A 144,179-nucleotide genomic window follows, 5' to 3' on the forward strand; every position below is an offset into this window, starting at 1 on the left:
GCGGGAGGTGAAGTCTTTTGTCCCTGAGACTTCAGCAGGAGGCAAGCACAGTTCAAGCCCTTAGAGAATATTCTGTAGATGGAAGTCCTTACAAAGTTCCTCTCCTTTCCCTTTCGCAATGAAGCAACCACTGCAGGCCAACCCAGCAAACAGCACACTGGCAGAGGGGTAGTCCAAAATCCTGCAGCTTCCTTGGTTCTTCTCCTTGGCAGAAAGGTTTCTTGTCCAGAAGTGATCTAATTTCTTGGGATCAGGGTCCCAATAGTTATACCCCAAAATCCTTTGTTCTCTGAAGGCAGAGAGGCCTCTGCCTAGTTCAAAACAGTTCTTGAGCACTTTGTTTACATGACTCTCCTCTTCCTTTCACTGTGCAGGGCAGAGACATCAGCCGCCCCACAGGAGGTGGAGCCACCACAGGGGAGGGAAGATACAGCTCTGGAGCACTCTGTTGACATGATTCCTCCTCTCCTTTCACAGTGCAGGGTAGAGACATCAGACAAGCCACAAGGGGTGGAGCCAGCATTGTAGAGGGAAGGCCTAGCCCTATTCAGGTCCCAGGTGCAACTACTCCCTCCCATCTAGATGCAGATCTCTCTATTCACCACGGGGCTGCCCCAGCCTGTCTCTTGGAATCCCCTAGCCCTGTCACAGCCAAATCCAGACAAGGAATACACAACTCAGCAGAGGCAGGCTCAAATGGTTAGGCAAGCAAATACCTACTTTCTAAAAGTGGTATTTGCAAACACAGAATATTAAAATAAACTTTACTAAAAGATGTATTTTATTATTTCTGAGTTCAGGCATACTAAATTCGAATTTTTACCAGTCAGTTAGGATTATAAGAATGTATTAATCTTAACTGCCCATTCTGGCCTATAGAGAACAGCTGGCATTCAATAGTGAAAAACAAAAATGGCTGTAATTCACTATTAGAACATACTACACCCATCAGAGTATGTCCTACCTTATACTTATAATGCACCCGGCCCTTGGGCCTACCATAGGGGTGTCTAATATGAAGCAAAGGGAAGGTTTAGAGACTGGGAAGTGGGTGCACTTGGCCAAGTCAACATGGCAGTGCTAATCTGCACACAGGCCTTGCAATGGCAGGTGTGAGACACACTTTACAAGCTGCTTCTGTGGGTGGCACAACCAGTGCTGCAAGCCCACCAGCCGCAATTGATTTACAAGCCCCGGGCCCACATGGTGCACTGTACTAGTACTAGGGACTGACAGTAAATCAAATTCCCCAATCATGGAATAACCAATTAGTACATCAATGTAACATAGGGAGCACTTGCACTGTGGCACTGATTAGCAGTGGCACAGTGCCCAAAGCATAAATCCAGCAAAAAAAAATCAAAACAGAGGTGGCAATCTGTAAAAAATGGATGGGAGACTCACGCCAATGATGCCAGGTCTAACAATTTACCCCTGAAGCCCTGATGTGGAAGAAATGATGCTCATTTCCATCATCATTCAATAAAATCTGAGGAGACAAAGAAGTTTAAACATTTTAGTTATTAACAGGTTTCTGAAATCTTGACGGCTCGGTAAAAATTGAATCTTGAACAGTAAAAAATTCCAGGGCTTAGAAGCTAGAATACAGACCTACTGACTCTCTGCTTTACAGTTCTGGTCCCTTGGCCTAGAACAGAAATCTGGATTCAAAAGAGAAGGAGCAGGAATGATATTTATTCCTGACACAAATAATATTTTGGGTTTGTGTTTATGAGCAAAACGGAACCCTCATTTTACATAAACCCTGCTGGTGTGCGCTGCCCTCTGAGCAAACAAAGCTGCAGCTCTGTGATAGCCAGGCCGAGTGTTGGACTTGGCCCTTCTGGCAGGTTCACCCCTGAACTTTTTGCCTTTTAAGGTTACCTCATTATAGTGATTTCTGGTCTTAGCGCACTTTAGCACCGTGGCGCAGTCTAAAGTGTGTGCGCTCTCTGAGTGCGTGTTTGAGAGTGGCCTGCCCTCCCATAGGAATGCATGGGGAATATGTGTGTCCCTGGTAGTTCCTGATGCCTGGGGAGTGCAGGTGCGAGTTTGGTATGTGCGGACTCGTGTGATTAAATGCTGCACGATGATGTGTGCGGCATAAATTTGTCTAGTGTGGTAGTGCCACTACTAGAAGCTGGCATGTATGTGTAATTTATGTGAATTGGCTGTCGGGCTTGTGATTGGCTGGAGCTGGCTGGTGTGCCTGGCTCCAGGAGTCAGGATGGGTCTGCCCCAGTGGTGAATGGGAGATCTGCATGTTGATGGCTGGGGAGGAGTGCACATGGGACCTGAATAGGGCTGGGCTTTCCCTACACAATGCTGGCTTCACCCCCTGTGGTGCGACTGATGACCCTAGCCTGGCCAGTGAATGGGAAGAGGGGCTGAGCAACAGAGTGCTCCAAAACCAGCTGCGTCTGGTTTTCGCCCCACACTGCACCCTAGAGACAAAGGGATTTTGTGTATAAAAGGAGGCTGTGACCTCCTATAAAAGGTTTTGTGCTCAACTTGAATCCACCAGGGGCGTGCTGCTGCTGGGGCCCAGGGGAAGGCTTGCCTTCCTGGGCCCTGCCCAGCCCCTGGATGCCTGGATTCCTGGAGTTCCTGCTTGGGTCCTAATTAAGCATGAGCGCAAAATCCGCTACGCTCGCGGATTTTGCGAATTTTCGGCAAATCCGCGATCCGCGAACTCTCGCGAATTTACCGAAAATTCGCAATCCGCGAGCGGCGGATTCCGGGGGCAAAAGTTCAAGCCTTGCTGGCCTGTTGTAACTAATTTACGATGGCGCCGGCAAGCTGCCAGCGCCATCCTAAGATAGTTACTAAATTAGCTTCAACAGGAAGCTCTAATAGATAAGCTAAAGCAGGTCATCGAGCGCCTGCTTTATTTTATCTATTAGAGCTTCCTGTTGAAGCTAATTTAGTAACTATTTTAGGATGGCGCTGGCAGCTTGCCGGCGCCATCGTAAATTAGTTACAACAGGCACAAAACGGTGGCGTCTTCTTGAATAAATATGAAGGGCAGGGTTCATTCTGGCACGACGGTCCTGGCACAAAAATTAAACCTCAACCGCAGGCACTTTCAGATACCGATTAAGCATGTGCCCTAGTTGAAGCTTAAATTCAGTGACTCATTCATCTGCCCAAAAACAATCGTGAGCGTTGTCAAGGCTGGGCAGATGTGCCTTCTTCCTAAATATACCATCGAAAATTAGGTGTGATGCTGGGCAGAGGCCTTTGCATTCTTGACTTTCACGAGCGCAATCCTCGTGCTGTTCCTGTGGCCAGGAGCTTCTGTGTCTTTATCTGCTGCTCTGATCGGTCTCTGACGTTTTATACACACAAGAGGGATGTGCACTCGCATGGAAGCGCCGTTCGTTTGGCCCCGCCCACACACTCGCGGTGTGCACCATCTTCCCGCCATTTACCCACTATGATGGGCAGCTCACTCAAGGGACCCCTGCGCCCTTCGGCGCAATTGCATAGTAACACACACCTGGTCGCTGTAGACAACTCTCTGGCACTTTAGGCAGCTGTAGTGTAGTAAAAGCACTATACATCTACCCAGAGGCCTTTGCATCTTTCATCTGCTGCTCTGATCGGTCTCTGACCTTTTATACACACAAGAGGCATGTGCACTCGCATGGAAGCCCCGCCCCAAATCCGCGGGTACGCAAATCCGCAAAATCCGCGGATTTTGCGGATCCACGATCCGTGAATACGCAAATCCGCGAATCGTGGATCCGCAAAATCCGCCCATGCTTAGTCCTAATAGGAGGGGGTTGCTGCTGGTGGGGCCCAGGAGGGACCGCCTTGGGGGCTGTCTCCTGCCCTGTGTGCTGGCCTCTGGGCCCTGCATTCCCCTCCTGATGCCCAGGACCGCTGGGACCCCTTTTTGCTTTAGGGGGGTCCCCCCTTCTGGGGCCTTTGGTGGTTTCTAGGCCCCCAGCGCCTCGTGAGTGCTTTATTTCTATTTTTGGGGAGAGTGCTGGCATTTTCCCCAAGGGAAGCTCTCCTGCCCTTTTGCACCCCTCGCAGGTGCCCACCCTGCGTTATGCCTGGTCAGTTGGTTAATTCTAGAGCGGGTGCCCACCCCGCTTATTTGGGTAGCTTAACGGGTGCCCACCCCTTTTCTACGTATATTTTGTGCACCCAGGGAGCCTACCCCTCATTATTGCCCCCGACACAAGATGCCGCCGCCACCTGCGGCCCGCCTGACTGTGGGCAAGGCGCCGGACGCGGCAACCAGGAAGTGCGGCCGGAAGAGGAGGTCGGGAGCCCACCCCGCCTCCTTGAGCTCCAGAGGGAAGGAGAGAAGTCCCCCCGCGGCCCGGGGCTCACATGAGCTGTGGAGAGCTCCGGGGCCGCCAGCAGGAGAAGAGAAGCCGCCGAGCCTCTCAGGCTCATCTCTGAGTCCCGGTCCCAAGATGGGGGATGGGTGAACAAGGGCGCTGTTGGGCGGGGCTCCCAGGGATTGGGAGAGCCCCGCTACTGCCGCTGATTGAGTACATCTGCCTCCACCCGCCCCAGCCGGTGAGTCAGCCAGGGAGTCCGGGTGGGGAGAGGCAGAGAGGGAGTGGTCCCGCCAGGAGAGCGGGTCGCCCCAGAGTGGCGCAAAGTACTTCCTGATTGTTTGAGCGGGCCCGCGGTTGCGGGCCGCTCCACTGCTGCCTCTCTTTTGTTTCGAGGGCCCTGTGGTCCCGGGGGCCCATGCCCACCCAGAGCCATTGCGCTCCAACAGTGAGACATGTTTTCTTTTAGAGCCTAGAGGGCTCAACGATGGGCAAGTGTTTGTTCCAGAGCACCGTTTAGGTTTTTCTCTCGAGGGACTTGTTCTTTGGACTCAGGAGTGACTCGCACTCCTTCGCCCTACTTTGGGAACTCCACTCTATGACCATAATTTCTACACTTATGAACTCTGTGCCATTCTATTTCACTTCAATGTACAACACTGGACGGTACGCTATTTCACTGTGTGACACTCCACTCTATGCCACTTTCCTCTTGACCACTCCACTGTACGCTATTCTACTGTTTGCCACTCCACAGTACGCTATTACTCTGTACGGCACTATAGTCTACCCCACTCCACTGTACAGCACTCCACTACACTGTGCACTACTCTATGCTATTCCACTTTCGCCGACTCCACCCTATGCCACTCCCCTTTATTCCACCCCGGTGTTTACTATTCCACTGTACGCCATTTCCACACTATGCCGACTCAACACTATAAGCCACTTCAGTGTACGTCACTCCACACTATGCCACACCACTCTAAGGCACTTCAGTGTACATCACTCCACTCTAAGCCACTTCAGTGTATGCCTCTCCACTCTAAGCCACTTCATTGTACGTCACTCCACACTATGCCACTCCACTCTAAGGCATTTCAGTGTATGCCACTCCACTCTACATTACTCCACTGTTCCCTATTTTAGTGTGTGATTCTATACTGTAGGCTTTTTCACTGGAAGTCATTCCCCTCCACACAACTCTACTCAATACTATTCCAATGTACCTCATTTCCTTCTACCCCACCCTACACCACTCTACTCTATACCACTCCCCTTTACTCTATGCTATTCCACTGTAGGTAACTCCACTCTGACCTCTCCTTGGCCCCACTCTGACCGCTGACTGCCGATTGCGGTGTGCTTCAGGCTTCAAGGAGACATGAGGAAGGACTCAGAGACGCCGATACTCCGAAATTGTTGCCTTGCGCTTCCGTGGTTTCCAGGTCCCAGTTTCCCAACCCTGCTGAGGCACTGGGGCAGGCTGAGCGAGGCAGATAATGCAAAGAGGAGCAGGGTTGTGAGGTGCGCGGTGGGGCCGAGTTGGTGTTGGTGTTGCACCAGCATGAGTCGGCCCGAGCCCTCTGTGCCTTGAAACCACAGCAATAACCACAGACTACCGCAGCCTGCCATGGACAGCATTGTGCACTGAGCGGATCTGAGAGCTGAGAGGCTCTGTGAGGTATGGTGCAGCGCAGCGGGGCACCGGTGAGGAGCTGGCAGCAGCGAACAGGGTGTAGAGCTCACAGAGGGCCATGAGGGAGTGAGGAGGAGAGCGTGACTACCTCTAGTGGAGGTCACAGAGTGAAGAGCCCAGGCATGCCCACATAGGTCAGGTGAGGCTTGTGGTGCTTCCAGTGAGCCCTGCTCTCCCCCTCTCTCATTATCTCCCTATCTCCAGGCCCGACTTGACGGGACTCCGACTGCCAGTCAGCAGACAGTCGCACAGCCGGCGGTGAGGAGGAAGACGCCATTGCGGCTCCCGGTTCTCACCTGAACCGCGGCTCGCTGCATCACTGCATTGCATTGCGGCCCCTGGTTATCGCCAATTTGCGGCTCTTGTCTTCGTGGAGGAAGGCGCCAATGCAGCTGAACCGCGGCCCCCTGGCCCCTGGCTGAACACCGGCTCCCGGTTTCTTTGGCTGATCTGCACCGTTTCTCTGCCCTCCAATTAGTGGGGGTTTTTGTACAACTTCTGGAGCCGCGAGTAGCCGGGTGCTAATCGTGAGTGTGGCTGTGGCTGCGGCTGCCGGTGGTGTATTGCTGACCTCATCCAGAGCACCAGAAACAGCAATGATGGGGGAGCACAGGTGAGCTTTGAAAAGGCAGACGGCTAGTGGCATATTGCAAGCAGCAGAAGTAGAGACTGTGGCAGTAGTGCCTCTGCGTATCCTGTGTGCCCCGTGAGCTGGTTTCTTTTTCTTTCTTGTTGCTTATCCTTTTAAGGAAAGAGTATGTCCTCATGTCCATCTCCCCCTGTGCTCCGCAGTAAGAGACCTCTTCTTGCTGCCTCAAAAGGCAAAACGCAGGGGAGAGCTACTAAAAAGAGGAAGCGTGGAGGGAAGAAGGGGTCCATCCAGCATGTTCAAAGTGTGTCGTCAAGCGAGGTCCCACGCTCACCCCTAGCAACCTCTATAAGGAACTTTGTATTTACGCATTACCATAATGGAGCTCAGCGGTTCTCAAAGGGGGTGGCAAAGACCGCCCACAGGCACCTCTGTCCTCCGGCTTCAGTTATAGATGCCTCACTCTTAGCTCTGGATGAAGTGCTGCCAGTTTATCCTTCAGTGGATCCATCTAAGAATGAAACGGCATATGTGAGAGGGGGTCCAAGATTGTCCTCTTCTCCCTGCTTGAACTTTTCGTTACCATCGTTTAGTCCCGATGACTCCAGCTCATCCCAGTCACCTTCACGAGAAGACCATCAAGGAAGCTCAACGTTATTATATAATACCTCCATGGTTGGGGAGCCAAACTCTACACTTGTATTGCTGGGGAGGTCTTTATCATTCCAGCCCTCCTCCTCGTCATCTTTGTTGGACATTATGTTACTTATGCAGATCACCTTGCCTGGGATTCTAGAAGCTCTGGTATCAATAAGGACAAGCCAAGTCGACCAATTAAATTATTTGAATAACATTCGACATGAACTGAAACCCTTAAAATCTTTTAAAGACAATCTGGGTGGCTCTGTGAAAACTCAATTACCTCCTGTAGTAATGGCTACAGCATTTGGGTTGCATAGTGTAACATCAGAGAAAGGTGAATGCCAGTTAGGTATGAAGAGTTCGTTTTATGTTTCTAAATACCCTATGCTTGTCAGGAAAAGGCAGCACGGTTTTATGCCCTGAAAATTTACCGAAAGGTCATACCGTACAATGGGGGTTGGGTCCTGCACTGGATTGCCTGGGTGATGTGCCCCACGTGTATGCAAAAAGAAATGCAAGCATAAAAAAGGGGAATATAGTAGTAGTATTTGTTCCCAAGCCCAAGGCCAACATCCCAGACCTCAAGGTGGTAGTACTGTAAAAGTGCCTCAATTCAAAAAGATACATAAAAAGGCACATAACTGCGTACAACTTAGTGTGAAACCCCGTCCTAAAACCAGTCCTGATTCTTCTTCTATTTCCCCAATAGTCCGCTCTACCATCCCTAATAAGGAACATATGGTAGCCCGTAATAAGATGGTTGAGCCTCGGCCCTTAAATAAATTGCCCCTAGAACACCCCTCAGCTAAGGAATCCTTTATCAGGTCGCAATTAGGAAGTACAGAACTTCTGCTCGATATTATTCGTTGAGGAAAAAAAGCAAAGAAACTTCGACCCTGAATCGCTCCAAAATCCTTCAGTTATTCCAACAAATCCCCCCTCTTTCAGGGATAACCTCGTTAGACTTAGAGTCTGTGGGTTTTCAATTGGGCGATCAAGGTAGAGAAGTTTCCAGAGTTTTTTCATATCTCCTTGTAGTGCTGACCTAGTACTTAGGGCGGACGAAGACCTGGCCAAAGTAGCTCTACAGGCCTTAATATCCGTAGAAAAGAGCCCTCAATTAATAATACCTGAGCCAGGTTCATTTCCTTCCGCTATTTTAAACATGCACAGTGGGTTATCCGCAACTCAATGGGAATGATCCTTATACATCCCGTCCCAAAGGCCCGAAGCTACACAACAAAGTAGCCATCTACCCACCGACCTGAGAGTGGTTACAGTAAATGATAGGCCAATCTCACAATCTAGACAATTAGTATGTGCTCAAAGTAATAGGTTTGCCCCTCTGCGACACTTGCCGGCGGAAGTTAACTGGAATATTAGGCCCACCTTACTCTAGAATGAGGAGTCCTCTCAAAATCTAAGAATCCTAAGTTGGAATATCCATGGATTTGAATGCTTGAAGAACAGCGGTGAACTGGAAGAAAGTTTGAAACCCTTTCATCCGGTATTCCATCAGGAGTCTTGGCTAAGAGAGAACCAGTCAGTTGAAGGCTTTATGGCCTTGAATAGCAAAGGTCATTCCCGGGGTACGGGGAGAGCATCTGCAGGTCTACTAACATTAATATCGACTAAGGTGATTAAGAGACCGTTAGAGGTCATAAACGTTTCAAGATCATCGCCAAATGTATCAATGGCTGGAATTATTTGAATCACCTTTCCAGCATTTAGTGGCAAAATGCCCAGAAGCAGTGATAATGGCGGGGGACTTAAATGCTCGTTTATTCCCTGTACAGCTAGACCAACACTTGGAGGGTGTGAAACCGATTATAAACAAAGGGAGCGGTATAGACCCGATGCATTACAGGCTTATAAGCCTCTTGGATATTTCACTAAAGATATTCTCCAAGATTATTTTAGCCAAACTTGAAGAATGGGCCACTGAAACCAAGAGAATCCCTTTAGAACAAGGGGGCTTTTGGGAGGGTCATTCCACCACAGACCACTGCTTTGCCTTGTGGGCTATTACTCGATAGGCTCTGGAGGAAAATTATAGATTGTGCAGTTGCTTTGTAGATTTCCGGACAGCCTTCGATTCTGTTGACAGGGAAATTATGGGGAAAACCTGCTGCTTGGAACTTACAACAATACCTTCTTGGGGCTCTTCAATCCCTGCACTCTGGCAATTGGGCCCTGGTGGAGCTAGATAAGGCAGGACGGTTGTCCCAAAGAATATCTATCGACAATGGCCTGTGTCAGGGGTGCGTTTTAGCACCCCTACTTTTTAGTCTATTTTTGGATAACCCTCCCAACAGTTATTTCCCAAATAAAGTCTTTCTCACATAAAATTAGGGACTGGCATATTGCTTGTCTGCTTTATGCAGATGATTTGGTTTTATTGGACTACACTAATGTCTGAACTGGGGTGGTGTGGTTAGCAAAATAACGATGGATTAAACCCAACTGTGACTGGGGGTGAATGTTTTGCCATTGTGCAACTTTCCGTCCATCAATTGTTGTTTTTATATTGTACTACACGCCAATTGGTTTGCAGAGGAAACTTAACACATCGGCCTCTTACAGTAAGCAGAACAAGCTTCGCATTAATCTGGAAAAGATGAAAATTATGATTTTGGGGAAAAAAGTGCAGAGTTTTTCCTGGTATCTTGATTCTCAGTTGGTGGAACAAGGTGCTCTGTATAAATACCTGGGTTTAACTTTTAGGAAAAATCTGAATTGGGACGCGCATTGGGATGCCACTAGGCAGAAGGCCCTCTTGCCGGCAAGCTGTTTATCTTAACACTGCATTCCAGACAGGTCAATACCCCAGTCCTTGGAAGAAGGCTGTAATCAAACCCCTTTTGAAAAAACCTTCCCTGGACCCTACTGCTGTGGCCAGTTACAGACCCATTGCGTGTCTGTCCTTTCCTGCCAAAATATGCGAATCTCTGATGAACAAACAACTCTCAGAGTTCGTCGAGGCTTACCAACTCCTCGACGAAACGCAGTTTGGGTTCAGGAAAGGGCATGGAACGGAGACCGCCTTGATAAAGGCCTCAGATGAGATCAGGGCTATCATGGACCAGGGAGGGGCGGCTGTCCTGATCCTTCTGGGTTTGTCTGCAGCCTTTGACACGGTCGACCATGGTATCCTGGTCGACCGTGTCACAGCGTTGGGGATAAATGGTATGGCCAGGGACCTTATTTCATCTTTCCTGGAAAACCGTACCCAGACAGTGAGGCTGGGAGATTTCTACTCCCCTATCTCCGCACTCCCTTGTGGAGTCCCACAGGGCTCCTCGCCAAGTCCTATGCTATTTAACATCTACGTAGCGGACTTAGCGAGGGTAATAAAGGCCCATGGGGTACGGCTTACATCCTACGCAGACGATACCCAGCTGGTTCTGGCAATCCATAGAGATGGCCTTATTGTGGCAGCCAACTTCCAGAGAGCCATGCTCGAGGTCAGCACTTGGATGGCCTTGAACTGTCTGAGGCTTAACTCGGATAAGACCGAGATCATGACCTTCGGCAGGCTCTCTCCTGAATGGTTTTCTATCTGGTGGCCTGAAAAGCTGCGCCCTCCACCTGTCCCAGTAGAAAAGGCCAGAAACCTGGGAGTGATTTTTGACAGTAAACTGTCTTTCGACCTCCACACAAACAAGGTTGTCTCTTCAGCATTCTTCATTTTGAAAAAAATTAAGAAACTATTGCCTTACCTCCCTACCTCAGCTGGGAAGACCTTGGTCTCTACCTTAGTTTTCTCAAAAATAGACTATGGGAACGCTCTCTTTTTAAACACACAGAAGCGTGTCCTAATGAAGTTGCAGTCTATTCAGAATGCGGCTGCAAGAATTCTTCTTAACATTCCTCGTCGCAAGCCCACCACTCCTGCCATTCGTCATCTCCACTGGCTGAGAGTCGAAAGCCGTATCAAATTTAAGGCCCTCTGCATTGCCTATAAGGCAGTACATGGCGTTGGACCCAGGTTCCTCACAGAAGCCTTTCAGCTATACACCCCCAAGAGGCAACTAAGATCGGCTAACATCTGTCTCCTCCCTGTACCGCGTACAAGAACTGCCACCTGGGGAGACAGACGTTTTCTGGTGGCCACTCCAAAACTTTGGAATCTCTTGCCATTGGCTATTAAAACTGCCCCGAACCTGATGAGCTTTCGCAGGCTCTTAAAGACATGGTTGTTCAACCAGTAAGTTAATGGCTGATTTCTAGTAGCTCACAAGCGCCGAGACACCTTAGGGTATTTGTTGCGCTATAAAAATTTCGAAAATAAATAAATTCAATGGCAGATTTGGGGGCCTATCCCATATCCCATTATTAAAGCCTATGAAGGGAAGCTCCCACCAATCGGCCTGTATGGAGGAGAGATATTTTCTCTTGATCCAACCTATGAATGGGACAGACTGGAAGAGGTAGTGCTTAAAAGACTTCTTTCACTCCCACAAGACACCATGATCCAGGCTATAAGGAGAGAGTTCAGTCTGGTATCTTGGAACAAGGCAGCCGCCACCCAGGCCAAGATACTTCAACACCCTGCTGGAGAATGATGAGGTGGTTAAATTATCCAGACTGTGTTGGGAAGAGAGCCAAAGAGGAGAAAGGATGTGGGCAAAGGCTGTTAGAACCAGAATGACTGCAATGAAGAATCTCCATTTAAATAGTGGTACAGTCACATCCTGGCTCACATTCCCAGGCAAACGAGTATTGAGAGATTCTGCTGCTATGGTGTCACAACAATGTGATGTATTAAATTTAAAGAAGAACTCTTCTAATAGCTTCTCGTTGGCTTCACTTGGCCAGAATTTTGTGTTCCCTATTTATCACAGTTACCAGATCCAGGTTTGAGAAAAGAAATCCTAACGGGCTTGGGAGGGGGGATGTAATCCAATCTATTCATCCCACCCATATAGGACAGGGGTGCAAAATAATAGTGGTCTTTGTCTCTGCCCTTTGAAAGCCAAATGCACTATTACGCATATTCTTATAGACTGCGTTTTTTATCTTGCAAATCTTTTCAAGCTTTTAAGACCTTTGTTTTTTAAATATGATACTCTTCATAGGAAAAAAGCGGTGGAGTTACTTTCTGAGATGCAATATTTAGATGTGGCAGTTGGGATTGCTCGGCTCTTACGATTTGTTAAAAAGAATTTAAAAAAATGAAATGTAATGGAGATGGGGTGGTGAGGAGGGGGGTTTATTTTAAGGGTTTTAATTAATGTGTATTTTTTTATAATGTTTTATGGACAATTAGAACCTAGAACCACTCTACCCCACTCCTCTCTAAAGCACTCCAGTGTATGCCACTCTACTATACGCAATTGCAGTGTATACCACACCATACTCCACTGTACAACAATGTAAAGCCTCTCAATGCCACTACACAGCACTCTATTTCATGCTATATCACTTTACGCCAAAAGACCATCTCCAAGAGTATTTATCAGTTCATGTTCGGTTATTTAGTTCAAAAGCAACTACAAGGTGTACCAATGTGTTCACTAGTCGGGTAACAGAAATATAAGAAGGAAAAAAAGACCCAAAATGTGCCACAACAAACAGGGGGGCATATTACCAATGTTAAGCGATATTTATCGCTAACGATGCTTAGCAACAAATTTTTTAACGCTAAGCATCGTCAAAAATTATCGCAGATAAACCTTGCTAATATCAAGGTTTATCGCAAATGCGATAAAAAACGGCCGCAATGCATGAATATCGCTGAAAAGTCAGCGCTATTCATGCATTACCGAGCTAATGCTCTTAGCCATGTTATCCACCTCCCATTGGATAACATGGCTAAGAACTGCTCAGGGCAGGTGTTAGTTTTTGGAGATATTAGCGCTTAGCGCGAATATCTCCAAAAGTTGGTAATAGGAGATAGCGATGTTAGCGACTGTTTCCAGTCGCTAACATCTTGGCACGCCCACTTTGCATGTCATTAGTGATAAATATCACTGACATGCAAAGTGGGGCCCAAGATGGTCGCTATCTCCTACTAGCTGTCGCTAACTGGTGTTAGCGACAGCTAGGTAATAGGGAGATAATTTTTTTTTTTATCTCCGCTTTCTTGGCTTTTAAAGCCAAAAAAGCGGAGATAAACCCCCTTGATAATATGCCCCAGGTTCTTTATTATCAAGAACTCTGTTGCATCAAGAACAAACCAGCATTGGCATAGCCAATAGGTCTTGCCTTTGGAACCTTATAAGTGTTTAGCCATGCAACAGTTGATGTTGTTGCACCAAGGAAATTGTGCTGCATAACAAAATACTTATTAGGTCCAAAAAGCTAGACCTATTGGCCATGCTAATTGCTGTACTACAATACCTAAGGAACCCGACGTGGATGAAAGGCATATGTCCCATTCCAACTGAAAACAAATAGGCCATAAAACGTTACTAGAGAATTGGAATGAACCCAATGGTGAAATGATCCATAGGAAGAAAAAACTCACCAGCAAAGGACACAGAGTCCCCAAATTCTTAAGCAAAAATCAGAAACCGGTAAGGGGACACAGGGATGCGCGGTAACCTGATCAAAAGACAGAAAACAATACAGTTGGAATATGCTACCCTGTAAAAATGCAGACCAGAGTAGTGAATACGAGAGCCTAGGAGTACTTCTATAATTTAACAACAAATGCGTGACTGCTACCTGTGAAAGCTATTATGAATGGAGATTGGCTCAACCCGAATCTAATCCCACATGGCAACAAATGTGAAAACAAGACCAAGTAATAGTAGTGAAAAAGTATCAGAAAAAATACATATAAGCGTTCCTTACCGGTGCATCTGTGACCGCCATCCATATATAACCCGAAACCAACAAAGTAGTCAATGCACGCAAGAAAACAGTGTGTTTATGTAGAAACCGGATGTAAAAACATGACGCGAACGTCATAATCTTGGTCGACCTTAAAAGTGCAGTGCTCATTTCTACTAGTGCGCTGGCTCAAAGCCTGAATAACGTTGTATGAGCTTGTGAATGGTGAGTGAGTCTCAATCTGCAAACATCAAAGAATAATTTAAGCATATGAAAAATGCATCCGCAAAGAATAAACCTCAAAGTGCAAAGGAAGGGAAAGTGAAACAAGAAGCGCGAGCAAGATGGAGAGGCGGAGCGAGGCGCGTGCTTCGGAGAGTAGTCTGCTCTTTTTCGAAGGACACACTCCTGCTAGTGGCGTGCCCCTGCGCGCTCCCGCAAGGTGTATGCCGCCACAAGCACGAGTGCAGTGCTTAAAAAAGAGCTGAACGACGGCTAAAGGTCTCCTATGCAGGGCATGTGCGCTGCGTAGGCGAGACCTAAAAACACACCCCAAAAAGTGTACAACACATGGAGCCCCTGGGCATGAAGAACGCCACAAGATGTCCAGTGTACCTGTGGAAAAGTCCCCACCTATGAAACATCCATGTGGTTGAATCCTGGTCAGTTCTATCCAAAATCAATCCTCACAATCTGTATTTCATAAAGAAATGTTCAATCCTTTAAAACAAATGTTTTACACCATGAAATATACAATCACACTTAAAACTCCAATCCTGGATTAATGTAAGCATTCTCATAATCAAACTGTATATACATAATACATAAATACCATCTGGGACACTCTCCCAAAACAAATATTATGTAACTCTGTGTTTAAATGTTAGATTGTGCACGAGTCAGGCTCCCACTCAAACCCACTTTAAAACAGGCCAGCCAATGCAATTAGGAAAATACATTAACACAACCGAGATTCCCTAAAATGAATAATTCCTAAAATTAAAACAAACTGCATATCCATCGCACTGACAGCCTAGTAATGCTGCATCTGTGTGGCGTGCTGGATTGTAAATGCTGTGTTTGTATTGTGTGTCTTAAGACCATCCATGTCTGTGACTAGTGTTGCCATCTCAGATGGTTTTAGGTGTCAACCCTGTCTGTAACATCTAAAAATCTAAAACCCCAAGTCTTTACAGGTATAAATGCTTGCTTATGTGAAATATTCAATGCTGGAGCCTGGAGGCGGCTGTTCCATCAGCGGCCACCAGAGGGCGCTCCTCACCTGCTGATGAATCCACTGAACTGCACATTGTATGAAAGGAAAAGGGTTTCCTCTTCCGGGTCAGCGGCGGCAGAGACAGCACTGGCAGCGGCGGTGATATCACTTCCTATCTCTCCTGGTGTGTGCAGCCTGCTGCCGAGGAGGAAGGAGCCCTGTCTGTGGGGGCCGTGACCTTCATCTGCAGACCCTCACAGACCCCAGATCTTCCCCCCTCAGACCCCAGATCTTCCCCCCTCAGACCCCAGATCTGCCCCCCTCCCCCAAGTCCCAGGAGGAGGAGAGAGCCTGGACACGTCTGCACAGGTCTCTGCTCAGGTAGGAGATTGTCAGCACCTTCTGCTGTGTTTGTAGAAATAGACTGAATAATCCTGGAGGGAATCTCTGCAGGAGCCGGGCTGAGCTGGGCTCTTCTAACCGGGGCCCCTGGGGCTGAGCTGGGCTCTTCTATCCGGGGGCCCTGAGGCTGAGCTGGGCTCTTCTATCCGGGGCCCCTGGGGGCTTTCCTTCCGGCCCTGGGGGTGTTTATGGGCATCATGTGTGTTAAAGAGGGGATCTGTGCACTGCTGCACCGCATCTTACTGCACTGTGAGGAATCTGTGTGCACTACTTCTTAATGCACTCTGAGGAATCTCAGCATACTGGACTGTATATTACTGTACTATGGCAAATATGTTCCACTGCATCTTCCTGCCCTGTGAGGAATCCGTGCATGCTGCTCTACAAACTACTGCACTGTGAGGAATCAGTGCCCGCTGCACTGATCTGCACTGCACTATCCATGCATTCTACACCGCATCCCACTGCACTGTGAGACACCTGTGCATGCTGCACTGCTTTTTACTGCATTGAGGAATCTGTCCACCCTGCTTTTTACTACACTTTACGAAATCTGAGCACGCTGCTGTGCATTATACTGCAATATGAGGGATCTGTGCACACTGTGCTGCATCTTACTAGACTTTAAGAAATCTGTGCACGCTACACTGCATCATACTATAATATGAGGGATCTGTGCACACAACACTGCATCTTACTACACTTTAAGAAATCTGTGCACGCTGCACTGCATCATACTGCAATATGAGGGATCTGTGCACACTGTACTGCATTTACTACACTGAGTAATCTGTTCACACCACACTGTTTTTTCTGTGTGACGGCAATATATGGGCTGCACTGCTTTTTGTTGTACTGACGAATCTGTGCACACTGCACTGCTTTTTACTATGCTCTGTGTACACACTTCATTACTTGTAATTGACTATGATAAAGCATTGCATGCTGCTGTTTACTGCACAATGAGATATATGTGCACACTGCACTACTGTTTGCTACACCTTGAAAAATAATAGGACGCTGCACAGCCTTTTACTACTCGAGGAGAAATCAGTGTACACTTCAGTGATGTTTACTGTACTCTGGAATCTGTACACACAACGCTGCTGTATGAGAAATATGTGCACAATGGATTGTGCATTCTGAACTGCTGTTTAATACACTTTGAAAAATCTTTTAACACTACTGAGATTTGTTCTGATCAATTAGTAATGTGTGCGTACCCCACTGCTTTTCTGCTACACTGTTGGAGCACTATTAGCACTATGAGAAATCTGTTATGCCCTTTGGTTTAAAAAATGCCCTTGTCACCTTCCAGAGGTTGGCGAATCAAGTCCTGACTGGGTTGGAGTCCTTTAGTGCAGCTTATCTTGATGATATTGCTGTCTTTAGTTCCACCTGGCAGGATCACCTGATCCACCTTGGGAAGGTTTTAAAAGCCCTGCAAACGGCAGGCCTAACCATCAAGGCATCCGAATGCCAGCTAGGGCAGGGCACTGTGGTGTAGCTGGGCCACCTTGTTGGTGGAGGCCAGGTACAACCTTTACAGCCCAAGAGCCAGGTTATCCTGTACTGGGCATCTCCAACAACCCAGGCCCAAGTCAGGGCATTCCTTGGCTTGACTGGGTACTACAGGAGGGTTGTGAGGGTATATGGGTCCGTTGTGACTCCCCTCACAGAACGCACCTCCAAGAAAATGCCCATAAAGGTAAACTGGACAGTTAGTTGTCAAAAGACTTTTGGCACCCTGAAAGAAGCAATGTGCTCAGCACCAATTCTGAAGCCCCCAGATTATGCCAAGCAGTTCATAGTGCAGACTGACGCCTCTGAGCCAGCGATAGGAGCGGTCCTATCCCAGACCAATGATGAAGGCCAAGACCAACCTGTTGCTTTTATAAGTAGAAGGCGTCTCCCCAGGGAGCAGCGTTGGAGTGCCTTTGAGAGGGAGTCCTTTGCTGTGGTTTGTTCCCTTAGACCATTCTTGTTTAGTACTCACTTCCTAGTTCAAACTGATCACAGACCTCTCAGATGGCTAATGCAAATAAAAGGAGAAAATCCTAAAGTGTTGAGGTGGCCCATCTCCCTACAGGCAGCGAAAATTACTGAAAAAGCATATTCATTTCAATGTTCTGTATTTGCTAACTGTTGCATCCTTCTGCATACCCTGTAAATCAAACAAAGTACAATTTCTATTGCATTTTCAAACTGTTCTATATCCAGTAACTTATTACTGAAAAGTATTTAATGCATACCTGTGCCATGTTTATTTGTCATTTGCTGACTGAGTGTGTACATCAAATGCTTAACACTGTCCTCTGATACTGCCTTACTGCTCGACCAAGCTACCACAATCAGAGAGTAAGGTTCTATCTAACTTTAACCTCTGCCTACCTCTGGGTTCACTTGGTCTCTATACACACTATACCTCATTTTTGTGTAGTATATATATAGCCAGTTTCTTACAATATGGCATTGAGTTTTTTTGCTACAAGTAATGGATGGGACGGAAGTCTATGTAAGGTTTGCTTCCAGAAGCATGAAAGATTTGGAAACACAATATTCTGTGATAGAAAGTGATATGTTGGAAAGCGTTTTGGGTGTCGGCAAGTGTAAGCCATATCTCTTGAAAAGAAAATTTAGCTTGAGGACCGATCACAGACCACTCGTTGCTATTTTGTCTAGAATCCAAATTAAGATCCTCAGCCAGATTATCTATCAAATGATTGGAGTTTTACTGTGATTAAAATTGCAGGATGAAAGAACATTAGAGTGGACTTTCTGTCTAGGTTACCATTAGATTTGTGTTCAGTAGATTTACAGGAAGAAATTGAGGCATGTATCATTGCATAAGTTGAAGATTTGGTCATTTGTTCCAATTTAATGGAATTGTGTGATCGGTTGAGGGAGGATACTGTATTGACCAAGGTCATGAATTTTGGGAAATTTGGGGGGCTGAGGGAAAAAACTTTGGAGAATTCTTTGCAATCTTATTGCAAGGTGGCGGATGAGTTATCTTTGAAAGGTGGATTGTTGGTAAGAGGTGATAAGTTAATTCCCCCAGGATGTTACCACCAAAAGATTATGGAGACAGCTCATGTAGGCCATCTGGCTATGAGCGCCACTAAGAGCAGGATAAGAAATGATTTCTGGCGCCCTGGAGTGGATGTGAGGTAGAAGGATTAGTGAGAAATTGTGCACCATGCTGTTTGAGTGATAAACATTTGGTGACCTCTGTGCCTACTGCTGTGCCTGTTTCATGTCCTGGTAAGGTGTGGCAGAGAGTTGTGGTTGGTTTTTTTCCCCGACCCTTTTCTTGTATTACCTTCCAATATGAGATACTTTATTGTCATGATGGATCATCTTTCCAGGTGGGTGGAAGTACGTGGTATAGTTGAACCCAACACAAACTCTGTGATTCCTTTTGGTTGTGAAGTGTTTGCTAGAGAAGGGACTCTCGAGGAGCTGCTCACTGACAATGGAGTTCAATTGACTTCTTCCACCATGACAGAGATTTTAGGCAAGTGTTGAGTGAAACATTTATGCACGCCATTGTACCACCCTCGGGCCAACTAAAAGTGGAGAGATTCAACAGGTTTCTAGCGGAGTGTATCCAGAGCGCGGTGACATCCAGTGTTGACTGTGAAGTAACTACCAGATATTTAGGGTGGGATTATAGCTGTACACCTCACTCGATTTCTGGTAAAGCACCTTTTACACTCATGAGGGGGAGAAAAGAGGTGTCCCCTGTGTTTCCCTCATTTGATCTCCGGTAAAGCAACTTTTAAACTCATGACTTGGAGAAAAGTGGTGTCCTCGTTGTTTCCCTATTTCGATCTCTGGTAAAGCACTGTTTACACTCATGATGGGGAGGAAAGAGGTGTCCTCGTTGTGTCCTTTCTAAAGTTGATGGGTCAAGGATGTGATGAATATCTACCTCAAGTGATGATGCCGGGAAATTGAGTGGCAAACAGTGTTGCTCGGTGTGAAAGGGACGTGAGGTGTAAGGAAAAATATGTCCAGGAGGTCAAAATCGCAATGATTGATTTGGCACGTGTCAGGAAGACACCATTTTGCTAAGAAATACATCTTCAAAATCTAGAGATCCGGTTAGAGTCATCAAGGTTAGAGGCAATGCTGTTCGTGGTTCGAATGGACAATGGTGAAATATGACAAGAGTGGCTAGACATGGAAAATGTGAGAATGAAAGTCAAAAACATGTAAGTGACAAACAAGTGTCTGTTGCAGGGAATGCTGCAGAGTTCTTGGTTAAGAAGGAGTTCTCGTGTTATCAAAATGCCTAAAAGATGCGCTCTTCTTACATGTTGAGTGGCATCTGGTTAGTTTTTCATATTTACCTTGGGTATTGCTTTTTTCTGGTTCTCTTGGTTGATTTATTGTCCTGTTTTGTGTGTGGTAGTGTCTCTGTGGTTCTGTGTGTGTGTGTGTGTATGTCTGAGTGTGGTGTTAAAAAGGGGCAAAGATGTGTAGCCTCTGAAGATAGGATGCCTTTACTGTTTATTGTTATATGATGTAATACGGCCGTGTACAGACATTGGTCTTGTTGGTGTTCTGTTATAGAATTTTGTTATGTGATGCTTTGAATAGTGTTACAGATGCAAGGATCCGCTGGGCCTTCTACAGCTGTGTAACAACTGGCTCTTCTGGAACTTCTCAGATCTCTACCCCCACCCAACCCCTCCACCTTGTGGATTGGCGTTATTTCCACATGGTTTCTACCCCTCTATTTGGGGGGTTCTTCCCTTTCCTCCCCATGGCCTCCGCATGTTTGCCGCCACTGACCCATACAGTAAATAGTGGTGGGAAGGTAGAGTATATTTGTTTACGAGTTCCACAAAGTTCCTTAGTTTTCCACCTGTTACCCACTCCATAGCACTATCATACCCTTTCTCTCCAACAACCTAGACCAATATCCCTCATGCGAGAGTTGTAGTAATGCCGACAGTGTAAGGTACTTCGCACACGGAACCCTCATTTGTGTTCGCTGCAAGACCCAGGCCCATTGAAATAGCAGGATGTCCAGCAAAAGACCAGATATTTAACGCTTGTTTGAGCATTAGGGCTAATCAATCTAGCCCACAGCATGGTACTGGCGTAGAGAAAGTGTACGCCAGTCTCTATCACGCCCCTCTCCCCCATCGATAATGTCTTCAGTACACTGCCCGTTTTAGGTGCGCCGCCAGGCAATAAAGCTCCAAGTCAGGGACCGCTATCCCACCTCCATCAGTGGGGAGCCGTAGTTTGATTAATGCCAGTCTACGATGTCCTGTGCCTTATATGTGGTATATTAATAGGCTGTTAATCTCCCAAAAGATGGATTTTGTGAGCCAATTTGGGCGAGCTGCAAAGTAATGAAAGAGACTGGGAAGGAAATCCACCTTCACAGTATCACCCTGCCTGTGACTGATAGAGGAAGTATTAGCCAGAAATGTATGGATGTCTGCAAAAATCAGTGCCAGTTGAAGATTGCTCAAGATCGGCCAAGTTGTAGTAAATATGAATGCCCAGGAAGCATAATGTGACTGGTTCCGAGCAGAGATCCTCCCCCATTTCTGGCAGAATAGCGGCTGTTTTCAGAGCGTGTATCAGGAATGCATTTGACTTATCCCAATTCACCTGGACTCTCGACGTCTGGCTAAAATCATCCGAAGCTCTAAATGCGTGATCCACATTTGTGTGTTCTTCACGCTAGTACACTTATAGATCATCCCCGTATAGGGATGTATAGATAGGGTGTTAAGGTGTCAATCACTATTCCTCGATAATGATGGATGGTGCAGAGTGTTAGGGCCAGGGGCTCAACAGCCAAGGCAAACGGCACTGGCGACAGCGGGCAACCCTGTGTGGCAATGGCCTCTGCCCTACATGGTGCTGATATCACACCCCATTTCGGACCGGAGACATCAGGGGCAAATATAGCAGACGTGTCCTTGTGAGGAAGCCATTCCCCAGTCCCATGCTGGCCAGAGTAGTATCAAGAAAGTCTCAGCGCCGATAGTCACATGCTGTCTCTGTGTCAGTGCTGATCACTAGTGCTTTAGGATAGTCCACCAATGAGGTATGGAGCATTTGGCGAATGTTAGGGATCATACAGCGTTTAGGTATAAAAACCCATTTGATCCGTGTGAATAAGATCACCTAGATGGGGGCCCAGTCACCAACAATTTACTAAGTAGTTTATAATCTACATTTAATATGGAGAGCAGTCTATAGGATGGTATCTTATCACTCTACCCTTTTTGTGGAGTGGAACAAACAGGGACTCTCCCTTCATTCGTGGTAGTTCCACCACTGTTTTTGCTGCATTATACAGTGTAGTCAAGATTGGGGGAAGCGAGTTTGCACAAGATGCATAAAATTCCAGGGTCAAGCCATCTGAGCCTGGTACCTTGCCCAGGGCTTTACTCGCCCCCTCACCTCCTGGATTGTGATGTCACCTTCTAGGGATGCAGCCACTACCTGTGTCATTTGCTTCATACTTGCCGATAGAACATAATCCTGCACTGGCTGGGTTGGGTCCACATCAGAGCACCCATGGATGTCAGAATAATAGACAGCAAAGGCCGTGTTAATCTCGGCTTACCTATAACGCTGGTCACCCTCCCCTTGTTGTGTATCTGCAATATTTGGAAACCCTGTCTATCAAGATTGAGCACCCACACTAGTAATCTGCTGGATTTATAACATTCTATGTGTGCACTAGTTTTATATATGCTCACTATTCGTATGCCGTGAGTCTCTCCACTAGTTTTAGGAGTTTTTCGCTTTCTGCTCTCAGTCTGTCATGCAGGACCTGTTCTCACTCCGTCGGTAGATCCGGTTTTATTAAGAGGTGCTCCAAGTGTTTGATCTCAGTGTGACGCTGGGACCGAGTCCCTACTACTGCTGAGATTCTGTGACCACGTACCGCTATTTTGAATGCCTCCCACTCCGTTAGTGGGGAGGAAGTCGTACACGTATTTTCATTAAAGTAATAACTGAACACGTTCTCTAGGGTAGATCTGAAGACTAGGTCATCAGCTTCGCTGTATTGAGCTTCCATGTCGCAGTGCGGGGTCTGGACAGCGCCCAGGCCAGAATCAGTAATAAAGGATGGTCGCAGTATTTTTCACCAGATATTCAACCCTTCTAGCTCTTGCATGTACGCTAGCCGAGCATAAGAAAGCATTTAAGTGTACTGATAGCTTGTGTGTACCCAAGTAATAAGAATCGAAGCCGCCCTCCGAAGTTAAGGTTCTCCAGGTATCAACAAATCCTCAATCGTTAATCCAACATCGAAATGCGTGGGCAGTTTTATGTAGTGGGGATGTGAGCAGTGGGGCTGTGATCTATCTAAAGTTACACCAGCCATGCAGTTAAAATCTCCTCCAAGTAACGTAGGGTGATGAGAAAATTAGGGAGAATAGGAATGATAGTTTGGCCCACATTGGGGGCATAAATATTCACACAGGCTATATCTATGCCATCCAGTTTACCTGTTAATATTACGTAGTGACCTTCTGGGTCTATGATCTCGATCTGTGAGAGGAACAGGGAAGGAAGGATACAAACCAGCACCCCCTAGCAACGGCGGAGTACATGGTGGCAAAGATTTACCCCCCTTCATCGCTTCTGCAGCTCTCGGCCCACAAAGCAGTTCTGTTTGAGGTATCTGTGAGGGATGATGCAGATATACCACCTGCGGTCCCTGTGACCACCCACAATTGTTGTTTCAGGAGTACCCAATTGAGGCGTTTCAGATCTGTGGCAGAATGATATACTTGATGTGAGACCTGATGCGCCATATGATATATTTCCATCTTTGGGAGTCTCAGTCCGCCTGAAGTAGAGCATTGGAGGTTCGGCATGTCCAGTCCGCGTGTCTCACCTTGCCAGAAGTATGTTTTAAGGGCTGCGTCTATTAGGCATAGATCTGATGCCAGGACCAGTATAGTCAGCATGCTGCAAATGTAGTTAAACCTTGAACTACCACCAGGTTCCCAGTTTAGACTCGTCCCCACAGCGACAATTGCCATTTGATCCATTTAGTGAACTCCATGTGCATTTGATCAGTCAGTGGACTCATATTGCCTTTGATCATCATTGGAAAATTGGTAGTAATCAATACTTATAATATTTCATCTTTGTGTCGATTTACCGAAATGGATGTGCACGGAGGGCTTCCCTTGTGGTATAGACCATCAAGGGTAAGACTTCACTTTTGGTCCAGTTCATTTTGTACCTGAAAAATACTGTAAAGTCTGATATGGTGAACGTCGGGGCTGACAGCGAACGTTTTGGAGAGGGTAAAGTGAGGAGTATGATGTCCGCATACAGCTTCATTTTCAGGTCGCCGGCTATGATTTCAGTTTCCCAAATGTCTTCTGTGCAGCATGTGGTGAGTGTGAGGGGCTCTAAGGCTATCAGGAAGAGTGCCACGACCAATGTGCTTCTTTCTCTTTCTTTCCCTTTTGCTCTTCTCCACTTCTTTTCTTGTCTGCCATCTGTTTGTTTTAATCCAAGTGCGCACTTCACATTATGTGTTGTATGCATGCTCAGAATTGAGATTTTCCTAAATGTAAAGATTCAGAAAATCTCAACTATTATGCATTTCATCCCTTGCTTTATCAGCATCCACATTAAACACAGTTATAAAAAGACTACAATTCCCAGGCACCATTGGAATTCATGACTACAGAAAACTGCAACTGGTGCAGCATCATGGCACACTAGATCTCTTAGTTAATCCTACCATGCATGCAGCAAGTCCTCTTCTCTGATCATAGGCATTGAAAACAAGATGCATAGGCTTTTCTATTTTCAGTTTCTATAGGTTCTAAATTGTGTTTTTTTTTCAGTACTTTGCTAACTTTAACTTTTTTTTTGCTCTATAAAAAATCACAGGGCAAGTGACTTTATTTCCTTCTCTTGCTTGTCCCTATTGTAATTTCTAATATCCATCTATCTCCTCCTTACAATTATTTTTTAATTTGTTCTTTCAGGTAATGTTTCAGTGGTTTGCTCACCTCCAAACCTTTCTCATTTCCCATCGATCTCTTTCCAGCAGTCTTGTCCCAGGATGTGCAGGATGGAGGTATGTTTGCATCTCATTATCTCATAAATATTTGATTGCATGTTTTATTCTTGTCAACATCAACAAGAGAAAACTCGTTGAGCAATACTGGTTGCAGGGAGCATCAATTACATAATATATGTGGCATATGTAAAGCACATCATGGTTGGGAAGCATTTCCAGTTACATCAGTGTCAGAGCTAGATCTACTAACCCCTTCCAAGCCTTGGACATAACGGTTACGTCCAAGGTTGTGGCACTCCGGTGCCAAGGATTGAACCATTACGTTCAAGGCCCACTATTTTGAAATCTAGCTGCCCGATGCACTTTTTTCCAGTATACTGACAATTGGCGTGCATGGCGCGCTGACTTCCTTATAGTGAAAGTGAAATTAGCTGATCGGTTCATTTCACTTTCACTGCCTACATGCTCTTGGCACCGCAAGAGGGCGATCCCCTAGCAGGGATCCACCACTAGACACCAGAGAGGGGGGATTGGCTCCTTCGGCAAGAGCCTTTGCTCCCCCATAATAATTTGGCCATATTCAGTCTTTCTGCCCCCCCCGGGGAGGTGGGGCGGAAGGCACACTATACACCAAGGAATCTTTTTTTTTTTTACTTAGGGGTGCGGGCTGCCCAAAATGGGCATTATAATGCCCCAACTGTCACAGAAAGCCAACTAGGCACCAGGGATTATTGTCTTTTTTAATAATAGAGAGGTGGAGGCTGCCCACAATGGGCTTGTCTATGCCCATACCCCAAACACAACAGCGACAGTCTGCTTGCCCCTCTGGGAGGTAGATGGGGATTGTTAGACCTGGCATCCTTGGCGTGGGACTCCCTTTCCATTTTCATTATGCCTCCTACGTGTATGACCTATTTTTGTGCTGGACAAGATGCTCTGAGCACTGTGCCACTGCTGAGCAGTGCCACAGTGCAAGTGCTCCTTCTGATAAATATGACGTCTTATATTCGTATCTGACCCAGTGAAAATGGTAGAGATCCCAGACGAGTGTCCCTGAACTCAGGAGTTCGTAATGCATTCTTTTAGGGGAATGATTTTTAGACTCGGAGCTTGGAAATAGCACTTTTAGAAAGTGACTATTTTCTTACCCAAACCTTGCTGTGTGCTGCCGAAGATGTGTGGTCAGATGTCTGGGAAAAGTGACAGGGTCGAGGCCGTCTCCAGAGCCTGGTGTTAGCTGGCTGCATTTAAATGGGAGGGGTGGCGTAGTTTCCGTTGAGCATCCTGCCTTCCACAGTGCCGGCCCCACTTCCCGCTGAGCGTCTGGGGACCCTGCCTCCCTCCTTCAAAGGAAAGAGGTGTCATCTGGCAGGAAACACCCACAACAAGGACCTGGGTACCGATGAACCCCCTGCCGGATCAAACAACTTCAAAAGACCCCTTTTGCCCTACATCTAGGGGCCTTTTTGGCTGTAGTTTAGATTGCTTTGGACTAAGAAGAGCCCTGCTGAATTTGTCGCGGCTCACACCCTACGAACCGTACCTCCTGTACGCATCACATCTTATCTGTTGAGCCCTGCTGACATTGTCGTGGCTCACACCCTACGAACCGTACCACCTGTATGCATTGCATCGCATCTGACAAGCCCTGCTGACTTCATCGCGGCTCACACCCTACGAACCGTACACCCGTACGCATTGCATCGCATCTGACGAGCCCTGCTGACTGCGTTGCGGCTCACACTCTACAAACCGTACCTCCTGTATGCATTGCAACGCAACTGACGAGCCCTGCTGACTTCGTCGCGGCTCACACCCTACAAACCGTAACTCCTGTATGCATTGCATCGCATCTGACGAGCCCTGCTGACTTTGTCGGGGCTCACACCCTACGAACCGTACCTCCTGTACGCATCGCATTGCACATCTACAGCCCAGCAGTATTTTAGCGCGGCTCGTACGCCTCGTACCGACATCTACAGCCCAGCAGTATTTCAGCGCGGCTCGTACGCCTCGAGCCAAACATCAAGTGCGCCTCGTACCAACGTCTCAGTCCAGCAACTTCTCATCGCGTTTCCCCAGAACCGACTCATACTATCGAACACATCATACCAGATGATTCCACATCACACCCCTGTCGACTGTGAGTATCCGAGTCGCCCCAGCCACTCGAAACCGAACTGAACTGAGTCTTGTTGCAACGCACTTACAATCATCTTTTTCTTCTAACTTATTGTGGATTCTTTTTTACCGTTATTGGCCTGATGATAAAGATTATATAAAGAACACTATATTTTCATATACAACTGGTGTGGTGTCCATTTGTAGAGTGTGAAGATATTACTGTACATGGTCATAAATGCGTCATGCCTTTCCTCGAAGATAAGTCTAACCACTCGGTAACACTACTAAGGGGGTAACCTTCTACCCTAACTAGAGGAGGTGGGTCCCTGCTTGGTCAGAAGTAACTTCCTCTGCCAACCAGAGACAGCCAAATCTAACAGGGATTATTACCCCCGATCAGCCCCCCCCAGGTGGGCAGAAAGCCCACTAGACGGCAAGGTTTTTCTCCCCTCTCTGAAAGAGGTGTGGGGGCTTCCCAGAATGGGCATGCTAATGTCTCTACACCCCAAAACTAAAGGGACAGTCTTTCTGTCCCTCCTTGGGGCAGATGGGGGTTATTACCCCTGATCTCCCCCCGGGGGGGGCCCACTAGACACCAGGGATTTCATTTTTATTAGAAAAGAGGGATGGGGGGCTACCCACAATGGGCAAAGCCATGCCCCCATTCACAATTATAAAAATAGAAGTCTTTCTGCCCCTCCTCAGGTTTACTTGAGGGTACTAGCCCCAGCTATGCCCCCATGGGGCAGAAAGCCCACTAGGCCCCAAGGATTTCTTGTTTTTAATATGTATGCCAATGCCCCCACCTCCAAACAAAAAATGGGATAGTCTTTCTGCCCGCCTTTAGGGGGCAGAAGGGGGTAATTGCCCTTGATTTGCCCCCGGGGGCAGGAAGCCTATTAGACACCAGGATTTGTTTTAATAAAAGATGGGTGCGATGCTAATGCACCCTCCCCCAAAGGGGCAATAGCCCCTGATCTGCTCCCTGGGGTGCAGAAAGCCCACCAGGAACCAGAGAAATGTTTATAGGCTTAGGCTGGGCCGGTCCCCTTTTCTTGTGAACAAATCTGTGCTGCTTCTGTCCCCCTCCACACTCCTGGGGGCAGATCAGCAATATTTTTAGGCTAATCTGCTGAAAACCTCTAGACACTAGCTTCTGTGTGTGAACTGGAGTGCGGCTGATGGTCGGTGTTTACTGGCGTTTGGCTGACTGTGTGTGAACCTGCATTTTGCTGGTGGTGTGTGTGGGCTTGCGCTTAGCTGGCAGTGTGTGTGAACTAGTGCTTGGTTGGCAGTGTGCGTGGATTGTTGCTTGGCTATCGGTCTGCATGGATGGACCATGTCTTGAGGTGTGTGCGTGGACTTCAGCTTTGCTTGTGGTATGTGTGGGCTGTCACTTGGCTGGCGATGTGCGTGGACGTTGTGTTGCTGACGGTGTACATGGATGGTGCTTGGCTGCTGCTGTACATGGATGGTGCATGGTTGGTGGAGTGCATGGATGGTCCTTGGCTGGGGGTGTGCATGGATGGTGCTTGGCTGGTGGTGTGCATGGATGGCACTTGGTTGGTGGTGTGTATGGATGGTCCTTGGTTGGTGGTGTGCATGGGTGGTGCTTGGCTGGTGGTGTGCATGGATGGTGCTTGGCTGGGGGTGTGCATGGATGGTGCTTGGCTGGTGGTGTGCATGGATGGCATTTGGTTGGTGGTGTGTATGGATGGTCCTTGGTTGGTGGTGTGCATGGATGGTGCTTGGCTGGTGGGTTGCATGGATGGTGCTTGGCTGGTGGTGTGCATGGATGGTGCTTGGCTGGTGGTGTGCATGGATGGCGCTTGGCTGGTGGTGTGCATGGATGGTCCTTGGCTGGTGGTGTGCATGGATGGTGCTTGGCTGGTGGTGTGCATGGATGGCGCTTGGCTGGTGGTGTGCATGGATGGTCCTTCGCTGGTGGTGTGCATGAATGGTGCTTGGCTGGTGGTGTGCATGGATGGTGCTTGGCTGGTGGTGTGCATGGATGGCGCTTGGCTGGTGGTGTGCATGGATGGTGCTTGGCTGGTGGTGTGCATGGATGGTCCTTGGCTGGTGGTGTGCATGGATGGTGCCTGGGTGGTGGTGTGCATGGATTGTGCTTGGCTGGTGGTGTGCATGGATGGTGCTTGGCTGGTGGTGTGCATGGATGGTGCTTGGCTGGTGGTGTGCATGGATGGTCCTTGGCTGGTGGTGTGCATGGATGGTCCTTGGCTGGTGGTGTGCATGGATGGTGCTTGGCTGGTGGTATGCATGGATGGCGCTTGGCTGGTGGTGTGGGTTGCGTGAAACCTCCAGCGTTTTGCTACCCAGAAGCTCCTGCAAAACGTCAATTTAGATAAAAAGTCACACTTTCCTCACATTTCTGTGTGGAAAAGTTGTGGGATCACCGTGACGGCACAGATTTCCCACCACCCAGCGTACTCCTCGGTTTCCTGATAAAAATGATACTTCAATTGTGTGGGCGCCCAAAACAGAGAACTTAAAAACTTATAAAATGAAACACTGAGGGGGACCAAAGAGGGTCCAAAAGGGCAGTTTTTTATATAAGTTATTAGGCTGACTCTGCTTTGGGCACCCACACAAGTGAGGTATCATTTTTATCAGGAGACTGAGGAGAACGCTGGGTGGTGGGAAATGTGTGCCGGGCAGTGATCTCACAAACTTGGCACACAGAAATGTGAGGAAAATGTGACCTTTTAGCTAAATTTGAGCTTTGCAGGGGATTCTGGATAAGAAAACTTTGGGGGATCCATGCAAGCCTCACATCCTTAGACTCCTCCAGGTGTCTAGTTTTCAGAAATGTCTATGTTTAGTAGGTTTCCATTGATGGCTGCAAGCCAGGGCCCGAAAACGCTGGTGCTCCCAATCTATCACAAAACAAACTATTTTTGTGAAGGGAATTTTGTTACCAAGCCCTCACACATTTCCTACCACCCAAAGTTCTCCCAGCTCTCCTGATAAAAATGCTACCTCACTTGTGTGGGAAGGCTAAGGGCCTGCAACAGGGAGGGTCCCAAAACACATTGTGAATACATCAAAATTATTTATCACAAAATTACCTTGTTTTCCAAGGTGGGCAAGTGCATTTTTGGTCCCTGGCTCTGTGGCTATCTAGGGAAACCTACCAAACTCAGACATTTCTGAAAACTAGACACCCGGGGAGTCCAAGGATGTGTGGTTTGCATGGGTTGCCCAAAGTTGTCTTACCCAGAATTCCCTGCAAATCTCAAATGTAGCTAAACAATTAAATTTTTCTCACAGTTCTGTGTGGGTACACCATGCTGGCACAAATTTCCTACCACCCGGCATTCCTCGCAGTCTCCCAATAAAAATGATGCTTCACTTGTTTGGGTGGCCAAGGGTCTGCGACTGGGAAAGGCCAAAAACGTAGAGACTGAGAAAATAGCACAGCAAGCTCTAAGCACCCTATTTTTTTTTTTTTAGGTGATTCTGCATTGGACACCTAAATAAGTGAGGTATCATTTTTATTTTTTAAGGGGCACTCTGGGTGGTAGGAAATCTGTACCGGCATGGTGATCTCAAACAGAAATTTGAAGATAATATAATTTTGATTAGCAAAATTTGAGGTTTGTAGGGGATTCTTGGTAAGAAAATATTGGGAAATCCACACAAGCCACACCTCCCTGGACTCTCCCAGGTGTTTTTTTTTTACAAATGTCTGGGTCTGGTAGGTTTCCCTAGATGGCTGCCAACCCTGTGACCAAAAGCGCAGGTGACTCCCTCGCAAAACCATATCTTTTTGTGATCAATAATTTTGAAGTCTCCACAGTACGTTTTGGGCAATTTCCTGTTGCTATGTTTCCCTTCGTGCCGGCTGAACTAGGGTCCAAAATCCACAGGTAGGCACGTTGCGAAAGAAGGGTCAGTTTTCCTTGCAAAAAATTATGTAACCACATTTCTTTTATTATGGACCGTTTCCTGTTGCGGGCTCTAAACCTACCCACATAAGTGGGGTACCAATTTTATCGAGACACTTGGTGGAATGCTGGGAGGTTGGAAGTTTGTGGCTCCCCACAGATTCCAGAACTTTCCATCACAGAAATGTGAGGGAAATGTTTTTTGTTTTACAAAGTTTGAGGTTTGCAAGGGATTCTGGGTAACAGAACCTGGTGATAGCCTCACAAGTGCCCCCATCCTGGATTCCCATGGTTGTCTAGTTTTCAAAAAATATCCATGTTGCATTTTGACCCATTTCCTGTCACGGGCACTAGGCCTACTCACACAAGTGAGGTACCGTTTTTATCGGTAGACTTAGGGGAACCCAGAATAGTAGAACAAGTGTTATTAGCAGCTATTTTTTTAGGAATTTCTGCCTTCGAATATATAACACAGTGGGTAAAAAAGACATTTTGAAAAATGCCCCTTAATTCACATGCTGGCATTGCTACCCACAAATTCAGAGATGTGCAAATAACCACTGCTTCAAAACTCCTTATCTTGTTCCCAATATGAGAAATATCTACGTTTCTTTGATACCTATTTTTCTCTCTTTATATTTTACCAAATGAATTGCTGTCTCCCCGGTACCCAATGAATGACCATTGCAAGGTGCAGCTCATTTATTGGCTCTGGGTATCTCGGGTTCTTAGTGGACCTTCAAGCCTGATATATCCCCGCTTCCAGAAGGGTCCTGCGAATATAACGGTATATTGCTTTAAAAAATCTAGCATAGTTAGAAGAAGTTACAGATGACAATGTAGGCACAAATGACTGTTGTTTTGAACTCATTTTCAATATATTTTATTTCAACTGTTACTTTCTATAGGAAAACCTTGAAGGATCTACACAATTGACCTCTTGCTAAATTCAGAATTATGTCTTTTTTTCATGAATCTATTGCTTTCCGGGATCCATTATTGGTTTTACACCCATTTCTACCACTAACTGGAAGGCGGTTGAAAGCACAAAAAATAGGAAAATAGCTTATTTCCTAATAAAATGCCAAAACCTTGTAGAACATTTTGGTTTTCTGACAAATATTTGCCTGTTCGTGAAAGCTGGGAAGATCATGATTTTAACCAAAAAAGGGAGTGGCACAGGGGGACAAAAGGCCTGGCAGCGAGGGGGCTAAGGTAAAGGGTGACCACAGGGCAAGGAGGATGGTGAGGACTATGAAACAGGCCGATCCTAATAGCAGACAGTGCGTCAATAAAACAATACATTATAAGGAAGTAGGATGTAAGGGGGAGGCTGCCGGGAACACTTAAGTGTAGATCAACATAATGTCTAATCCATGCAATCTGTCAGCGCGGCTCCAAGCCCCACTGTCCACAGGGGAACAGAGATCACATGAACAGGAGGATATACACCATACTTGGGTACAATTGTACATGCATCAACTCACACAGGCTGCAATGGCAGGCCTGTAGTCAGAGTTAGGAGGGACCCTTATGGGTGGCATAACACATGGTGCAGCCTATGGGGGTCCCCTGGAATACCTAGGCCCTAGGTACCTAGTACCATATACTAGGGACGTACAAGGGTACACCAGCAGCCAATTAGGAATGTACCAAGGTACTCACCATAGCCAATTTAGGAAGGAAGCACAGTGACTGGGGCCCTGATTAGCAGGATCTCAGTCAGACTCGTCAGAAAAACAGTATGACACCAGCACAAAGTGGGGGTAGCCATGAAAGCAGATCCTACTTTCCCACCCCATCTCCCCACTCCTCTAGAGAGTAGCATGTGTAGTGTATTGTCCTCTGCTCGTGCACAGTGCAGGGGAGTATGCAGCCACCTCTTAGTGTCCGGCACAGGCCGCTTTCCAAGACATTGCTATTTGTCACTTGAAAAGTACGTATGCAAGGTCTATGAACCCGTGTACGTGTTTGCCCCCTCTTTGCTTTAGGGTGAAGGCCTAGCAGGCAGGATTCAGGGGTAGTTGACAGTGTATGATCTGCAAGTTCTGCTATGGTGGCTGTAACCTTGAGCCATGACACCTGTAGTGGTGGGCACTCCCACACCATATGTTAGAAACCAGCATCAGCCAGTTTACAGCACGGACACTCTGGTGTCGAATCAGGAAACGCGCTCTTGATGCGGTGGGGGGAGAGTTAACTGTAATGTGTGTAGTTAAATTGAGTGAATTGGAATCGAGGGTTCCAGGACACTTGGCTAACATGTTGTAGCACCTGTATGCATGACTTGAGCGGTTGCGGGAGCACAGCGTTCATCTAGCCAATGCCGTCCCCTGTGTGCAGCTGGTGAAAGGTTGATTGTCGGCATTTAAAACACCTTCTCGTTGCTCTGTTCTCCAAACAATCGTTAAAGATTGGCTGAGGTGGAGTGCTCAGTGCTGTGTTATTGGAAGCCAACATCCTACTTTCCGCTTCTATAGCTCAGAATATTACTGAGCTATAAATGTTTTATTTCTGAGAGATCTTGGCCTGCACACGCTCTACATGTCATAGAGGAAAAGCTTCTGAGGAATTATCACACACGCTGCTAGTTTCAGGCTCTTCGATCAAAATGCTGTAACAATCTACTATCTCGCCGCCTCACCTATCACTCGTTGACTCTGTCCCTGCCTTGGACCGGTAGGGAGCGCAGCTTCTTTTAGATTAGGTTTGTGCTGTACAAATACCACATGCATAGCACCTTTTTCAAAGGAAGAACACTTTGGTGACAACAAACGTTGCTGCAGTAGAACGCAGTTGAGATAGTAAAGAACCTTGGTGGCATGCTGCACACGTTGGATCATTTGGCGGTGCATTTCACACTGTGCCTATGGCATTTTGTGTGTATTTGAAAAGCAGTGCTAAGCTTGTGGCCCTTTGTGAAAGCTGTGTAGGGACTGTGTCATTGTCAGGCATGTGTGAGAGTCGCAGAAGGCACTTTATCTTTATCTTATGTGCAGCGTGCGCTGTTCTGGCGCATTCTCCATCTTGTGTAAACAATGAGCGCACCTCAGTATTGTTCCATTAAATGTGGCCGCAGTGCTTTGTACAGGTGATATTGAATTGCATGAGTAGGAGGAGAGACCCATGAAAAGTCATGGGAATTACATGGTTAGAAAATGTTGTTTGCAGGTTTTGTGCTGGAAAAGGAATGTTGAAAGCAGGTCTATGCATGTGAGGTGCAGGTGAATACATTTGAGAACAGGCCCTTCCTTGTATGGAGGGCAGCAGAGATGTAGGAGATATGGACAGAGCAGTTTGACTTAAGAGATGTTTTTAAGATTATTTCGGGTGCTGAGCAAGATCCAGAGGTGAAAGGGTGCTAACAGGCTTTGGCTTTGGAGCTCCATCTGTGCTCTTGCTATGCTTATACACCACAGCTCTCAACTAGTGTGCCACCAGGCTGGTGTGCTATCTCAAGCTCTAAAGTTAGAGGTGGGACAACTAAACCACAGAGCAGCCCAGCTCAATCTCCTCGTCCAGCTGGGAATTCCCACCCCAGTGGATAATACTGACAAACTTAAAAATATTTGAGAGAAGTAAAACCACAAAGTAAGTTACAATCATTAAACTGCTGCTCTGCTGCATATTGTGGGTGTAGTGGATGAAGCCAGGCATCTCTGTGAGCAGTAATATTTGATTTATGGCGCAACATCCTGATGTCCACCCTTCTGTCTCGAGTCTTCCTGATCCATCTCCCATCTCTTACTCAAAGAGCTGTTCTTGTTTTACAAAACCTTGACCATACGCATCTACCTAAAGCTGTAACTAGTGTATGAGTGCTATGTGAGCGCCCCTTTTTTTTACTTACTTACTCATGAACACCTTTGCTGAAATAAGTAAGATGTTACTTATTCCTTATTCAAAGCAACTTTTATGTAAATTCCTGTGTATGGTTAAATATGCCTTCATAAGTTTCAGAAATGGTAATCAAGAGATATTTATACAATCAATTAAAAATTGTATATGCACATTCCGTTATGTTTCCCTTTAAGTAATTTTAAATCTTTTTACATCCGACAGAAAACAATCTTTGATTGTACGAAATGTTTCAAAATAATGAAGATAACACTGTAAATCTACAAAGACGAAGTCCGAAATATTGAGTTCCAGTATTCAGAAAAACATAAGTGCCGTCAGAGCCAGCCGGACCGAACATAAACTGAGACATCCTGAAAGAAGGGACAAGAGAAATTCAGTGATTCCAGGAGTCTCAGCTGTGCACCTCCGTGCCTCAAAATGAAGAAATAACCTCTAGAAAATTAAGACAACACTGATAAACCTCCTCTTGTGTAAACATGTCCAATAACAGCTTTGATCATGAGGTCGGTATGAGGTGGTTACAGCAGAGCTGTGCTTCCTTAAATAATACCAGGAGAACATTCAGTGCTAGAGGTGTATTGCAAACTGTTTCAGACCAATCCACAGCAACCATTGAAAAGCGCAACGGAGTGGAGTCAGACAACTGAAGGTTAAAAGAAATAGGGGTTCTGCTGTCTAAAATACAGAGCACTGTCCCAGTGTGCACCGACCAGAAGGACGTTGGATCTTTACCCGCATGCGTGCCGAACCATTATTCAGTCTAAAGACACAATCGCCCACGAAGAAGCCTTACACACGTTTTGAGATTGGAAAGTAGTTGGTGACCATTGCACTTTATTCTTTAATTGGAAAACAAACGTGCAAAATACGACTCACACAGGGAATGCAAGAATAACACAAGTGCTTTATCAGTCATGTTGGCCCTTCAGGAAGTACAGTCAAGGGATGTAAACAATTATATACCAGACCCAGAGACACTAACCAAGAGAGAAGTCTCTGACACATGCAGTGAGGGCTTTAGTTTGTCATCAATATTGAAACCCCATCAGCAAACACACACAGGAAAAACACTATTCAAATGCACTGAATGTGTAAAGAGCTTTATTCAGTTATCAGGCCTACAAAGACATCAACGAACACACACAGGGGAAAAACCATATAATTGCACTGAATGTGTGAAGAGGTTTAATCAATTATCACACCTAAAACAGCATCAGCGAATACACACAGGGGAAAAACCATTCCAGTGCAGTGAATGTGGAAGATGTTTTAGTGATTCATCAGCATTAAGGAAACATCTGCGAACACACACAGGGGAAAAACCATTCCAGTGCAGTGAATGTGGAAGAAGTTTTAGTGATTCATCAGCATTAAGAAAACATCTGCGAACACACACAGGGGGAAAACCACTCCAGTGCAGTGAATGTGGAAGAAGTTTTAGTGATTCATCAGCATTAAGGAAACATCTGCGAAGACACACAGGCGGAAAACCATTCCAGTGCAGTGAATGTGAGAAGAGGTTTATTCAATTATCAGACCTAAAACAGCATCAGAGAACACACACTGGGGAAAAACCATTCCAGTGCAGTGAGTGTGGAAGACGTTTTAGTAAATCTTCAACATTAAGGATTCATCAGCGAACACACACAGGGGAAAAACCATTCAAGTGCAGTGAATGTTTGAAGAGCTTTAGTCGATTATCAGACCTAAAATACCATCTGAGAACACACACAGGAGAAAAACCATATAATTGCACTGAATGTGTGAAGAGGTTTAATCAATTATCAAACCTAAAACAGCATCAGCGAACACACACTGGGGAAAAACCATTCCAGTGCAGTGAATGTGGAAGAAGTTTTAGTAATTCATCAGCATTAAGGAAACATCTGCGAAGACACACAGGGGGAAAACCATTCCAGTGCAGTGAATGTGAGAAGAGGTTTATTCAATTATCAGACCTAAAACAGCATCAGAGAACACACACTGGGGAAAAACCATTCCAGTGCAGTGAGTGTGGAAGACGTTTTAGTAAATCTTCAACATTAAGGATTCATCAGCGAACACACACAGGGGAAAAACCATATACTTGCACTGAATGTGGGAAGACCTTTATACATTTATCAGGACTAAAACGGCATCAGAGAACACACACAGGGGGAAAACCATTCCAGTGCAGTGAATGTGAAAGTAGTTTTAGTGAATCTTCAACATTAAGGATTCATCAGCGAACAGACACAGCGGAAAAATCATTCAAGTGCAGAGAATGTCTGAAGAGGTTTAGTCGTTTATCACAACTAAAACAGCATCAGAGAAAACACACTAGGGAAAAACCATATCATTGCCATGAATGTAGAAGTAGTTTTAGTGAATCATCAACATTAAGAAAATATCAGCGGGGCGTGGCTAGCAACCAGGTAATATGGCCGCAGAGTAACTGAGCTCTGTGATAGACGGGGCCTTCCCGCATCAATCCGACCATTTATCCTGAATGAAATTCAGTGCTGCAGCAAGATAATTGCATAAGGAATTTCTAACACCGACTGTACCGCTCCAGACCTCCGGAGCTCAAGGGACTGCGAAGATTTGCGGCAGAGGTGATCGCGGCCTCGGTCCACGTTGCAGCCGGGACCTCAATTAGGCACCCACCCCGGAAATGAGGTAGGCGACGCTGACGGGGGTGACATCGGGCGCGGAAGTTTTGGAGGCACGCAGCTCCTGCCGCGCAGTGCCGAAATACCTTTCAGCAATATACCCGCGGCTAGGAACACAAATAATGAAGGGCTAACCATGCGGGAAAGGTCCGGCAGTGCTCGCTGAGGGCCCTTGCGGCAGGACTTGCTGATACACCTAGAACGGCCCCAGCGCCAACGAACAGAACCGGGGGCAGCAGGGATTGTGGTGAATACGGCGCTGCACGGCCTGAACCCCCAGAGTTAAAGATTATCAAAGGGCACCGCCAAGGGGGCCGCGGCCTAGACCGCATTGAAGCTGGGGTCTTGAGTAAGGGCCGATCCCGAACTTGGCAGGACTAGTGCAGGACGGTGGAGGACGGCGCTTGCTGGGGCGTCGCTGAACATAGGACTTGTGAGGTGCAATCCCGCCACGCAACAACAGGACGTGGTCTGCCGCTGACCCCGCAGCCGGAGGAAGTAGACAACGTGGTGCACATCAGAAAGGGAAACAACAAGAGATTAACCGGACCCTGTGCAGCGGGGACTTATTCTACCAGTGGGACTAACCCGGCACCCATCCGGTAAGAAGAGCAAGACGCGGGGAAGACTGCCAGTGCAGAAGAGGGAGCACAACTTTTAAAGCGCAGCAATAGGAGTACCGACATTGCTCAAGGGTTCTCAACTCCAGTCCGGAAGCAGGAGCCTGGGAAAACAGACAGTGGGGTCCACTGGGCCCACCATCACAGCACAGTGCCGGGGAAGGCGAGATAGCGCGTGACCGCAGACAGCAGACCCATAACCCTCGGCTGGAATATACCTAGAGGCACTGGGCGGTAGACCTACAAAAGACGCAAATTGGCTGCAAATATGAGTGGAAGAGGGCCGAAAGTACAGCAGACCCACTAGGCTAGATAAATACGCCTACACGAAGGACTCCTCCGGAACGCAGGCCAGTGCCTGACCTCCAGACACGGCAGAGGTCACAGAGGAGGTGACCCTCCAGGATGTGACGCGGCTCTACGAACAATGCAGTCCTCGATGGGCACGATCTCCACAGATGTTGCCCTAATACGGGCGGACTTTGCTAAAATGTCGGACAGACTGGTGGAGGTGGAGAAGACAACTGCGGGGCTCTCGACGGACACTGTAACACTGCAACAACAAGTGCAGAGACTAGAAGAGGACAACAAAATGATGAAAGCAAAACTGGATGACCAAGAAGGCCGCTCGCGGCAAAATAATGTGCGCCTTGTAGGCGTGCCGGAAACTGCCGGGGCGCCAGCCTTAGATCTTTTTGTAGAAGACCTGATTCAGAACCAACTACAGCCGCGGGGGCTCTCCAAATTCTTTTCAGTAGAAAGAGCGCACCGTGTACCAGGAGGTAAACCGCGTCCAGGAGCACCATCACGGCCGATATTGGCACGAATCTTCAACTTTAGAGATAGCGACGCAATCCTGCAGGCCGCACGCATCGCACCGCCGATAAATGTAGATAACTCGGAAGTCACCTTCTATCCTGACTATACAACGGCCGTCACACAACAAAGACGTAGTTACATGGAGGTTAAGAAAGAATTACGCGCCAGGGAACTAAAGTACTCTATGCTTTTCCCGGCGAAGCTCCGGGTTGAGTCTGAGGGAAAAACATTGTTCTTTGAAATGCCGGGAGAGGCACGAGACTGGCTAGAGGGATGGAGACCGGCCCATGGGACCAAGACCAGGGAGAACCTGCACGCGGGCCGCTAAGAAACTTACAGAAAGACCACAAAGAAGAGGTATACCACCGAGAGGTTGGGACCATGGAACCCTACAAGACGAACACGACGCAGACAGCACCAGCTAAAGCACTACGGTGGGACACCTATTTCTCGGAAGAGAACCCTTTGTTGAACACTGCTACACGAGATGAGACATCGCTAATGAATGAACTGGGGCATGGACATTCGATTCACGGACCCTGAACAAGGGGTAGGGCCCCACAGGTAGGATCTAACAGATGGGGGGCAACACTGAGTAGACAGTTCGTAAAGGGAGGACTTTGTTCTGAGCACCGAAGACTCACCCCCACGAATGTTGTGGTTTGTTTGGGACTCAAAGCGCTCTGCTCAGTTTGGGGGGCGGGCTGTTTTAGAACCGCCGGGCAGGGAGGCAGGGTGGGGGGTTCGGGTTAAGGGAGTTAGGGGACTTGATTGGGTCTGTTATGTTTTTCTGGTTAACAGAGCTCTCTGGAAGAAACTGTTGATAACTGTACGATGTGCTCACATACATGACATGCACCCGTGCTTTGACACTACTAAGAGAAACACTAGCTCTGTAACCCCATATCACACATACTATGCCGCGGCGTGAAGATCTTGATGCTGGCTCACAGCCGCCACAATCACTAGGCCCTCCCCTGTCTGTTATATCGTGGAATGTGAATGGACTAGGGCACAAGATTAAAAGGGGGTTGGTTCTTCAATATCTAAAGCGGAAGTTCCCTACGGTAGCATTACTCCAAGAGACACATTTAGTGGGTACGGCCTGTAAAGCGCTCAACCGTTGGGGATTCAAAATGGTAGCCCATGCAGAGTTCACGTCTGGGTCCCGGGGAGTGGGTATCCTAGTACATAGGAGCTCGCCCTTAGTGGTAAAGAAGACCCTGTTATCCTCCAAGTCCTCGGGATCAGCCGGATGATGTAATAAGGCCACCTCCTGATCTATCCGAACCCCGAAAGCTGTTATAGCCAGGGCCCAAGAAGGATCAGGTGAGGGCAGAGAAAAAATAATAAACAGGAAGGAAAGGATGGGGACAGCAGGGAGGGAGAACTGTAATGACAAAACAATAGAAAGGTGATCGTCTCAATTCTTAGGGTATACAACTCAACAATGCTCTATAACCAATGCAACCAGTACCTGTAAATAAACTAAGAATAGACCCTGGAGATACTTCTCTTCCCCTCTATATGATCCGACAAGCAGGTTTGTAACATAGAACACACCACCTGTAATACACAATCACATGGGGGAGTTTGTGAAAGGGGGTAAAACTATCCTGACAATCACATAGGAGAGCTTGCTCAGTACATACCATGCTACTCTGAGGGCGTCACTCAAATCAGATCCCACTTGCACGGACCAAACACCACAGTACCAGGTAAAGAAACAAATGGTGGAAATAACAGGTTACGTCACCCAAAAGTAATGTATGGTCTACAGTACCTGATAAGAAGTCTCAGATCTGTGTACGGTTAACTCTGTGCACCCTGCATGAGCCGGTGCAAGAAGGCTCTGCCAACAGGGGCACCATAGGAAAAGGAAACGGAGCGCACCCTGCACGAGCCGGTGCAAAAAGGCTTAGCCAACAGGGGTGCGCAACACGGAAGAAAAGCAACTAGGCGTTCCCCGCATGAGCCGATGCAAGAAGGCTCTGCCAACGGGGGACGCCGCCGGGAACAACACGGACTAAAGAAAAGTCCACAAGGCGTTCCCCGCATGAGCCGATGCAAGAAGGCTCTGCCAACGGGGGACGCCGCCGGGAACAACACGGACTGCAGTAAAGTAGCGCACCCTGCACGAGCCAACGACCAAAGGCTCAGCCAACAGGGGCACTGATATGTGGTTTCCCAAAACGAAACAAAGGAAGCACCTTGTTTCTAACACAAGGTAAAAACGAACAGCGTCTCACCGCAATCAGTCGTCCGTAGCAGACTCCGCCTCCGACCTCCTCTAGACAGTGAAGAGATCTCAGCCAAGGAACACACGGTGCAAACAGGAACTCCAAAACACGAACGCCCAACTCCCGGTCCGGAACCAAAATATCCGACGCCCCCGCGTTGTCAACTTCCTCCCTTTATACTCTGCCCACAACTCCGGGGATTCTGGGATATGTAGTCATAGTGGACTGAATCGTATTTACCGGCGCTCTTCAGGGTGTACTTCCGCACATGACAGTATATCCCCCCTCACCGAGAGCGCACAATAGGGCCAGGCCGCAGAGGGAAACGTCCATGATACTCCGCCACCAGACGAGGAGCATGCACCCCCGACGCCGGCTCCCAAGAGTTCTCCTCCGGGCCATACCCCTTCCAGGACACCAAATAACAGAGGCCCTTACCCCTCCGCTTGGAATCCAGGATGCCATCCACCTCGTATTCAGGACCATCAGGAGACGCCACCGGAGGAGGCGGCTGCCGCCGTCGAGAGGAAGAGGGCTTCAACAGCGACACGTGAAACACCGGATGCATCCGCAAATGTCTAGGCAATCCGAGTTTCAAGGCCACAGGATTGACACGCTGTACAACAGGAAAGGGGCCGATGTATTTAGGGTTGAAAACACTGTACTTACGGAATCTGATGTTCCGGGTAGACAACCAAACCAGATCCCCTACTTGGTACATCGGGCCCGTTCTCCTGCGTTTATCCGCTGCTCCCTTATAAACCGCTTTAGCAGCTTGGAGACTAGCTTGGGCTTTCATCAATGTCTCCTTGATGTGAGACACCCTTGTTGCTGCCTCAGGCACCGTCTGTTCCCCATGAGGATGGAGAAAAGGAAGAAAGCGCGGATGGCGTCCGTATGTGCAATAAAAGGGAGAAACCCGGGTGGCACTATGAGTAGAATTGTTATACGCCACTTCCGCGAGCCACAAATATTGCACCCACTTGTCTTTGCCTTGGTCCACGTAGCATCTCAGGAACTGTTTCAGCGTCTGATTGAGACGCTCAGTCTGCCCGTCGGTCTGAGGATGGAAGCTGGTGGACAAAGCAGTCTCGATATGTAAACATGAACACCAAGCCTTCCAAAAACGGGCAGTAAATTGAGAACCCCTGTCAGAGACGATAACAGACGGTAGCCCATGCAGTCGAACAATGTTTTCCATCAATAAACCTGCCAAGTGACCAGCGGAAGGAACTTGTGGACACGCGATGAAGTGGCCCATCTTGGTCAAATAGTCTATGACCACCAACACCGCTGTGCACCCTTGATCCTTTGGCAGACCCACCACGAAGTCCAAAGAAATGCGTTCCCATGGCACAGAAGGAGTGGGCAATGGTTGAAGCAGCCCAGCCGGGCGCCTATGGTCCGTCTTTGCTGTTGCACAGACCTCGCATTGGGAAACCCATCCTTTAACGTCAGTTCTTAAAGAGGGCCACCAACACCTTCGTAAGAGCAGATCGATGGTCTTGTCCACCCCCATGTGCCCTGCACTGGGCGACTCATGACACCATTTGTATACTTGTTTACGAAGAGGTATCGTGGGTACCAATAACCGTCCCTCTTTCACTGGATATCCATCCTTTACTAGCCATTCAGGATGCTTGCGTAACCAATCCCTCCAGAACGGGGTCTTGATACCTAAACGGAGTCCCTGCAAGAATGCGTCTGGTTGGATAACACATATCCTATTGGCTGGGTCAATGATGGCCCTTTCACCCAACCTTTCTGGTGTTTGTAGCGAGGATTGTCTTGTCAAAGCGTCTGCCTTCCTATTCTCCACCCCAGGACGGAAGGTGATAGTAAAATGAAACCCAGAAAAGAACAACATCCACCTGAGTTGTCGCGGTGTGAGAAGCCTAGCTGATGTCATATACTGCAAGTTCCTGTGATCAGTATAGACAGTCACCATGTGTTTGGCTCCCATCAGGAAGTGCCTCCATTCGGTGAATGCCGTCTTTATCGCCAATAGTTCCTTTTCGGCAATGCAGTAATTGGATTCGGCCCCATTCAGTTTCTTAGACAAATACGCAACCGGATGCATCTGCCCTGTTGCCTCATGTCTTTGCGAAAGAACGGCCCCTAGGGCAACATCGGAGGCGTCTGCCTCCACGATGTATGGTTTCTCTGGGTCTGGATGCGCCAACACCGGAGCGGACACAAAAGCTGCCTTCAAAGTCTGGAAAGCCTTCTCCGCTTCATGTGTCCAGCTAAAGGTCTGATTCTTCCTTAACAGATGTGTAATGGGAGCCACTACTCTTGAAAACTGGTTGATGAAGCGTCTGTAAAAGTTGGCGAAACCAAGAAAACACTGAATGTCCCTAATGTTTCGTGGCACAGGCCACTCCTTGACAGCTCTGATCTTTCTCTCTGCCATTTCTTGTCCATGTGGACTGAGCATCACCCCCAGAAATTCAACTGTGGTGACATGAAAGTCGCACTTGCTGAGTTTACAAAAGAGACTGTTCAGTTGCAATCTTCTTAGGACCTCCTTGACATGCTTAATGTGCAACTCCACCGACTCTGAGTATATCAGTATATCGTCTATGTAGACGACTACATAGCGATCCAGTATCTCCCGTAGAACGTCGTTCAAGAAATACTGGAACGCCGCCGGGGCGTTGCATAGGCCGAATGGCATGACCAAATATTCGTAAAGGCCGTATCTGGTCTTGAATGCGGTCTTCCACTCATCCCCCTTCCTCATTCTCACCAAATGATAGGCTCCCTTTAAATCCAGCTTGGTATAAATGACAGCCGTCTTAACTTGCTCCAACAATACATGAATGAGAGGAAGGGGGTAACGGTTCTTAACTGTGACTGCATTCAAGGCCCTAAAGTCCACACACGCCCTCAATTCTCCGTTAGCCTTGGGAATGAAAAAAAGAGGGGACGCAGCAGGTGATTTGGAAGGCCGAATGAACCCTAACCTAAGCAGTTTCTCCAAATACTCTCTTAAATGAGCGTTCTCAGGCTCGGTCAGGGCATACAAACGTCCGCTAGGTACTACCGCTCCAGGGACCAAATCTATCTGACAATCATATTGTCGATGAGGAGGGAGTACCTCTGCTTGCACTTCATCAAACACCCCAGTAAAGGCATGATACACCTCTGGTAAACTCACTTCTTTTTCGGCTGCTGTAGCTATGTGCACACCGCTGGCCAAAGAGAAAGAAGGTCTGGGACTGTCCTCATAACAATGTTCCTTGCAAAAGGTGGAATTCATGGTTACGACCCCCTCTTCCCAATTAATAGCAGGGTTGTGTAACCTCAACCATGGTATTCCTATAATCAGGCCATAATGTGGGGCTTGTATGACGCTAAACGTAACCTTTTCTTGATGACTTCCAAACAACATATCTGTTTCTTCGGTTTGATAACTAACGGGGCCAACATCCAATTCCCGTCCATCAACAGCATAGACTCTTTCAGGGACTGACCTAGATACCAGAGGGATATCAAGTCTGCTAGCCTCTGTTGTGTCTATAAAGAGCCCTGTGGCCCCTGAATCAACCATAGCCTGTGTCTCAACCCATTTGGAGTTTACAAACCACTTGATTTGTATGAACAAATGATTCTTACCCACTACATCATTCAAAAGTGAAGGGATGACTGACCGACTCCAAGGAACCCCTCTATTAACCTCGGAGTCCTCTAGTTTTCCGTCTGTTTGTCCGCTACGGCCGAAGCCCCCTTATTAAAGCGGAACCTAGACACCTTAGGCTTAACAGGGCATTCTCGCACAAAGTGCCCCTTCTTACCACAATACAGGCATAGCCCGTTCTTTCTTCTCTGTTCTTTTTCGGTCGCGGTTAACGCTGCTCTTACTGCTCCTATGTCCATGGGTTCAGCTCCTGACACAGGAGAGCTCTCAGCGGGCTTGGGAGAAGCATATGAAGGGGTGGTACGGCTCTTCTGATCCCCCTTTCGAGCCCTCATTCTATGATCTAAGCGCATTGCCAAATTTATCAAATCCTCACACGTATTAGGTTGAGGGTCTATTTGGGCAATGACATCCTTCATGTCTTCACTTAAGCCTTGATGAAACAAAGAAGCCTGCTTGGCTTCTGGCCATTTGGTTTCTGTAATAAGCCTCCGGAACGAGTTTAAGTAAGTTAATAGATCTTGATTACCCTGCTTCAGAAGTAACAACTCTCTATCTGCGGTGTAAGTGTCTGCTCTTCTGTCAAACACTTTCACGAACTCATCCCTAAAGGCCTCCCAATCATGAATGATGGGGTCGTTTCTTTGGATTAGAGGAACCGCCCACTGAGCCGCATCACCGGCCAAGTAAGAAACTAAAAAGGCCACCTTGGCTTGATTGGTAGGAAAGGATCTGGGTTTGCAGGAAAAATGTAAGGTAACTTGGGTTAAAAATACCTGTATGGAACCTGCATCACCCTTGAAGCGCTCGGGGTTAGCTAATGGTATGATAGTCGGCATTTCCACCACCACTGCATTAGTCGGAGGCGTTCCCGCCGTCCCTGCGCTAAAAGGGTTTCTCTGCATGGTATCAAGCCTATTTCGTAGCTCGGCTGCCTCTTGCTTCGATGACTGGAGTTCCTCCTGTACTAACACCAATGCAGCCAAAACGTCATCTAAAGATGCCATTATCACAGCAACCCACTGATCGGGAGGACGGTAAAACTTGGGTCGGATATTCTGTTATCCTCCAAGTCCTCGGGATCAGCCGGATGATGTAATAAGGCCACCTCCTGATCTATCCGAACCCCGAAAGCTGTTATAGCCAGGGCCCAAGAAGGATCAGGTGAGGGCAGAGAAAAAATAATAAACAGGAAGGAAAGGATGGGGACAGCAGGGAGGGAGAACTGTAATGACAAAACAATAGAAAGGTGATCGTCTCAATTCTTAGGGTATACAACTCAACAATGCTCTATAACCAATGCAACCAGTACCTGTAAATAAACTAAGAATAGACCCTGGAGATACTTCTCTTCCCCTCTATATGATCCGACAAGCAGGTTTGTAACATAGAACACACCACCTGTAATACACAATCACATGGGGGAGTTTGTGAAAGGGGGTAAAACTATCCTGACAATCACATAGGAGAGCTTGCTCAGTACATACCATGCTACTCTGAGGGCGTCACTCAAATCAGATCCCACTTGCACGGACCAAACACCACAGTACCAGGTAAAGAAACAAATGGTGGAAATAACAGGTTACGTCACCCAAAAGTAATGTATGGTCTACAGTACCTGATAAGAAGTCTCAGATCTGTGTACGGTTAACTCTGTGCACCCTGCATGAGCCGGTGCAAGAAGGCTCTGCCAACAGGGGCACCATAGGAAAAGGAAACGGAGCGCACCCTGCACGAGCCGGTGCAAAAAGGCTTAGCCAACAGGGGTGCGCAACACGGAAGAAAAGCAACTAGGCGTTCCCCGCATGAGCCGATGCAAGAAGGCTCTGCCAACGGGGGACGCCGCCGGGAACAACACGGACTAAAGAAAAGTCCACAAGGCGTTCCCCGCATGAGCCGATGCAAGAAGGCTCTGCCAACGGGGGACGCCGCCGGGAACAACACGGACTGCAGTAAAGTAGCGCACCCTGCACGAGCCAACGACCAAAGGCTCAGCCAACAGGGGCACTGATATGTGGTTTCCCAAAACGAAACAAAGGAAGCACCTTGTTTCTAACACAAGGTAAAAACGAACAGCGTCTCACCGCAATCAGTCGTCCGTAGCAGACTCCGCCTCCGACCTCCTCTAGACAGTGAAGAGATCTCAGCCAAGGAACACACGGTGCAAACAGGAACTCCAAAACACGAACGCCCAACTCCCGGTCCGGAACCAAAATATCCGACGCCCCCGCGTTGTCAACTTCCTCCCTTTATACTCTGCCCACAACTCCGGGGATTCTGGGATATGTAGTCATAGTGGACTGAATCGTATTTACCGGCGCTCTTCAGGGTGTACTTCCGCACATGACAGTATATCCCCCCTCACCGAGAGCGCACAATAGGGCCAGGCCGCAGAGGGAAACGTCCATGATACTCCGCCACCAGACGAGGAGCATGCACCCCCGACGCCGGCTCCCAAGAGTTCTCCTCCGGGCCATACCCCTTCCAGGACACCAAATAACAGAGGCCCTTACCCCTCCGCTTGGAATCCAGGATGCCATCCACCTCGTATTCAGGACCATCAGGAGACGCCACCGGAGGAGGCGGCTGCCGCCGTCGAGAGGAAGAGGGCTTCAACAGCGACACGTGAAACACCGGATGCATCCGCAAATGTCTAGGCAATCCGAGTTTCAAGGCCACAGGATTGACACGCTGTACAACAGGAAAGGGGCCGATGTATTTAGGGTTGAAAACACTGTACTTACGGAATCTGATGTTCCGGGTAGACAACCAAACCAGATCCCCTACTTGGTACATCGGGCCCGTTCTCCTGCGTTTATCCGCTGCTCCCTTATAAACCGCTTTAGCAGCTTGGAGACTAGCTTGGGCTTTCATCAATGTCTCCTTGATGTGAGACACCCTTGTTGCTGCCTCAGGCACCGTCTGTTCCCCATGAGGATGGAGAAAAGGAAGAAAGCGCGGATGGCGTCCGTATGTGCAATAAAAGGGAGAAACCCGGGTGGCACTATGAGTAGAATTGTTATACGCCACTTCCGCGAGCCACAAATATTGCACCCACTTGTCTTTGCCTTGGTCCACGTAGCATCTCAGGAACTGTTTCAGCGTCTGATTGAGACGCTCAGTCTGCCCGTCGGTCTGAGGATGGAAGCTGGTGGACAAAGCAGTCTCGATATGTAAACATGAACACCAAGCCTTCCAAAAACGGGCAGTAAATTGAGAACCCCTGTCAGAGACGATAACAGACGGTAGCCCATGCAGTCGAACAATGTTTTCCATCAATAAACCTGCCAAGTGACCAGCGGAAGGAACTTGTGGACACGCGATGAAGTGGCCCATCTTGGTCAAATAGTCTATGACCACCAACACCGCTGTGCACCCTTGATCCTTTGGCAGACCCACCACGAAGTCCAAAGAAATGCGTTCCCATGGCACAGAAGGAGTGGGCAATGGTTGAAGCAGCCCAGCCGGGCGCCTATGGTCCGTCTTTGCTGTTGCACAGACCTCGCATTGGGAAACCCATCCTTTAACGTCAGTTCTTAAAGAGGGCCACCAACACCTTCGTAAGAGCAGATCGATGGTCTTGTCCACCCCCATGTGCCCTGCACTGGGCGACTCATGACACCATTTGTATACTTGTTTACGAAGAGGTATCGTGGGTACCAATAACCGTCCCTCTTTCACTGGATATCCATCCTTTACTAGCCATTCAGGATGCTTGCGTAACCAATCCCTCCAGAACGGGGTCTTGATACCTAAACGGAGTCCCTGCAAGAATGCGTCTGGTTGGATAACACATATCCTATTGGCTGGGTCAATGATGGCCCTTTCACCCAACCTTTCTGGTGTTTGTAGCGAGGATTGTCTTGTCAAAGCGTCTGCCTTCCTATTCTCCACCCCAGGACGGAAGGTGATAGTAAAATGAAACCCAGAAAAGAACAACATCCACCTGAGTTGTCGCGGTGTGAGAAGCCTAGCTGATGTCATATACTGCAAGTTCCTGTGATCAGTATAGACAGTCACCATGTGTTTGGCTCCCATCAGGAAGTGCCTCCATTCGGTGAATGCCGTCTTTATCGCCAATAGTTCCTTTTCGGCAATGCAGTAATTGGATTCGGCCCCATTCAGTTTCTTAGACAAATACGCAACCGGATGCATCTGCCCTGTTGCCTCATGTCTTTGCGAAAGAACGGCCCCTAGGGCAACATCGGAGGCGTCTGCCTCCACGATGTATGGTTTCTCTGGGTCTGGATGCGCCAACACCGGAGCGGACACAAAAGCTGCCTTCAAAGTCTGGAAAGCCTTCTCCGCTTCATGTGTCCAGCTAAAGGTCTGATTCTTCCTTAACAGATGTGTAATGGGAGCCACTACTCTTGAAAACTGGTTGATGAAGCGTCTGTAAAAGTTGGCGAAACCAAGAAAACACTGAATGTCCCTAATGTTTCGTGGCACAGGCCACTCCTTGACAGCTCTGATCTTTCTCTCTGCCATTTCTTGTCCATGTGGACTGAGCATCACCCCCAGAAATTCAACTGTGGTGACATGAAAGTCGCACTTGCTGAGTTTACAAAAGAGACTGTTCAGTTGCAATCTTCTTAGGACCTCCTTGACATGCTTAATGTGCAACTCCACCGACTCTGAGTATATCAGTATATCGTCTATGTAGACGACTACATAGCGATCCAGTATCTCCCGTAGAACGTCGTTCAAGAAATACTGGAACGCCGCCGGGGCGTTGCATAGGCCGAATGGCATGACCAAATATTCGTAAAGGCCGTATCTGGTCTTGAATGCGGTCTTCCACTCATCCCCCTTCCTCATTCTCACCAAATGATAGGCTCCCTTTAAATCCAGCTTGGTATAAATGACAGCCGTCTTAACTTGCTCCAACAATACATGAATGAGAGGAAGGGGGTAACGGTTCTTAACTGTGACTGCATTCAAGGCCCTAAAGTCCACACACGCCCTCAATTCTCCGTTAGCCTTGGGAATGAAAAAAAGAGGGGACGCAGCAGGTGATTTGGAAGGCCGAATGAACCCTAACCTAAGCAGTTTCTCCAAATACTCTCTTAAATGAGCGTTCTCAGGCTCGGTCAGGGCATACAAACGTCCGCTAGGTACTACCGCTCCAGGGACCAAATCTATCTGACAATCATATTGTCGATGAGGAGGGAGTACCTCTGCTTGCACTTCATCAAACACCCCAGTAAAGGCATGATACACCTCTGGTAAACTCACTTCTTTTTCGGCTGCTGTAGCTATGTGCACACCGCTGGCCAAAGAGAAAGAAGGTCTGGGACTGTCCTCATAACAATGTTCCTTGCAAAAGGTGGAATTCATGGTTACGACCCCCTCTTCCCAATTAATAGCAGGGTTGTGTAACCTCAACCATGGTATTCCTATAATCAGGCCATAATGTGGGGCTTGTATGACGCTAAACGTAACCTTTTCTTGATGACTTCCAAACAACATATCTGTTTCTTCGGTTTGATAACTAACGGGGCCAACATCCAATTCCCGTCCATCAACAGCATAGACTCTTTCAGGGACTGACCTAGATACCAGAGGGATATCAAGTCTGCTAGCCTCTGTTGTGTCTATAAAGAGCCCTGTGGCCCCTGAATCAACCATAGCCTGTGTCTCAACCCATTTGGAGTTTACAAACCACTTGATTTGTATGAACAAATGATTCTTACCCACTACATCATTCAAAAGTGAAGGGATGACTGACCGACTCCAAGGAACCCCTCTATTAACCTCGGAGTCCTCTAGTTTTCCGTCTGTTTGTCCGCTACGGCCGAAGCCCCCTTATTAAAGCGGAACCTAGACACCTTAGGCTTAACAGGGCATTCTCGCACAAAGTGCCCCTTCTTACCACAATACAGGCATAGCCCGTTCTTTCTTCTCTGTTCTTTTTCGGTCGCGGTTAACGCTGCTCTTACTGCTCCTATGTCCATGGGTTCAGCTCCTGACACAGGAGAGCTCTCAGCGGGCTTGGGAGAAGCATATGAAGGGGTGGTACGGCTCTTCTGATCCCCCTTTCGAGCCCTCATTCTATGATCTAAGCGCATTGCCAAATTTATCAAATCCTCACACGTATTAGGTTGAGGGTCTATTTGGGCAATGACATCCTTCATGTCTTCACTTAAGCCTTGATGAAACAAAGAAGCCTGCTTGGCTTCTGGCCATTTGGTTTCTGTAATAAGCCTCCGGAACGAGTTTAAGTAAGTTAATAGATCTTGATTACCCTGCTTCAGAAGTAACAACTCTCTATCTGCGGTGTAAGTGTCTGCTCTTCTGTCAAACACTTTCACGAACTCATCCCTAAAGGCCTCCCAATCATGAATGATGGGGTCGTTTCTTTGGATTAGAGGAACCGCCCACTGAGCCGCATCACCGGCCAAGTAAGAAACTAAAAAGGCCACCTTGGCTTGATTGGTAGGAAAGGATCTGGGTTTGCAGGAAAAATGTAAGGTAACTTGGGTTAAAAATACCTGTATGGAACCTGCATCACCCTTGAAGCGCTCGGGGTTAGCTAATGGTATGATAGTCGGCATTTCCACCACCACTGCATTAGTCGGAGGCGTTCCCGCCGTCCCTGCGCTAAAAGGGTTTCTCTGCATGGTATCAAGCCTATTTCGTAGCTCGGCTGCCTCTTGCTTCGATGACTGGAGTTCCTCCTGTACTAACACCAATGCAGCCAAAACGTCATCTAAAGATGCCATTATCACAGCAACCCACTGATCGGGAGGACGGTAAAACTTGGGTCGGATATTCTGTTATCCTCCAAGTCCTCGGGATCAGCCGGATGATGTAATAAGGCCACCTCCTGATCTATCCGAACCCCGAAAGCTGTTATAGCCAGGGCCCAAGAAGGATCAGGTGAGGGCAGAGAAAAAATAATAAACAGGAAGGAAAGGATGGGGACAGCAGGGAGGGAGAACTGTAATGACAAAACAATAGAAAGGTGATCGTCTCAATTCTTAGGGTATACAACTCAACAATGCTCTATAACCAATGCAACCAGTACCTGTAAATAAACTAAGAATAGACCCTGGAGATACTTCTCTTCCCCTCTATATGATCCGACAAGCAGGTTTGTAACATAGAACACACCACCTGTAATACACAATCACATGGGGGAGTTTGTGAAAGGGGGTAAAACTATCCTGACAATCACATAGGAGAGCTTGCTCAGTACATACCATGCTACTCTGAGGGCGTCACTCAAATCAGATCCCACTTGCACGGACCAAACACCACAGTACCAGGTAAAGAAACAAATGGTGGAAATAACAGGTTACGTCACCCAAAAGTAATGTATGGTCTACAGTACCTGATAAGAAGTCTCAGATCTGTGTACGGTTAACTCTGTGCACCCTGCATGAGCCGGTGCAAGAAGGCTCTGCCAACAGGGGCACCATAGGAAAAGGAAACGGAGCGCACCCTGCACGAGCCGGTGAAAAAAGGCTCAGCCAACAGGGGTGCGCAACACGGAAGAAAAGCAACTAGGCGTTCCCCGCATGAGCCGATGCAAGAAGGCTCTGCCAACGGGGGACGCCGCCGGGAACAACACGGACTAAAGAAAAGTCCACAAGGCGTTCCCCGCATGAGCCGATGCAAGAAGGCTCTGCCAACGGGGGACGCCGCCGGGAACAACACGGACTGCAGTAAAGTAGCGCACCCTGCACGAGCCAACGACCAAAGGCTCAGCCAACAGGGGCACTGATATGTGGTTTCCCAAAATGAAACAAAGGAAGCACCTTGTTTCTAACACAAGGTAAAAACGAACAGCGTCTCACCGCAATCAGTCGTCCGTAGCAGACTCCGCCTCCGACCTCCTCTAGACAGTGAAGAGATCTCAGCCAAGGAACACACGGTGCAAACAGGAACTCCAAAACACGAACGCCCAACTCCCGGTCCGGAACCAAAATATCCGACGCCCCCGCGTTGTCAACTTCCTCCCTTTATACTCCGCCCACAACTCCGGGGATTCTGGGATATGTAGTCATAGTGGACTGAATCGTATTTACCGGCGCTCTTCAGGGTGTACTTCCGCACATGACAGACCCGGACTGATGACCAGGGTCAATTCGCTGCATTGTCCTGTCAATGGGAAGGCCGCATGTACAACATGGTGTCGGTATATGTCCCCCCCGGCACTTCATCAGACAGCATTCCAGGATCTTGGAATGTTCCTACTGGACCTTCTTGAAGGGGAACTGATCATAGGCGGGGATTTTAATGCAGTAATAGACACCACTAAGGACAGAAGACCGCCCAGAGAAACAAATAGTTCCAATCAGGCCCTGAGAGAATTTATAGATGCAATGGGGTTGACGGATATCTGGAGAATTAAACACCCTACAGAACACCAGTCCACGCCCCTGGGGTAGCCAATCAGAGCGGGTGAGGAGTGGAGCTGACATCCACACCGGATACTTATGCCGGCAAGATCGCGGGAGCGCAGCGGACACGCGCAGCGGGCGCATAGCAGGCACGCCGAAGGCGAGCCCGTCTGCACCCGTCAGCGCACGTAATGCGCACAGTGCCAGCAATGCTGCCCGTCCGACTAAGGTATTGTATTACTCCAGCCAGGCACTGCGGGCGCTAGGTGAGAATGGTGGTGCTGGGTTGGGCATGCCCCTTTTTGAGACCTCGGCCAGCCCGAAGTCCTATTTTATCAGGATGAAATCACTGGTCTGTGGCCTACTTAATGTAAGATCTCTCCCCAAACACGCGGTAGAGATCCAATTACTTACTGAAGCACACCATCTTGACCTATTACTTATGACTGAGACCTGGTCCAGTACGAACTCTCCGTTCGAACCGGGACTGGCGTGCCCGTCAGGGTACAAAATCTTTCATAAGCCGAGAGCTACAGGTAGGGGCGGTGGAGTTAGTCTGATGTTTAAAGAAGGGTGGGACTTTGCCCCTTTTGAGATTGATGCAGTGGAGGGATTTGAGCTCATGGGCTTCTCTTTAAGAGGTACCAGGGGCCATTTATTGGACGGTATAGTGTGCTACAGACCCCCGGGTGCAATGAATTCATCCCAATTACAGGCGCTGGTAGATGTGTTCAACAATATGGCTGTTACTCATTCAAGAATGCTTATTTTAGGAGATTTTAACCTCTGGCAAAATGGGACCCTTGATACGGGTCAACATATGCTCCTCCAATCATGCGAAAATCTGGGCCTCTATCAGGGAGTGACCAGCTCTACGCACATAGGGGGACACATGCTTGACCTAGTTTTTACTGAGGAAAGGATTATTGATCACATGCAGATTCTCCCTGTAGACTGGACTGATCATTATTTGGTCAAATTCCTAATTGCCATCCCTAACCGTGGTGCTTCTGCCTTGAGGGTGGTCGGGAACTTCCTCGGTAGGGATTGGAAGAGACTTCTGGAAAAAACGACACAGTCACTAATGATCCCCTCTGAAGAGGATTTTGGTGCACATAGCTCAGTGGAGGAGAACTATGTGCTCTTCTGTAATCATATAAGTGCTATTGTTAATCAAATTGCCCCCCAAAAAGTATGTAAAAACAAAGGTAGACCCTCCGCTAGGTGGTTCAACGAAAAACTTAAGGACCTTAAACTGAAATGCAAACAGGCAGAGAGAAAATGGAGAAAGCACTATGCCGACGAGGATAAACTAGCCTGGAAAGTGGATATCTCCCTTTATAAAAAAGAAATTGCTGCCGCCAAACAGGAGTACTTCGCTGGAGTTATTCTGAATTCGTCAAATAAGGCTAAATGCATTTTCAAACTAGTAGAGGATCTTGCTAATCCTCAATGTTTACACAATCAGATTCTGACCTCCCAAGATCTCTGTGATAATTTAGCAGTTTTTTTCCAGGATAAAATCACCACCATTATCGCTGGGCTAATAGATGACATGTCTGGGAGGGGAGAAGGTACGACCCCTAAGGCAGCAATCCTAACGGCTAGCGTCGGTACAATGCCCCATGAAGACCTTTCGAGTGATGATGGGCCCGTTATAATGAGCCCTCTTGATCACTTTGAGCCCCTCTCGGAAGAGGAATTTGATAGGCTGGTCATGGGTGTTTCCTCAGGCTCCCCACTGGACCCCCTTCCACATAGAATTTGGAAGGAATTGGCATCAGAGCTTTTCCCTAGGCTCCGAAAGATTTGCAACCAATCACTTTCCAGTGGATTAGTACCATCTGGTTGGAAACGGGCGATAGTCACTCCACTCTTGAAAAAGGCCACTCTTGACCCCAACTGTCCGGGGAATTATAGGCCCATCTCGCTCCTCCCCTATCCAGTGAAGGTTCTGGAACGTGGGGTTAGCAAATCTTTGTCAGCTTTCTTAGAGCGCTCTGGTTGCCTGGCAGATGTACAGTTCGGATTCCGTCCAGAACATGGAACTGAATCAGCCTTGGTGACCGTGATGGACGATCCGCGTCAGATGGCAGACAGGGGACAATCAGCAATACTTGTATTGCTTGGCCTGTCTGCCGCGTTCGATACGGTCAGTCACAACATTCTGCTGGCGCGTCTAGAGGAAGTGGGAGTAGTGGGCACAGCCCTGGCCTGGTTTCAATCCTATTTATCTGACAGGTTTCAAGCAGTGGCCCTTCCCCCATTTCAGTCAGCCTTCACAAACATCTGTCACGGGGTTCCGCAAGGGTCGGCTATTAGCCCAATTCTATTCAACATTTATCTGAGCCCTCTGATTAATACCATCCGTTCCCATAATGTGAAGGTAGTAAACTATGCTGATGATACTCAGATCATCCTTTCTCTTGATGGAATTCATTCTAACATCCTAGAGGATTTTCATGCATGTATGCAGAACACTGCGCAGTGGTTACGTGACAACTCCCCTACAATTCAATTCGGGCAAGACCAAAATGTTATACTGCGCAGTTGGGAAGGTTGCCCGGCCTCTTCCTTGTAACTTCTGGCCTTTGGATACTTGCACCCCTCTGACGCCATCCACGGCGGTTCGTAACTTGGGTGTCATGTTTAACACCAACTTGTCACTGGAGACTCAAGTGAACAAGACAGTGGGGTGCTGTTTCGACCTCATGAGGGCCCTAAGGAAGATTCTTCCATTGCCCCCAGTGATGGCTAGTGCCTTGATTATTCAAGGCGTTATTTTGAGTAGACTTGACTACTGTAACGCCTTACTATTAGAATCTCCTAAATATTTAATCCAGAGACTGCAGCGTGTTCAGAACACAGCAGCGAAATTGGACTTGGACTTGTCCAGACCACTGGCTTCCGGTGCAGCAAAGAATACTCTTCAATTCACTGTGTATTGGATTCAGGGCACTGCATGGATTTGGCCCTAGGCCACTGCAGAAGAAAATGGTCCTGTACATACCCACCCGGAGTCTTCGCTCCTCTTCTGCCTACCTGGCAAGTGTCCCCAGGTTTCACAGGGCCAGACTGGGTGGGAGATCCTTCAGTTCAGTTTCGCTGCTGCGAAACTTTGGAATGAGCTTCCGCTGGAAATTCGACAATGCAGTACTCTGTCCCAGTTTAGGAAAAAGATTAAAACATGGCTGTTCCCTAGAAATGAATTCTGTTGGGCCGTAACAATGCTCATGTTGGCTGTATTCCTTCTTCAGCCATTTCTCTTGCTCCTGCTGGTCTGCATCTCACGTTTCCTCTAGCGCCAGGGTACCCGTAGGGTGTTTGTTGCGCTTTATAAATGCCATATACAATACAATACAATACCTTTCACTCCGGAGTACACAACAGTCTTTCCTGATTAGACTATATCCTGACCCTAGCAATAACCCTGGAGAGTGTGAGCGAAGTGGTACACTTACCAAGGGGCATTTCATATCACTCGCCTATACAATTCATATACACCGCACAGATTTCTGGACGGAAAATAATTTTTCCGCTCTACCGGGATACTTGAAGGATCCTAAAATGTCCAAAACCCTCGTGAAATCCACTGATCTGTACTTTACAGAGAACGCACAGACAGTGGAATCGCCGAGTATTTTATGGGAGGCGTACAAGTCAGTGATAAGGGGTCAAGCCATCTCGGTCATTGCCAGAAACAAACGAGACCACAGGCAGAACTTAGACACTCTAGAAGAGGCAGTGAAGAGGGTGGAGGAAGCTCATGCCACAAATCCCACTGACTCCACAGCGCAAACCCTGACATTAGCGACTCAAGAATTTAGGGCTTACACGTGGGAAACTGCGAAAGCCAGACACTCCGATACCCTACATAGGATATACGAACTAGGTGATAAGACTGGGAGAATGCTTGCATGGCTGGAAAGGAGGGAAAGGTGAATAGATGGATTGCCCAAGTGACGTTAGGTGACTGTAACACAACGTTAGATCCCCAACTCATAGTGGAGGTGCTGGCAACATACTATGAAAAGGTTTATACACCGCGTGCTGAAACCACAATGGAAGAAAACATACAGTTCCTCCGAGTTATAGAAATGCCTACATTGTCACTGGAGGCCATGCAGGAACTGGAAACAGACTTTACAGCAGAGGAATTAGGGGTGGCACTGACAGCACTACAAAAAGGTGACAGGCAAGATCACGCCCCATCTACTCAAGATGTACAATAAATGCCTAGAACAGGGGATGTTACCCAGAGACCAAAGATTAGCCACGATGTGGCAATACACAAACCAGGTAAACCCGCAACATCAGCCTCTTCCTACCGCCCAATATCCCTAATAAACGCAGAAGCCAAGATACTGGCCAAAGCATTAGCAATCCTGCATCCTGGGACCGGTTTCGGATTCATAATCCTCATCAGCCAGGCTATCTTGAATCCAGTGGCCAAGTGAACAAGGGACTCACGTCTGAGCATACCCTGCCACACTTAGGGCGAACAAAGCGATACAAAAGGGGATGATGGACGGAGCGTTTGAACAAATCAAACACTCACCCCCAGTCAACTGATCTGGGTTTAATCCATCACCATTCTTTAGTTCACTCAGCCATCCCAGTTCAGACATGGCTATATGCAAATCAGTCTGACCCTGTGCCTCATGGGAACAGTGCAGCCCGAACTGCCAAGCCATGTCTTCCCTGGACCGGAAACAAGCATCCTGGGACCGGTTTCGGATTCATAATCCTCATCAGCCAGGCTATCTTGAATCCAGTGGCCAAGTGAACAAGGGACTCACGTCTGAGCATACACTGCCACACTTAGGGCGAACAAAGCGATACAAAAGGGGATGATGGACGGAGCGTTTGAACAAATCAAACACTCACCCTCAGTCAACTGATCTGGGTTTAATCCATCACCATTCTTTAGTTTACTCAGCCACCCAAGTTCAGACATGGCTATATGCAAATCAGTCTGACCCTGTGCCTCATGGGAACAGTGCAGCCCGAACTGCCAAGCCATGTCTTCCCTGGACCGGAAACAAGCATCCTGGGACCGGTTTCGGATTCATAATCCTCATCAGCCAGGCTATCTTGAATCCAGTGGCCAAGTGAACAAGGGACTCACGTCTGAGCATACCCTGCCACACTTAGGGCGAACAAAGCGATACAAAAGGGAATGATGGACGGAGCGTTTGAACAAATCAAACACTCACCCTCAGTCAACTGATCTGGGTTTAATCCATCACCATTCTTTAGTTCACTCAGCCACCCCAGTTCAGACATGGCTATATGCAAATCAGTCTGACCCTGTGCCTCATGGGAACAGTGCAGCCCGAACTGCCAAGCCATGTCTTCCCTGGACCAGAAACAAGCATCCTGGGACCGGTTTCGGATTCATAATCCTCATCAGCCAGGCTATCTTGAATCCAGTGGCCAAGTGAATAAGGGACTCACGTCTGAGCATACCCTGCCACACTTAGGGCGAACAAAGCGATACAAAAGGGGATGATGGACGAAGCGTTTGAACAAATCAAACACTCACCCCCAGTCAACTGATCTGGGTTTAATCCATCACCATTCTTTAGTTCACTCAGCCACCCCAGTTCAGACATGGCTATATGCAAATCAGTCTGACCCTGTGCCTCATGGGAACAGTGCAGCACGAACTGCCAAGCCATGTCTTCCCTGGACCGGAAACAAGCATCCTGGGACCGGTTTCGGATTCATAATCCTCATCAGCCAGGCTATCTTGAATCCAGTGGCCAAGTGAACAAGGGACTCACGTCTGAGCATACCCTGCCACACTTAGGGCGAACAAAGCGATACAAAAGGGGATGATGGACGGAGCGTTTGAACAAATCAAACACTCACCCCCAGTCAACTGATCTGGGTTTAATCCATCACCATTCTTTAGTTCACTCAGCCACCCCAGTTCAGACATGGCTATATGCAAATCAGTCTGACCCTGTGCCTCATGGGAACAGTGCAGCCCGAACTGCCAAGCCATGTCTTCCCTGGACCAGAAACAAGCATCCTGGGACCGGTTTCGGATTCATAATCCTCATCAGCCAGGCTATCTTGAATCCAGTGGCCAAGTGAACAAGGGACTCACGTCTGAGCATACCCTGCCACACTTAGGGCGAACAAAGCGATACAAAAGGGGATGATGGACGAATCGTTTGAACAAATCAAACACTCACCCCCAGTCAACTGATCTGGGTTTAATCCATCACCATTCTTTAGTTCACTCAGCCACCCCAGTTCAGACATGGCTATATGCAAATCAGTCTGACCCTGTGCCTCATGGGAACAGTGCAGCCCGAACTGCCAAGCCATGTCTTCCCTGGACCGGAAACAAGCATGTCAGATAATAGGGATTGAAACCAGGCCAGGGCTGTGCCCACTACTCCCACATTATCCACGCACTACACTACATAAGTTTGGGCACACCCCTGACCCACTCTGCCTCAGAGGTTGTGGGCATACTGGAACATTTTACCATATAATATGGGACTGTCCGAATATACAATCCTACTGGGAACAGGTGATGACTGAGATCTCGGAGGTAGGGGGAGCAGAAGTCCAGCGTGATCCCAGATGCTGCCTCCTAAATGTTTGGCAACCTACTGATCTAAATTTGGCATTGCAGAATTGGGCCACGCTCGGAAAAACAATTGCAAAGCGGAATATAGCCAAGAATTGGGGCTCTGGACTGGTACCTACGCATCAACAGTGGGAAAGGGACATGGATGTCGCAATGGTGGCTGAAAGAGCGGTTTACACCCACAGGGGATGCCCCAAAAAATGGTCCAGAATATGGGGCAAATGGAACGAATTCCGGGGGAATATATGTGAGCCCCCACAGCCGGCCTCAACCCCTGAAGCTAGCCCGTGAATACAAGAGGGGCTGAATAGGCTGATCTATTGATATGACTGATTGATGTTGGGTGTGGGTGGGATGGGTTGAGAGTAGTGTCACCTGTTGCAATGTAAGTTAATACGATGTGAATTATTTGTCATGTACGCCATGGAATGTATGATGTACAGCTTAACTACAGATGGAGATGTTTACTGTTTTAATGATCATATAGATGTGTATGGAACAAAATAACAATAAAATGTTAAAAAATAAAAAATAAAAATAAAATATCAGCGAATACACACTGTAAAAACCATTCAAGTGCAAGGAATGTGACAATGGATATATATATATATTTATATATATATATCAGGTCTAAAACTGCATCAGAAAACACACACAGGAATCATTCAAGTGCAGCAAATATTGAAGTAGATTTAGTGAATTGATCAGGGAACACACACGGGAAAAGCCATGTCATTGCAGTAAATGTGTGAAGATCTTTCGTCAACTTTCAAAGCTACAAAGACGTCAGCCTCTTCAGAAGAGTGCAGGATAAATAATGAAGGTCACAGAGCTGCAGCTGTGTGATAGCCAGGCCGAGTACTTCACTTCAGAAGAGTGCAGGATCAATAATGAAGGTCACAGAGCTGCAGCTGTGTGATACCCAGGCAGAGCACGCTTCAGAAGAGTGCAGGATCAATAATGAAGGTTGCAGAGCTGCAGCTGTGTGATTGCCAGGCCGAGCACACGTCAGAAGAGTGCAGGATCAATAATGAAGGTCACAGAGCTGCAGCTGTGTGATAGCCAGGCCAAGCACACTTCAGAAGAGTGCAGGATCAATAATGAAGGTCGCAGAGCTGCAGCTGTGTGATAGCCAGGCCGAGCACACTTCAGAAGAGTGCAGGATCAATAATCAAGGTCACAGAGCTGCAGCTGTGTGATAGCCAGGCAGAGCACACTTCAGAAGAGTGCAGGATCAATAATGAAGGTCACAGAGCTGCAGCCGTGTGTTGGACCCGGCCTCGTGGCGTGGTCCTACCCCTCCCGCATGGCGGGCCTCAAACGACATCGGCCCTCCATCCAGCCCGGGTCGGCCCTGGGCACCCCTCTGCACGACCTACAGCCCACCAGATCCGCTACCCGGCGGCCCCACAACCCCAGACACGGCACACTCGGGCCGCCCCAGCATTGCCGGTCCGGTGCCATCACGGACCCACATTCCAGGCCCAACGTCATCTTGGGCCCATCACGTCACAGACACGTGGTCCCGGCCCAGCCGCGGCCATGGCCCCCGCGAGCCCGCCATCGAGGCACCAAGAACCTCCGGGTGGTAGAGTGGCCACTCAACCAGAGACAAGGAGAGGGGAGTTTCGATGGCTCTCCAACCGTCCCCGGACGCCTGGTATCGATCGCCCTCCGGCCTCCCTGGGTGCTGGCTCCACCCCCCTGCTGGGTGTCTGGACACGATCATCCCGGCCCCTCTGACCCCCAGGCGAGAGGGTCCGGACATCAAAGGACTCCAGACCTATATCTGGGCCAGCCCCGGAGTAGGACTGCAGTTGTATCCCGGAGTCAAGAAGCCCTGCTGACGCTGACGGCTGACCCTGAGACAAACTCACCTTGCTGTTCTACCTGGAACCTGCTGGCGCTGCCGCGGTCCATCTTCTCTGTAACCACCTTGGAGCCTGCTGGCGCTGCCGCGGTCCATCTTCGCTGTAACCACCTTGGAGCCTGCTGGCGCTGCCGCGGTCCATCTTCGCTGTAAACCACCTTGGAGCCTGCTGGCGCTGCCGCGGTCCACACTCGCTGAACCACCTTGGAGCCTGCTGGCGCTGCCGCGGCCCATCTTCGCTGTAACCACCTTGGAGCCTGCTGGCGCTGCCGCGGTCCACACTCGCTGAACCATCTTGGAACCTGCTGGCGCTGCCGCGGCCCATCTTCGCTGTAACCACCTTGGAGCCTGCTGGCGCTGCCGCGGTCCACACTCGCTGAACCATCTTGGAACCTGCTGGCGCTGCCGCGATCCACACTCACTGAACCATCTGAGAGCCTGCTGGCGCTGCCGCGGCCCCACCTTCCGGAACCCCCCAGCTCGAGGATTGAGAGCTGTGCGTAGGGTCCCCTTGCAAACGACCATCTATAAGACTGTCCCGCTACCTCACCCCTGGTCACGAGACTTTCCAGATCCCTGGATCTGCTGTATATATTGAACCGATACGTATTGCCAGATAAAGCTTGAAAACTCTACCTACGTGTGGTGTACTTTTGTAGTGGTGTGGTTACTCTGCTGTACGATTCTAGGAGAGGGCCCTCACGTCGGAGGCCCCTCGACATCGCTCGGTCTCTTCTCTGAAGGAAGGGTAGACCTAGGGGTGGTCAGTCAGACACCTTCTGCCGCCCCCGGGTTCGCCTTTCTAACATTGGTGGCAGCGGTGGGATCCGAGCCCACGCAAAATCGTACAGAGAGGGATCTACCCGCTACAGCAAAAAAACACACGGAGACCATGACGACCCAAGGAACAAATCCACCTGCCGAATTCCAGAAAGAAAAGATGGAAGAATACAGCCACAAAGAACTAAAACAATTCTGTAAAGAGATGGGTATCGCTACCACTGGCCTGAACACAAAAGAGGACTTCAGATCGGCCCTACAAGCCTGGGTGGAAACTCGAGACGGGCCACCCCAAGAGGAGAATAGCCCGAATGGACAACCAGAAACCAGCGCACCCCCGACGGGGGAAAGAACCGCAACCCTAAACGCGACCTCATCTATGACGACGCTCGAGAGCGAGAGCGAGAGCGCAACCGGCTACACGAACTAGAGCTTGCACGACTCCGGTTAGACGGAGAACTCCAGCTAGCGGAGAAAAAGATAGCCCTCGAGCAACTACGGCTGGAGGGGGATCTAAAGGAAAAACGGAGACAACGTGACCTCGAAGAAAAACGACTAGCCTATGAACACGAACGAGGCCTGAAGGAACTCGAAATCAAAGCCAAGCTAAACGAAGAGAGCGCAGCCGGGGCCAAGACCTCGGCCCTCCCGTGGACGCCAAGGTTCACCTACCGAAAGATGTAGTCAAGGAATACTACAAGAACAGCGACATCCAGCAGTGGTTCAAAGCCTACGAGGTGGCCATGACCGCCCATCGGGTGCCCCTGAAGGACTGGGGCGCCGGCCTATGGGGAAAGTTCGTCAACGAAGGGAGGGACGCCCTGCTGGAACTCCCTGACACCGAAATGACTTCCTATGAACACATGAAAACGGCTCTACTCACACGCTACGGACTCACACCCGAAATGTACCGGCAGAGGTTCAGAGACTGCAAAAAAATCCCCGGTACAACTTGGGTGGAATATGTGAACTTTTTTAGCAGAGCCTTCGAGGGGTGGGTCAAAGGCAGTCAGGTCACTACCTACCAACAGTTGGTCGACCTTATATTATGGGAGCACCTCTCCAACAACTGCTTCATTGAACTACGACAGCACCTCCTCGACAGCAAGTTGACCGAGCCGCGAAAACTAGCGGTCGAAGCAGATCGGTGGGCGAGCACCCGTGTCCACCGGAACCCCACAGGAGAATACAGACAAGGGTCCCCGGGGAACCACCGGCCGCGAGGCGGCGGGACTGGCATCAGCCGAGGCCGAGACCTTCCGTCGGGGTCTTCGCCCGCCTCCGCTACCCCAGCCTCCGGCCCGAGGGGGGCCCCTCCAGCCCGACCGGGGCGACGCCCCAACGTTACGTGCCACAAATGCCAGCGGCTGGGTCACTATGCCAATGATCCTCTCTGCCCCATGAACCAACGGGCCGGCACCCCCGGTCGACAAATCACTGCAGCCGCTCTGAGCGAAGAAAGAGATGAAGAAGAAGAGGTCCCTATGGAACCAGAAGAATGGGAGTCCGCGGCCATGTGCCTCGCCTCCCTGTGCGACAAAGACATGATCCCCCGGGACCAGATTCCGATCAACACCCAGAAGTACCGCCAGTGGGTCACCATCAACGGACGCCGGGCCGAGGCTCTCCGTGACACGGGGGCCAGCATAACCGCCGTCCGCTGCCATCTGGTGACCCCAGAACAAATCTTGCCACACGTTCTGTGCCCTGTCCGGTCAGCAGACAATTCCGAGAGCCTGTGCCAGATGGCCCGCATCCCCTTCGAGTGGGAAGGAGTGTCCGGCATGCTGAAAGTCACCGTCCGAGACGATGCCCCAGTAGACTGCCTCCTAGGGAACGACCTGGAAAGTTCCCCCTGGGCACAGATCGAACGAAGAGAGCATCTGGGGATGCTAGGCCTTCCTGAATGGGTTTGCGTAACGACCCGATCCATGTCCACCCGGGACGCCGTCCCCACCGAAGACAATCTGCCCGAAGAACCGGAATGGCCGGCACCTCCGCGACCCGCCACTGCCACAACCGAACCCGAACTGGGGCCGCGGGGCCCCAGCCAGGAAGAACTTTCCGAGCTCGGGCCCCTTCCCGAACTAGCCCAGTGGCGCCAAGAAGGGGGCCCCACCCGTGAGCAGCTCCGTCAGGAACAAAGGACCTGTCCTTCCCTTGAGGTACTCCGACAACAAGCCGCCACAGGAGCCCCCTCGGGGTCCCACTGGATCTATTGGGACCAGGACCTCCTGTACAGCGAACAGAAAATCGCCGAGCTGGGGGCCGGCCGAGTGCTAGTCGTCCCCCTCCCCTTCAGGGACTTTCTCTTAAACCTGGCACATGATGTGCCCCTCGTTGGGCACCTGGGGCAGGACAAAATCTACAGCCGCCTCATGACCCACTTTTATTGGCCGAAGCTGCGCAGCGATGTGTACAACCACTGCCGAACCTGTCCGACCTGCCAAGCCAGTGGAAAGAGTGGGGGGAAAATCAAAGCCCCACTCCAACCGTTTCCCGTGGTGACCACTCCCTTCGAGCGAGTAGGGATCGACATCGTGGGGCCCCTGGATCCTCCAACCTCTCAGGGGCACCGCTTCATCCTCGTCCTGGTGGACCATGCCACCCGCTACCCCGAAGCTATCCCTCTCCGGACTATCACAGCCCCCGTAGTGGGGCGAGCGCTCATGGGGATCTTCTCTAGAGTCGGCTTCCCCCGAGAGGTCGTAAGTGATCGGGGCACAAACTTTATATCCAAATATATGCGGTCCCTATAGCAACAGTGCGGGGTCGCATATAAGTTCACCACCCCGTATCACCCTCAAGGGAATGGACTAGTGGAGCGGTTCAATAGGACCCTGAAAGGAATGATCAAAGGCCTGGAAGAACCCCTCCGGCGCAAATGGGACGTTCTGCTACCGTGCCTCCTGTTCGCCTACCGGGAGGTACCCCAGAAGTCCCTGGGGTTCAGCCCCTTTGAACTATTATATGGACACCCTGTGCGAGGCCCCCTCAGCCTGGTCAAAGAAGGCTGGGAGCTGGCCGCCTCCGATGCTCCGCCCGATTTTTTCCGATACCTCTTGACTCTCCGCAACCAGACTCGGAAGTTCCGGGAACTGGCCGAGACAAACCTAAAAGCCAGTCAAGAGGAGATGAAGCGCTGGTATGATGAAAACGCCTCGTCCATTGAATTCGAGCCGGGCCAGCAGGTCTGGGTCATGACCCCAGTCGACCCCGGCGCCCTCCAGGACAAATGGACAGGGCCCTTCCGTGTGGTGGAGCGCAAGAGCCCCGTCACCTACCTAGTGGACATGGAGTCCCCCCGGAACCCCCTCCGGGTCCTACACGCCAACCGGCTCAAGCCCCACTTTGTCCGCCCCGAACTGAGCCTGTTGTTGGCTACTGATGACAGGGCAGAGGACGACTCCGAGCCGCTACCAGACCTCCTGAGCACCTCCGAGAAAGATGGTTCGGTCGAGGGGGTCTCCCTCTCTCCCACGCTGACCCCCAAACAGCGCCAGGACTGCCAGAAACTGCTGGGTCAATTTGCGAACTTATTTTCCCTCACCCCCGGGGTCACACAGTGGTGTGTTCACGACGTTGACACCGGGGACAGTCCGCCCGTGCGGCACCGAGCCTACCGAGTCCCCGACTGAGTCCGGGGCTGCATCCAAGCCAAAGTTTCCAAAATGCTAGCCCTAGGGGTAGTCAAACCCTCAGACAGTCCATGGGCCAGTCCCGTCGTCCTGGTCCCTAAGGCCGCCGCCCCCGGGGTGCCCCCGGAGCTGCGGTTCTGTGTCGACTACCGGGGACTGAATGCCGTCACCAGGACCGACGCCCATCCCATTCCCCGAGCGGATGAACTGATCGATCGCCTGGGAGCCGCCAGGTACCTCAGCACCTTCGACCTCACGGCCGGGTACTGGCAAATCGGCCTCACGCCAGGAGCACAAGAACGGTCCGCTTTCTCGACCCCGGATGGCCACTACCAGTTCAAAGTGATGCCCTTCGGCATGAAAAACGCCCCGGCCACCTTCCAGAGACTTGTGAATAGGGTGCTGGCGGGGCTAGAAGAGTTCAGTGCCGCCTATCTGGACGACATTGCAGTATACAGCCTTCAGTGGGATGAGCACCTGTCCCACCTCTGGAAGGTCCTGACGGCCCTCCAACGGGCCGGACTAACAATAAAAGCCAGCAAGTGCCAGATCGGTCAAGGGTCCGTGACCTATCTGGGACACCAAGTGGGGAGCGGCCAAGTGGCACCCCTTCAACCCAAGATCGACGCCATCCAGGCCTGGGAGCCCCCCGTCACCCAGACCGCCGTCCGAGCCTTCCTGGGGCTCACTGGATACTATCGGCGGTTCATAAAGGACTATGGGAGCATTGTGGGGCCCCTCACAGAACTAACCTCCAAGAGACTACCCCCGAAGGTGCACTGGACCCCCGAGTGCCAAGTAGCCTTTGAGACACTAAAAACTGCCATGTGCACCGCCCCTGTGCTCCAGGCCACCGACTACAGCCGAGAGTTCATCGTCCAAACTGACGCCTCGGAACACGGCATTGGGGCCGTCCTCTCCCAAATGAACTCTGACGGAGTCGACCTTCCGGTGGCCTTCATCAGCCGGCGCCTGCTGGCCAGAGAACAACGATGGAGCACCATCGAGAGGGAAGCATTCGCCGTCGTATGGGCCCTAAAGAAGCTCCGGCCCTACCTCTTCGGCACCCACTTCCGAGTACAGACCGACCACCGGCCCCTGCGGTGGTTGATGCAGATGCGGGGCGAGAACCCCGAAGTTGCTACGTTGGTCCATCTCCCTACAAGGGATGAACTTCACCGTGGAGCATCGCCCTGGCAACGACCACGCCAACGCTGACGGCCTCTCCAGATTCTTCCGCCTTGGCGAGGAGAATCCCCAAGAAGATGGGTGACTCTCCCCTGCCTGCAGCTGGAGGGGACGTGTGTTGGACCCGGCCTCGTGGCGTGGTCCTACCCCTCCCGCATGGCGGGCCTCAAACGACATCGGCCCTCCATCCAGCCCGGGTCGGCCCTGGGCACCCCTCTGCACGACCTACAGCCCACCAGATCCGCCACCCGGCAGCCCCACAACCCCGACACGGCACACTCGGGCCGCCCCAGCATTGCTGGTCCGGTGCCATCACGGACCCACATTCCAGGCCCGACGCCATCTTGGGCCCATCACGTCACAGACACGTGGTCCCGGCCCAGCTGCGGCCACGGCCCCCGCGAGCCCGCCATCGAGGCACCAAGAACCTCCGGGTGGTAGAGTGGCCACTCAACCAGACACAAGGAGAGGGGAGTTTCGATGGCTCTCCAACCGTCCCCGGACGCCTGGTATCGATCGCCCTCCGGCCTCCCTGGGTGCTGGCTCCACCCCCCTGCTGGGTGTCTGGACACGATCATCCCGGCCCCTCTGACCCCCAGGCGAGAGGGTCCGGACATCAAAGGACTCCAGACCTATATCTGGGCCAGCCCCGGAGTAGGACGGCAGTTGTATCCCGGAGTCAAGAAGCCCTGCTGACGCTGACGGCTGACCCTGAGACGAACTCACCTTGCTGTTCTACCTGGAACCTGCTGGCGCTGCCGCGGTCCATCTTCGCTGTAACCACCTTGGAGCCTGCTGGCGCTGCCGCGGTCCATCTTCGCTGCAACCACCTTGGAGCCTGCTGGCGCTGCCGCGGTCCATCTTCGCTGTAAACCACCTTGGAGCCTGCTGGCGCTGCCGCGGTCCACACTCGCTGAACCACCTTGGAGCCTGCTGGCGCTGCCGCGGCCCATCTTCGCTGTAACCACCTTGGAGCCTGCTGGCGCTGCCGCGGTCCACACTCGCTGAACCATCTTGGAACCTTCTGGCGCTGCCGCGGCCCATCTTCGCTGTAACCACCTTGGAGCCTGCTGGCGCTGCCGCGGTCCACACTCGCTGAACCATCTTGGAACCTGCTGGCGTTGCCGCGGTCCACACTCACTGAACCATCTGAGAGCCTGCTGGCGCTGCCGCGGCCCCACCTTCCGGAACCCCCCAGCTCGAGGATTGAGAGCTGTGAGTAGGGTCCCCTTGCAAACGACCATCTATAAGACTGTCCCGCTACCTCACCCCTTGTCACGAGACTTTCCAGATCCCTGGATCTGCTGTATATATTGAACCGATACTTATTGCCAGATAAAGCTTGAAAACTCTATCTACGTGTGGTGTACTTTTGTAGTGGTGTGGTTACTCTGCTGTACGATTCTAGGAGAGGGCCCTCACATCGGAGGCCCCTCGACATTGCTCGGTCTCTTCTCTGAAGGAAGGGTAGACCTAGGGGTGGTCAGTCAGACACCTTCTGCCGCCCCCGTGTTCGCCTTTCTAACACCGTGTGATAGCCAGGCCGAGCACGATGCTTCACTTCAGAAGAGTGCAGGATCAATAATGAAGGTCGGGAGCTGCAGCTGTGTGACAGACAGGCCGAGTACTTCACTTCAGAAGAGTGCAGGATCAATAATGAAGATCACAGAGCTGCAGCCGTGTGATAGCCAGGCCGAGCACACTTCAGAAGAGTGCAGGATCAATAATGAAGGTCACAGAGCTGCAGCTGTGTGATAGCCAGGCCGAGCACACTTCAGAAGAGTGCAGGATCAATAATGAAGGTCACAGAGCTGCAGCTGTGTGATAGCCAGGCCGAGCACGATGCTTCACTTCAGAAGAGTGCAGGATCAATAATGAAGGTCGGGAGCTGCAGCTGCGTGACAGACAGGCCGAGTACTTCACTTCAGAAGAGTGCAGGATCAATAATGAAGGTCACAGAGCTGCAGCTGTGTGATAGCCCAGCCGAGCACACTTCAGAAGAGAGCAGGATCAATAATGAAGGTCACAGAGCTGCAGCTGTGTGATAGGCATGCCGAGCACGCAGCTTCACTTCAGAAGAGTGCAGGATCAATAATGAAGGTCACGCAGCTGTGTGATAGCCAGGCCGAGCACACTTCAGAAGAGTGCAGGATCAATAATGAAGGTCACAGAGCTGCAGCTGTGTGATAGCCAGGCCAAGCACACTTCAGGAGAGTGCAGAATCAATAATAAAGGTAATAGAGCTGCAGCTGTGTGATAGCCAGGCCGAGCACACTTCAGAAGAGTGCAGGATCAATAATGAAGGCCCCCGAGCTGCAGCTGTGTGATAGCCAGGCCGAATACTTCACTTCAAAAGAGTGCAGGATCAATAATGAAGGTCACAGAGCTGCAGCTGTGTGATAGCCAGGCCAAGCACACTTCAGGAGAGTGCAGAATCAATAATAAAGGTAATAGAGCTGCAGCTGTGTGATAGCCAGGCCGAGCACACTTCAGAAGAGTGCAGGATCAATAATGAAGGCCCCGGAGCTGCAGCTGTGTGATAGCCAGGCCGAATACTTCACTTCAGAAGAGTGCAGGATCAATAATGAAGGTCACAGAGCTGTAGCCGTGTGATAGCCAGGCCGAGTACTTCACTTCAGAAGAGTGCAGGATCAATAATGAAGGTCACAGCTGCCGCTGTGAGATAGCCAGGCTGAGTACTTCACTACAGAAGAGTGCAGGATCAATAATGAAGGTCGCAGAGCAGCAGCTGTGTGATAGCCAGGCCGAGTGCTTCACTTCAGAAGAGTGCAGGATCAATAATGAAGGTCGCAGAACTGCAGCGGTTTGATAGCCAGGCCGAGTACTTCACTTCAGAAGAGTGCAGGATCAATAATGAAGGACACAGAGCTGCAGCTGTGAGATAGCCGGGCTGAGCACACAGTGTCTGTTCACCAGATACGGATTATTAATGAAAGTCTCCAACATGCATGCGGTGTGATAGACAGGGTGAGCACGCGGCTTCTCTTCAGGAGAGTGAGGAATCATTTATAAAAGTCACTGAGCCGCATGTTGTGTAATAGACAAATCACTATTTTACATTCTCGGACGACGATTTTTTGATGGCTGATAGAGCCGAATTGTGACTTGATTGTTCCACAAAAGAAATGAAAAAAAGATTGATTGCACAAAAATAATATAAAGGTAGAACCAATCACGATGCTATAAAATGTACACAATAATGACTACGTTTTACATATTAAAAAGAAAGGCATGGTTGTAGATATGTAACAGAATAAAAAAATATTTGGATTTTGGCATTTGACTGCTGATTGTAAAGAATTGAGATTGTTCCCCTAAACTCAAGATAATTTGTGGTCAGCAGGGAGTCTAATAGAGGAGGCATTAGAAGGAGGTCCTGTCTCGACAGCGTGACTGCTGTCAGCAGGGAGTCTAGCAGATTTGGCATTAGAAGGGAGTCCTGTCTCGACAGTGTGACTGCTGTGAGCAGGTGTCTGGCAGAGGTGGCATTCGAAGGGGGTCCTGTCTCGACAGCGAGACTGCTGTGAGCAGGTGGTCTGGCAGAGGTGGCATTAGAAGGGGTCCTGTCTTGACAGTGTGACTGCTGTCAGCAGGGAGTCTGGCAGAGGTGGCATTAGAAGGGGGTCCTGTCTCGACAGTGTGACTGCTGTCAGCAGGGAGTCTGGCAGAGTTGGCATTAGAAGGGGGTCCTGTCTCGACAGTGAGACTGCTGTCAGCAGGTGTCTGGCACAGGTGGCATTAGAAGGGGGTCCTGTCTCAACAGTGTGACTGCTGTCAGCAGGTAGTCTGGCACAGGTGGCATTAGAAGGGGGTCCTGTCTCAACAGTGTGACTGCTGTCAGCAGGTAGTCTGGCAGAGGTGGCATTAGAAGTGGGTCCTGTCTCGACAGTGTGACTGCTGTCAGCAGGGAGTCTGGCATAGGTGGCATTAGAGGGGGGTCTTGTCTCGACAGTGTGACTGCTGTCAGTAGGTAGTCTGGTAGAGGTGGCATTAGAGGGGGTCCTGTCTCAACAGTGTGACTGCTCTCAGAATGGCTCTGCTTTCGGCGTTCACATGACTGACAAGGTTTCTTTGAGATGGGACTAGCTCTCTTGTGTTGATGGAAAGAGAAGTGCTACTTGAAAGATCTGGGCTTCACGTCTTTTAATTCAGTCATTTTTGTCCAACCAATGTATCATTTCTTAGGTAAGTTAAAAATATGTCTGTGGCTTGGCACTCCTCTTTTTAACAATTCATAAAAATGACATAAAATGTTCAGTACTTGTACGTATTCTGCTACAAGAGGGATGTAGACATAGATTTGTCATATTCCAAAGAGACTTTTTTTAAGGGTCTTATTTAGTGCAACTTTATATACTGGGTGTTAGATTGTGTTATATCTAGAACAACCGTGTCTGTGATGGACGTGGAATAAAGGAGTCGAGTACAAAGAGTTTCTCAGAAAGCTGTGAGCACCTCGAAAGAGTGAACAGTTATAAAGCTAAGGTTATTTAAGGGTTGGCTTTTTTGTCGACATTTTTATGCCATAATTAGGCTGTCCTGTTTTCAGTTTCTATTTTTGGTAAATTCTGGTGGGGTTTTTTCAGTGTTTTCAATATCTTAAAAAACAGTTGTTTTCAGTGGTTACACATTTTCACGCCACTAAAAACAACAGAAAAAGAGTTTTTCCGGTGTTTATGGAACGTTTTGCTTTTATCATTGTTTGCTTTCTGCACTGAAAGAACATGGTATATAGACAGTGTACGTATAGTGTATATGAGGTCCAAAGAGATTTTTCCAAATTAATCTTATTGTAGTACATCATACAATACTTCTTCAGTGAGTCTTTGGCCATGTGCACTTTCCTTCCCATGTAAACGTCTGTGAAAAGGCCCTCTCAGCATTCATAGCCCCTTGGGCTGAGAACCGTCAGCTAAGGGGCACAGTTGGGATGACTCTTTCTTTGATGCCACATAAAGCACGAAATGATAAATATTTGCGTTTTAGTTCCTGGGCATAAGAAAACAGGGCACCAGAATGGACTAAAAAGTCAATAGCATCCCTCATTAACTCTGAAGATTGTAAAGATGCTTTCAGCATACCATCTAACAAGTGGCAAGTATCTCCTACAGGGAATCACTTCAGCTTGGGTATCAATTTTGACAGGTCATCACACACTTTTTTTATAAACGTAGCTGAATCACTACAAATACAAACACTATCACTCCAATCTTTGTTGAACTTGGAAAAAACCTTTTTTGCAGAGCATAACAAGTGACACTGCGTTCCATGTTTTCCAAAAGTCTGGTGTCACGTTTTCACCACTATCCCAGATGCTTGGTGATATATATACTTGTCACTATACCTTGCATTTAATGTTTAAAGCCTGAGGTGTTGGCAATTCACCTACTATCAATACTGACCCACTAGAAACTATGGTCTGATGTATTAAGGGTTTTTACCCATTCTCTGTGGGCAGAAGAATATAATGTAGCCAAAATATCAAATGTGAGTTTGATATGTCCTGATTCTCTACAGTTTATAAAATAATTAAACTAAACCTAAAACGTGAAACTAAACCCTGCATCTTTAGACCAAAGGCCATAAAACTGAAAAAAGTAAAAGAAAGAAGAAACAATATTTTAGTGGCATCCCTAAAGAACAAAACTCAAGCAGAATAATGTTAGCCAGTCTTTCTTACTGCTAGCTTGTATAACAAAGTTACATTTTATTGACCCCTTCAGTAAGACCAAAATGACTCTTTCACTTTCTTTTTCCTTTCTTTGAATGACATTTAGTTTGTGGTTGTGCAGGTGTTTTTTCAGTGTTTATATGTTTTCACCGCTGAGGGCTATTTTTCTTTCAGTGGGGTTTTATCAGTTATTATAGGTTTAAACCTAAAACCCCACAGCCTAGCCATAATCATATCCAGAATGTCGGTCTTCCTGTATCCAGGTCTAACCAAGTGTTTTAAGCTTTTTCTTAGTATGGAAGGAAGGCTGTTCCTTAAAGCCCCTCAAAGAACATACAGTGCTAAAGTCTGAGCAAAAGCAATCTATGGAGCCCTCCGCTGGTGTTACTGAGCAGCACCTGCTTGAGCTGTTGTCGTATGTAACTTGTGAAAGAGAATTCTGTGGGTTCCTCCGGGGAATAATCATTCCATAGTCCTACAGAAGCTTAACTTTAAATGTATAATTGACTATAATGGAACTGAAAGCCCTCCTGGACTGAGCCTAGATAGGGATAAGTAAGTAGTCTGTACTGATGATTGTCTTTGTTACCTAACGAGCTCGAGTGTGGATGATTGGCACAAGGATCGCTGTCATCACACAGTTTATCCAGCTCAAATCTGTGTATGGAATTGTGTTAAAATGTCCTCATTTTGTGCACATATTCACTCCAGTACTTCTAAAGCCATGGCACCATATCTAAATATTCATACAATTGAATATAAATACTAGTGAGGCTGAGTCATTTGGAAATTTTAGAGAACCATTTGACACAAAAAAATAGTGATATGAAATTAATTGCATTTGGTTCTTTTGATTGCGTAAAACTTTTCTGCCCCTGGTTCTCTTTAAAACAGGTGCTAGCCGAAAAGCTAGTTTGAGATACAGCCTAGCACACTAGTTCTATGACCGTAAAATGCCAGAAAGAGCATAGCACATCTACAGCGCCAGAGTTCCATCCACCTTGGCACTTTTGGTATGGAAGTCTTTGTGAACCAATGATATTCAAGTAAAGAAAGATGGCTCCCTATCGACTTGGCTACCTGTCCTGTATGACATGGTGGGTGTTCACCGAGAAATGGTTTCTCAAGCTAGGTGGCGGGCACGCGGATGCTCAAACTAATTTAAAAGGTAGTTTGATTGATGAACAAGACAGCTGTCCCTAGCTTTCACTGCAGTGTACAGAATAAAAAGGTCAAACATTTCTGAAACACCTAGTTGCTGACTCCGGAGGGGAGGATCAAATGATAAGAAAGTGGCAATTTGCCAACAGTTATGTATTGAGATACATTTTCACTGTATTAAAGCCCTTAAATGGCTTGTAATTGCTGGTAAAAGTCCGGAGCTCCAACATTCCAATGTTTGTCTTCATGTTTTTCTCTTTTTAATTTAGAACATTCTACCCTTAGTGGGTGGAATCTTCTAATTGCCTTATAGCCCTTCTGCCTCTGGATATACGGTCGTTAAAGGTCCTGAATCCGCTACGGGCACGAGACGCAGATCCTCGTCAGTGCGCCATATTAAAGCCTGCCTGATCAGAATAGTGTGTTTGCCAATCATGTATTTGATTGCATTCTTAAAACAGTAATTAACTGCAATGTTTAAATGAATCTAGACATATTTAAACATTGTCAATTGAATAGAATAATTATGAAAAATTCTGAGGGTAGCCCGACGATGGCTGTGGGGTTGGGGGCATGGCATTAAAAGGTTTTAAGACCACTGGTCTAGGGTGTTCCTCATCGGAGAGGTGTGAGGGGCCTGATGTAACACTGTTGAGTAGTCAACTCTTAAAGGGAAGGGTTCAGAGACTCAAAGCCGATGGATTTCAATGTCAAACCTGTTTATCACCACCTAATCATCCTTACAATCGCAATAAGTGACAGGATGAGGCCCCCTCCTCCCATGTCCAGATGGGCTGCTGGCTGAGTATATCCAGCACAGGTTTGGAAATCAAGGTTTGAGATGTAAAACATGAAAGTAATAGAAACATGTACGCTTTACAAAGGAACGATGATTGTGATGCCAAGCCCTGTGTGGCACTGTTAGTACTGCTAGCAAGAGTGTGTACATTTATCTGCTAACAGCGCCGCTCCATGGGAAAGGTCAGCCGTCCCTCATCATACCTGCAAACCCACCCTATTCTAGACCCTCTCCAGCAGCACCTGTAGGCGGCTTGCCAGTGACCAGTAAACTCTCTCTCATAAACCCACCCTATTCTAGACCCTCTCCAGCAGCACCTGTAGGCGGCTGGTGAGTGAACACTAAACTCTCTCGCATAAACCCACCCTATTCTAGACCCTCTCCAGCAGCACCTGTAGCAGACATGGGGTGAACAATTCAGGATAACGCAACAAAACTAGGGATGCTGATCGACCCTGATCACAGGCACAGAGCTGCTGGTCCTAGAGATCTACGAGGACTAGTTTGATCCCGTGTGGGGGCAGAAACTTCACTGGTTCCTGTCCAGAAATGCTGAGTGCTCACAAGGGACAGACAGACCTTCTTCTGGAAGATCATGGGCGTTGAATGCGTATGACCGATGGCCCTCTCAAAATAATTTACTGACAGTACATATGCCACTAGTACAGCGGCTGGTGTCAAATTCTTGAAGGGGGGAAGAGTAATTTTCCCTAAACCGCTGCAGTTTGAGCTGACCCTAGAAAACCACTCAAACTTCAAGCAACTTGGATTCCACTGGTACTTTTGGTCGGGCACCGCCAGAACCTCCTTTAGGCTTACTTCAGGAAGTAGTGGGTTTGAAACTCTGACTTGGATTACAGTCCCGCTTTGTGTAAGTATTTATTTATTTATTTTGTTTTTATTTTGAAGGTGTTATATAGCACGAAGCAGACTTGCGAGTATCAGAGCGCTTTACAGGTCATCAATAGAAGGCAAGATATAGTATACAAAGACACAACCAATAAAAGATACAGTCATATATACAGGCAAAAATACAGTAAGTAGTCATAGAGTTCACATGAGTTTAGCCATGAGGATAGCTTTCACTTCTCTTTTGAAGGAGGCAGTGGAAGGGTTCATTCTTGTTTCACTGGGCAAAGCGTTCCATATCCTCGGAGCCATACCAGAAAAGGACCTGTAATAAGTTTTTTTCTGGGCAAATCATTGAGGTTGTAGCAGAAGAGTATTGGCACTCCTGGAGGCTCTGCTGCCCGCAGAGACCACCAGTTTCTGAGCTAGGTATTGTGGGGCGTTGTGGCAGAGGGCCTTCTGCGTCATGCAAGCGATTTTTAGATGAATTCTGGCTTCAAACGGTAGCCAGTTGAGGGCTCTCAGGTCTGGGGGGCTGGGGGTCAGCGGGGCTGTTGATGACCTTGGGAGGCCGCATAAGGTTACTGCTCCATATTCCACGCGGGGGATTACTAGGGCTTGAACTGCTTGTTTGAAGTTGTATGCGGGCAGAAAGGGTTTCAGTTTTTGAAGGGTCTTTAGATGGAAGTTGCCTTTTGTTGAGGCACTAATGTGTTTCTGCATCTTTAAGTTATTGTCCAGCGTTACCCCCTAGAAATTTCGCTGAGTCAACTATGAGCGGTTGTCCATTTAGAGCTGTTAGGTGCTTCATCCAATCCATGATAGTGTGAGTTTTGTCAGGGGGAGCGATTAAAATGAATTCCGTTTTGAGGGATTTAAGTTGCAGATAGTTTTCGCCCAGCCAAGTTTGATTTTTTTTGTAGTGTGCGGTTTGATGTCCTCCAGTGAGTGTATCTTGATGTATATTTGGGTATCGTCTGCATACATGTGGAAGTATATCTTGGTGAGGCTGAGAAGATCAGTAAGATGTTCCATGAACAGGTTGAACAGGTTGGGAGAGAGGGAGGAGCCTTGTGGAACTCCCAGTGTGATGGGCATTGGGATGGACAGGGGTTGGTTGACCTTGAATCTTTGGGATCTATTTTGGAGGAAGGAGGCGAACCAGTTAAATACATTTCCAGACATTCCCATTCTGTGTTTCAGGAGATCAAGCAGGTTGTCGTATTTGACGGTGTCAAGAGCTGATGACAGGTTGAGTAGGATTAGTAGACAGTCTTCATTTTGGTCGAGGATTTTTAGAGCGTCGTCTAATATATGTGTCATGGCCGATTCCGTGCTGTGATCTGCTCTGAAGCCTGATTGAAATTGGTTCAACAAGTTGAATCGATCAATGTGCTCAGATGTATATTAATGCATTTTTCCAGGAGTTTGACTTACATAGGGATATTAGAGATCAGACAATATTTATTAGGGTCCGAGGGGTCCGCTGTAGTTTTCTTAAGGATAGACGAGACCTGCCCAGTTTTCAGGATTTCTGGAATGGATCCTTGAAGAAGGGATGTGTTAATGATCTTGGCCCAGAGGGGTAGTAAGAGAGGAATTAAGTTTTTTAGGTAGTTCGCAGGGAGCGGGTCAGTGAAGTGATTGGAGAGTTTCAGCGCGTTTAGTGTCTTTAATATGGTGTCTTCACAGTAAGTGTTGAAGTGGGACCAAGTTGCTTTGTTTTTTAGTTTAAATAATGGGAGGTTATTCGCAAGAGCATCAGCCAGGGGCAGTGATGGGCTCTGATTTAATGGATTCCGTCCTAGAGGCGAAGAAGGAGGCAAATTCATCACAGTTGGGTAGAGAGAGTGGGCTGGCGTTGAGGACATTAGGTAGGCTCTTAGTTTGGGATTTGATAAGATCCAATAGCTTTTTGGGGTGGTTCTTGGCTGGGTCTAGTTGACATCTGAAGAAATCGGTTTTGGATTTTCTGATCTTTCTAAAATAAGCATTTCTGGAAGTTCTTAGAAGTTTTAGGAGGTCGGCTGAGGGTGTAGCTCTCCAGCGTCGTTCAATTACTCTAAGCGAGCATCTGTCAACGTTCAGTCTCCCATCATACCATGGTTTTGAGTCTTTTGCGGATGTTCTTTTCAGTTGCAAAGGGGCCATTTTGTCTAGCAGGTTGTTCATGGAGTGAATAGCCATAAAGTTGTAGGGTGCTTCATAGGGTTAGCATTAGAGTTGGAATAGGAATGTCCCTTGCATTTATTTCGGAGTTTCATGAAGCTCGCACTCGACCCAGAGGTATCGGGGATCAGAGTGCTTTATATGAGCACCAATTGCATTACAGATCAACGCATTCATTTTTGTTAGGCACGTGGATATTGAATGATTTTGCCCAGAATCACAGGATGTCTCATGTGATGGATCGGAGTACTGTGCCTGAATGTAGCTAAACCAGAAGCCTTAAATGTACGAGATCAGCTTTGCTCAGTTTGACTTCTAATTATTTTAGCAGCGCTCCAGCATTTGACAGCTCAGAAAGCTATAAAAATGTGTGACTGCATTTCATTACAGTGATGCGGACCACCACATTGAAATGTGTTAGTCTAACCCCTGATGCGTGGTGCTTGTCAGGCCTGTTCCCCTCAACGCAGGAATCCTTGCACTATGGGACAAGGCTGCCTGCTTTGGCACTAGGCAGCTAAATGTAGCATCTATGATTTGGCTGCCTATAAGTGCCACTGAGAGGCATAACAGTGTTGGTTGACTGACCACCCGCTTCACCTGACTCAGACGTATAACGCATTGCTGACACCTGCTCTTCTTAAGGAGCTGCTTGGAACAAAGTATGATCTGAACTCCGATTACACAGTGGAAGACCAGAGGGATACGCTCTGTTGACAATATAGTAGGGGACGGTGAGTTGGCCCCCTTTGCTACTCTCATGCATGATTATGGGCTGCCACAATCGCATCACTGACAGTACCAACAGCTCCTGCATAGCCTGCGACACATGCTGGGGGCTCCCCCTTATGATCTTGAGACTACCCCAAAGTTGCATTATATCCTGATGTGGAAAGGATATAAGGACACCATGGTGGGATTGTATGTTACAGCTGTGGACAGCCTTTTTTTGAGCACCACCACCCACAATTGATGCTGTTTGTTGGAGCAGAGTCTGTGCCTCCTTCTGTCTGAGCAGGACTGGCACGACCTTTGGAAAGACCATGGCAGTTTCCTCGAGGAGGTCAGGTTGAAATTCAGTTATGTCAAGGTCCTACACCACTGGCACTGGACGCCGGAGTAGATCTATAAAGCACTTAGGGCCGACGATTCCAATCCTGGAGGTGCTGAAGGTGTGGTGCACGGCTAATGACAATTTGCATTTCCTCCGGACTGTACAGTACTTTGTGCTACTGGGGCACCATTTTGTATAGCTTAATCACCAACCTAGGGGTGGCACCGCAATTCATGGCCCGTCTGACCTTGCTTCACAAAATGTAAATATTCCAGTATTTAACCGACCATTGGAAGAGTTAGCTGTCTATGGCCTTCGTAGTGGGAGTTGTCTTTTTGGGGGGCGACCATGGGGCCCGGCACCCTGACATTTTATTTTCCTGTTCCCATATGAATTCCCTTGTGTTCCCCCTCGTCCTCCTTCCCTGATCATCTGCGGGATTTTCTGAGCCACATCACCTCTATCTAGAGGGGTTATTTCATTTATTGTTTTTCCTGTTATCAATGTTGTATCACAAGTTCTAGTTTACACAGTATCTTGAACTCTGCTGAATCAATAAACTTTCATACCTGTTATATGCTCATTGTATATGAAAAATCAATAAAGAATTGAGGTATATAAAATATACACAGGGAGTGGTGTCACTTAACATTTGACTTTGACAATTCAAAAGGAAGAGACATTACTGAATTTATAGACATGATCAGAACACATGCAATGTGATAAGATTGACAACCAAGTCTCACTAAAATAGACATTCAATGTAACATTCAACGGAACTGTGTGCAGTACTCATGGTGCAATATAAGAAAGGTTTTTCCACCAAAATGTGGGACAGAGGGTCTGCTCTGTGCCGAGTAGTCACTTGTGAATTTCTAGTTAATCCCCATAGTTTTGAAGAATGGGCCAGGTTTGAGTGAGACTTCAGACCGACCTCCAAATGTGTGAGTGTCACTCGTGATGAGTGGGGCTGAAGGGCTCTGATATATGCACCCCCGAACTAATGTCACTGTCGAGGTACTCAAGGCTGCTACAAAGAGTTAACACACTCACTAATCAATGGTGTATTGATGACGAGCGCACTGTGATATAGGAGCCTATGTGAAGGAGTACAATATTTTCGAGTAGTGAAATGCCCCTCCCCTGTTCCTCAGACCAGTAACACCCACTCATTTTTATGATACAAGGCACACTGTGTGAGAAATTTCTGGTTCATACTTGGTTGCCCTATCTTAGGAATTAATTGTTTCAAAGATATATTGCTTTATTTTTGTCAGTGAATCTTTGTTGAGAGAGGATGGTGGTTACTGGATACAAAAAAACAAAGCCTGCAAGAGACCGCTATCTTAATATTTTAGGAGACCGTTGTGCTCATAAACCAGAAACTCAAAACCTAATTAGAACCTACAATTCAGTCTTGTTCAAGGATATAAAACCGTATTAAATATAAGGAATAAGCCACAGGCACAGGAAAATTAGAAATAAGCTGTTCCTTCAATTGTCGCTTTGACACATGACCTATGCCTCATTGTCACTGATCTGGTGTCTTAAACTCCATGGTATTTACCTCTGTTTACTTTGCTATCTAGGACGCTGTGGATTTGAAAAACTGCAAATAAATTATTTAAAAGAATAAATAAGCTGCCCAGTTTGATTGCAAAACTGATCCATATACCCATATATTAATTGAAATACAGATATATTCATCGAAATACAGATATATTCGAAATACAGATGTATTAATTGAAATACAGACTGCCACTTCCAGTTGTCACCTTTCTGTAAATACTCTTAAGTCCTTTACATCAGTGTTTGGAAGATGCTCATCTGAAGTGAAGCTATAAATGCTTGTTTACAGCAGCAAAGTGTGAGGCCCTGTACTTGAACTGTCTGACCCTTAAAAACATTCACATCTGTGTCATCTGAAATCCCAGGTCTTTACATGTATAAGTGCTTGTTTGTGTGAAATGTATTCACTGCTGGAGCCTGGAGGGGGCGGTTCCGTCAGCGGCCACCAGAGGGCGCTCCTCGCCTGCTGATGAAACCCACTGAGCTTCACATTAGATGAAAGTGAGAAGGGTTTCATCTTCCGGGTCAGCGGCGGCAGAGACAGCACCAGCAGCGGTGCTGACATCACTTCTGGCCTCTCCTGGTGTGTGCAGCCTGCTGCAGAGGAGGAAGGAGCCCTGTCTGTCTGTGTTTGCAGTTACCTCCATCTTCAGACCCTCACAGACTCCCCCTCAGACCCCAGATCTGCCCCTCCAGGAGGAGGAGAGAACACAGGAGGAGAGAGCCTGGACAGTTTTCTGCTCAGGTAGGAGAGCTGCCAACTCACTTGGCTGCAGTTTATTAATCCTGGAATTCATGGTGATGTCAGAGGAGGAGAGGCCTGTCCAGGGGTGCAGAGGAGGTGAGGCCTGTCCAGAGGAGATGAGGCCTGTCCAGGAGTGCAAAGGAGGTGAGGCCTGTCCAGGGGTGCAGAGGAGGTGAGGCCTGTCCAGGGATGCAGAGGAAGAGAGGCCTGTCCATGGGTGCAGAGGAGCTGAGGCCTGTCCAGGGGTGCAGAGGAGGTGAGGCCTGTCCAGGGGTGCAGAGGAGGCGAGGCCTGTCCAGGGGTCAGAGGAGGCAAGGGCTGTCCAGCGGTGCAGAGGAGGTGAGGCCTGTCCAGGGGTGCAGAGGAGGAGAGGCCTGTCCAGAGGTCAGAGGAGCCAAGGGCTGTCCAGCGGTGCAGAGGAGGTGAGGCCTGTCCAGGGGTGCAGAGGAGGAGAGGCCTGGCCAGGGGTCAGAGGAGGCAAGGGCTGTCCAGCGGTGCAGAGGAGGTGAGGCCTGTCCAGGGATGCAGAGGAGGAGAGGCCTGTCCAGGGATGCAGAGGAGGAGAGGCCTGTCCAGGGGTGCAGAGGAGGAGAGCCCTGTCCAGGGGTGCAGAAGAGGAGAGGCCTGTCCAGGGGTGCAGAGGAGGAGAGGCCCGTCCAGGGGTGCAGAGGAGGTGAGGCCTGTCCAGCGTTCAGAGGAGGTGAGGCCTGTCCAGGGGTGCACAGGAGGTGAGACCTGTGTCCAGGGGTGCAGAGGGGAGAGGCCTGTCCAGGGGTGCAGATGAGGTGAGGCCTGTCCAGGAGTGCAGAGGAGGTGAGGCCTGTCCATGGGTGACGAGGAGGTGAGGCCTATCCAGGTGGGCAGAGGAGGTGAGGCATGTCCAGTGGTGCAGAGGAGGTGTGGCCTGTCTAGCGGTGCAGAGGAGGAGAGGCCTGTCCAGGGGTGCAGAGGAGGTGAGGCCTGTCAAGGGGTGCAGAGGAGGTGAGGCCTGTCCAGGGGTGCAGAGGAGGTGAGGCCTCTCCAGGGGTCAGAGGAGGTGAGGCCTGTCCAGGGGTGCAGAGGAGGTTAGGCCTTTATTGTAACAAAAGTACTGTACTGACAATTGTATTACTAAGCAGAAGAAGATTAAAATAAAAATAATGATGGCTCAGACAACATTTTTCCAAACGGGTGACGAAAGTGGTTCTCATGGATTGTATTCTCGTTTTAACTCTGGGTTTGTTGCTGGTGTGAATTTGGATATGCACAGCGTTGGTGTGCAGAATAGTGATATTCAGTATGTGCAAGGAGGAAATGTTGTTCTTCTGGGTCAGGGCCGGACTGGGAACCCAAACCAGCCCTGACAATTTTGAGGAACCAGCTCCCTGCCTCTTTTGCTGCTGGGGGTGATATAGCAGCACCACAGCAAAACGAGTCCCGAGTGACCAATATGTTTCCCAGCACTGAACAATCGGTCCCGACTGTTCCAGCCTCCCGGGGAAACACCGGAAGCCGTTACGGCCAGTCCGGCCCTGCTTATTTTATTTGTGCGTTTTTATTTGTGCGTTTTTATATAGCGCGGACTTTACCCGAAGGTGTCCGAGCGCTTCACAATAGGAACAGAACTGATACATGAGAACATTACAAGTGAACAAAAAACAAAAGCAAACGTTACATTGAATGAAGCAATAACGACAATCGTGAGCCAACAAAATACAAGAGGTAGCAAACGGTGCATTACAAAAGTGACAATCGTGAACCAACAAAATATAAGAGGTAGCAAACGGTGCATTACAGGAGTAAAAAGTGACGTGTGCAGGTTACAAAAGCGTACAAAGTAAACAGAGGTATAATACTGCAATATATGGAGGGCCCTCAAGCACAAGAACAAACGTTACGTAGGCCATGGTGGCACTTGTGCAGGTATCGAAAATAAACAAATGTAAGAGGTAGAAAACAGTGTGTTACAAGAGAAAGTGACGGGTGCATGTTACACACGAGTACCAAACACAGGTAGAAAGATAATATCGCAATAAATGGCAGACTCTCAAACCACAAGAACACACTGGGAAGACACTTCCATAGTCATGTACAGTAGATTTTTCTATAATGGAAGGGCTTCCTTCAGAAAATAGAGAGGGCATGGACTACATTTGAAAGTGTCTTTGAAGGAGGAGAACTTTGAGGTTAGTTTTGAAGGCCTGGGAGGAGGTGGTGGTCCGGAGCTGCGGCAGAAGGGAGTTCCAGATTCTCACCGCGTTGCCTGAAAAGAATTGTGCCATCGTTCTTTCCTTCTTGAAAGGGGGAGGTTCAAGCAGAAGATTTTCCGCATTACATGATGGTCTAGAGCCTCCAGAGAGTTTCAGTTTATTCGCCAGGTAGCGAGGAGAGGAGGAGTGCAAGGCTTTGTGGGTGATACAAGCAGTCTTGAAGATAGCTCTAGCCTCGATTGGAAGCTAGCGGAGGGTAGATAACATTAGTGTGATGTGGTCGCTTCTTTTGGCCCCATAAATGAAACGAGCTGCTGAATGGAAAACAGATTTAAGGGGGGACAGGTGGGATTTGGGGAGGCCAGTAAGAAGAGAATTGCAGTAGTCAAGTCTGGAGAGGACCAGCGATTGCATTAGGGTTATAAGGTCCTGCTCCGGGAAGAAGCGAAGGATCCCCCAAAGAAGGCGCAGATGGTATCGAGCAGACTTTGCAATGGAATTGATGTGGGGGGTTAGATTGAGTTTTTTGTCGAGAATGACACCCAGGGATTTTGCGCTGTCGGCAATGATGGGTTTAGTGTTCAGTAGATTCAACTGATCCATCCATGATTGCACCGGGGGAGGAGAGATTGAAGAGGAGAAGAGGAGGAACTCAGTTTTGGAGGGATTCAGAATCAGTTGATGAGTAAACATCCAGTTATGAATGGAGTCGAGAGTAGAGCTTAGGATAGAGAGATCGTGAGTGGAGGCAACCTTGAGGTAGATTTGAGTGTCGTCAGCATAGAGATGATAGTGGATCCCGGATTTACTTAGGAGATTTCCTAGTGGTTCTAAATCGAGGTTGAACATTGTGGGTGTAAGTATAGAGCCTTGAGGAACACCTTGACCTACCGCCAAAGGAGATGAAAGACTGTTTGCTATTTTGATCATTTGTGATCTATCAGAGAGGAAGGAGGCAAATCATTTAAGCACAGTGCCCTCCATTCCCATTCTCTGTTTAAGAATGTTGAGAAGGGTGTTATGATTGACAGTGTCAAAGGCTGCAGAAAGGTCAAGGAGAATTAAAAGACAGGACCCCCCCGAGTCGAGGATCCTCAGCGCGTCATCAACCACTTGCAGTGGGGCTGTTTCAGTGCTGTAGTTTTGAATGAAGCCAGTCTGGAAATTGTCTAGAAGATCATTGTCCTTGATATGACGAGAGAGTTGTTTCGCTACACATCTTTCTGTAATCTTCACAAGAAAGGGTAAGTTAGTGATGGGGCGGAAGTTGTTGAGGTCAGACGCATCAGCAGTTGTTTTTTTAAGAAGCGGGGTGACCTGCCCAGTTTTGAAGGAGACAGGAAGGGAGCCTTGATAGAGGGAGAGGTTGACCAGAGTGGTCCAGTAGGAGAGGGAAAGGGTATAAAAGTCAATGGCAATGGCACTGGGGATGGGGTCCAGATGATGGTTGGAGGGCTTTGTTTCGTGGATGCACTTGAGAAGGGCATCTTCAGATATGGGGTCAAAGTTTTGCCAAATGGCTAAGGATTTGCACTCCTCTGGAGGGGTAGGATGAGCGACCTGATCCACAAGTGATTTCACTTTTTCGTCAAAGAATATAGCGAAATCCGCTGCTCTCTTTGTAGAATCCTCCAGCTTGGAGGAAGGGGGAGAGCAGTCAGGACTCTTGATGAGATCAAATAGTTTTTTGGGTCTATTTTTGGCTGAGTCAAGGAGGGTTTTGAAGTGAGCCGCTTTCCCAAGGAAGATGTGTTTGTGGTACCTGGATCTTGCGGAGCGAAGCGTGGACAAGTTATCGGTGGAGGGCACTTGCCTCCATTGTTTCTCCAGGAATCTTAGCTGCTTTCTTTCTTCATAGAGGGATTTGTTGAACCAAGGTGCTGAGGGGGTGGGCCTTAACCTTTTGTTCGAGTGGAGCGACGTTGTTAATTTCATCTGCAAGAACTGTGAGGCATTGGGAGGTGAGATCGTCAACATCTAGGTTCGGGTCTAGCCTTGGAAGAGATAACAAAGCTGATTCACAGAGGGGACCGACAACAATATTTTTAACATCACGGAACCAGGAGATGGCCCTCTTGGGTTGGCCAAGTGTTATAGCTTGTGATAGTTGAATAGAGAATGGGATGAGGAGGTGGTCAGACCAGTCTACGTGAATAGGGGTAGTGATGGAAAGCATGCCTGCTTTAGAAATAACAAGGTCCAGGATTGAGCCCTTAGAGTGTGTTGATTCTGTGCAGTGTTGGATGAGATCGTTAACAGAGAGGAAGGTGGCCAGGGAGTTTGCGGAGGAGTCTTGCGGTGAGCCCCAGTCGAGATTGAAGTCACCCACGAAGGTCTGATTGTCACTTTGCGAGTATTGGTCACTGATGAAGTCAGTGAGTTCCTCCAAAAACGAAGGACCACTATGAGGCGGGCGGTAAATGACATGGAATCTAAGGGGTGAACGGTGGTGCACTTGTAGCTCAAAAGAAAGGCATTCAAAGGTATGGAAGGAGCTGATTGGAGAGGCCTTGAGTTGAAGGGAGTTTCTAAAGATGACTGCAACACCTCCCCCCGTGTTGTCAGTTCTGTCATTCCTAAATATAGAATAGCCTGTAGGTAATAGGAGATCAAACGTAGAATGCGAGGTATCTTTGAACCAGGTCTCAGTGAGGAAGAGCATGTCAATATTATGGTAGGTGATGGTATCTGACATTTCAAGTTTGTGTTTTACTGCAGATCTGCAGTTATGGAGCAGACAGCACAGCTCTGTCAGGACTGTTTTGGTGACGGGGGCACCTTGGCTCTGAATGGTGATCGGGATGTTGTGCTTATGTGGGGGTGCTCGGGAGAGTTTAGGTGGATTCTTGGTTCTGACAGAGGAGATGGTTGGAATAGTGTAGATAGTAGGGTTGCTAGGGTATGCAGGTTGAGGAAGGGCGGCGTTCAAAGGCTTGTGCGAGTTAACAAAGTTTGCAGACGACTGATTCAGCTTGGCTAAATTGAGGTGAGGGGGCGAGGTGCATCTCGTGGGAAGTTGGGAAGGAGCGGGGGTGCACGGAAAGGTGGAAAACTTAGAGCTTAGAAGTGAAATTGCAGCTGTAAGGTGGGAGATGGAGGTGATAAGGGAACCTAGCTTATTTTCCAGCGAGAGTAATGCAGAGCACGGAAGGTTGGGTGGATCGATGGAAACAGGTGGGGGTGGAATTGGTGGTGGAAGGCAGGGAGAGGTGGGGGATAGGAGGTGAGTTGGGGGTGTAAGGTTCAAAAGTGGGGAAAGGTGAAGGTTGAGAGCGGGAGTTAATGAATCAGAGGTTAAGGGAGAGTTGCCTTTGTTGGTGTTGCAAGAAGGAGAGGAATTAGGGATAACTTTAGGGGGAGAAGGGTGCGGAACACAGCGGTAGGGGAGAAGGAGAGGGGAGGACTGTGTGGAGTCATGGGAATGAAGGAGGTTTGGGAGGAGAAGAGGTGAGGTGGTTGTGGAGGGCATGTCAGGTAGGAGAGGAGGCTGTAAGGGAACGGGCATCTGGCAGAGTGGGGGGGTTGAGAGAAAGGGATGTTGGGGAAAGGAAGTGGTACTGTTGGACCCGAGGGAGGGAAATGGACAGGGTTACCACGGGGGGAAAGGGAGTAGCATAGCATTGCTGGAGGAGTGGGAGGGAGGAGCGAGATGCAGTGGGATTGAGGTGAAATACGGGTGAATAACGAGGGGAGGGGGAGGTGGATAGGAGGTATGGAAGAAGGGATAAGGGGAGCGTAGGGAAAGTTCACTGGGGGAGAAGGTTGGAGGAGAGGTGGACTAAAAAGGGATGTGACTGGAAGGAAAATGGGGGAGGAGAAGAGATTGGAGTACCGGGATGATGCAGATTGAACGAGGGTCGCATTAGCTAGCGGTGAGGCTGAAGTGAAGTGGGAGGGGGCATATTGTGAGGGGGGAGGAATTGGAGAGGAGGTCACAGGGGAGGGGGCGGGAAGAGGTGATTCTTGAGAGTGCAGCCAATTAGAGTGTAGGGGGGTCAGGGGAGGAGAGAGGGAGTAATGGGTGGAGCTAGAAGGAGAGTCGGGGAAAACCCGGTCGCAGAGGAGGGGAGTAGGGAGGGGAAGAGGTGGTCAAAGAGCGAAAGACAGGTGTCATTGCCTTGGATCATGACAGTACCGTTGTTATAGAGTGAGATAGTGAGGTAACCGTTGAAACGTGTGGAAGGGGAGATTTTTAGCTGTTTCCCATGAGGGATAGAGGAGGAGGAGGTGACGTTAAGGGAATTGTAAAAGCTGGTGGACCAAGAGGAGGTGTCGTGAGTGAAGAAAATGAAATCATTTATGAACCTCCCAAAACGACTATTGTGAAATTGATCAACAAAGAGGGAATCCGGGAAACTTTCAATAGTATTGTGCTTCAATCGTTTTGTTGCAGCTTTAGTCAGGCTGGGAGGATAAATGATTTTGTAGCAATTAGTTCCAACCTTAACTCGAGTGGTGGCCACGATGGGAAAATGTGGCGGAGGAGGGTGGGGGGGATGAGAGGAGAGTGTTACTGGGAAAGCGGTGGAGAAGAGAAATAAAAGGGCATAAAGGAGGCACATAATCCAGACGTTAAGGTGAGGATATCAGAACTAATGTGCCGTCCGGGACTAGCAAAGCCTAAGTATGCACAACAACCTCAACATCTTAAGACCACCTGAAGAGGTGCTCATAACAGGGTGCGGAAAACAAAATACATGAAAAGCATTTTCTAGCACTAACATATATGTACAGGCCTGGCGCCCTATAAACCTTGCAGACTCCCTGGCCAAAAGGCCATCTCAGAGGGGGACTCAAATGCACTGAAACCATAGTGTCAATGGTGCTGTCCCTGCAGCAGGACTCCAACTTAATCAGGTCTGTCCCCACGGAAAAGTAGCTTAAAAGGTGCAGCTGGCACTAATAGCCGTGCAGTTGAAAAAGGTATAAACCATGCAGCTGGAAACAGCTCAACTTGCTGCACATCTGTAAACGGCCTAAATGATGCAGCTGGCACTACTTGCTGCGCAGCCGTAAATGGCCTAAACGGTGCAGCTGGCACTACTTGCTGCGCAGCTGTGAAAAGGCCTAAACGGTGTAGCTGGCACTACTTGCTACGCAGCTCTCACTGGTGGCCGGAGGCTCCCAACCCCTGCGGGGGGGCGAGTGTCATCTTGGAGAGCGCCAGGCGCTGGGGCAGGGATTCCCACTGAGTTTGGACTGCAATGGGGAGTTAACCATGACAAGTACCATGACAACCATGACAAGTTAGTACCATGACAACCATGACAGGTTATAGGTAATAGCGATAGCCTCTCTCATCAACACCAATGATCGTATTCTGGCTTTAGATGGCTCGTGGGAGCTTTAGCGTGTTCTCGTGTACTCGTGGTTAGCTCTGGTTAGCTTGTGGTTGCTTGTTAGCTTGTTACTCGTGTACTCGTGGTGAGCTCTGGTTAGCTCTGATCAGCTCACTGGTCCAGCATGGGTGCCAGTGAGGTAAGTCACAATTGAGGTGGTTATTTGACTGCTCATTCAAGATTGCACACTGTAGTCATTTACACACTGGGACTGGAGGTGGGATATAAATGTTGACGCAAATCTGAAATTGCCATTGATTTGCACCCACATGCTCTTATGATAGCGGTGGGTCAGTGGTGGGGTTATGGCTTTATTAATGCATTTTCGCGCCTGGGGCTGAGTGAGTCTGGTAGGCAGACCGCCATTTTGACCTCAGGCAGTGCAGGATTGTAGGACCTCTCCGTGTAACCGTGTGGCCGAGCTGAGAGGATAAGAGCACCACATTGAGATAGAATTGCTGTGTAGGGTCATAGGGTGCCGATTTAAGCTGCTAATGCCATCTCGTTTTCACGGAGGGAAAGATCTCCGCCATCTTGGGGTCAGGCAGCAATTTAGTTTGTGTTTAAAACTTATCTCCTCCGGGTCTCGGGAACATTAATCAGGCGACGCAGCAGTTATTTGAAGGTCGCGCTCACCTCTATACTTGGAAGGTTGACGCAGAAGGCATCGGGCTGGGATTTCGGTGCACGTCCGGTTGGGTCCCGCGGACCTAAGATGGCGGCCGAGCCGCGCTTCACCCGGGCGTAAAGACAACCTTCCGATCCGTCCGCTATTACTCGGCGAATTGCAGCTCCAGTCAAAGCATCGTGTGCGCTAGATGAAGCGGTTTCAGGAGTCACCTTCTGGGCGTATATGTTTGGGCTCTGTAATACGCTGTTTTTCGCCGTAATCAGGGTCCCGTGCAGCGCAGGAACAGGCTAGGCGGCCATTCCAGGCCCCGCCCCGCCTCGATCTTCAAGGGTATAGGGCTTAGGGTATAGGTTTTACTAACAGTGGCAATTTAAATACCTCAAACACTAATAATGTGCAGAATAAGACATGATATGTGCGATGTTTGCAGGAACCTGGGAAACTGGAACATGAATCAGATAGCACCGAATGGGATGTCTCAGTCAATGGTCCCAGCCCAACTGGCCTCTGTGCCGAGCATGCAGAATAAAAGGCAGATATATTGGAACATACCTTCAGTCCAGATAGTCCCACAGCCCAATGCCGAATAGAACGCCAACTTGTCAACAAATCCAGGATTTCAACAAAATCCTTCAGTGATTAATAAGGATTTTCCACAACTTCCTCCTACACTAGGAGTTTCTACGGGACTGAATCAGACACAATGACGGTGCCTGCGACGGGAGAAGGATTACATGCTTGGTGCAGTCCGAGAGGTCACCCAGACTGGCCCTTTTGTAGAAGAAGTAAATGGGAATCCAGCATCTCTTTTAATCAATAAATGTGCCTCCCGTTCCACAGTCAGACTGACGGGAGCTCCCAACCCACCCCTCTTGGGAAAGGAGTCCAAGTTGTAGGCATTTCTAATAAACAACTGATAAGCTGCCAGCAAATGTTCCCGTACAAATTGGGTCCTACATGAATGGCCACAAACTTAAACTGTGATTAAGATCCAGTTATTATGTTAGGGAATCGCCTTGTAAAATGACTTGTGGCTTTTTGGGGAAGAGTCACAATTAATTATTCATTTTGTAGGTGTGGTTTATTAAATTACATTTTGTTGTGCCATGTTTTCATGAACATTCAGTGATTGCTGTCATTTTTACCACATCATGAACCATGTCAATGATGTGGTCTCTCTGTCTAAAAACTTAAGAACTTTTCCTTGATTTCCAAATAAGCAGATTCTATCACAGTTTGCTATTTGATATTATAAAAAAACGTTTTCTTATTTCGTAGCACACATGTGTTGTGGTAGTCTTTCTATTGACTTTACAGATAGAGTTATTTCTGATTCTGGCTTATGATATACTTTAGAGGTTACCTTTATGTGATCCTCCTGCAAATATTATGGTGATTATTTCTCGGACTGAGTAACCATGTTTATTCTTTCAGTAATTATTTGAAACCTTTAATATAGCTTTGTAGTTTGTTGTAGCTCCAAAGGCAAGGGCCTTTACCAAGGGAGCGGTCCTTTAATGGGCAGTATTGCCTGCTATGGCTGACTATAAGGTCATTACACTCTTTGCCCCATGAGGGCAGAATATGTTAATTAATAAAACAACAGTGTCCCAGGGACCGAGTGGATTGAACCACCTCCGGTACTCCGAAACCTTTGTTTCACAGATTTTTCTGTGAATGTTCAACATTTAACAGCCGCATGCAGGGCCATGGTGGTTAATTGTTGAACATTCGCAGCAATAGCTGTTAAAGGAGGCTGAAGTCAGCCCCTGGCTCTCCCTGGGCTCGGCTAAACTGCTTTTCATCATTCAGGTGAGCCGGGGAGATGCAGGAGATGAGCAGAACCCCCCCTCTTCCCTCCAAGACGCCAGTGACACTGCGAGGTACGGGAGGAGGAAGGGGGGAGGCTCATCTGTGCCATGCTGCAGGCTCTATCCTTTGCTTTCTCCAGCCAATCCATATATTTTGGAGAGGCAGAGGCTGTGTATAAGGACATTGTAATGTTGAGAGCAGCGGGCCTAGATCAGGTTGTATAGGCTGCTGCTGCTCCGTTGTCTTCAATGGAGGTCACAACATTTCAGTGTTCCAAGCTTTGTCTTGTGAAGGATTTATTCCAATGTTCTAGTCCTTTGGTCGCCGTCCTATAGGGCTCACAAGACACTGACCCTCCACATCATCCCTTCAGATAATTTATCAATAAAATGCGCCAACACATTGATGCCTTGTTGCTTCCATTGCTCCGAATTTGAACTCTGCATCAACTTGAACTCAGAGAGCATGGTTTCTATAAATCTAAGAGTCTGGTTGATTTATGAAGTGTGGGCAGAATTATGTACAAGGACATTAACATACCTTTGCTAACCAGATTTTTTTGATTTGCAAGTTCCATGATCTGTAAATGGAAAGATGTGGTTATGAAGTGGACTGGGTTGTTAGGGTTTGTTCTCTGAGGCTGTGGGTGCACTCTATATTCACAGAGACCTTTTCCATAAAGGGATCATGGTCCTTGGTGAACCAAAAAAGTACTTATTCATTAACCATAGTTGCTTCACAATGGCCTCCAGAGAACAAGAGATTATTTTGTTTTGTAAGTTCAGGACGGTTATTTGAAAGATGGGATGAAGTGTGATTGTCGTCTGACACAAAACTATTTCTTTCCTTCCTTTCAGGGTATTCTGGGATGACCAGGCAGTGCATTGGGGCTGCCACGATTGGAGGAACACAAAATAAAATAACTGCCAGGTAAGGATTCCGATAACTCTAAGTTTCCTTTTCCCCTGTTTCTTCTTTCTCTATTCCCTTTCTTGTTCTCTGTTTTGTTTTTGTCTCTTCACTTCAACATATGGCTCCCGGTGTGCACTATTCTTGTTGTTATCAAACTTCTGATGATTACCATGTTGGGTTGTACTGCAAGGTCAGTTCCTTTTAGGTCAGTTTTGCCCAGCTGTTCCCTAACTATTGGCACATTTGTCTCCTCCTCTACACCACGTTATCCAGTATTGGGGTATCTTTCATAGATTCACATGCCTGAATCATTCCCCGTCGTCGAGGCGGGAGTCCCACGGTAAATTATATATATATAGCAGTGCCTAAAAACCATTAGTAGTAGGCTAGAAAAGGATATAGGCCCAACTAGGCCCAAAACTTAGCAGCCTATCTACATCATTATGTAAAAAGAACTGAAAAAAGTAGCCTCAGCCAATCAGCTGTCCTCACCCTCTAGAACCTTCCCAGCTCAGGCAGTTCTCCTCAGATTTTCACCGCACTTCGTGTGTAAGGGAGTCTCCCTGAGTGCCTACTCAGTTTTCTTCAAAATTTCTTCAAAATTCTCTCAAGATGTCTGAAAAGAAGGCTCTATTCAAGGCTTGTGGTTCCTGCTTCAAGAAGAGGGTACATGTGGACGACCAGCACTCTGATTGTATTTATTGTTTGCATCCTTCACATGTTGTGAAGGATTGCAGGATATGTCGAACCTTCCCTCCTAAGACCATCAGGGATAGAGAGGCAAGAGTTCTTTTGTGGCTGAAGTCGTCTGCCACAGATGATGAGGACAGAGCCTCTACCTCAAGTAAGAGAGCCAGTTCCAAAGAGAGGTGTTCTCCTGAGAGACTGAAAAAACCTAAACTCTCTCATAAACCCTCTGAGTCCACGAAGAGTGCTGCGTCAACAGCTTCTACTGTGAGTACAGTCCGCACTAAAGCTGTCTCTTTGGTGTCCTCTCTCACTGTCACCACCTATTCTACGTCCTCTACGTCTTCAAGTACTGTTACCACCTCAGCAATTACTTCTCCTGTGATGTCCGTCATGGTTTCTTCTTCAGAGAAAAAATCATTGAAGAAAAGCTCGTCGGCGACGAGCCTTCCGTCGACGACCAAATCACCATCTACGAAGCATTCGTCATCGCTTCCGTCGACGCTTCCGTCGACGGCTACCCCGTCGACGAAGGTTTCCACCATCCCGTCGACGAAGACCCCGTCGACGAAGATCCCGTCGACGAAGATCCCGTCTACGAAGGCCTCGTCAACGAAGGCCTCGTCGACGAAGGCCCCGTCGACGACAGGTCCGTCGACGAAGACCCCGTCGACGACAAGTCCGTCGACGAAGACCCCGTCGACGACGAGTCCGTCGACGACGAGCCCGTCGACGAAGGTTTCAGCTCCATCGACGACGAAGAGTCCGTCGACGGATCCGTCTACTAGGACGCCTTCAACACAGTCCTCGTCGACGATTCCAACTCCGATGACGATACCGTCGACGACAATGCCAGCAACTCACACTTCTGTTTCACTTCTACCGTCGACAGCAGCGCTAGCATCTTTGAATGCGCCGTCTACGCATTTGTTGCCCACATCTCCGGTAAGGGTACAGTATACCCATTTCCAGATGAAATCATTTCAGAGACAGAGTTACTCTCATTTGTCTCCCCTCTTGCCTTCGCATATTCTGGAAAACTACGTGGAGGCAGATTCTGATGATGAAGGGGATGATGACGAGCCTTTTGGAGTTGCCCATCATCCTTCTCAGTTACACATCAAATATCAAGAGGATGAAGATGATGATGACGTTCATTACTATCAGGAAAATTTAGCTACTCCTTATCATCAGGAGCAACAACACGCAGAAGACACGACTCATCTTCCGTCTTCTCTCATTCATGATTTGCAGGCCATGCTGGCTGATTATCGTCAGAGGTTTCCACCAACTCTGCCTGCTCCAAATCCTGTGCCAGTAGTCTTGCCGACAAATTCCCCGCCACATCCTTCGCACTCGCCAAGGCAGGATGTTGACCCCGGGGCTGGTGGTCATGATGTTGACGTCTCCTCTCCAGATGAGGATGAAAGTGAGGATGGTGAGCTTCCGGATTCTACGCCTACGGAACCATGGAATGATTACATCATTCCTATGCCTTCTCCTAATTTGCCACGACCTTCAGATTCTCCGCCAGAAGACATAGGAGGTTTTCATAACATCATGCATCGGGCAGCTGCTCGATTTGCAATTACAGTTTCGGTTGAGCAGACTGACTGTTTTCTTCATGATTTCAAAGAAGGGTATAGAAGGGTATCTAGATCTATCCCTATCATTGAATACATTTGGAAAGAAGGGATTAATATAATGAAGACGCCAGCGTCCATCCCGGCGGTTCTTCCAAGAGTCGACAAGAAGTACCGAGCACCACCGGATACTCCTTCATGTTTGATCGGTCATCCACGACCTGACTCAGTGATTTTACAAGCGGCTCAACAACGATCCAAGAATCCGGCAGCACCAATTTCAACACCTCCAGACAAAGAGGGCAGGAGGTTGGATGCGATTGGGAAGAAGTTCTCAATTAATGCCGCTGCTACTGTTAAGATTGCTAATTCTTTGGCAATTTTAGCACGTTATGACAGACAAATGTGGTCAGATCTGTCGGAATTCATCAACCTGGTTCCCGAAGACCGTGTTGAAGAGGTCAGGAAGGTTGTCATGGAAGGCGAGCGGGCAGCTTCTGAGATTATCGACTGCGCCCTCGATGTCTCTAATACAGCCTTTAGACAATTGGCCGGAGCGGCAGTTCTTAGACGGCACGGATGGCTCAAGGCGACTTCTTTCAGACCTGAAGTCCAGACCAAAATACTTGACATGGCCTATGATGGCGAGTTATTGTTTGGCAAACACATAGATGACGCATTGCTTGCGATCAAGACGGATACTGATACGGCCAAATCGCTTGGTACACTACAGTATAAGCGAGGTTTTTTCAGAGGAGCAAGAGGCCGTGGTTTTCCTTCCAGAGGACATTATCAAAATCAGCAAAACCGCCAGTATCAGCCTCAAAATAAGCCGTACTACCAACAGTCCTATCGACAGTCATCGTCAGCGGGTTTCTCTCGTCAAGGAGGGAAACGACGTTCTAACTACCAGGGACGCGATTCAAATAAACGCCAGTGAGTTTTGCCGGACACCATCCTCTCTTCCTTCCCTCCCCGTGGGCGCCAAGATCTCCGCCTTTTATCAACAGTGGCGGAAGATAACTTCAGATCAGTGGGTTCTGGACATAGTCAAACACGGACACACTCTGGAGTTCTTGCAGAAACCTCCAACGTCTCCGCCCAGGGGTCCCTCCCCTCCTCGTCTTCATTTGTTATACATGGAAGCCATGAAGATGCTACACAAAAATGCGATAGAAAAAGTTCCAACATCCCAGAAAAATCAGGGGTTTTACTCTCGTTTTTTCCTTGTGGAAAAGGTTTCAGGAGAGTGGCGTCCAATTTTGGATCTACGAAACTTAAACAAATATCTGAAAAAGCAGAGTTTCCGCATGGTGACGCTCGCAGATGTCCTCAATTGCCTCATGGAAGGCGATTTCATGGCTTCCTTGGATATGGAAGACGCTTACTTCCACATTCCCATTCATCCAAACCACCGCAAGTATCTGAGATTCACAGTGGCTGGTGTCCATTTTCAATTCAAGGTCCTCCCTTTCGGCCTGAAATCTGCACCGAGAATCTTTACCAAGACTCTAGTTCCGGTTGCAGCTGCGTTGAGGTCACAGGGAATCCAAGTATTCCCGTACCTCGACGATTGGTTAATAAAGAGTCCGACAAAAACGGCAACAAAGCAATCGGTCACAAGTGCTCTGTCAATGTTCTCGAACCTGGGCCTGACCCTCAACGTCAAAAAATCACAACTGCAACCCAAACGAATTCTGACGTTCCTAGGAGCAGTACTAGACACTTCTCAGTGCAAGGCCTTCTTGACCCAAATTCGTCAGGACAAAATCACAAAGCTGGCAAGTCAAATACGGTCAAAAAAGTCTCTTTCGGTCCGACAGTTTGTTTCCCTGCTAGGGATGTGTTCCTCTGCACTCCATCTAGTCCCACTGGCTCGACTCAGAATGAGGCCTCTACAAGAGGAATTGCATCGACAGTGGCGGCAGATAGACGGATCTTTCGAGGACCGTATCAAGGTCACGCCCAAGATGAAACAAGCTCTTCTATGGTGGGCGGCAAAGAAAAATTTGTCTCCGGGGCTCACTTTTCTTCAGACCCTACCGGAATTTACTCTGACGACAGATGCCTCCATGGAGGGTTGGGGAGGCCATCTTCAAGACCTTCAAGTGCAGGGACGGTGGTCCCATCAGTACAAGCACAAACACATCAACTGCCTCGAGTTGAGGGCCATTTTTCTTTCCTTGCGAGCCTTCCTGCCAAGAATTGCGGGCTCTGCAGTGCTGGTGCGCACGGACAACACCACCAGCATGTTTTACATAAACAAGCAAGGGGGCACGAAATCTCTAGCCCTGTCTCTTCAAGCGCAAGAAATGTGGGAATGGTTACTCCATCACAAAATTTCCCTCAGAGCGGAACATGTTCAGGGAATTCAGAATTCTCTGGCCGACGATCTCAGCAGATCGTTCACAGGATGTCACGAGTGGGAACTCGAACAAAGCCAAGTGGAAACAATTTTCCAGCTCTGGGGCACACCAACGCTGGACCTGTTTGCCACGCAACAGAACAGCAAATGCATATACTTTGCCAGCAGGTTCCAACAGCAAGGATCGAGAGGAAATGCCCTGTTGATGAGGTGGACAGGAATCTTTGCGTATGCCTTCCCTCCAATTCCTCTCATCCCAAAGGTTCTACAGAAAATGAAGAGGGAACGTTGCTCTCTAATCCTAATTGCTCCTCGCTGGCCAAGACAGTATTGGTTCCAGGAGCTTCTGATACTCTCCCATCAACCTCCACTGCGCCTCAAGCCGACACTTTCAATGCTGACAAGGGAGGAAGGACAAATACTTCATCCAGATCCTCAGTCGCTGCACTTGCACGCCTGGCTCCTGACTTCCTAGAGTTTAAGGACCTGGAGATTTCTCCAGACTGTAGAGCTGTTCTATCTCAGGCTCGTGCACAGTCTGCAATCAGAACCTATCGCTTCAAATGGAAGAGATTCTGTTTATGGTGCGGAGAGCGTGATGTCCATCCACTACAAGCTCCTCCAGAGCAGATTCTGCCTTATCTGCTGTCTCTAGCCAGATCAGGTCTCGCTTTTTCTTCTATCAAAGTTCACCTTGCTGCCATATCCAGATTCAGAAAGAGTTACAACAAGCCATCTTTGTGCTCTTCCTCTTTAATTAAACAGTTCCTTAAAGGATTATTTCGAGTTTTCCCTCCAGTGCGACCTCCTCCTCCTGAGTGGGATCTCAATATTGTGTTATCTCAATTGCTGAAAAGGCCTTTTGAACCAATTCATAAATCAGAACTTAAATTCTTGACTTGGAAAGTGGCTATTTTGTTGGCCCTCACTTCAGCCCGGAGAGTAAGTGAGATACAAGCGTTCACTATATCGGAACCTTTCCTACATTTCTCAAAAGATTGTGTGACACTTAGAACTCATCCTAAGTTTATTCCCAAGGTTCCGACCCAGTTTCACATCAATCAACCGGTGAAACTAAAAACTTTCTTTCCAGACCCCAAGACTCCAGCTGAAAGGATGCTGCATTCCTTGGATGTCCAAAGATGTCTCAAATTCTATTTACAAAAGACAAAAGATTTGCGCAAATCTACCCAACTGTTTGTAGCTTATGGCCATGCTACACATGGTCAGGCTGTGACGAAAGCAACTATTGCCAGATGGCTTTCCTCTGTCATTGTCTTCTGTCATGAGAAAGCGAACAAGCCACTGACAAGAACGGTTAAGGCGCATTCAACCAGGATGATGTCAGCGTCTACAGCCTTATTTGCAGGGGTGACCCTGGAAAACATCTGCCGTGCTGCTACATGGAAAAGTGTCCATACTTTTACCAAGCACTATTGCCTGCAGCCGGTGTTACATGAAGATACGTCAGTGGGAGAAGCAGTGTTGCAGCATCTTCTTCACTGAGGTCAGCCTTTTATGGTTTTTTCTTGTTTTCTATTGTCACATTTGTGCTAACATACTGTTTTAATGTTCTATATATATGGTATATGAAGGTATTGTCATGATTATGCATATGTACTGAAATATGTTCTTGCTCTAGTACCTTCCAGGTTGTGTGGGGATATATGGTTTGGATTGTCTCCCACCTTCCTCTACCGACAGTTATGGTTATTACTGCTTGCTATTCTGATTCAGGCATGTGAATCTATGAAAGATACCCCAATACTGGATAAGAAAACAAGTTACTTACCTGTAACTACAGTTATCCAGTATTGGTATCTTTCATAGATTCACATGCACCCACCCTCCTCCCCGACTGGGCAGTTCTTATTATGGATACTACTTCTCACTTGTGCTGGGAAAATCTGAGGAGAACTGCCTGAGCTGGGAAGGTTCTAGAGGGTGAGGACAGCTGATTGGCTGAGGCTACTTTTTTCAGTTCTTTTTACATAATGATGTAGATAGGCTGCTAAGTTTTGGGCCTAGTTGGGCCTATATCCTTTTCTAGCCTACTACTAATGGTTTTTAGGCACTGCTATATATATATAATTTACCGTGGGACTCCCGCCTCGACGACGGGGAATGATTCAGGCATGTGAATCTATGAAAGATACCAATACTGGATAACTGTAGTTACAGGTAAGTAACTTGTTTTCTTATACTATCCTCCCTTTGTCCGTTCTTTTGGCATCTTTTCTCTCTGGATCTGTCTTCCATCTCTTTACGCACTCCCATCCTGCCCTTTTCTGTCTTGTCTATTACAAGCAAAAGACACAGTATATGTGCGTGGACACACATGCACACAGGGCTTGCTTTAGGGTGGTGCAACCGGTGGAGCCGCACCTGGTGCTGACCTTGGGGGCACAGTGTTTAGATGTAACTTATGGGTTCACAAGCAGCTGCTGCACAGTTCCCTGTGCTGGAACATGTGGTGAGAGTGGAAGATAGCCTTTTTTCTCTTTCTTCTGTTTTGTGTTTTCCTTTTCTAGACCCTTTTTCGTTTCCTTTACTGTTGTGATGTTTTTATCTCTTTTTCAGGTGTTGCAGTGCTTGCGTCCTGTCAGAGGAGTGTGATGAGTTCTGGGCCACCAAGTAAGTCTTTATCATCCGCACAATTTGAAATAGTGAAGGTCTTAGCCACTCAAAAATAAATGAGATCATTATGGTTCGTAGAGTGGGTTGGGTGGGTGAACAGAGGAAAGATTTTGAGGGGGATTGTATTGTTGTCAATTTCAAATGCCCAAAATCTGTACGTCACCTCCTGAGTGTATGTGACGAAACCCAGAAGGCTCATACCAACATACACGCCCTCTCTCTGGGTTACTTTTATCGCCCTTCAACTCAAGTGTTGGGCTTTAGGGCGGACTCTTCATTGCCCATCATTACCTCGAATAGATTTCAGGATTTCTCCTCCTTAGAGATGGTTGATTGACTAACTAAACCTATGCCCCTGGTCCTTGATATTAAGGATAATGTTGATCCAGGCAAGGGGAACATTGCTAGTGGTTATAAACCTAAAGTAAACATACAACAGTTGCTGCTGGAGATATCAGGAGTAGTTTTAGAGCCAAGTTTGGGATCTGTTATTACCACTGGGAGTTTGGGAGAATCACCAGCCCTAACGGCCGTTTTGAAGCCATATACCCAAGAACTGACTTTAGTTGGGTCGAACCCAGAGAGACCAGATACTCATGCAAGAAGTGCTCGGATCCCAAGTTTGGGGGATGTCATTTATTGTACATCAGTCATATCCCCGGTCGTAAGGGCATGTAACCGAGATGTATTGATTGAGGGGACAAAAGTAGTAAAACCAGCAAATACCCCTCCAAATTTAACATTAATATCCTGGAATATCGCGGGTCTGCCAAAAAATCTTTGTGATCCCGACTGGTCCAACTACATAGATTCAAGTGATATCTGTTTTCTTCAGGAAACATGGGCCCTGGAAATACCGTATAGAGTGTGATTCAGGACTTTTAATATAGAGGCAGTACCAATGGCCAGAGGTAGGCCATCAGGGGGGCTTACAGTATGGGTAAAAGTGTCTTTGGATGTAAGCATCACGCTATTAAACATTGACTCAGCTGACATATTGGGGCTAGTAGTTAAACTAAAGGATGGTAGGCGTATCTCTTTATTTAATGTATACAACCGACCATGCGGGTTATCAAAGGAGTCTGCAATTTTGGAAAAATTTGATAACTTCTTAACCAATTGTGTAGACACACCAAGTATTATAATTGGCGGAGACTTGAATTGTAACTTCGAGCCAATCTTAGGGTTTGGTGACGTTTTTGAAGATGAGGATAGGGCTAATAACATCCCACCCCTATCTTACATGGAGGGAGTGCGTTGCACGACCTTAGCAGTCCAAATGATGAGATTATTAACAGTGCATGGACTGAGGGCCTGTAATGGCCGTCTCCCATCTGATTCCCCAAAGGCTCCAACCTTTGTCAAAAACAATTCCCAAAGCCGTATTGACTATATTCTGGTATCCTTTGACGTTTGGCCCTACCTAACAGATCTTGAAATTATGCCTAGGTTTGAAAGTGACCACCGGCCACTACATTTATCAATAGACTATCGACTGGTTCCTAGCATTAGTTCAGTGAAGGAGCACTATATCTTGGACAACAATATTAATGATGCCCCATTAATGAGTAACAATAGGCGCTCACTTAAATGGGCTAGCCTATTGGCTAATGGAGAAGCATTATCAAGTATTTATCTGCTCTTTGCTGATACATTTGCAAGCCATCTGATCCAACCGGTAGGGGGTCATGACTTTGTTGATCTGCATACTGGTTTTTTTTCATCTCTCGTACCCTATGTGTCAAAAATGCCAAAAAAAAGCGGCTAACTAAAATTAGCTCTGTTGGTACTAAACCTTGGTATAATAAAGACTGTTGTTTAAGTAAGGCCTCACTTTTAGAGGCAATTAAAAACAAAACATCAGATGTGATTAGGGCGTTAAGGAGGGAATATAGGAGGATTCAGGCAATTGCTAGAACAAATTGGGATGAGGATTGTTGGGAGAACATGCTATTGGCTGCAAAGTCTAAGGATAATGTGGGCTTTTGGAAACTAGTTGCAAATGAGAAACTTGGAGGTAAAACATCTGATGACGTGTTTATTGACGAACAGACATGGGTTAACCATTTTACCCACCTATATAAAGCCCCAGAAAATATGGAGATAGCTACTGAGGATTGTCCATGGCTAGTAACCTGTACAAGTACCATAGTCTTTAGCCTAGAAGAAACTGGGCAACTATTAGCTCAGTTAAAAATGGTAAAGCACCAGGGCTAGACAAAATACCCGGGGATCTGTACAAGCATGAGACTAGAGTCTGGGCACCATATATTAATCAGCTTTTGTAACATTCTAGTTACTGATGTAAACTTACCTGATAGCTGGAGGGGTGCAGAAATCATTTTAGTTTTTAAAAAGGGAGATAGAAACGATCCGTCCAACTATCGTCCCATTTGCCTTTTAGATATTTAACAAAAGATATTTTCGAGGCACCTCTTAACTCGTATGAACCTGTGGATTGATGAGAATCAAATCTTCACTAAGTTCCAAGCAGGTATTAGAAGCAACACAAGTACAATTGACCAAGTTTTTAGATTCTGTTGTCTTTGTTGGAAGTATGTTTTTTTATTGAAGGGGCACATTTATGTAGCTTTTGTTGACCTTAGGGCAGCTTTTGATTTAGTTTTGCGTGATCGTTTATGGGATTGTTTGTTTGCATTGGGATTACCGACTTGTTTACTCTAGCAGATTAAAAGATTGCATGATAACAACTATGCTAGAGTGCGCTGGGGTCCAAATGGGGAATTAACCAAACCTGTCCCAATAAAGCAGGGAGCCTGCCAAGGGTGTGTGTTGGCTCCCACGCTTTTTTCATTATTTGTTAATGACATTCCAGCGTATTTAGAAGAGAGTAATAACGATTCACCTAAGCTGAATGGAGTGAGGGTACCAGCACTCTTATTTGCGGACGATACAATCCTGATCTCGCAAACGCCCATTGGTCTGCAAACCCTTTTAAATTCCTTCCAACTGTATTGCGACAAGAAAGGTTTAGAAATAAATACAAATAAGACCAAATGCATGGCCCTCAATCCCCATAAATCTTTCAAGGGAAATTTGTTCTTAAATAGTCAAAAACTGGAACTTTTGTCAAGTTTTTCCTATTTGGGTGTTTCTCTAGATTCGAAAAATTCATGGAAAACCCAAATTGAAGAAAGTAAAACTATTTTTACTCAGAACACCCTACCTATTATAAAGAGACATGGGGGGAGCCTTAATAAACCAATATCACCAGCACTCGAAGTGTTTAAATTTAAGGCTCAGTCTGGTGCTCTTTATGGAGCAGAAATCTGGGGTATGAATGCTGGGAATCTCTTTTCGAAAAATGAAAATAATTTTTATAGAAGCATTTAGAGATTGCCCAAACGTACCCCACTTTTACTGCTATTTTTAGATTTATGCATGAAAAGCACGGACCATCTTGCAATATTACGTCCACTCTCATACTGGGTGAGACTTTGGGGCACACCCAAACTTGCAGATTATAGAGATGGTCTTTTGGAAGTGAAGAGCCTGGACGTTTATAATTCTAATCCATGGTTGAAACATGTTCAAACTTGGCTTTGCAGAATAGGGCTGTCTGATTTTTGGGAAGACCCTTCGGGTCTGACACAAAGCTGTAAGAAACAAGTAAAGGTAAAATTTTGGGCCTACTTAACTCACAATCTCCTAAATGACTACCCATGTGGATCCATCACGAGTAGTTTTCTTGCATTTAAGGACTCCCCACACTTTGAGGAAGTTTTAGATGAGATACGACCACCACTGGCTAAAAGTCTATACCTAAAATTTAGGTATGGAATACTCAAAACAAATTTAATGCTAGCAAGATGGGAAATGTCAACGGGGCAACCAAAAAGTGCAAAATGTATGAGTTGCCAGTCAAATTCTAGAGAGGATGATAATCATATTCAGTTTTTTTGTACTGCATATGATCTGGCAAGGAAACGATGGATCAAGCCCTTGTGTAATGCTTTAGGTATAAGATCGTATGTTGAAGCATATAGGATTGTCAAAATGGACACTAGTCAACTTGTTGTGTTCTGTGTCAGCAGATTTCTATTGCCAGCAAGCTTTTCCCGTAAGAAATTGGGTTTAGACCTATAAATGTCCAGGCTCTTTGTATTCTTCGTGTATATGTTTGGTCTGTTCTGATTATTTGTTGTACATTGATGAGTTGCACTACTGGAATATTATCTTTCGCAACCGTACATAAAAAAGTTCCTTTTAAACTAGTATTTAAATTAATATTTTATGTGCCTTATTTAATTGATGAATTTTACTGTATTTTCTGCTATCCCGATTGGTTATCTTGTATACATTTTATTTTCACCATCGTAATATGTACTTTGTTGTTTTACATGTATCTTTTATGGCCATAATGTGCCGAAATAAAGATCAAATGAATGAATGAAATAGTGAATTCCACTGAGCTAACTGGGCACAGCGTCAGTCTACAGTGGAATTTAAAGTAGTGATTACAACAAGGCGAATTCCTTTGTTCAATAAAATGTCCCTTCCTAGATCACTGGAAAAAGGAATAGAATAACAGTCTAGGGGGGCAGGGGAGTAAATAACATCTGATAAGCCGACCAGCTCGCCGCTTCCCTGAGCCAGCACCCTCCCGCCAGCTCAGCGAACCCAAGCCAGGCCGCCGACAACCTCACAAAGTGGATCAGCAACTGCGCGGACGAACTCGCCCCACTGAAGACCCCGCCCAGCAGACCTGGCAGCAAGAAGGCCCCATGGATCACAGACGAACTCAAGAGCTCCAAGAAGAACTGCCGAGCCCTCGAGAAAGCCTGGAGAAGGGAGCCAACACCGGACAACATGACCACCCTCAAGATCGCCACCCGAAAGCACCATCAACTGATCCACGCCACCAAGAAAACAGCATTCAAAGACCGGCTGGACAACAACGCACACAACTGCAAGGAACTCTTCAACATCGTGAAAGAGCTCTCCAACCCCAACGCTGGATCCAACGACATCACCCCATCGCAAGACCTCTGCAACTCCCTCGCCTCCTACTTCCACAACAAGTTCGCCGACATACACAACAGCTTCAGCACACAACCAACGCTACCCACGACCGCACCAACGCCCCCCACCACCACCCTCAGCGCCTGGACCCCGATCAACACAGAAGACACCATCCGCACGATGAACTCTATCCACTCCGGATCTCCGACCGACCCCTGCCCTCACCACGTCTTCAACAAGGCCGACGCCGTCATCGCACCCCACCTGCGGGACATCATCAACACCTCCTTCGACACCGCCACCTTCCCTGAGAGCTGGAAGCACGCCGAACTCAGCGCTCTACTAAAGAAACCAACAGCGGACCCCACCGAACTCAAGAACTACCGCCCCATCTCGCTCCTCCCGTTTCCAGCCAAAGTCATCAAGAAGACCATCAACAAGCAGCTGGCCGCCTTCCTCGAGACGAATTGATCCCTCGACCCCTCTCAGTCTGGCTTCCGAGCCAACCACAGCACCGAGACCGCACTCATCGCTGCCACTGATGACATCCGAGCCCTCCTGGACAACGGAGAAACAGCGGCCCTCATCCTCCTAGACCTCTCCGCAGCATTCGACACTGTCTGTCACCGCACCCTAGTGCAGCGCCTCAGCAACGTCGGAATCCAGGAGAAGGCACTGGAATGGATCATCTCCTTCCTCGACGGAAGGACACAGAGAGTCCGCCTACCACTGTACAAGTCAGAGGCCACCAAAGTCATCTGCGGCGTCCCTCAAGGGTCCTCGCTCAGCCCCACCCTCTTCAACGTCTACATGAGCCCCCTTGCGGCCATCGCACGCCAACACAACCTCAACATCATCTCCTACGCCGACGACACCCAGCTGATCCTCTCCCTGACCAACGACCCCGACGCCGCCAGAACCAACCTACACGAAGGGATGAAAGACGTAGCCGAGTGGATGACGACCAGCCGCCTGAAACTGAACTCAGACAAGACGGAAGTCCTCATCCTGGGCTCCTCGCCCTCCGCCTGGGACGACTCCTGGTGGCCCCCCGCCTTGGGCACCGCACCCAAACCTACAGACCACGCACGCAACCTGGGCTTCATCCTGGACTCCTCCCTCTCCATGACCAGACAAGTCAACGCCGTCTCCTCGTCGTGCTTCAACATCCTGCGCATGCTACGGAAGATCTTCCGGTGGATCCCCATCGAGACCAGGAAGACGGTCACCCAGGCCCTCGTCACCAGCCGACTGGACTACGGCAACGCCCTCTACGCCGGAACCACCGCCAAGCTCCAGAAGAGACTCCAGCGGATCCAGAACGCCTCAGCCAGACTCGTCCTCGACATCCCCCGACGCAGCCACATCTCCGGACACCTGAGAGACCTTCACTGGCTCCCCGTCAACAAGAGAATCACCTTCCGTCTCCTCACCCACGCACACAAAGCCCTACACGACCAAGGCCCGAGTTACCTCAACAACCGCCTCAACTTCTACGCTCCCAAACGCCATCTCCGATCTACCAGTCACGCCCTCGCTGCCGTCCCCCACATCCGAAGAGTGACAACAGGAGGAAGGTCCTTCTCCTACCTGGCCGCCAAGACCTGGAACTCCCTCCCGACCGACCTGCGCCTGACCCAAGACCACCTCTCCTTCAGGAAGAAGCTCAAGACCTGGCTGTTCGAGCAGTAGCGGACCCCCTCTCCCCAAGCGCCTTGAGACCCTCCGGGTGAGTAGTGCGCTTTATAAATGTCTTTGATTGATTGATTGATTGATTGATAATTTATTAAAAGTATTACAAATATCTCATTGTGATGCCAGATTTTGCCACAGAAATTGAAAATGTATAGTGTTGGCTGCTTCTGAGAATCTGTGTCACAATATATGTGCAAATTATGTTTCTTTCTTAAATATTAATTACGTTTACTCTCACATCCATGAGCTCCAGTAATCCAAAGCTCCCGATCTACATGTCCCGAGCTGTTTCACCACTATCAGAAATGCAACTCAACTGATTTCCTATCTTGTTTTTGTCAATACTTTCTTTGTGCAAAGTATAAGGTCATAAATATTTTTTCTTTGTGTTTATTTACAATCTCTGACTTCATTTCTACAGGTGACTGAAGCATTAACAGAAAAAAGAAGGTTTAAATTTAGAGAAACACAACAAAAAGGATTATTTCAAGGAAAGTTAAAACATTCTCGAGCACTAGAGAAGAAACACATTCTATGTACCAGGAATGGTGAGGATGTTGGAGCGGAAGAAACTGGTGAATGTGAAAGTTGTCAAATCCCTAAAGGAAAATGGTCATAAATGTTTACCAAGTGTCAGTAACTGTGATTGAGGAGAACATTGGCCACGATTGATCCCCACGCGGTGCACTTGAGAAAACTCAGTGTTGTAAATTCTGTTTGATGGTTTATGAGAAATGTTTTGGAGACCCAAACCCTCCCCAACAGATCAGTATCCGTAGACGTGTTGTGATGTGACAGAACCGTCAAAAAGACTAATATCACTGGTTTACAAGCGCAAGTTTTTGTCTCTGTCTCCTGAAGACGAGAGGAGAGAAAATATTGTTTAAAAGAAAGTAATTGTAAATACGCTTTCTCAGATGTCGTTACAGCAAAGATACTGGATTACCATTTCCAATATAGGAAGATTTTCCCCCACCAGCTCTGTCTCTTGGGTTGATCCGAATAGTTTCAAAGGGTCCTGTAACTCCAAAGTCGCTCATATACCTGTCTTAACCACTGAACAAAAAGCATATACTGGCACAGAAAGTATAAAAGGGGCCAGTGTTACACTATCGATAATTCATAAACCGCCCTGGCATGCCCTAACCATCTGTCATTACTGGTATGAACAAACATACCTAACAGGCAAACACTAAGGCCCAAAGACCTTATCAGTGCTTTTAAAACTCCTAATTCAAATGTGATAAAGTAGAATCACTAAATAAGACTAATTAAACTTGAGAGAATTCACCCGGGCATAACTTGGAGAAAATAAATCCATGAGAGGCCTCTTAATCAATACAAGGGGCTCCTCAGTGAAAGTTAATAAGACAAGTTAGATCGGTGCCTTTAAAGGTAGGAAATAATTTCCAGGTAAAAACTATAATTAGTTGAATACATATGTTACGAAGAGAATCTGCAGTGTAGTTTAGAAGTTAATGCTGAGTGTAACATAAACAAGTACACGATCAGAAATCAAATTCAGTCTTAAGATGACATGTATCCAGGAACAAAGCCAACTGAAGAAACAAACAACTCAAATAAGGCAATGACTTTGGGAACAGCTTTAGTCATCAATCCCACCTCACTAAACATGAGAAAACTAGCGCTGGACGAAAACCCTATCAGTGCCCCGAATGCCAGAAACACTTCAATCACAAATCCAATCTCACTTTACATGAAAGAACCCACACTGGGCAAAAACCTTATCAGTGCTCTGAATGCTGTAAAAGCTTCAGTCATAAATTCAGCCTTACTGTACATGAAAGGACCCACACTGGACAAACACCTTATCAGTGCTCTGAGTGCCGGAAAGAATTCAGTCAGAGATCCAGTTTAATTGAACACGAGAGAACTCACCCTGGACTAAAACCTTATCAGTGCTCTGAGTGCCGGAAAAGCTTCAGTCAGAAATCCAACCTTACTGTGCATGAAAGAACCCACACTGGGCAGGAACCGTATCAGTGTTCTGAATGCCAAAAAGGTTTCTATCACAAATGCGGTTTACCTCAACATGAGAGAATCCATACTGGGCTCAAACCCTATCAGTGCTCTGAATGCCAGAAAAGCTTCAGTCGGAAAATAACTCTCACTTACCATGAGAGAACTCACACTGGGCAAAATCCTTATCAGTGCTCTGAATGCTGTAAAAGCTTCAGTCAGAAATCCAACCTTACTGTGCATGAAAGAACCCACACTGGGCAGGAACCGTATCAGTGTTCTGAATGCCAAAAAGGTTTCTATCACAAATGCGGTTTAACTCAACATGAGAGAATCCATACTGGGCTCAAACCCTATCAGTGCTCTGAATGCCAGAAAAGCTTCAGTCGGAAAATAACTCTCACTCACCATGACAGAACCCACTCTGGGTATAAACCGTATCAGTGCTCTGAATGCCACAAAAGCTTCAGATTGAAAACAACTCTCACTAGACATGAGAGAACTCACACTGGGGTAAAACCTTCTTAGCTCTCTGAATGCTGTAAAAGCTTCAGTCGGAAATCTGGCCTCACTCAACCTGCGAGAACTTACCTGTAAAAAACCTCATCATTGTTCTAAATGCCAGGGAAGAGTCTACTGGAGATTCAGTTTCATTCAACAAGAGAGAACCCACAATGAGAAAGAAAATGATCAGTGCTATCAATGTGACAAAAACTTCAGTTGTAAATGTAACCTTTCCACATAAGAGAGACAATGTGGGAAAATAAACGGTGCTCACTGTCAACCCTGAGGAGGAGCTTTCAGCATCGCAAAACCTTTACATGAAGCAGCCACAAAGACACCGCTCCATTGATTGTCCAACAAACTGTCTATGGAGAAAAGCGCACAGCGAGGGATGGAAATGCTTGAATTAACCTCATTCTTTTGTAACTATTTGTGGCTTCATTCCATTCAGCGTGTTTTGCTCCCTGAGTGTTTATAAGCCATGGCTCTGACCCACAAAGTCCATTGGATCCTGAACTTTGAGGCCACGCTGCTAGGATCAGGAATGCATGTAACCTCAAACTGTTTCCAGCCTTAGTGAGCCTCATCAGGGGGCTGCAGCAGGAGTCCCTTTGTGGTAGGTCTCTATGGAACCAACATCTGTTCATGTCTGTACCACGTAGGGCTGATCATTGAGAAAAACTAAAGGTGATGGATGAACTGGTAGCTAATCTCGGCAACATCCCGCCACATCATTCTCTAGTCCTGTGTAACTACAGACGAGGCCAGCCATATGCAAATCACTCTTGGCCCCATCCTAAATAGTCCTAATGACTTCTGTTCCAATGGGACACAGCCTCGTATTACAAAGATCCACACGAGTGGCCTCTTTCCATCTTCTTTTTGTTTCAAATGGAACCTGCTATCCCCTTAACCATGCCTCAGGCCTGCCACGTTCCATGCTTTGGCTCTTATCATCAACCTTGAACCATCTCCATAACTTGGAGCTCCGAAGACTTCGCAGCTGTTGTAACTGCTTGAAGTTTCCCGCATGTTTATGGCCCTGGATTCAGGTTCAACTTGATAGCCCTACTCTACTCTGTGGGAATTTTGCACTTCAAGCTACTTCTGTGCAGCTCGCCACCTTCTGAGACTGATTCAGCCAAAAACCTTGCTTCAAATTCCAGTGTTAATCATCACTAGAGACTAAACTTATCTTTGTTCTCTCGAGCATAGCTACAGAAGTCAGCTACAATTTTGTAGGTGACTTCCTGATTGATTCAGTGGATCTGCTTTTTTTTTATTTATTTACCTTTTGGTTTGGTTTTGACAGTCGTTTTTGCTAATTAATAATCCTTAAATCACAGCCCACCTTTAGATATTGCTTCTGAATAATTAATAAATATTCTGTTTGCTCTAAACTTGGTTTGAATCTTACAGTTCCTTGTCTATTTTTAATAAACTGTATTGAAATTTGTGACTTCCGCTGTTTTGCTTTACCTTCGAGCGTGCCTTAGGCCATACTGCTCAAGTCACGTTACCAAAAGCGAGCTAAGAACACTTGAGTAGAAGACACATTTACCTTTGCTGACCAAAGTTTGGGAAAAGCAAAGCAGGTTGACTCCAGAAAGCACACTACCTAGCTGGAAAGGTTACTCTCTTAGGTGGCATCTGCACCAACTGTAGATGCAAAAATCAAGGATTATGAGGGAAGCTGTTGGAATTAGTTTACAACAACTTAGCGCTGCGAGTCATCTCTCTAAATTGCTGCTCTCTTTTTAAAATCATTTTTTATCTGTTTTAACCTTTTTCTGTGCCTGATAACATTGTACATGTTTTTAATTGTTGTGGGGGCGTGTTTCAGAGTGGGCTGAATTTGGGTGTGTTTGTAAAGTTCGCCTTACCCTGTGTTGCTGCTGAAAGATTGCACGGTGTTACCTGTCTGTCACCGCACCCTAGTGCAGCGCCTCAGCAACGTCGGAATCCAGGAGAAGGCACTGGAATGGATCATCTCCTTCCTCGACGGAAGGACACAGAGAGTCCGCCTACCACCGTACAAGTCAGAGGCCACCAAAGTCATCTGCGGCGTCCCTCAAGGGTCCTCGCTCAGCCCCACCCTCTTCAACGTCTACATGAGCCCCCTTGCGGCCATCGCACGCCAACACAACCTCAACATCATCTCCTACGCCGACGACACCCAGCTGATCCTCTCCCTGACCAACGACCCCGACGCCGCCAGAACCAACCTACACGAAGGGATGAAAGACGTAGCCGAGTGGATGACGACCAGCCGCCTGAAACTGAACTCAGACAAGACGGAAGTCCTCATCCTGGGCTCCTCGCCCTCCGCCTGGGACGACTCCTGGTGGCCCCCCGCCTTGGGCACCGCACCCAAACCTACAGACCACGCACGCAACCTGGGCTTCATCCTGGACTCCTCCCTCTCCATGACCAGACAAGTCAACGCCGTCTCCTCGTCGTGCTTCAAAAACCTGCGCATGCTACGGAAGATCTTCCGGTGGATCCCCATCGAGACCAGGAAGACGGTCACCCAGGCCCTCGTCACCAGCCGACTGGACTACGGCAACGCCCTCTACGCCGGAACCACCGCCAAGCTCCAGAAGAGACTCCAGCGGATCCAGAACGCCTCAGCCAGACTCGTCCTCGACATCCCCCGACGCAGCCACATCTCCGGACACCTGAGAGACCTTCACTGGCTCCCCGTCAACAAGAGAATCACCTTCCGTCTCCTCACCCACGTGCACAAAGCCCTACACGACCAAGGCCCGAGTTACCTCAATAACCGCCTCAACTTCTACGCTCCCAAACGCCATCTCCGATCTACCAGTCACGCCCTCGCTGCCGTCCCCCACATCCGAAGAGTGACAACAGGAGGAAGGTCCTTCTCCTACCTGCCGCCAAGACCTGGAACTCCCTCCCGACCGACCTGCGCCTGACCCAAGACCACCTCTCCTTCAGGAAGAAGCTCAAGACCTGGCTGTTCGAGCAGTAGCGGACCCCCTCTCCCCAAGCGCCTTGAGACCCTCCGGGTGAGTAGTGCGCTTTATAAATGTCTTTGATTGATTGATTGATTGATTGATAATTTATTAAAAGTATTACAAATATCTCATTGTGATGCCAGCTTTTGCCACAGAAATTGAAAATGTATAGTGTTGGCTGCTTCTGAGAATCTGTGTCACAATATATGTGCAAATTATGTTTCTTTCTTAAATATTAATTACGTTTACTCTCACATCCATGAGCTCCAGTAATCCAAAGCTCCCGATCTACATGTCCCGAGCTGTTTCACCACTATCAGAAATGCAACTCAACTGATTTCCTATCTTGTTTTTGTCAATACTTTCTTTGTGCAAAGTATAAGGTCATAAATATTTTTTCTTTGTGTTTATTTACAATCTCTGACTTCATTTCTACAGGTGACTGAAGCATTAACAGAAAAAAGAAGGTTTAAATTTAGAGAAACACAACAAAAAGGATTATTTCAAGGAAAGTTAAAACATTCTCGAGCACTAGAGAAGAAACACATTCTATGTCCCAGGAATGGTGAGGATGTTGGAGCGGAAGAAACTGGTGAATGTGAAAGTTGTCAAATCCCTAAAGGAAAATGGTCATAAATGTTTACCAAGTGTCAGTAACTTCGATTTGGGAGAACATTGGCCACATTTGATCTCCACGCGGTGCACTTGAGAAAACTCAGTGTTGTAAATTCTGTTTGATGGTTTATGAGAAATGTTTTGGAGACCCAAACCCTCCCCAACAGATCAGTATCCGTAGACGTGTTGTGATGTGACAGAACCGTCAAAAAGACTAATATCACTGGTTTACAAGCGCAAGTTTTTGTCTCTGTCTCCTGAAGACGAGAGGAGAGAAAATATTGTTTAAAAGAAAGTAATTGTAAATACGCTTTCTCAGATGTCGTTACAGCAAAGATACTGGATTACCATTTCCAATATAGGAAGATTTCCCCCCACCAGCTCTGTCTCTTGGGTTGATCCGAATAGTTTCAAAGGGTCCTGTAACTCCAAAGTCGCTCATATACCTGTCTTAACCACTGAACAAAAAAGCATATACTGGCACAGAAAGTATAAAAGGGGCCAGTGTTACACTATCGATAATTCATAAACCGCCCTGGCATGCCCTAACCATCTGTCATTACTGGTATGAACAAACATACCTAACAGGCTAACACTAAGGCCCAAAGACCTTATCAGTGCTTTTAAAACTCCTAATTCAAATGTGATAAAGTAGAATCACTAAATAAGACTAATTAAACTTGAGAGAATTCACCCGGGCATAACTTGGAGAAAATAAATCCATGAGAGGCCTCTTAATCAATACAAGGGGCTCCTCAGTGAAAGTTAATAAGACAAGTTAGATCGGTGCCTTTAAAGGTAGGAAATAATTTCCAGGTAAAAACTATAATTAGTTGAATACATATGTTACGAAGAGAATCTGCAGTGTAGTTTAGAAGTTAATGCTGAGTGTAACATAAACAAGTACACGATCAGAAATCAAATTCAGTCTTAAGATGACATGTATCCAGGAACAAAGCCAACTGAAGAAACAAACAACTCAAATAAGGCAATGACTTTGGGAACAGCTTTAGTCATCAATCCCACCTCACTAAACATGAGAAAACTAGCGCTGGACGAAAACCCTATCAGTGCCCCGAATGCCAGAAACACTTCAATCACAAATCCAATCTCACTTTACATGAAAGAACCCACACTGGGCAAAAACCTTATCAGTGCTCTGAATGCTGTAAAAGCTTCAGTCATAAATTCAGCCTTACTGTACATGAAAGGACCCACACTGGACAAACACCTTATCAGTGCTCTGAGTGCCGGAAAGAATTCAGTCAGAGATCCAGTTTAATTGAACACGAGAGAACTCACCCTGGACTAAAACCTTATCAGTGCTCTGAGTGCCGGAAAAGCTTCAGTCAGAAATCCAACCTTACTGTGCATGAAAGAACCCACACTGGGCAGGAACCGTATCAGTGTTCTGAATGCCAAAAAGGTTTCTATCACAAATGCGGTTTACCTCAACATGAGAGAATCCATACTGGGCTCAAACCCTATCAGTGCTCTGAATGCCAGAAAAGCTTCAGTCGGAAAATAACTCTCACTTACCATGAGAGAACTCACACTGGGCAAAAACCTTATCAGTGCTCTGAATGCTGTAAAAGCTTCAGTCATAAATCCAGCCTTACTGCACATGAAAGGACCCACACTGGACAAAAACCTTATCAGTGCTCTGAATGCTACAAAAGCTTCGGTCAGAAATCCAACCTAACTGTACATGAAAGAACCCACTCTGGGCAGAAACGGTATCAGTGTTCTGAATGCCAGAAAAGCTTCAGTCGGAAAATAACTCTCACTCACCATGAGAGTACTCACACTGGACAAAAACTTTATCAGTGCTCTGAATGCTGTAAAAGCTTCAGTCATAAATCAAATATCACTTTACATGAAAGAACCCACACTGGGCAAAAACCTTATCAGTGCTCTGAATGCTGTATAAAGCTTCAGTCATAAATTCAGCCTTACTGTACATGAAAGGACCCACACTGGACAAAAACCTTACCAGTGCTCTGAGTGCCGGAAAAGATTCAGTCAGAGATCCAGTTTAATTGAACACGAGAGAACTCACACTGGACTAAAACCTTATCAGTGCTCTGAGTGCCGGAAAAGCTTCAGTCAGAAATCCAACCTTACTGTGCATGAAAGAACCCACACTGGGCAGAAACCGTATCAGTGTTCTGAATGCCAAAAAGGTTTCTATCACAAATGCGGTTTAACTCAACATGAGAGAATCCATACTGGGCTGAAACCCTATCAGTGCTCTGAATGCCAGAAAAGCTTCAGTCGGAAAATAACTCTCACTCACCATGAGAGAACCCACTCTGGGTATAAACCGTATCAGTGCTCTGAATGCCACAAAAGCTTCAGATTGAAAACAACTCTCACTAGACATGAGAGAACTCACACTGGGGTAAAACCTTCTTAGCTCTCTGAATGCTGTAAAAGCTTCAGTCGGAAATCTGGCCTCACTCAACCTGCGAGAACTTACCTGGAAAAAACCTCATCATTGTTCTAAATGCCAGGAGTAGTATATAGTGATACCTTCACTTCAACTCTGGCCTTAATTTTGACAGCTCCGGCCAGGAATCCTGGCCTTAAAAAGTGATGGGTCTAGTCTTAATTATGACAGGCCTAGTCTTAAACTCCTGGCCGGAAATTTGACAGCTCTGGCTGGAAACCCTGGCCTTAAATTTAACAGGGCCTGGGCGCAGGCTGTTGGCCTTGAACAGGCCTGGCCTTAAAAGGGGGGTGACATGTGGGGATATTCCCAAGAAGTAACAGGCTGCAAAACATGTGGTAATTGTGTACATGTTTTAAAAGTGCATATGAAAGTGCGTGCAGGCTGGAAATGTCTGTGCATGTTTAAAACTGGGTGTTGCAGACAGCTGCAGGCTGAACAGCTGCTGAACAGGCCTGAGTCCCCAACCCTGTGTGTTGGGAGATGTTTTTTTATGTTTGAAAAAAAAAAAGGGGAGCTTTTAAATTGTAGCTGTTGGGAAACCCATAGTGTGTTTTAAAAAGCACAAGCCATGTTCAGCCACCCTGAGCTTTGAGATGTTGAAAAAGACAGATGTCATGGCAAGGTTTCCCCATGAGAACCTGAAATAGGATGCTAAGTGCTCGGCCGTAATTCACACACCTCCAAAGCCCCAGGGTCGAAACTGGACATGCTGGCCGGAATTGTGACAGTTTAGGCCACGACTTGATGACTCTGGCTGGAAAGATGACATGTGATGGGTTTAGTGATGGGCCAAAGGTCGGTTCCAGGGGGTCTCTACTTCCCAAGATAAGCCATTTTAAAATATGGCCCCAAGCACCCTACTCTTCCCCAAGATAAGCCATGAATGTAAGTAACAGATGTATACAGCGTAAACGGTGCAAGGTGAAAAAGACAGATGTCATGGCAAGTCTTCCCATGAGAACCTGAAGCAGAAGGCTAAGTGCTCTGACGTAATTCACACACCTCCAAAGCCCCAGGGTCGAAACTGGACATGCTGGCCGGAATTGTGACAGTTTAGGCCAGGACTTGATGACTCTGGCTGGAAAGATGACATGTGATGGGTTTAGTGATGGGGCAAAGGTCGGTTCCCGGGGGTCTCTCTTCCCCAAGATAAGCCATGAATGTAAGTAACAGATGTATACAGCGTAAACTGTGCAAGCATAGAAAAAAAGTTCCCATCCAAAGACCCCAAGACATTGTTCTAAACCCCCTCAAGTCATAAGGGGTGTGGGGGCTTCTAATTAGCATGCATGGACAGGTATAAAAAGGCCCCTCATGGAACACTGTCAAACACCCATTCAAAAAACTTCTGGGAGCGACTGCTGTGGATTGCTTTTTTTTTTTTTTTTTTTTGTTGCACTTTGAGTATTTCTTCACCAACAAGCCCTTCAACACCCTTGGGGAGCAAGTGGACTGTCTTGGAGTCACAGCGCCAACCCTTGGAACTTAAAGGCAAGAATGGACCCGAGCAACTTTTCCCAGATTGACGCCGCCTGTGAACATGTAGAGAAGGTAAATAAAGCATGGGCGCAAGGATATATGTTTATGTGGTGTTAAAAGTATACAAAACTGTAGTTTTGAAAATGCTAAAGAGTACTTTGTAAACTGTTAATGTTTAAGGCGATGTGTTGTGTTTAATGTGAATAAAGGTGCCAATGAAGTTTTTTACAAGACGTGAAATGTAAATGTATTTAAAATGAATAAAGGCTGTGTTGAAGGTTTGAGTTTAAAGCTATGTGTGTAGACAATTAATGTTAATAGGGGTGGTGTTGTGGGGGATGGCGCAGAGTTTGCAGGCGTTTTTTTATTTAAGGGCATAATGTTGTAGGTCTTAGGAGGGTACATGCAGAGGGGAAACGTGCATTTTACAGTTCATAGAAACATTTAACTACACTGTAACGGTACCATAGGGGCTTTAAATAATATACATGGCATATAATTAAAAATAAATAATACCTTGTTGCACTCACCAAACCGCTGTAGAGAGTTGGAGGGGTCCAGGGGGGCTCCGGGGGTCCTTGCTGCTCCTTGGTGGGGTCTTGAGGGCCTTGTATTTAAAAAATAAATAAACCCGGGGGCCAGTTGTCGAGGGGGGGCTCCTGGTGGGTCGCCATAGTCCTTTGGGGTGTTATGGGGCTGTCTCTGGGTGTCCTGGGGGTCTCTGGGTCCCTAGTGCAGCGTTATTTTTAAAACAATGCCCCGAGACCGCTTCACCATGGCGCTGCTCGGGGTGCCGGTCTCCCGGTGTCCCAGGGCCTCCGTGGCCGTTCTTATTTAAAATAAAATGCCCCGAGACCGCTTCACCATGGTGCTGCTCGGGGGCTCTAGGGGGCGGGCTCCGGGTGCCCGGTGGGGCTCCGGAGCCCGTGTGCATAATTGGGCCGTTTTTTAAAATATATCCCCGAGCCCGCTTGCATCGGGGCGCTGCTCGGGGGACTCTGGGGGGCGGACTCCGGTGTCCTTGGTGCTGTGAGGGGTCCTGTGGGCATTTTCCCACGGCCCCACGTGGATCCAGCAGCGGCAGCATGGCGGCGTGAGCTTCTCCGGGGCTGCAGGGTTAGGGCCGCCCCCACCAGTGATGAGCTGGTGACATCACTGAAGGGGCGGGCCAAGCCTGCAGGCCCGGTGTGTGTTTTTTTATTTTATTTATTGAGAGATAGCGCGAACACGAAGGTGTTAGAGCGCTTCACAATAGGAACAGAACTGCTACATGAGAACATTACAAGTGAGCAAAATACAAAGGCAAACTTTACATTAAATGAAGCAAAATTACAATTGTGCGCCAACAGAGTATAAGAGGTAGTAAACGGTGCATTACAAAAGTGACAATCGTGAGTCAACAAAATACAAGAGGTAGCAAACGATGCATTGCAGGCGGAAAAAGTGACGTGTGCAGGTTACAAAAAGCGTACAAAATAAAATATAGAGGTATAATACTGCAATATATGTGAGACTGAGAGTTAGCATTGGAATGTGTCAAAGCGCTTTACACAAGAGCCTTATGTAAAACATAAGGTCTAAGAATTACAGGTGTTACATAAAAGATACAAACAGAAAAAAATACTGGTTGTTAGCGCAAATTACAAGAGCAGGCGATAAGTTACATGGACAAAAAAATTCAATGGTGAGCAAACAAAATACAGGCGTTATCAAACGGGGCATTACATGAGGAAAAAAAAGTGCAATGTGTGCAGGTTACAGGTAGAGGTATAATACTGCAATACGTGGTAGACAATGTGGCGTAATCAAGAGGGGCGCAAGCAGGGTGTTACAAGAGAAAAGAGGCGTGTACATGTTACAAAAGAGTGCCCAGCACTTAGGCGCAATGGTCGCAAGGTAGGATGTTGGTGGTACATTAAGTCATGTACCCAGAATTACAGGATATGGCGTAGGGTGCTTCTATTTATTTTAAAATGTTTGCTAACGCTATCCCCAAGGGTGCATAACTATTACAATACATGCTTTGCCGCTGTAAGCGTTTACTAAAACCGTTTTTATTTCTTTTTTTAATTTAATGTTTAATACAGATGCAAGACCCTGCAAATGCAACCGTCACCAATGTGCCCCCGGCGCTGGACCCAGCTGTAATAACTAGCAACGCTGGTCACCTGTCGACCCCACAGCCAGGTATATATATATATATATATATATTTAGAGTTATGTAGTTCTACGTAGTTTTGTACACCAGTCTCTCAGAAGTTCTCTTTTTCTAATGGGCTCTCATGTATGTATGCTTTTACAGCTTATGACCCTGACCTACAACAAGCTTTTGACGAGCTTATGGAGTACATCGAGGCTCAAGACGCTCTGAACAGTGTGCAAAACACTTCAGTTCCTACATGTAATTAAAAAGCCCCTGTTATTTTAAACTGTCTAAGACGCTGGGGAGTTGGAGGGGTAGGCCACAGTCCTGACCCTGATGGTGTATAGTGGGACTCCTCAGAAATATGACTAAGGCGGGGTATTATTTTTTCTTTACAGGCACCCCCACGTTATGCCCGAACGGCGTCGAGGTACAAGAGGCATCGCGAGAATCAAAAGAAAGCCCTTTGAAGAGGAAAGCTTTACCTTCTAAAGTGGGACCACCGTCAAAGAAAGGAGTTGCAAAAAGACCTCTATCAGGTGTGTTTGTTACAAAGGGTGTGAAAAGTACTATCGGTGTTACAGACTCTCAAGCAGAAGGGTACAACGACTTGTAGCAAGGCCTATATAAAAAGGCGGCGGTGTAGAACTTAGGATTGTGTGTGTGTGTGTTCTTTTTATACTTTCTCTAACATATATATTTTTTCTGTTTATATTTTAGAAGCGGCTCAGAAACATGCTGCTGAAGAGAGGTCGGCGCAGCCCTTAAGGGACATAACAGCAACCGTCCAGAACAACAGAAGCGCTACAAAAGGTGTGAGTAGGCGTGTACGCCACGAAAAAGTCTCCGCGCACTACACACCAAACATGATGAACAATCCTCTACACCAATCTATTCTGCACAGGGGTGGAGTCAGCACTGGCGGAGTCTTGACAAACACAGATAACACAGGGCAGGGTCTGTGTAAAACAGCTACAGTGGGTCTGGGCCCTCTCAGCGTATCAAAAGGGAAAGGTGTCTCAATCACTGCCGCCCTTAAGAAGAAACATAAGGACTCAGAGAACCTTCCCAACCCTTTAAAACGTGTGAAGTCCTCCAAGGTATTCACAGAGCCCCAAGCAGAACCCTTAAACTTAAAGAAGACGGCTCCGATGCTCCCAGAGGTCCAGGCAAAGCCCTTAAGCCCCGAGAAGAAGAAACCTAGGACCCCTGAACCCCATGATAGCCCCTTAGACCTATCTGTAAAAAAGACTGTTAAACCTTTGAATGAGGCCTATACACCCGTGAGCCCCAAGGAGGCGGTAGTTGTAGCTGTGGATGTAGAAGAGATGGCGCCGCCACAGCCCCCTAAAACATCGCGCCTCTCAAGAAAACATCTGAAGCTGAAACCGGGGGTCCCTAAGCTACAGATAGCAGCGTCCCTCAGCAACCATAATGCAACGCTGGATCCATCCAGCATCCTGAAACCCCAGACAGTACCAAATAAAATAACTGTACATGTAGAGGTACACGCCCCTGAGCAGCCCCCAAAGCCGGTTGTAAGTGTTCAGGCACAGCCTAGGGTCTCAACGGGTAATAACACGCAACCCCTAGAAGGGCCTTCTATCGTGAACACCCCAGCTCTTGAGCTGATTAGGGGGGTGGTAGACAGCCTAGGTAGAACCCCTGAAGCGGTGTCCCAGGGGTCTTTGAGCACAGCGGGTTTACAGAACCCAGCTAACAGGTCAGCACACCCTGACACAGGCATTTCAGCTAGGACCCCTGATTATAACGACAGCTCCTCACAATCCTCATACCCATTGTCCCCTAGTACCCCTCCGGGGGCATACGACCCCACCAGCCCTGCTGCCAGCCCCGCGCCCAGCCCCGCGTCCAGCCCAGCTGCCAGCCCCGTGTACAGTCCCGTGTCCAGTCCCGCGTCCAGCCCACCTGCCAGCCCCGTGTACAGGCCTGTGTCCAGCCCCGCTGCCAGCCACGTGTACAGTCCCGGGTCCAGCCCCGCGGCCGTCGTAAGCCCCACACAGCCCTCAGCAATAAGTGTGGATGACAAGACCACGGGGGCCCAGGGGGTACAGCCGCTTTTTCCATACAAAGTTTGCAATGTTCCATTCCTGTCCGCACCAGGGCGTTCGCCGGGGGGTCCTATTTCTAGAACACTATCGGAACAGGCTTTACAGAATGGTGCTAAGGCTGTTAGCAGTATAGATGGTCCTAAGACGTTGCAGCCATTTATAATGCCTCGCAAGGTGGGGCCCTCTAAGCAGGCGCAAGAGGGGTCTGTAAACACATATGAGGTATTTGCGGGTCATGTAAAAGAGATGCAGATGGCTGTTCGAAAACTAAAACGCCAGGCGCTCGCCGCAAACCTAAAATGGGTGGTGGGGGTGAACAAGCCCCTGTACACAAGTATGGCCCATCAGAAGATCGTGGAAAGGGTTGGGGTGTGTAAAAAAGTGATCATCCAGGAGTGTCAGGCGGCTGTGGCAGACATACATGCTATACGGGCGTGACTATGGCAACACCGGCCCCTAAAGACCCCCACAGCCAGTGGTGCTCATAAGAGGCCCCCAAAATATACCCGTAAGGTCCAGAGGTTAGTGACAAAGTCTGCACGCTTCTTAAGACTGCTCAAGCAGCGTACATCTGATGCCTCACAACCCTTCAAACAAGAAACATCTGTTTCCCTCGACCCCTTCAAACAAGGGCCCATAGTTTCAAGAACAGCTCCTGAAACATATAAACCAACACTTTACCGCCGACAATACATAGGTGCAGGGTCAAACATACCGAGGGTCGGCCATTTGAAGGGGGTAGGGGGGCGGACTTTAAAACTCCAAACACAGCAACATTCAGAAGGACCTAGGGGTGGAACTGTAGCAGCGGCCTCCATGAACAAGGCGTACAATGACACCAACCAACATGTTCAGATAGGCTGGGGCATGGTATCTCGAAAAGCCTGGGGTCGTAAAAGAAAAAAAAAGTGGCTTAATAGTACAAAGCAACGCAGGCGCTTAATAAATAAGCTGAAGAAGGCTAGAATATGCGCTACCCGCAGGTTTACAAGGACTCCTGAGACAGGTCCCACCAGGACCCCCCAAAATGACACAACAGAGAACACCTCCGCAATTCACACTCCTACTGCTGAGGGCCCAGAGCCCTTGTGTTTAGAGAGGGTTAGAAGTTACACTCGCAATGTAGAGAGGTTTAGGGCCGTAGAACACTATGAGGAGTTTAGATTTATTAACATCCATCAAATAACATCATCCGATCAGGGTGTTCTGGCTATACATCAGGCTGTGCAGGAGCTCATAGAAAGGTTGTTACACAATGTGGGGCCTAATGACTTTTTCCAACTCCGCTTCCAGGGGCAGGGTTTTGACACTCCGTTGTTCACCAGGCGGAAGGCCCGAGATGTTTTTGACGCTGTGCAATTTTTAGAAAACCTCTCAAGGCTTTTACAGAGTAAGGCAGAACTAGTCGCCTATGGCACTTTTAGAGTCATAGCCCTCATTGTACGGGGGTGTGAGGGTGGTGTTTCCAGACCTTTAAAGAGCATACTCTACAGTCAAATAATTGGTAAGAAACAGAGGTGGCTGCTCAACTTTAACAGCCCCTCTGCCAACACATGTCTGGCGGCCAGCATCGTGGGGCTGCTGATGGCTCGCAAGACCCCTGACGCTGTCATCATGTCTAGAGCTGCTGAAGCCCATGAGGTTCTTGAAATACCTCCTGACCGAATGGTCGGCTTTGGCGATATAGGTCTTTTTGAGAACTATTTCGCCGTGACGGTGAAAGTTCTTCATCACAACGGTTCCTGGAAGTACTTTACAACAGGGGGCCCTGTGAGAAACAAGACCGTATATGTCCTCCACGCCGAAAATCATTTTTACGGCATCTTGAACCTTAAAGGTTTTTTGGGTGTCAGGAATGTGTGCGCCCACTGTGACCATATATACAGCAATAAAACATACCACCAATGTGAAATGCATTGCAAGATGTGTCAGAGGGACGGCTGTATAGAAGACGCTACCCTGAAGGTGTGGTGCGGCACATGTAGGATGTTTTGTCGCTCGCAAAACTGCTTGAGCATACACGAGAAATCTTTCACATGCGTCCCTAAAAAGGACTGCAGTGAGTGTGGGCGGTATGTGGCAACGGATCACAAGTGCAAAGGCATGATATGTCCCCGTTGTCATGTGTCTTACGAGGCAGGCACCAGCCATCAGTGTTATATGGTTAAAGGTCTACCTCAGACCAAGACCGAGGACTATATAGTGTTTGATATAGAGTGCACACAAGAGACGGGGGTACACCAACCTAACTATATTTACGCCCACCATCTAACTTCCGACGACAGCTGGGAGTTTGAGGGACGAACGTGCGTTGGTGATTTCCTGAGCACTTTCATTCAAGCCAAATTCCAAGGATATACCATGCTCGCCCACAACTCGAAAGCCTATGACTCCTTCTTTATTCTACGAGACATGATTCGTGAAAAGATACCGGTGGAACTCATAACACAGGGGTCTAAACTGATGTTGATGACGGTATGCCCTTTAAAAATACGCTTCATGGACACCCTGAATTTCCTACCCATGAAATTGAGCAAGCTGCCAAAGGCCTTTGGGTTCCCTGGGTGTAAAGGTTATTTTCCACACTTTTTTAACACCTGGGCTAATCAGAATTATGTGGGACCCATGCCTCCTACCGACAGCTACGGGGTGGAATACATGATGCCTGATGAGAAAGTGAGCTTTCTACAATGGTACTCTGAAAACCGTGAAAAGGCGTTTCACTTTCAAACAGAGTTGAAAGCTTATTGTCAGGCTGATGTAATGATCCTGCGGCAAGCTTGTAACATCTTCAGAGATGCTGTGGTGTCTATGACTAAAGAAGTAACGGTGTTGAAATCCAAAACCCCTGAAACGCGGCATGCGGTCGAATACATAGACCCATTTCAAAACGTCACTCTGGCATCCATGTGTATGTCCATCTACAAACACATGTTTTTAAGGCCCGAAACTATAGCTCTAGTACCGCCAGACCTCTATAACGGTAAACAGAAACGTTATTCAACCCCCTCTATCCAGTGGCTCATGCACGTCTCTGAGAAGGAAGACATACAAATTCAACATGCCTTACAGGGTGGTGAATACCGCCTGGGGCCCTATTACCTGGACGGGTTCTCTGTAATTAACGGTGTGCCGACGGCCTTTGAATTCAACGGTTGTTTTTACCACGGATGCCCCAAGTGTTACAAGCCCCACGAGTATAACAAAATGCTGGGGTCCAAATTTGAACACTTATACAGACGTACTCTGACAAAGGCACAGTATGTTGAAAACCAGGGCTTTGCTATGCGAGTTCTTTGGGAGCACGAGTGGTTAGACATGTTAAAAACCGACACAGACCTCTGCTCTTTTCTTAAGAACCGTGATTTACCCACACCTCTGGAACCCCGCGATGCCTTATTTGGGGGGCGCACAAATGCCATACAACTGTACAAGGCCGCTGGTGAGGGTGAGAAAATGCACTACTATGATTTCACCAGTCTGTACCCTTTTGTGAACAAGATGAAGTTGTACCCGCTGGGTCATCCCACCATCATCTATAGAGATTTTAAGCCCCTATCCGAATACTTTGGGCTTATCAAATGTGAAATCTATCCTCCTAAGCAGCTTTACTTCCCGGTGTTACCATGCAGAGTCGATGGCAAGCTGATGTTCCCCCTCTGTCGAACATGTGCGATGCTTAAAGAAGTTGACGGTTGCAGACACACCGATGAACAAAGGATGCTCACAGGGACCTGGTGTAGCATCGAGGTACAAGCTGCCTTAGAGAAAGGGTACAGGCTAGGTAGAGTGCACGAAGTGTGGCATTTTAAGAGCACTACAACACAACTCTTTGCCCCCTACATTAATTTGTTTCTCAGAGACAAACAGGAGGCCTCAGGGTATCCTGAATGGTGTACTAGTCAGGATGCAAAACAGAAATACATCGACGACTACTACGCTCACGAGGGTATCCGTTTACGCCCCCAGCTGATAGAGGTCAATCCTGCACGCCGCCAGTTAGCCAAACTCTGTCTCAACTCCTTATTAGGAAAATTTGCACAGCGCACAAACCTTTCAAATACTACCTTAATATCAGATCCTGATGAACTGTTCAAGTACCTGTTTGCCCCATGCTACGAGGTGTCCAGCTGCGACTTTATCGATGACGATACCGCTGCTTTGTGTTGGAAATACGCCCAAGAGTACCCCACATCGAGTAACAACATAAACATTTTCATAGCCTGCTTCACGACTGCCCACGCTCGTCTAGAGCTTTACGGGGTTATGGATAAGCTCCAGGATCGCTGCTTGTATCACGATACAGATTCTGTGATTTTTCTGAGCAAGCCGGGGGATGAAGACCCCCCTCTGGGAGATTATCTGGGTAATCTAACCAGTGAGCTAGATAAGGATGAGTTTATAAAAGAATTTACGTCCTCCGGACCTAAAACATACAGCTACCGTACCAACAAGAACAAGGTGTGTATGAAGGTCAAAGGGATAACATTAAATGTCAGCAACACCCTAAAAATCAATTTTGATAGTTTGAAGAATCTGGTGCATGAATACGCTACAGCAGACGATTCTGAGAATGCTAAAACCATAGTCGTGAACCAGCCCTGCATAGTCAGATCCAAAAAGAAGTGGGAAATCACAACCCAGCCTCTACATAAAACATTGCGAGTTGTTTTTGATAAAAGGGTCCTGACCACCGACTATAAAACACTGCCTTATGGTTACTAGACCCATTAGAGAGACAGCCGCCACAGCATGGACACTAGGTTACAGCATCCGTTCTCCTGCGTGCTAGCAGGTCCCTCAAACTGCGGGAAAAGCTACTTTATAAAAAAGCTCTTAGAAAATGCCGGCTCTGCTTTATCACAAACCCCTAACAACATTGTGTGGCTTTATTCATGCTGGCAGCCTCTTTATACAGATTTGGGCCGCCGGTTCCCACATATCAAATTTATAGAGGGTATACCGGATAACCTCAACGATGATGAGCTACTACCCCCAACCCTTGTAAATATGATAATTGTTGATGATCTGATGCGTGAAGGTGGTGATCATCCCGAGTTAGAGAGAGCTTTTACCCAATATTCCCATCATCGTAATCTAAGCATCTGCTACATTGTGCAGAACTTGTTTTACAAAGGCAAGAACAGTAGGTCTATAGCTCTCAACGCTTCATACCTTGTTTTATTTAAAAACCCTCGTGACAAACAACAAATATCCGTCATAGCTAAACAGATGTACCCAGGAAACACACACTTCTTCATGGAGGCCTTTAACGACGCTACAGCAAAACCCCACGGGTACCTGTTGGTAGACTTAAAAAATGAAACTCTAGAAGACTATAGACTAAGGGCTGATATTTTTCCCCCAGAGCTACCAGTAGTTTACACCCCAAAGCCCAAGACCAGGCCCTATAAAAAGCAACACTGATGTATTTTAGAACCATTTACAGCCACGCCCTTATAACGCACAGTGGTGACCATGTCTGCACACCTACGCCGCAATTTAGCCCTCCTGAAAATGCTTGTTAAAGCCAGTCCCCAACATCGAAAGGCCATCCTGGGCACCGCTTCTGACGATTTAGTGGCTGCCATTTCAGAAATAGCCCTAAACACCCTAAAAGGCAATGTCCCTATATCAAAGCGGCAGTTACAGGTTCTGAAGAAGAAGAAGGGGCTTATCAAGAAGCTCAGTAATAAAAGGGGCTCACTCATAACAAAGAAGAAACTGGTGAAACAGTCTGGAGGTTTTATAGGTAGCTTGCTGGGGATAGCTATACCTGTAATTACAAGCCTCCTCACGGGTGAGTGATGGACCACGCCACAAAAATGTATCTGGTTCCTAGGCAGCAGATGGAGCAAATGGGGTCCACCAATGACAACGCCTGGGATATCCGTAGAAATGAGACTCTACGCCTGGATACTGAAATTAAAGACATTTTGAGCAGGACTGATCTAAACCCCTATGACAAGGCTAACCTTTACAACAGCACTCTCAAAAAATTCTTAAATTACTACACCCAGTGGAATACCGAGAAGAACAAGTTGACTCTATATACCCCAGACTCTGAACAACCAGCTGCTCAGGCCCCCGATCCGCAGCCCCTACAACCGCCTCCCGATGGTGCGACAGCCTCAGATACCTTTGTTGGAGACCTCCTAAAAAATATAGGTCAAAGGCACAGAGGGGCTGCGCAGATGCTCATGAGTAAACTAGCCGCTTCTAAAGACCTAACCTCTTGGAATGATCGCGGCGAGTTCCTCTACAAGGGCAAGCCTGTTGCAGGGTCGCATATGTACGATCTAGTCAAAGGTCTCACACACCCCAAAATCCTAACGCCTCAAAATGCCCCGAGAGGCTGGGAGCAGTTTCTGAAGGCCGCTGCTGAACTCAATATACCCTCCGCGCTTGTTGGTAATAATGAACACCGCCGCCTGCTAGACAATTTGAAGAGTCCCCTACTGCCATCGCCTACAGGCTCTGAAGGCCACAGACTATCCCCTAAATGGACTACTCCTGCACCGTCGGTGCCAGCTCGAAAAAAAAAAAAGACATTGCCCCAGCCACCCTTCGCATGGATTTTTGATTAAGTGTGTGTGAATTTTTTATTCCTAGGTTTCTGCAATAAAGTTTTGTCAACTACATATTTTGTAATAAACACCTTGTTATAACTTTACAAACCGTCTCAGTCGTCTTTCAAAAAACATTTTATGGTGCATGTATATTGAAATAACGAGTCTGAATGCATGTTTTTAAAAATATAATGTCTTTTATTTTAAACGTTCAACATTAAGCATACAACTGTTATAAACTCTTACAGTTTTGACAAGGTACATATTCAGTTTTCACAGGTCTGACCGACACCCTGGTGTTTTCTTTTACATATCTCACAACTATACGGTCATTGTTAACAAGATCCCCCGGATATAGCTTTAAGAAATTTCTAAACGAAAGACCCTGTGACATTTTACTGATAAAATAAATACAATGTTCCCCGCATGTGATGGCCATGGAATCCTGCACCCTTAGTTTGTTATACTCCACCACCGCTGCAGCTTTTTTCACAAACTTGAATATAGGGGTTGTATAGAGTTTGTGCTCAGGGAACTCTGCTGTACTGTCAAACACTGTAACCTTGTCAACATCTATAAACATGGCTGCCCAATGTGTCCCAGCCTGGTCATGCGGGTCTGTGTTAAAGACTAGGGTGCATGGTCTTTCTGCCCCTATGTCGCCTGGTAACCCATCGCTAGGGAAAACACCCAAAAAGTATTTCCTAGCGTATTTATGTCTGCTTAAGAAGTCACGTATCTGCACCGTATCCATTTCACAAATGTTTTTAAAGATAGTCAAACAAAATCTGCCTTGCGTGGTTGATCTGAATGATGCTGTCGAATACAGAGAATACGACCATGTTCACATTCGTCGCCAGTGGAGCTGCGAATCGTATTTCAGCTTTTAGATTCCCATTTTTGACCAGGTTGTAGTGATCGCCATCTTCCATGTCCGGTGTCAGGTCGAATGCGAACAACGTGTATCCACGGCCATAGCCTTCTCTTGACACCGCTACACCGCAGTCCCTTTGATGCTTGCCTGTTATCGAAACCAGTCCCTGATATTCCCTGATGTAATGCCCTGCTGCAAAACTGGGGGTGTAGGGTTTTGCAGGAATCACATTGCCCTCGTGGACCAGCGCCGCGTAGTTGATGTTGTAGTGTTTAAAATTGAAGGGGTTTGAGGCATAGGTGCCACTAAAAGCTGTATTGTCCACAAACCCTATGATGATGAGCTTTGGTAGCTGTCCCAGAAATAGATTCTGCTGTTGTGTTAAGCGGGTACCTGCAGGGATGCTGAATACCTTCAGAGCTACTCTTTCCACAGCGTACTTGGCGTTGGATATTTGCAAAGCTTCGGCGTGCGCTAGCCTGACGCTCGGGGACACTTTCACTCTCTTTACAAACAGGCTCGCGGACAGTATGTTCAGCTTGTACTGTTCCGCATCCCCGTTGATGAGGCAGAATGAGTCCTTGTTACGATTGAGCTTGATCTTAAGATCAATTCCGTTGATGAGCAGTTTATCTTGGAAGAAGAGGTCCGAATGTATGCGCCCCAGGAGGTCAAAGGTACGGCTGGCTGTAGCATGCCCCGCTCTTTTTATAAAGCCCTTATTATCACCATCCAGAGCTGTGCTTTCAAACTGTCCGTGTGTATCCCTGTGAAAGAGACCCGCTGAAAGTTGTGTGTCAAGGGCATCGCTACTGTAATTTAGAATACTCTCTATGTAGGCTCTGTAGGCGTACATGTTATCGTTCTGGGTGATGAGTCGGTCGCCCAGGGTGATGTCCACTTGATTAAACATGGTAGCTACAGGGTAAGCGATTGGTGCCACCTTAGAACCGTCGTCAATGTCGGTCCCATCCGCTTTTACGATTTTACACATAAGATGCAGCAGAGTGTTGTTGAGATCCAAATACATATCCGTGGCCCCTGACACATAAAACTCTATAGGTGCCAACGGTGTCAATGCTGCTAAAGGCGACACCTCCATGAAGAAGCTGTTTTCGATGCTTGTCTGTGTGGGCTTTAGACTAAACAAGTCCAACTCGGATTTGGCGCACTCTCCAGATCCACAATGTACGAAGGCCATGGCTGTGCTTACAAGGCTTTAAAAAATATTTACTTTAGAGCCGGTTCGCTTCTTTGCAGCTCTCTTCCGTCTTGGAGCTCTTCTTTTCTGAGGACGTTTTGAAGCGGTCCTCCTTTTTTTATAGGGGGCTGGGGGACCCCGGCGTCTGGAAACACCCCGTTTCCTTTTGACACTAGCGCGTGGCTTATACATCAAACCAGCTCCTTCTTGAGGCTGCTTGTTCATGCGCTCTGCAACCGCCGAGGTAACAGACCCCACCACCTCCTGGGCAATGTTCGAGGCAGCCGCCTTAACATGAGGTTTTGCAATTTCATAGCCTCTTCTCAGGAAAGGCATAGCTCTTCTAAACAGACTCCTAAAGAATCCTCCTAATCCAGCCCCGTACATAACGGGTGAACCTTGAAAGTACGGTGGTCCTCCATAACCGGCTTGACTTCTGTAATAGTCTCTGTACATAGACGGATCTCCGTAGGTTTTCATAACCACCATGATGGCTGCCTAATACCCTCTGTCGTGTCTAGGCCTAAAATGAAGCTTGACAATAACTTTCCCGTATTTAAAGGCCACCGGCTCAGACTGATCATCGTAGATCATAATTGAAATAGTGTCAAAATGGTTTTTAGAAACTGCGACGTAGTCGGGTTTGTTAAATTGTATGTTGACCATGGTATTATTATCACCCTGTACATGCACCCACCTTAACAATGGCGAGTAACTATCACCTATCCTCTGAGACTCTACAATATCGCTGTACACGTAGAGCGTGTAGAACCCCCCATTAATATCGGGGCACGTTTGATCTTGTTCCACGGGGCTTTTCACATGTTGTACTGTCCCTAAAATCCTTTTTAATTTACCTGAGCAGTTAAACAGGGTGTTTCGATTTATGGATTTAAGAAACACCTTCCTTCTCACATTATCTAGGGCCAGATGAATATTCGGATGTGGTTCTATAGCGGCTATGGATTTGTTGATGGCTTCGATAATGCTTGTAATGTTTGGGTAGTAGCCGGGCGGGAAGGATGTGTGTATGCCCATGGGGTCCTGCTCCCTCTTGATGTGAAACTTGGCTTCGGCCGCTGTAAATGTATTCCATGTTCTAGGGTATTGTATTTCTGTTAGGGCAACCTCCCAGTCCCCCTTCAGGTCCACAGCCTTAGCCAATTTGACGGTGTAATTAGAAATCTGATTGCTGGGGAACATGTCCTTAGAAGCGTTGGATGGTAAGGTTATATAAAAGGGTGTAGTCTCCATCGTAGCAGCGGCTTTTAGCTCACACACCCTTCAGGGAGCTGGCCAACACCCAACTGTTAAATTTCTCAGGCCAGCCGCGCCATTTGACATATGCCTGGCTCTTAGCACCTGTACCTTGCCTTTTCAGAACCTTTTCAACCCTATACACACGGTTTGGATCATTGGGCACCTTTTGTAACTCTTCCTTGTAAAAGGATCCCGACACCGTTTCCCCATCGTAGTCCTTTAACCTGTAAATATACAGCCCTTCCTTAAGCTCCACACTTTCCACTATAAATATTTCATCACTAAAGGTCTGTTGGTAACCCTTTGTGAAGACTCCTTTCAGTTTTGAAATCCTAACGTGATCACCATTTTTAAATATAGACTTCTTCACCTTTGTCCCAAAGTTAGGACCATACAAGTTTCTCCAAGCAGTTAACGAATTACTAGATGTTACCTCTTCAGGTGCCATTTTGATGGTCCTATGATAACTGGCATTATATACAGCTAAAAAAGCCTGTAGAACATCCACGTATCTGTACGTATTGTTGGCCGTAAAATACCGCCACATCTTAGACTTTAAAGTTCTGTTAAACCTTTCTACAACCGCTGCTTTTACCTCGGTGTGTGTTACAAAATGTTGAACATTGTGCTGCTTTAATAATTTCTGAAATGACTTGTTTAAGAATTCTTTTCCTGCGTCTGTTTGTAGTTTTTGAGGAATACGTCCCTTATCGAAGATGGCTTTAAAAGCGGCCGTGACGCTAGCTCCACTTTTATCACGCAGCGCCTCTGCGTACGCGTATTTGGACAACACATCTATGACTGTTAATATATAACAGGCGCCGTCGTTATGTTTTGCAGTATCTTGAAGGCTGATTATGTCCGCCTGCCACTGATAATCTATACACGCATTAACGATTGTAGGACGCCTCTTAAAGCGTCTTCTGGCTGGTTTATGTAGTGAATGCGCCTCCTCTCCTGATAACCATGTCTTCACAGCTTCTCTGCTTACCGACTTCTTTTCAGCCACAGCCCTTCTATATAGAGCGTCGCCGCTTCCAAAGCTGCCAACCCCTCTTGTATCATAATAAAGTTTTCTTAACAGGCCTTCCGACATGTTAGCAGTCATTAGAGTACAGGAAATGAAAGACGCTTGTTTTGTGTAAGAACATTTTATTAAAAATAATGAGTATTACCAAATCACAAAACAAAAAGGGGTTTCATATCTTTTCACAGTATGCGTAGTAAGTACGGTTTAACACATATACTTTTTTGGGTGTAACATTCTACTACTTTACTTTTAAATACACGCTAGCACTTAGCAATACATCAGGACTTATCTATTGTAAAATAGCCTTTGTGGTGCGATGGCCACTACTTTTCTGCTTTTTAGATACACATTACACATGCGCCTTTCTATAAGTCTTTCTATCATTTTTCTGTCACAGCACGCACAGGCGTTTGGCATGCCTCTTAGTTTTGCGCAGGGGTCGTTGGCATAGCGTATCTCCTTTACTGTCGCCATCAAGATCTTCAACATGTTAGGGTGGACAAAATTATTTTCATCACTCAGGCCGTGCACCACCCTTAGCAGCTTATACATCTTGTACGGATCAAGCAAACTACATATGTGCCGTATCATTCGGTCTCTGTATGATTCGGCTAGACACTCGTGCGCCTCCTGTTGAGGGTCCCTAATACGGTGGCCGAAACACATGTTGTAATAGTCCCGTTTGACACACGCGCGTACAACTATAGCTGCGAAACCTTTGACACCAGCTATAGTGTCTCTGGGGAACCACGCCGTTGCTTTTACAAACTCATCGTTCTTAGAACCATCTTCACATTCCATGGGCAGCGGTGAACTCGGCTTTGTGGAACTTCCAGTCTGGTTTGCACAGCATATACAGGACAGATTCAAGCTGCGACCTTTTGCAGTCTGCCCCTGGGCCTCAGTTCTTTTCGGTGTTTCATCCTAGGTTCAAAAGACAAATATTGACACCCCGTTAGCGGTAGAAAGACAACAAACTTTCAAGTAAAGGGTCTACGCCTAACATTTTTTTTTACTTACCCACACACTTTCACCACCCTCTGCAGCGCCTCTGAAATCTTGAGAGTCGGTAACATCCATTGGGGACCCTTCATCTTCAACGCTTGTATCAGGCTGTTGCACAACTACCTTCGTAGGACTCATAGCCTTCTGAACATCCATGGTTTCATAGATGTGGGTATTAGGAGGGGGCATAGTTTCATTTTCTTTGTGCATTATGAAGTAAGTGCACCCCACTGGTTCTGCTCTCTAGAGGGTCACAAACAAAAACGAAATATTAGCGTTCGATAGTTGTAGAAATAAAATACATCCTTATGATAAATGGCTGCTCATAACATTTTAACTCACCCCCACATTTTCACCACCCTCGGCTGCGGCTCTGCCATCTTGAGAGTTGTTAATATCCTGCGATGCCCCATCAGCCGCGGTTCTGACATTTTGAGAGGCGGGAATAACATCCGATGCTCCCTCAGCTTCCACGTTTGCATCAAGTTTTTGAACAGGGACATTCTCAGGAAAAAGACTCTCGCGAAAACCCACGTCTTCATAGACGGGTGTATTAGGCGGAACTATGGTGTCCTCCGCATCCTCCGACTCCAAGAGCATGCTTTGCTCAACCGTCAAGTCGCCACTCGAACCCTCGCTAGAGCCGCTGCTGCTATCGCTCTTAATCGGAGACAGCGGACACCGCCAATCCTTGAAACCAGGGGCGCCAAAGCGCTTAGCAAACCCACAGCCATAAGCAGTAACGTCGCAACCCATATCCTTAGGTTCTTCTGATTGAGCATTCTCGTCCATTACCAAAGGGCTTATGGTTCTGTAATAGCTAATGAAGGGGGTCTGTGAGCCACCAACCCCGTGTTTTCTCGCAAATGGGTTGTAGCTCTTCTTTTCTGCCATGGCGCTCCTTCACGTAGTCCAGCGGTTGCTTGCTTGCTATATCAGGCTCCTGACACCGGCTTATATGTATTCTGACGGCTCCGCCACGCCTATGTCTCCAAAACAAAACTACACACCCCCCTATGACTCAGCCGCCCCCCTTTTAAGGCCCGGCCCTGTTAAATTTAAGGCCAGGGTTTCCAGCCAGAGCAGTCAAATTTCCGGCCAGGAGTTTAAGACTAGGCCTGTCATAATTAAGATGCAGCCTGTTACTTCTTGGGAATATCCCTACATGTCACCCCCCTTTTAAGGCCAGGCCTGTTCAAGGCCAACAGCCTGCGCCCAGGCCCTGTTAAATTTAAGGCCAGGGTTTCCAGCCAGAGCTGTCAAATTTCCGGCCAGGAGTTTAAGACTAGGCCTGTCATAATTAAGACTAGACCCATCACTTTTTAAGGCCAGGATTCCTGGCCGGAGCTGTCAAAATTAAGGCCAGAGTTGAAGTGAAGGTATCACTATATACTACTGCCAGGGAAGAGTCTACTGGAGATTCAGTTTCATTCAACAAGAGAGAACCCACAATGAGAAAGAAAATGATCAGTGCTATCAATGTGACAAAAACTTCAGTTGTAAATGTAACCTTTCCACATAAGAGAGATAATGTGGGAAAATAAACGGTGCTCACTGTCAACCCTGAGGAGGAGCTTTCAGCATCGCAAAACCTTTACATGAAGCAGCCACAAAGACACCGCTCCATTGATTGTCCAACAAACTGTCTATGGAGAAAAGCGTACAGCGAGGGATGGAAATGCTTGAATTAACCTCATTCTTTTGTAACTATTTGTGGCTTCATTCCATTCAGCGTGTTTTGCTCCCTGAGTGTTTATAAGCCATGGCTCTGACCCACAAAGTCCATTGGATCCTGAACTTTGAGGCCACGCTGCGAGGATCAGGAATGCATGTAACCTCAAACTGTTTCCAGCCTTAGTGAGCCTCATCAGGGGGCTGCAGCAGGAGTCCCTTTGTGGTAGGTCTCTATGGAACCAACATCTGTTCATGTCTGTACCACGTAGGGCTGATCATTGAGAAAAACTAAAGGTGATGGATGAACTGGTAGCTAATCTCGGCAACATCCCGCCACATCATTCTCTAGTCCTGTGTAACTACAGACGAGGCCAGCCATATGCAAATCACTCTTGGCCCCATCCTAAATAGTCCTAATGACTTCTGTTCCAATGGGACACAGCCTCGTATTACAAAGATCCACACGAGTGGCCTCTTTCCATCTTCTTTTTGTTTCAAATGGAACCTGCTATCCCCTTAACCATGCCTCAGGCCTGCCACGTACCATGCTTTGGCTCTTATCATCAACCTTGAACCATCTCCATAACTTGGAGCTCCGAAGACTTCGCAGCTGTTGTAACTGCTTGAAGTTTCCCGCATGTTGATGGCCCTGGATTCAGGTTCAACTTGATAGCCCTACTCTACTCTGTGGGAATTTTGCACTTCAAGCTACTTCTGTGCAGCTCGCCACCTTCTGAGACTGATTCAGCCAAAAACCTTGCTTCAAATTCCAGTGTTAATCATCACTAGAGACTAAACTTATCTTTGTTCTCTCGAGCATAGCTACAGAAGTCAGCTACAATTTTGTAGGTGACTTCCTGATTGATTCAGTGGATCTGCTTTTTTTTATTTATTTACCTTTTGGTTTGGTTTTGACAGTCGTTTTTGCTAATTAATAATCCTTAAATCACAGCCCACCTTTAGATATTGCTTCTGAATAATTATTAAATATTCTGTTTGCTCTAAACTTGGTTTGAATCTTACAGTTCCTTGTCTATTTTTAATAAACTGTATTGAAATTTGTGACTTCCGCTGTTTTGCTTTACCTTCGAGCGCCCCTTAGGCCATACTGCTCAAGTCACGTTACCAAAAGCGAGCTAAGAACACTTGAGTAGAAGACACATTTACCTTTGCTGACCAAAGTTTGGGAAAAGCAAAGCAGGTTGACTCCAGAAAGCACACTAAGGTTACTCTCTTAGGTGGCATCTGCACCAACTGGAGATGCAAAAATCAAGGATTATGAGGGGAGCTGTTGGAATTAGTTTACAACAACTTAGCGCTGCGAGTCATCTCTCTAAATTGCTGCTCTCTTTTTAAAATCATTTTTCATCTGTTTTAACTTTTTTCTGTGCCTGATAACATTGTACATGTTCTTAATTGCTGTGGGGGCGTGTTTGAGAGTGGGCTGAATTTGGGTGTGTTTGTAAAGTTCGCCTTACCCTGTGTTGCTGCTGAAAGATTGCACGGCGTTACCTGTGGCCCCCTCGGTCCACCGCTGTCAAGAGCGGACTGTTTGAGTGGAGGGAGGTCACAGGGGAACCCAGCACTCGATTTTTCAACCCACTTCCGGGTTGTGCCATACGTGGCCGCCATCTTGGGGCAAGGGACGCTCTAGTCTTTGCGTTCCCTTCCCAAGGTGTGGAAAAGTAAATTTTGCCATGTTCTATGCCCCTACGTGTTCCACATCCTATGTTATATGTGCATGATTAATATGCATATGTATCCCCTATGTCCGATTAAAGACGCAATCCTAGTTGTGTCCAACTCTAGTATGCCAGTTTCCAGTTCCTGTGAAAGCAACGAGTATTAAGCCTATGTTGCCACGTTTTACAGTGTGCACGTTAATTCATTGAATTGTCCCCGTTTCTAGGCCTCAAAAGGGCCCGGACTCAGATTCAGCTCCAGTCTCCTGAACCCTCTTCGAGGAGCGACGCAGCCCCCACCTGCATTCCTGACCCTTCACTTACTTCCTGCCGCACAGTGCCCGGCTCGGCCTGGCTCTGCCTGCCAGTCTGCCAAGAGTATGTTATGCTTCTAGTTATCAGTCCAGCTCCTCGTCTTTGCATTCCTAAGCTACTGAATCGCATCAACAGTTCCAGCTATGGTCTAGCCTTACTGTCTCCATGTAAGAGAAATACTGTATTAATATTCATAGAATATTCCTCGCACACGCAATACATGTAGAATAATGCATGCACCAGTCTTAGAGTCAAGTAGCCTTTCCCCTCCTGACTTTTAGTTTCTATCAACATGTACTTCTAAACACAAGATACCAGATATGCCATAGGTACATGTCGTCCTGACACTGCAGAATTATGTCTCCTCTTCTAGCGCAGGAGTCATAGCCCCCAGTTCTCCCTAGTCACACGTCATAGTCCGTTTGCGCGCACCACTAGGTTAAAGGTCCCAGCTGCTTAGGTAGCCCCCTTCATGTTTCCGCCCCATTTCATGACACTTCTGTGACGTTCACATCACATGTCTATGTATACGCCCTGTACACGCCTCTTGTTACACCTACTTTACTCTTATCTTTCGCGACTGCTACGAGTCACGCCTACTGCTACGCCTACTGTTTTGAATGTAATGTATTTGTTTAAGTATATATATCAATGTATTGTAACTGTTAGCTGCTAGCCATTCCCATCCCTGGCAGCTGCCGTCCATGCCATCCTATTCCCATGCAGGCTGTCCTGTTCCTGTCCCTTATGCCAGATTAAAGCCTGTGACTCAAGATACCTCGAATCCTGACTCTTATTTATTGAGCTACCTGTTATTTATATATCTTGTCAAAAATAGAACCGGTAATTAATTATTTATTTACCACAAAGGCGGGACGTTTAAACGGAGGCTCTGTGGCTCGAGGGCTGGAAATCAGTTTACAACAACTTAGCGCTGCGAGTCATCTCTCTAAATTGCTGCTCTCTTTTTAAAATCATTTTTTATCTGTTTTAACCTTTTTCTGTGCCTGATAACATTGTACATGTTTTTAATTGTTGTGGGGGCGTGTTTCAGAGTGGGCTGAATTTGGGTGTGTTTGTAAAGTTCGCCTTACCCTGTGTTGCTGCTGAAAGATTGCACGGCGTTACCTGTGGCCCCCCCCGGTCGTCAAGAGCGGACTGTTTGAGTGGAGAGAGGTCACAGGGGAACCCAGCACTCGATTTTTCAACCCACTTGTTGTGCCATACGCGGCCGCCATCTTGGGGCAAGGGACGCTCTAGTCTTTGCATTCCCTTCCCAAGGTGGGACCTTTAAAAGCACCCTATGTGGCTAGCGCGCAGCGGACGCACGCGCGGGCACGCCGGCGGCACGGCAAAGGCAAGCCCGTCTGAGCCCGTCCGCGCCAGGCCGGGACCCGGGGCCCAAACCCCTACCCCCCCAACATCACAGCCCCTAAGTATACTTCTACCCAGCTGCTGCATTTGCGTAAGTACCCACATCCCCGGTGTGTCTGTCTCAAGACAGCAGATAATTTCAGTGCCTGTCCTGGCTGCAGTTTTACTTTCAACGCCCACCTTGAGGATTCAGCTAAAGCTATTAAACCAGATACAACTATTCCCCAGTCTATACACTATACCCTTAAAGACAAGTCAGGATCCTCAAAAAGTTTTGCCTTTCCGACCGTCAACTGTCGCTCTCTCCCCAAACACCAGGCAGACATTTTTGACCTCCTTATGGACCTACAACCGGATGCCATTTTCCTAACGGAGACAAGCTTACCGGCTGCTCAGGTCCTGACTTAGCACGGGCCCTGCCCCCCAACTATGCCATTGTGAGGAAGGACAGAGAAGGCAGGTTGGGAGGATGGATCGCCATAATTTTTAAATCCATATTTTGCTGTAAATTCGATCCTCTCTTAATTCCAGACTGTGAAGCCTTTAAACTTACTTTGACGCCGCACTTCACCCTGTCAGGTATACTTGTGTACCGCCCCCCGGACCGGCTGGTCCTTGGGTTACAAAGTTTCCTGATTTCATTCACCCTCTGTTACTTCAAGCTGCCAATTTCTCTATTCTAGGTGACCTCAACCTTCATCTTGAGGACACCAGCTGTAACACTGCCAGTACCTTAATCTCTGATTTGGCAGCTATGAACATTTTTCTCTTAAATAGTGGGCCCACGCACAATGCAGGACACTTTTTTGACCCCATTTTTTCCAATTTATCTTCATTACACTGTAGTATGTCCACCCCCCTTAGTTGGACGGACCACTTCCTGGTAGGCTTCAGTCTGGAAATCCCTTACCTTGCACCCACTAACTGCAACATCTCTGTCATACCTTCCAGGAATTGGACGAAGCTGGACATTACTAAATTTAATTTTCTGTTATCCCTAATCCCCCCACATATCACAATAATGTCACTTCAGATCTAGTAGCTTTTCAAAGTTAGATCCAAATGGCCCTCGATATCTGTCTCCCCACCACTGTTAGAAAATGTAATAACCACCGCCCCCCGGCCCCCTGGTTCTCCTATGAACTTAGGATAGAGAAAACCAAATGCAAAAATTTGGAGCGTCGGTGGCGCAAGAACTATTCTGCTGAAGCGAAGCTGGCCTACAATACTTATAAACGGGCCTATCATTTCCTTTGTCGAGCTGCGCGAGCCAACTATGTCTCCGCCTCCATACTACAGGCAAAAAATTGTCCCAAAACTTTGTTCAATATGGTCAAGGACTTATCCGGCTCAACCACAATGCAACCTTCTCTCACACTTAACTCCACTCAATGCGAAGATCCTGCACAGTTCTTCGTGAGCAAAGTAGAGAATATCTATTCTTCCCTGACCAGCTCTACCCCTGCCTCCCTGAACACCCCCCCCCCACTGTATCCGCCGATTGCCCTGACCTTGATAACTGCACCATTTTGGTAACGGTGCCCACCCTCGAATCTTGGCCACTTTTGGACATGAAGGCACTCAGACTTCACCTCGGCCACATTAAATCGGGATCTCCGTGTGACATACTGCCCATCTCAGTCTTGTGTCAAATTGACCAATCCTCTCTTACCCATGTTCTCAGCGTACTTAACACCTCTTTAATGACCTCCACCGTCTAAGCTGGAAGCATGCAATGGCGGTCCCATTGTTAAAAACACCCAATGCGGACCCTGCTCTTCCTTCTAACTTTTGCCCTATCTCTCTCTTACTGGCTCTTTCCAAGATTCTTGAAAGACACACCAATGGTCATCTGTCCAAATTTATTGAAACAAATGGGCTGCTTCATCCCACCCAGTCCGGCTGCAGGACCAGTTATTCTACTGAGTCCACTTTGCTCGGAGTCACAGAAGCTCTCCGTCACAACATCGACAAGGGTAAGACCAAGGCCTTAGTGCTTCTTGACCTTAGTGCGGCCTTTGATATGGTCTCTCATACCGTACTCATTAAGGCCCTTCAGCGCTCGGGTGTCACAGGTACTGCCCTGAACTGGCTTAGGTCGTTCCTTTCTGACCACGCCTTGCAGGTTTTTTCATCGACCTCTAAATCCAAACCTCATCCCCTGCCATTTGGTGTCCCCCAGGGCTCCATTCTCAGCCCCCTGCTGTTCAATAATTACATCCAACCATTGGCAGTATTAGTGGAGGAATCGGGGCTGTCGCTTTTTTCATACACTGATGACACCCAGATCCTCTACTCCCTGTCATCTGACAAACAAGCTGAGCCCTCTGTACTCAGAACTGGCCTCAGTAAAGTGATGACCTGGATGAACGCAAATTTTCTAAAACTCAATGGCGACAAAACGGAGGTTCTGATCCATGGCAAAGACCGTGGTCTTTGGGGCCCTCAACACTGGCCCCCAGAAATGGGTACGCTACCCCAACCGGCTACCCAGGTGCGCAACCTTGGCTTCATCATGGATGACTCTCTCTCCATGCGGCAGCAAGCCACCAAGGTTGCTGCCACCTGCTTTACCATTCTGAAATGGTTAAGGAAGATCGTGTGAATGCTCCCAGCTCAAACCCAGTGTACCGTGGTCCAAGCCTTAGTGACGTCCAGGCTGTATTACGGGAATATTCTCTATCTGGGCATTAACAAGGAAATTACACGCAAACTACAGCGAGTTCAAAACTCTGCCGCAAGATTACTCTGTCGAGTTCCCAAAACTGTTTCAGTGTCCAAGTCATTGACCAATCTCCACTGGCTTTCAGTGGAAAATCGAGTCAAATTCAAGGCCCTCACGTACATGTTCTGCATTAAGCATGCAAAGGCTCCCGACTATGTACAACAGCTTGCCATCCCTTATGCCCCCTCCTGCACTCTTAGATCCTCTTCTCAGGCGAAATTCCAAGTTCCTATAGTCAAACTGTCTCATATGGGAGGGCGTTCTTTCTCTTACCTTGGCCCTTCCTTGTGGAATTCGCTTCCACTGCCCCTCCGCCTACAATCTGACCTTCTGTCTTTTCGCCGATCTATTTATTAGTCTTTTAAATGTACATCCCCCCAGCCCGTTCCAAGGTAGAGTATAGTTTGCGAAGCGCAACTCTCTTGTGGCCCGCTCCCCAGATTAAGTTCATAAAAACAGAAACAGAGTCCAATTTCCTGAAGAAGCGCAGAGGCAGGTAAACTAGAAGGGTCGAGAAGCAGTATAAATGTATTAACAGCATTTTTGCAACTTCCACTCTACCCATGGGTCGATAGTGGCAGGGAGCCCCAAAACGACAGGGAGCTGCAAACATTGGACATCACCTAAGTTGCCCTGTATAAGTTCTTCGTCGGTGTGGTAAATTCACCCCTAAATACCTGAAGATGTAAGGGTGCCACCCCAGTGCTAATTGGGGCAGCACTTCCTGTTCTCAGTTGTGAGTTTGCGCATGGGATATAAGCTGGATTTGGTCCAATTTAGCCTCAGTCCAGAATCCCTACCAAAACCATCTAGAACCTCTATCACCTGAGGTAGATGCACATTCCTGAGGTACACAAATGCATCATCAGCATACAGTGATATGTGCTCTCAATTTGGCCCACTTGGTATACCGACTGCTGGGTCCTGCGAACGAAACTGGCCAGCGAACAGGTCCATGGCTAGGGCAAAAGTAATCGACAGCAGGTATCTTTGCCACATGCTTCAAAAGAAAGTGAGATCTCTGCCTGTCCGGATGCAGGTCAGCGATTTATCAAGTGCAGTATTTCTGCACCTAGTTTCAGCACTTTCGTTAAATAAAACTACTCCAGGGTGTTGAAGGCCTTCTCTATATCTAGTGAGAGTGTTGTTTATGGAGGCACATTCTTGAAGATTCTTTTCCATCATCTGCAAAGGCGCCTTAGGTTTAGACACATTTTTCTCCCAGGTACGAAACCATTCTGGTCTTGGTGTCAATGTAGAGAGGCAGGGGAGCAACCTGTTTGCAAGGACCTTCCTGCGAATCTTGTGGTCGGTGTACGGTGGCCAGTAGGAGCGTAGCTCCAAGGGGTCCCTGTTGGGCTTAGGCAGTACCAATATCATAGCCTCCCATAGGGATCCCGGCAATGTGCCCTTCTGCCGGGCCTGTTGGTACATTTGGAGTATGTTTGGAGTGAGGGTTGCTCTATAGGTCTATAGGTGAAGTAAAAGTCCACCGGGAACCCGTCCATCCCAGGAGTTTTGTTGCACGCGATCTAGTCAATCTTGAAGCCAATTTCCTCAGTGGTCAGGGTTTCATCTGGTGTATGTCCCTGAAGGGGGTTAAGTCTGGGGATCGACAGTCTATTCAAATACTCATCTAATTGGGGCGCTTGCACTCCCAACACAGCCTGGTATACAGACGTCTGGTACTACAGGAAAGCCTGGTTTATATCTGCTTGTACATTTCAAAAACTCAGTTATACATAAGGATAAACAGACAAAACAGACCAAAAAATATATGTTCACCAAGTAATTTAATGTACTAGTTTTTCTGGTGAATACTCAAGTAATATTCAAGAGACAGGTAATATTCAAGAATTACCGGTTAAGTAAAGGTTGCTCCAAAAGGGGGAACGTGCTAATAGGATGAGGAGTGCTCAGTGTTAAGAAGGAAAGGAATCAGTGACATAGGAGAAAACAAGAGATGCATATTATTTTCAAAAACACTATGATCGGTTGTCATTCACCGTCATAAGGAGCCTAGCCCCACATGTATAAGTACACAATTTAAGTCATATGTAAAATTGCAAAATAAAATTCAAAATTTACATGATAGAGGACACAAAAGGGTAAGTCTAGGCCTATCCAAGAGCGTCAACGTTTCGATCCGACTTAGGGCACAAGGGAATTTCACAACCTCAGCCGTGAGGATCTTCTTCAGGACTGGGGTGGTGTGGTGCAACCTGGATGAAGGTGGATAAGTCGCCTAATGGGAATAAAAGCTTGGGTCCGGTCCATTGCTCTATGTAAAGGTGCGCATCAAGAAGCAGTGCACGTGGTTGAAAAAGGTAAGGCTTACCCTTCGCATGTGGTGAGAAGCCAAGGGATGAGTTCATCAAGCCATGTCGTAGTCACTAGTAAAGTCCATTTGGGGTAACCATCAAGGAGATTTATGAACTAAGGAGGAAAAATGGGGAGAAAATGCTTTAAGTACTTGACCGGCATTGAGGATAGCGTATACGTCGGTTACAGTGCAGATCAGACATACCTCAGTGGTATTCAGGAATGAAGCCTGGGCAAAGTTGTAAAGGTGGGGGCATCATCGTGGTCTGTGTATTAATTACGGTTCAAGGCGATCAGCGGTCTGTGAAGTAAATGTGCGAAAGCTTAGTCATGCTGGCAAGGAAAGGCAGCCGGCTGTAAAAGCATTACAATTACGCCGCGAGTTGTGTGGTTAATTACCTGAAGACAGGGGTCCTCACAGTTCGGTGTCTCAGCAACAAATGAATTGCAAGCGTGGCCCCGCCAGGAGGATAATTAAATACCGGAGGCCACGGGAAAAGGTTACTGAGGACGTGCGCTAATGGCCAGAGTTGAAAGACTCTCAAGGCCATGCGCCGATTATCGGAGAAGGAGACGAAAGCTCCTGTCACGTGTGACAGATGCCTGAGTTATGATAGTGCATTAACGCTGGCATAATAAACCTGAGACATCATTATTTCAGAGAAGTATATAGATTGTGATGAAACACATTAAAAAACATTGAAAGCTTATTAGTCCCGAAATAAATGTGCTATATACAATGCGAAAGCGGGAAGAATTCAACATGTTTGAACATTCAGTATATGAGGGAAAAACATGTTTGGAGAATACAAGAAAATACTTATAAACGTGAGCATGAGTACTCAAATGGATGCACTATTAAAAGCACGATGTAAAGTTAACAGTTTCACATTGTATATAGCACATGTATTTCGTGACTAATTATGGATATGATTTTTCAGGAGAAAAGTAATTGACACACAGATCCAAGCACATGGAAGGTACATAGATGCACAATGGAAGAAAGTACATGGAGACCAAAGATAATTTTTTATTTTTTTTACAAATTTTTTATTACCAACATAATTATTCTACATGTTTATACAACGCAATACACAAAGATAGGTACAAATCTATAGTGAGATAAATGCTTATATACAGAGGGATATGCTGTAAATTTCTCTTTGCGTATAGTGCTTCCGTGGGGAAGAGCAAATTCTTGAGTAGTTTTCTCAAGATAAGGTGGTTGTCAGTGGATCTTATATTGGGGGGTAAAGAGTTCCATAGTTTGGCTGCTTGAACAGAGAAGGATGTGCCACCCATGTTTTTTGCTGGTATCTTGGGATTTTGAGGCACAATGCCCCTTTAGAGCAGATGTTCCTTTGTTGAATGTGTTTGGTGATTTTATTCCTGATTAAGAGCGGTCCCATTCCATATAGTGCTTTGTGGGTGATACAAAGTAGCTTGAACGTCGATCTTCTGGCAACCGGTAACCAATGTAGGGCTTTCAAGACAGGTGAGATGTGGTCTCCCGGTTTGATATGCAAGAGTAGTCTGGCAGCCGAGTTCTGTATCTGTTGTAGTCTTTTGATGGTTGTTAAAGGTGATCCGTGGTAGAGGCTATTGGCGTAATCGAGTTTGGACAAAACAAGGGAGATGGTACCTTGGATCTTGTGTGGAAATCCCAAATGAGGGAAACTTTGTTGCAGTGTTTTTATAGTGACAAAGCTTGATCTTGCTAGTTTGTCCACTTGGGTATTCATTGATAGCTTGGAGTCCATGGTAATACCGAGGTTTCTAAATTCCTTCGATCCGTTAGGCGGTGATCCCAGTTCATCAGGCCAGGAGGAAAGCGGGTCCTAATGTTTTAAATCGCCACATGTGAGTATTTGCGTTTTTGGAAGCATTCAATTTGAGATGGCTCCAAGTCATCCACTGATCCACAGCTCTGAGACAACTGAACATTGGGGATTTTCCAGTGACTTCAGTTGAAGGAGTATTTGTGTGTCATCTGCATAGTTATAGCACGTGAGGTGAAATTAATTGATCAATACCAGTAATGACTTTATGAAGATGTTGAAAAGCATGGGTGAGATGATAGAGCCTTGAGGGACCCCTGCTTTTGTGAAGTAC

The 144,179-nt window shown here is 47.5% G+C and overlaps 2 protein-coding genes and 1 long non-coding RNA gene across 4 annotated transcripts; all 3 read left to right on the forward strand.

Annotated features, from left to right (window-relative positions):
- The first annotated feature begins 15,480 nt into the window (after window positions 1–15,480).
- On the forward strand, window positions 15,481–34,854 carry LOC144806154 (uncharacterized). The gene is made up of 3 exons (XR_013605703.1): window positions 15,481–15,599; window positions 24,620–24,711; window positions 34,746–34,854. It is a non-coding gene; the product is annotated as an uncharacterized LOC144806154 (long non-coding RNA).
- Window positions 34,855–34,992: 138 nt separating this feature from the next.
- On the forward strand, window positions 34,993–114,396 carry LOC144806137 (uncharacterized). The gene is given in 9 exon segments (XM_078672568.1): window positions 34,993–36,958; window positions 38,249–38,597; window positions 53,813–55,011; window positions 93,523–94,190; window positions 99,079–99,132; window positions 107,379–108,306; window positions 111,714–111,742; window positions 112,898–113,675; window positions 113,677–114,396. Coding segments are annotated over 9 exon segments (6,225 nt in total). The 5' UTR covers window positions 34,993–35,458.
- Window positions 114,397–114,467: 71 nt separating this feature from the next.
- LOC144806142 (uncharacterized) lies at window positions 114,468–120,874 on the forward strand. 2 transcript variants are annotated; one of them, XM_078672574.1, is made up of 5 exons: window positions 114,468–115,893; window positions 117,909–118,008; window positions 118,124–118,222; window positions 118,363–118,503; window positions 118,685–120,874. In XM_078672574.1, the coding sequence occupies exons 1-5, from the start codon at window positions 115,840–115,842 to the stop codon at window positions 120,472–120,474; spliced, it is 2,184 nt and encodes a 727-aa protein (XP_078528700.1). In that variant the 5' UTR covers window positions 114,468–115,839; the 3' UTR covers window positions 120,475–120,874. The 2 variants fall into 2 exon arrangements, with proteins under 2 accessions (XP_078528700.1, XP_078528701.1); XM_078672575.1 differs by lacking the exon at window positions 118,124–118,222.
- Window positions 120,875–144,179: the final 23,305 nt, after the last annotated feature.

The sequence above is a fragment of the Lissotriton helveticus genome, assembly GCF_964261635.1.
Source record: "Lissotriton helveticus chromosome 1_1 unlocalized genomic scaffold, aLisHel1.1 SUPER_1_unloc_5, whole genome shotgun sequence".
NCBI classification, from domain to species: domain Eukaryota; kingdom Metazoa; phylum Chordata; class Amphibia; order Caudata; family Salamandridae; genus Lissotriton; species Lissotriton helveticus.

Bases quoted from the DNA above. Each gene is read 5' to 3' on its own strand.
- LOC144806142 (XM_078672574.1), top strand. From the start codon at position 115,840: ATGGACCCGAGCAACTTTTCCCAGATTGACGCCGCCTGTGAACATGTA. The intron at 118,009-118,123 runs GTATATATATAT...ATGCTTTTACAG, and splicing joins CCTGTCGACCCCACAGCCAG to CTTATGACCCTGACCTACAA. The intron at 118,223-118,362 runs GTAATTAAAAAG...TTTTCTTTACAG, and splicing joins AAACACTTCAGTTCCTACAT to GCACCCCCACGTTATGCCCG.